The sequence below is a fragment of the Cherax quadricarinatus genome, chromosome 65 (assembly GCF_038502225.1).
Source record: "Cherax quadricarinatus isolate ZL_2023a chromosome 65, ASM3850222v1, whole genome shotgun sequence".
Lineage (NCBI taxonomy): Eukaryota > Metazoa > Arthropoda > Malacostraca > Decapoda > Parastacidae > Cherax > Cherax quadricarinatus.
In genome coordinates, this window is record NC_091356.1 from 16,074,310 (window position 1) to 16,218,488 (window position 144,179).

A 144,179-nucleotide genomic window follows, 5' to 3' on the forward strand; every position below is an offset into this window, starting at 1 on the left:
ACTGTGTAGCTTGCTGTCTGGCATTGCATTAGATTTGCCAACGCTTTACGAAACTTTGCGTGTCAGCCTAGCGTTTTATGGTCAGCCTGCTAATGTATGAACGTTGGCAGCTTGCTACTAGCTTGTTCGTTGTGCTCGGTTTGCTACGGTCAATCTTGCTGTTGTGTGAAGATTTTGCAGTCAGCTTTACTATAGTGTATCAGCCTTGCTATTGTATGTGTGTATCCTGCAGTCGTACTGTGCATAGCTAAACGTGTATTGTAAATAACGTGTTACGTTGGGGTATGCCGCCTAGACGAGTCAGACGTCTGGTGTCTGAGTACACTTTATTAAACTTGTCTAAATTTTCCCTACAGCATTGTTAGCAAATTGCTGGTTCCATTGGCATTGATTACGAACGCACTCTCACAGTTGCGCAGCTTCGTACTCTTATAAGTATCAAACTTCGAGAAGAGAAGATGGCACATCAAACTCCTCCCTCCACGGGAGCCAGGAATAAAACCCCGATGTTCTCGCAGGAGGAAAATGATACATCAACTGAGCAAAAGCGTCAGTTTCGTTCAACAGGGTTGTCTGATGGCGAATCAGCTGCGTTGGCTCTTGAGTTGACAAAAATCAATCTTGAGCAGACTAGGGAACAGAGGGCATATGTCAAGGAAGAGTTTGATAGGGAAAAAGAAAGAAGACAGTTTTCTCAAGTTATGAATGACTTTAGTTTACAGAAAGCAGTACAGCTTGTTCCCCGCTTCAATGAGGAAGAACCAGAACAATTTTTCGAAACTTTCTGCTGTGTTTATTTTACTCCCTTTACACCCAGGATAACAGGCCTTTGGATTCCTGGGTTGTAATAATCAAGCACATAAAGAAACTAGAGAACGTGCAAAGGTTTGCAACAAGACTAATCACAGAGTTTAGGGGTATGTCCTACAAGGGGAGGTTAAGGGAAATCAACCTGACGACACTGGAGGACAGGACAGATAGGGAGGATATGATAACGACATATAAAATACTGAGAGGAATTGACAAGGTGGACAGAGACAGGATGTTCCAGAGATGGGACACAGCAACAACAGTTGGAAGTTGAAGGCACGGATGAATCGCAGTGATGTCAGGAAGTATTTCTTCAGTCACAGAGTAGTCAGGAAGTGGAATAATTTGGGAAACGATGAAGTGGAGGCAGGATCCATTCATAGCTTTAAGCAGATGTATGATAAAGCTCATGGTTCAGGGAGAGTAACCCAGTAGTGGCCAGTGAAGAGGCAGGTCCAGGAGCTATGACTTGACCCCTGCAACCACAACTAGGTGAGTACACACACTTACCTCTACATAAAGTTTGCAGACTTCAGAAACTAAGGCACTCAAACAAGATCAAACAAAAAAAAATGCGAGCTGAAAAGGGAGGACATTCAGGCAAGGAAACTGAGGATGGCTGGTCTGAGATGGAAGACTGGATAGAAAGACTTAAGAGCAAAAGAGAATAAGAATGTTAAAAAGGGTAGATGAGCTTTACAATACAATGGTGGAGAAGATATCTGAAGAGAGCAAGAAGTGGAAGTTTTGAGCTGTAGCTGCTGAGGTAAAAATGCAGAGACTGGAGGAAGAACTTTAAGTGCTGAAGGGGACTGAAGAAGGGGAAGAGCTATCGAGTCTCTTTCAGAAGTAACATCAGGCCACCAGAGTGTCTCGGAGATGTTAAGGGGAAACAACAAAGGAGATGCTTAAATCTGATCCAGATATATGGAAGGAAAATGAACAGGATGAAGAGTGGGAGAGATCAATAATTATTCGTGGCCTTCAGGAGGCTGAAGGGATTACTTATGAGAAAAGAAAACATTAAGAGGGGGAGAACAGACTTAGAATATCATTTCAGTAACAGAAGAAAACTAAGTTAACAAATTTTCCGGTGACAAATTTTCATACACTTGGGAAATATTCGAGGGAAAAACTCGAAAATTCAAACAGACATTCAGGATAGAAGTAGTACAGAACAGGATAATACAACAGAAACCACTGTTAAAGAACTCCCAATAATATCAGCAAGTGTACCTCGACTACAGCAGAACACAAAAATGAATGGGAATAACTAAGAGTGAGAAGTAAAGATGCTACAATGGGAACAAAAAACATAAATTATCACAGAACCTCTTCAACCCAAGACAATTACGTCATACCAAACACAACCAGAAACAAACACATTCCACAGCCTCCCCAGCCCTCATACCGTCATCAGAATAGCCTTTCATAATATTCTACCCTGCCTTCCACACCCCCAATCCGTACCAACCCTTCCCTTCTCCAAAAATACAGTACTGGAAAGGAAGTCAAGATATGATACAAGAATGTATAATACAAGAAGGTATGATACAAGAAGGCCACACCTTATAGACTTCACCAGTATAGTGCAGGCCACACCTTATAAGCCACCAGTATAGTGGATTCCACACCTTATAGACTTCACAAGTATAGTGCAGGCCACACCTTATAAACCACCAGTATAGTGGATTCCACACCTTATAGACTTCACAAGTATAGTGGAGGTCACACCTTATAAACCACCAGTATAGTGCAGGCCACACCTTATAAGCCACCAGTATAGTGGATTCCACACCTTATAGACTTCACAAGTATAGTGCAGGCCACACCTTATAAGCCACCAGTATAGTGGATTCCACACCTTATAGACTTCACAAGTATAGTGCAGGCCACACCTTATAAACCACCAGTATAGTGCAGGCCACACCTTATAAGCCACCAGTATAGTGGATTCCACACCTTATAGACTTCACAAGTATAGTGCAGGCCACACCTTATAAGCCACCAGTATAGTGGATTCCACACCTTATAGACTTCACAAGTATAGTGGAGGTCACACCTTATAAACCACCAGTATAGTGGAGGCCACACCTTATAGACTTCACAAGTATAGTGCAGGCCACACCTTATAAGCCACCAGTATAGTGGATTCCACACCTTATAGACTTCACAAGTATAGTGCAGGCCACACCTTATAAACCACCAGTATAGTGCAGGCCACACCTTATAAGCCACCAGTATAGTGGATTCCACACCTTATAGACTTCACAAGTATAGTGCAGGCCACACCTTATAAGCCACCAGTATAGTGGATTCCACACCTTATAGACTTCACAAGTATAGTGGAGGTCACACCTTATAAACCACCAGTATAGTGGAGGCCACACCTTATAAGCCACCAGTATAGTGGAGGCCACACATTATAAGCCACCAGTATAGTGGAGGCCACACCTTATAAACCACCAGTATAGTGGAGGCCACACCTTATAAGCCACCAGTATAGTGGAGGCCACACATTATAAGCCACCAGTATAGTGGAGGCCACACATTATAGACTTCACCGGTATAGTGGAGGTCACACCTTATAAACCACCAGTATAGTGGAGGCCACACATTATAGACTTCACCAGTATAGCGGAGGCCACACCTTATAAACCACCAGTATAGTGGAGGCCACACCTTATAAGCCACCAGTATAGTGGATTCCACACATTATAGACTTCACCAGTATAGTGGAGGCCACACATTATAGACTTCACCAGTATAGTGGAGGGCACACTTATAAACCACAAGTATAGTGGAGGCCACACCTTATAAACTTCACCAGTATAGTGGAGGCCACACATTATAGACTTCACCAGTATAGTGGAGGCCACACATAGACTTCACCAGTATAGTGGAGGCCACACATTATAGACTTCACCAATATAGTGGAGGCCACACATTATAGACTTCACCAGTATGGTGGAAGTCACACCTTATAGACTTCACCAGTATAGTGGAGGTCACACATTATAGACTTCACCAGTATAGTGGAGGCCACACATTATAGACTTCACCAGTATAGTGGAGGCCACACATTATAGACTTCACCAGTATAGTGGAGGCCACACATTATAGACTTCACCAGTATAGTGGAGGTCACACCTTATAGACTTCACCAGTATAGTGGAGGCCACACATTATAGACTTCACCAGTATAGTGGAGGTCACACCTTATAGACTTCACCAGTATAGTGGAGGTCACACCCTATAGACTTCACCAGGATTGTGGAGGCCACACATTATAGACTTCACCAGTATAGTGGAGGCCACACATTATAGACTTCACCAGTATAGTGGAGGCCACACATTATAGACTTCACCAGTATAGTGGAGGCCACACATTATAGACTTCACCAGTATAGTGGAGGCCACACATTATAGACTTCACCAGTATAGTGGAGGCCACACATTATAGACTTCACCAGTATAGCGGAGGCCACACCTTATAAACCACCAGTATAGTGGAGGCCACACCTTATAGACTTCACCAGTATAGTGGAGGCCACACATTATAGACTTCACCAGTATAGTGGAGGACACACATTATATACTTCACCAGTATAGTGGAGGGACTTCACCAGTATAGTGGAGGCCACACATTATAGACTTCACCAGTATAGTGGAGGCTACACACACCAGTATTATAGACTTCACCAGTATAGTGGAGGCCACACCTTATAGTGGAGCCACCAGTATAGTGACTTCACCAGTATAGTGGAGGCCACACATTATAGACTTCACCAGTATAGTGGAGGCCACACATTATAGACTTCACCAGTATAGTGGAGGCCACACATTATAGACTTCACCAGTATAGTGGAGGCCACACATTATAGACTTCACCAGTATAGTGGAGGCCACACATTATAGACTTCACCAGTATAGTGGATTCGACACCTTATAGACTTCACCAGTATAGCGGAGGCCACACCTTATAAACAGACTTCACCAGTATAGTGGAGGCCACTCATTATAGACTTCACCAGTATAGTGGAGGCCACACATTATAGACTTCACCAGTATAGTGATTCCACACCTTATAGAGTATAGTGGAGGCCACACATTATAGACTTCACGGTATAGTGGAGGCCACACATTATAGACTTCACCAGTATAGTGGAGGCCACACATTATAGAATTTACCAGTATAGTCACACCTTATATGGACTTCACCAGTATAGTGGAGGCCACACACCTTTATAGACTTCACCAGTATAGTGGAGGCCACACATTATAGACTTCACCAGTATAGTGGAGGCCACACATTATAGACTTCACCAGTATAGTGGAGGCCACACATTATAGACTTCACCAGTATAGTGGAGGCCACACATTATAGACTTCACCAGTATAGTGGAGGCCACACATTATAGACTTCACCAGTATAGTGGAGGCCACACATTATAGACTTCACCAGTATAGTGGAGGCCACACATTATAGACTTCACCAGTATAGTGGAGGCCACACATTATAGACTTCACCAGTATAGTGGAGGCCACACATTATAGACTTCACCAGTATAGTGGAGGCCACACATTATAGACTTCACCAGTATAGTGGAGGCCACACATTATAGACTTCACCAGTATAGTGGAGGCCACACATTATAGACTTCACCAGTATAGTGGAGGTCACACATTATAGACTTCACCAGACTTCACCAGTATAGTGGAGGCCACACATTATAGACTTCACCAGTATAGTGGAGTACCAGTATAGTGGAGGCCACACATTATAGGCTTCACCAGTATAGTGGAGGTCACACATTATAGACTTCACCAGTATAGTGGAGGTCACACTTTATAGACTTCACCAGTATAGTGGAGGCCACACCTTATAGACTTCACCAGAATAGTGGAGGTCACACATTATAGACTTCACCAGTATAGTGGAGGTCACACATTATAGACTTCACCAGTATAGTGGAGGTCACACATTATAGACTTCACCAGTATAGTGGAGGCCACTCATTATAGACTTCACCAGTATAGTGGAGGCCACACATTATAGACTTCACCAGTATTGTGGAGGCCACACATTATAGACTTCACCAGTATTGTGGAGGCCACACCTCGGACCCACGAAATTGAAGTATTTCATCATAAATAAATTTATACATCAGGTAGTCTCATGTGAAAGATATTGCATCATTTAAATTATATCTTTCAATTCTGTGGATAGATAATGGATAGATAAGAGATAGATAAGAGGCTTATGAAAAGAGGGACTCAGACCTTGGGGAAAAGAAACAGACTCGGAACAGAAGAAAGAGTGTGGCAGAGGGCAGGGATGAGAAGTGAGGGATTCAGGGCAAGAAAAGAGAGTGTCTTCAGGCAGGGATGAGAAGTGAGGGACTCAGGGCAAGAAAAGAGAGTGTCTTCAGGCAGGGGAAAGCAATGAGTAACAGTGAACGGTGGTAAGACCCTCATGCAGTCCACTGTAGCTGTTCAATGTGTTCATCTACCGAGCATTAATAAATTATAGATGGCTATGGGATCTGCAAGAATAATGTATGCGTGGAGACGGCTGCTGTCTTAAGACACTGCAGGAGACACAGTACAGTGGCAGAAAATGGTGAAGAATTTTAAGAGGGTGTGCGTGGTAAAAGAAAGGATATGTAAATGATAATTATAGTAGAATAATTACGTATGTGTGTGGAAGGGGAGACGAATTATGATAAGTGACACAGTAAGGGAGACGGAGAATAACTTTCCTCTCTGAAATTATGTGCTGATAACATCCAGTTGGCTGCTCCGGTGTTGCACCCAAGACGCCGTTAAAAACTCCATTGAAGACGCCATTAAAGACTACATTGAGGACACCATTGAAGACTACATTGAAGACACCATTAAAGACTCCATTGATGACGCAATTAAAGACTACGTTGAAGACACCATTGAAGACTACATTGAAGACACCATTAAAGACTCCATTGAAGACGCAATTGAAGACTACATTGAAGACGCAATTGAAGACTACATTGAAGCCATCATTAAAGACTCCATCAAAAACTCCATCAGTGTCTCCATTAAAAATTCCATCAAAGACTCCATCAACGACTCCATTAAAGACTCCATTAAACCCTATATTAGAGACTCCATCAACGACTCCATTAAAGACTCCATTAAACCCTATATTAGAGACTCCATTAAAAACTCCATTGAAGACTATATTAAAAACTCCATTGAAGATTATATTAAAGACTCTATTAGAGACAATATTAAAGTTTCAAGTGAATTAAATTCACTTGAAACTTTAAACTGTTGTGCTCCATCCTCCGTTCAGTTACAGCGTGATACACACGCAGGATGTACTGACATAGCCAAATTGCTATCACATTCATTGGGAAGCGCTAAACCTATGAGGGTAATACAACGCCTGGGATCTGGTACGTCGTTCATATTTGCTAATACGCAGGGCCTTAAGCCATCCACCAACAGCAAAATACCTTTCGTCAGTGGACTTCTAGAGGAGTGAAATGCGATGTTCACAACCTTCACAGAGACCCACGCAAAAGATCACTTTAACAGCGAAATATGGATAAATGGGTACAACCTTTTTAGATGTAACAGACAGAAGAGGCAACAAGGGGGAGGGGGTTCGCCTGTATGTCAAAGAGTCGCTCATCTGCACGGAGATACTCAACACCACCAATGATGTAGTTGAAGTTCTAACAATAAAGATTGAGAACCAAAACCTAGTCATTGTGGTTGTATATAAGCCACCAGATGCAACCTCCCAACAGTTCAAGGAACAGCTACTGAAAATTGATTACTGTCTGGAAAGCCTTCCAGCTCCATCCCCAAACATCTTACTGCTTGGTGATTTCAACCTAAGGCATACAAAATGGATGAATGTAGCAAATAATGTTATAGCTGAAACATGAGGTAGAAAACACACTTGACAAATAATGAGGACCTGGTAGGAAACATAATATCAAAAACAACTAAGTCCGTTTACAATCTAATCGAAGTTCAGACTTACATGCACAGGGATCCTGATCAGCAAAATGCATGTATCTGTGAAGGTGTCTTCACCAAATGCAACTTCAACAACAAGAACATCATGTTGGGAAGATATCTTAAATAACATGGATCCAAACCAATGCCTTGAAAGGATCAACTTCCTGGCAGCTGAAGTATGTTCAAGGCATATTCCCCTAAGACAGAAGAAGAGAAGAAGTAAACTGGAGAGAGATAAACACTATATCTATAGAAGATGACGAAGAATCACTGAGCTCCTCAAGAACGCTAGATTATCTGATACACGGAAGGAAGCACTGACCAGGGCAGTGGAAAGTATCGAACTTAAGTTAAAGGACTCATACAGGAGCCAGGAGAGACAGGAGCTAAATTGAAAGAAATTTGAAATATTTCTTTTCATATACCAAAAAAAGGCAAATACCACATCCAGTATCGGGCTCTTGCGCAGACATGATGGGACTTACACAGATGACAACAAAGAAATGAGTTAGATACCGAAATCCCAGTACGATTATATGTTTAGCGAGCCACTAATCAGTTTAAAGATCGACAATCCAAATTATTTTTTTCATGACTGAACCTCAAAATTCCATTAATGTATACCAGATTTCTGATATTACCTTAACTCCGATAGACTTTAAGAAAGCCATTTACAACATGCCCATGCACTCAGCCCCAGGCCCAGACTCGTGGAACTCTGTGTTCATTATGAACTGCAAAAAAACCGTTTCGCTTGCCCTAAGTTTACTATGGAGGAGCTTAGACGTGGGTGAAATTCCACAGTCATTAATAACAACGGATATAGCCCCACTCCATAAAGGTGGCAGCAAAGCATTAGCTATGAACTGTAGACCAATAGCTCTAACGTCCCACATCATAAAAATCTTTGAAAGAGTGCTAAAAAGCACGATTGCAAACCACTTGGATTCCCAAAAACTGCACAATCCAGGGCAACATGGGTTCGGGGCAGGTCGCTCCTACCTCTCGAAACTACTGGATCACTATGATATGGTCTTGGATGCACTGGAAGAAAAGCAGAATGCAGATGTAATATACAGACTTTGCAAAAGCATTTGACAAGTATGATCATGACGTAATAGCGCATAAAATACGTGCTGAAGGAATAAATGGCAAAGTGGAGAGATGGATCTTTAACTTTCTAAGAAATCGAACACAAAGAGTAGTAGTCAACTGAGTTAAATCGGAAGCTGCCATAGTGAAAACCTCTGTTCCACAAGGCACAGTACTCGCCCTCATCCTGTTCCTCATCCTCATATCAGACATAGACAGAGATGTAATCCACAGCACCGTGTCATGCTTTGCAGACGATACTAGGATCTGCATAAGGCTGTCATCCGTTGAGGACACGGTTAACCTTCAAGAAGATATAAATCAAGTTTTCCAAAGGCCAACGGAAAACAATATGATGTTCAATGAAGACAAATTCCAACTACTCCGTTATGGAAAATTGGAGGAGATAATAACTAGGACTGAGTATACTACAAACTCTGATCATACAATAGAGCGGAAAAATAATGTGAGGGACCTGGGAGTGGTAATGTCTGAGGATATAACTTTCAAGGATCACAACAGTGCCACTATCACAACTGCAAAGAAAATGATAGGGTGGATAATTAGAACGTTCAAAACAAGAGATGCCAAGCCAGTTATGATCATTTTCATTCACTTGTTATCTCTAGGCTGGAATATTGCTGTACATTAACATCTCCATTCAAAGCAGGTGAAATTGAAGATCTAGAGAGTGTACAGAGAACCTTTACTGTACATGTAAGTTTTATCAAACACTTCAACTCCTGGGAATGCTTGGAAGCACTTGACTTATACTCACTGGAACACAGGCGAGAGAGATATATCAGAATCTACACTTGGAAAATCCTAGAAGGAATAGTCCCGAATCTGCATACAGAAATCACTCCCTACGAAAGTAAAAGACTTGTCAAGCAATGCAAAATACCCCCAATGAAAAGTAGGGGCGCCATTGGCACCCGGGGCCCCATTTGGCCCCGGACACCATAAGTGTCCGGGGCCTAAGACTGTTCAACAGCGTCCCACCATGCCTAAGGGGAATTACCAATAGGCCCCTGGCTGCCTTCAAGAGGAAGTTGGACAGATACTCGAAGTCGGTGCCGGATCAGCTGGGCTGTGATTCGTACGTTGGCCTACTTACCTGGTTGATCAGGCCCTGATCTACCGGGAGGCCAGGTCGTGGACCAGACCGCAGGGGCGTTGATCCCCGGAATATCCTTCAGGTAGACTCCAGGTAGATGTTCCTTATCCAGTGGCTTGATACATCATCTCTGGTGGTGAGACAGGCACAGTATTGCTAACTTAAATACTGGATTTTTTTATGAATTACTGTGTAGTATATCCCTTGTTATACCAAGACTGGTAGTTTTTCTAGCGTGGAAGTAGGCTATATAGTGTTTCATCAAATGATTTATGGTTAATATTCCACATTCATTAAGGAGTGACTTGCCTACTGGGTGCCATATATTTGTCTTTCATAAATTAACTAAGTATACGACTTCTCTGATGTGTCTTACTCTGCCTGAGGTAAACAGACGCTGTAATTTTTAAATTTCGTGACGACACACTTATATATATAATCCGCTAAGCTAGGATTTACAATAAATTATTTTTTTATCATTACTGAAGTTTGAATATTTCTAGGCAGCAGGATAAAGTTATATTTAAATGTTAAGTGTAGACTGCAAATCAATTTACTCTTGTTACAGCCTAAATGCAGGCAGTTACTGCGGTAAGTACATGATGTACTTGTTATTGTTATGTACGTAATAGGGAAGTAGAGAAGAAAAGACGGAAGACGGTTTAGAGAAGAAAAAAGTAAAGGGAGGAAAGAAATAAGAAGAATTAAGGATATACTAAAGATTAAATTTTTAGATTTTGCCACCGAAATGGCTAGTATATTGTGCACACCATATCCATCCTGTGGACGGTAGCGCAAGAGCATATGGATACACAAAAGGCCTAAGAATTAGGCCCCAAAAGGGTTAACAGGTGTACATATGGGTTTTTATCTACATATCTATAGTTCACTTATTTGTTACAAGCAAATATAGGAAATTTGCTTAGTGTATCTAGTATCTTATTTTCATTAATAAGAAATCTTGACATGTCACATAGGTTATTGTTGTATTCCTCAACAAGTGGACAATTAAGCACATAGTGTTCAAGACAGTGATCATATGCCTGATCACATAATTTACATTTAGTTTGATCATCTGTGTGTCTGCCAAACTGCCAGAAGTACTTGTAACCAAGCCTAAGCCTGGCCACTACAACATCAGACAGTACTTGTAACCAAGCCTAAGCCTGGCCACTACAACATCAGACAGTACTTGTAACCAAGCCTAAGCCTGGCCACTACAACATCAGACAGTACTTGTAACCAAGCCTAAGCCTGGCCACTACAACATCAGACAGCACTTGTAACCAAGCCTAAGCCTGGTCACTACAACATCAGGCAGTACTTGAAACCAAGCCTAAGCCTGGCCACTACAACATCAGACAGTACTTGTAACCAAGCCTAAGCCTGGCCACTACAACATCAGACAGTACTTGTAACCAAGCCTAAGCCTGGCCACTACAACATCAGGCAGTACTTGAAACCAAGCCTAAGCCTGGCCACTACAACATCAGACAGTACTTGTAACCAAGCCTAAGCCTGGCCACTACAACATCAGACAGTACTTGTAACCAAGCCTAAGCCTGGCCACTACAACATCAGACAGTACTTGTAACCAAGCCTAAGCCTGGCCACTACAACATCAGACAGCACTTGTAACCAAGCCTAAGCCTGGTCACTACAACATCAGACAGTACTTGTAACCAAGCCTAAGCCTGGCCACTACAACATCAGACAGTACTTGTAACCAAGCCTAAGCCTGGCCACTACAACATCAGACAGTACTTGTAACCAAGCCTAAGCCTGGCCACTACAACATCAGACAGTACTTGTAACCAAGCCTAAGCCTGGCCACTACAACATCAGACAGTACTTGTAACCAAGCCTAAGCTTGGCCACTACAACATCAGTCACATTGCAAGTTGCTCCATAAACATACTTATCTACGTTCATGTTATCATAGTGGGTTATATATCTACTTAGACTTTTAACTGCATTCCTATAACAATCATTTTCATTATTTACTTCTCTCCTAATATTATTCCTAATGCTAGACACAGATATACCAAAGTTATATTCTACATTCTCCTGGGTACTCTTCTTGGCTAATATATCAACTTTATCATAAAGGAGTAATTCATTGTGTGATGGAATCCATAGCAACTGTACATTAATTCAGGGACAAAGGAGAGAAGAAAAATCTTGAAAAGAGAAGAAAAATCTTAAAGAGAGAGAGAGAACCACCAAGGAATCACATAATATGACAAGAGATAAGAGACGAGGAGATATCTCACAATGGACCTGCATCAACCAAACATAAATAAAACATTGACTCACCAAGTTGTAAAGCAAACTCACTTCCTAGACTCACTCAAGACTGTCTACGCTCGCAGCTCCTGAATTATCTGCTTGTTGATGTTGGTAATTGGACGGGCTGGAGTTTTGAGACTCTATGACCGCGGGTTCAATCCCGGCCGGGGGTATGGTTTGGTAATTGGTCTGTTCATTGTACATTGTCTCTCATCCTGTATATTAATTCGTTTCCTGCTCACTATTTATCTTCCTTTGTGTATTGTTAAACATAATCTTTGGAGTAACTACGTAGGTATAAAAATATTTATTGGGACAAGATTTCCCTCTGTGCAGAGCTTAATCAAGTCATGGATCACTCTATGCAGAGCTTAATTAGGTAATAAAATTAATGGCCTATTAGTGTCCTCACAGAGGTAAAAACGACTTAAGCTCTACGCAGAGTGAAAAATAACTTGACAAAGATGTGCACGGAAGGAAATATATGAGAAGGCTCCACAGAGAGCGGAGCATAACGCTCTACACACAGTAGCATGACTAGATAAAGCTCTGTACAGATTTAAAAGCATGATTTGATAAAGCTTTACATGTAGGGAAAAACATGACTTGATGAAGCTCTACCATGAATTAAAGGCGACTAGATAAAACTCTACATAGAGCAAACATTTCTTGCTAAAGTTCTAAAGAGGAGTAAATACGACTAGACAAATCAAGTTCTAAACTGGATAATGCTGTACGCTAAGCGACATATGACTTTCTGAAAATACACATATAAAACATGACATGATAGAGCTCTTAAAAGAGAGAAATATGACTTCATAAAGCTCCAGTCTAAGTGAAATACGACTTGATAAAGCTTTACACAGAGAGAAAACGTGAACAGACGGCTCTAAAGCGAACGAAATATAAGTTCGTTGAGCAATACACAGAGTCAAACAAGGCTTCGTTACGCTCTACAATGAGCAAAACGTAACGTATTGAATCATTAGCAAAATAAACTACCAGTGCGACTCAAGATGTCAGTAGTTCACTATTCGGACGTCACTGGTTTAGAGGTTTTTGGAAAGGGTAGGTTATGGGATGGTTGAGATTAGAGAGGAAGTGGAAGGGGCGGATAGAGAATAGTGGGAGAAGTGTCCACCTCACTGGCGGTGAGGTGTCCACCACACTGGTGGTGAGGTGTCCACCACACTGGTGGTGAGGTGTCCACCACACTGGTGGTGAGGTGTCCACCACACTCGTGGTGAGGTGTCCACCTCACTGGTGGTGAGGTGTCCACCTCACTGGCGGTGAGGTGTCCACCACACTGGTGGTGAGGTGTCCACCTCACTGGCGGTGAGGTGTCCACCACACTGGTGGTGAGGTGTCCACCACACTGGTGGTGAGGTGTCCGCCACACTGGTGGTGAGGTGTCCACCACACTGGTGGTGAGGTGTCCACCACACTGGCGGTGAGGTGTCCGCCACACTGGTGGTGAGGTGTCCACCACACTGGTGGTGAGGTGTCCACCACACTGGTGGTGAGGTGTCCACCACACTGGTGGTGAGGTGTCCACCTCACTGGCGGTGAGGTGTCCACCACACTGGTGGTGAGGTGTCCGCCACACTGGTGGTGAGGTGTCCACCACACTGGCGGTGAGGTGTCCGCCACACTGGTGGTGAGGTGTCCACCACACTGGTGGTGAGGTGTCCACCACACTGGTGGTGAGGTGTCCACCACACTGGTGGTGAGGTGTCCACCTCACTGGCGGTGAGGTGTCCACCACACTGGTGGTGAGGTGTCCACCACACTGGTGGTGAGGTGTCCACCACACTGGCGGTGAGGTGTCCGCCACACTGGTGGTGAGGTGTCCACCACACTGGTGGTGAGGTGTCCACCACACTGGTGGTGAGGTGTCCACCACACTGGTGGTGAGGTGTCCACCTCACTGGCGGTGAGGTGTCCACCACACTGGTGGTGAGGTGTCCACCACACTGGTGGTGAGGTGTCCGCCACACTGGTGGTGAGGTGTCCACCACACTGGTGGTGAGGTGTCCACCACACTGGCGGTGAGGTGGACACAAAACACAAACGGGAGAGTTGCACATTATTCCATCATCAATTAGGTTGAAGGTTGATTGATGGATGATGCGTCTTCATGTAAGTGGGAAGCGAGAGAGAGAGAGAGAGAGAGAGAGAGAGAGAGAGAGAGAGAGAGAGAGAGAGAGAGAGAGAGAGAGAGAGAGAGAGAGAGAGAGAGAGAGAGAGAGAGAGAGAGAGAGAGAGAGAGAGAGAGAGAGAGAGAGAGAGAGAGACAGAGACAGAGACAGAGGAAAACAAATAGAGAAGAAGAGGAAGATGAGTTTGTTGATTAATGCAGGACTGGTGTAGCAGAGGAAAGTGAAAGAGATTGAGGAGTACAAGGAGGACGAGGAGGAAAAGGAAGAGAAGAAAGCGTAAGAAGATGAGGAAGAGGTCGAGGAGTAGGAGAACAACAAGGAGGATGAGGAGCTTAAGGAGTAGTAGGACAAGGAGGAGGAGAAAGGAGAGGAGGACGAGGAGGAGAAGCAAGGAAGGAAGGAAGAAGAAGAAGAAGAAAAGGAGGAGGAAGAGCTGGAGAAGATGGCGGAGGCGGGAGTATTGACGTTGTATGTATTGTCTCTGGTCTTTAATAGAGTCATTTTTGCTTCCTCTACGCGAACGGAAAAGAGAGAGAAAAAAAAAAGAAAAAGGGGGCAAAGAATGCATGAAATATAAAGAAAGAATTGAATGGAAGAGAAAAAAACAGAATGAAAACGATAACGGATACATAAATAGTAGGTGGAAGTGAAGATGAACAGCGTTGAGACTCGAGTAAACACAGTGTGAGACACCAAAAATGTTAACAAATCGCGAGACAAAAAGACAGTTAATCTTGCAAGTGGCAAGTTGAGAGACGGGGCCGGAGGACACGACTTGACTCCTGCAGAGACGGGGCCGGAGGACACGACTTGACTCCTGCAGAGACGGGGCCGGAGGACACGACCTGACTCCTGCAGAGACGGGGCCGGAGGACACGACCTGACTCCTGCAGAGACGGGGCCGGAGGACAAGACCTCACTCCTGCAGAGACGAGGCCGGAGGACACGACCTGACTCCTGCAGAGACGGAGCCAGAGGACACGACCTGACTCCTGCAGAGATGGGATCGGAGGACAAGACCTCACTCCTGCAGAGATGGGACCGGAGGACAAGACCTCACTCCTGCAGAGACGAGGCCGGAGGACACGACCTCACTCCTGCAGAGACGGGGCCGGAGGACAAGACCTCACTCCTGCAGAGACGAGGCCGGAGGACACGACCTGAGTCCTGCAGAGACGGAGCCAGAGGACACGACCTGACTCCTGCAGAGATGGAACCGGAGGACAAGACCTCACTCCTGCAGAGACGAGGCCTGAGGACACGACCTGACTCCTGCAGAGACGGAGCCAGAGGACACGACCTGACTCCTGCAGAGATGGGGCCGGAGGACAGGACCTGACTCCTGCAGAGATGGGGCCGAAGGACACGACCTGACTCCTGCAGAGACGGGGCCGGAGGACACGACCTGACTCCTGCTGAGATGGGGCCGGAGGAAACGGCCTGACTCCTGCAGAGACGGGGCCGGAGGACAGGACCTGATTCATGCAGAGACGGGGCCGTAGGACAGGACCTGACTCCTGCAGAGACGGGGCCGGAGGACAGGACCTGACTCCTGCAGAGACGGTGCCGGAGGACAGGACCTGACTCCTGCAGAGATGGGGCCGGAGGACACGACCTGACTCCTGCAGAGACGGGGCCGGAGGACAGGACCTGATTCCTGCAGAGACGGGGCCGGAGGACAGGACCTGACTCCTGCAGAGACGGGGCCGGAGGACAGGACCTGACGCCTGCAGAGACGGGGCCGGAGGACACGACCTGACTCCTGCAGAGACGGGGCCGGAGGACACGACCTGACTCCTGCAGAGACGGAGCCGGAGGACACGACCTGACTCCTGCAGAGACGGGGCCGGAGGACACGACCTGACTCCTGCAGAGACGGGGCCGGAGGACACGACCTGACTACTGCAGAGACGGGGCCGGAGGACACGACCTGACTCCTGCTGAGATGGGACCGGAGGACACGACCTGACTCCTGCTGAGATGGGGCCGGAGGACACGACCTGACTCCTGCAGAGACGGGGCCGGAGGACAGGACCTGACTCCTGCAGAGACGGGGCCGTAGGACAGGACCTGACTCCTGGAGAGACGGGGCCGGAGGACAGGACCTGACTCCTGCAGAGACGGTGCCGGAGGACAAGACCTGACTCCTGCAGAGATGGGGCCGGAGGACACGACCTGACTCCTGCAGAGACGGGGCCGGAGGACACGACCTGATTCCTGCAGAGACGGGGCCGGAGGACAGGACCTGACTCCTGCAGAGACGGGGCCGGAGGACAGGACCTGACTCCTGCAGAGACGGGGCCGGAGGACAGGACCTGACGCCTGCAGAGACGGGGCCGGAGGACACGACCTGACTCCTGCTGAGATGGGACCGGAGGACACGACCTGACTCCTGGAGAGACGGGGCCGGTGGACACAACCTGATTCCTGCAGAGATGGGGCCGGAGGACACGACCTGACTCCTGCAGAGATGGGGCCGGAGGACACGACCTGACTCCTGCTGAGATGGGACCGGAGGACACGACCTGGCTCCTGCAGAGACGGGGCCGGAGGACACGACCTGACTCCTGCAGAGATGGGGCCGGAGGACACGACATGACTCCTGCAGAGACGGGGCCGGAGGACACGACCTGACTCCTGGAGAGATGGGGCCGGAGGACATGACCTGACTCCTGCAGAGATGGGGCCGGAGGACATGACCTGACTCCTGCAGAGATGGGGCCGGAGGACACGACCTGACTCCTGCAGAGACGGGGCCGGAGGACACGACCTGACTCCTGGAGAGATGGGGCCGGAGGACACGACCTGACTCCTGCAGAGACGGGGCCGGAGGACAGGACCTGACTCCTGCAGAGACGGGGCCGGAGGACAGGACCTGACGCCTGCAGAGACGGGGCCGCAGGACACGATCTGACTCCTGCAGAGACCGGGCCGGAGGACACTACCTGACTCCTGCAGAGACGGGGCCGGAGGACAGGACCTGACTCCTGCAGAGACGGGGCCGGAGGACAGGACCTGACTCCTGCAGAGACGGGGTGGAGGACAGGACCTGACTCCTGCTGAGACGGGGCCGGAGGACAGGACCTGATTCCTGCTACTATATATTTGTGAGTTTTATATAAATAAAATATATATATATATATATATATATATATATATATATATATATATATATATATATATATATATATATATATATATATATATATATATATATATATATATATATATATATATATATATATATATATATATATATATATATATATATATATATATATATATATATATATATATATATATATATATATATATATATATATATATATATATATATATATATATATATATATATATATATATATATATATATATATATATATATATATATATGTATATATGCAAAACAACCACTCTGAAAGAATAGAGAAATTCCAAGCGCTTTCGTGACTACTCACATTATCAAGGAACTATGAGTAGTCACGAAAGCGCTTGGAATTTCTCTATTCTTTCAGAGTGGTTGTCATGCATATTCTGAAATCACCTGTTTACTGTGATCTTATTGCATATGTATATATATATATATATATATATATATATATATATATATATATATATATATATATATATATATATATATATATATATATTTATATATATATATATATATATATATATATATATATATATATATATATATATATGTAACACAAGCCACGGTGGGGTGCAAATCTTTAGCTCAAGTACTTTCACACTTCTCATTGCGTCATCAGAGTATGGAAGAGTCAGACTGGTGCCACCGCGCCATACATCCAGTAGAGATTTATACACTCTCGAAGTCATTCTGTTTCGTACCATTTTCTCTACATGTCCGAACCACCTCAACAACCCTTCCTCAGCCATCTGGACAACTGTTTTGGCAATCCTGCACTTCCTCCTAACTTCCAAACTACGAATTCTCTGCATTATGTTCACACCAAACATTGCCCTCAGACATGACATCTCCACTGCCTCCAGCCTTCTCTTCGCTGCAACATTCATCACCCATGCATCACACCCATATAAGACTGTTGGTACAACTATACTCTCATACATTCCCCTTTTTGCTTACAAGGACAAAGTTCTTTGTCTCCACAGACTCCTAAGTGCACCACTCACCCTTTTCCCCTCATCAATTCTATGAGTCACCTCATCTTTCATAGACCCATCTGCTGACACGTCCACTCCCAAATATCTAAATACATTCACCCCTCCATACTCTCCCCATCCAATCTGATATCCAATCTTTCATCACCTAATCTTTTTGTTTTCCTCATAACCTTACTCTTTCCTATATTCACTTTTAATTTTCTTCATTTACATACCCTACCAAATTCATCCACCAACCTCTATAACTTCTCTTCAGAATCTCCCAAAAGCACAGTGTCATCAGCAAACAGCAACTGTGACAACTCGCACTTTGTGTTTGCTTCTTTATCTTTTGACTCCACACCTCTTGCCAAGACCCTAGCATTCACTTCTCTTACAACCCCATCTACAAATATATTGGACAACCATGGTGACATCACACATCCTTGTTTAAGGCCTACTTTTACTGGCAAATAATCTCCTTCCTTCCTACATACTCTAACCTGAGCCTCACTATCCTCGTAAAATTCTTCACTGCTTTCAGTAATCTACCTCCCATACCATACACCTGCAACATCTGCCACATTGCCTCCCTATCCACCCTGTCATACGCCTTTTCCAAATCCATAAATGTCACAAAAACCTCTTTAGCCTATATGTTTCACTGTAAACACTTGGTCTACCCACCCCCTACCTTTTGTAAAGCCTCCTTGTTAATCTGCTACCCTACTCTAAGTCTTACTCTTAATTCTTTCAATAATAACTCTACCATACACTATTCCAGGTATAATCAGTTGAATTATCCTCCTATAATTTTTGCACTCTCTTTTGTCCCCTTTGCCTTTAAGCAAGGAAACTATGCACGCTCTCTGCCAATCCCTAGACAGGACAATAACCATGCGACATATAAACTAAATAATATAGATCTTAATATTACTGATTGCAAATTGGACTTGGGAGTTCTGGTTATCAGTAGTCTGAAACCAAGACAACAGTGCATAAGTGTTCTCAATAAGGCTAACAGATTCCATGGCTTCATAACAAGAAGTATAAATAATGGAAGTCCTCAGGTTGTTCCTTGGTTAGGCCTCATTTACATTATGCTGCACAGTTCTAGAAAACGTACAAAGGAGGATGACAAAGTTGATCCCATGTATCAGAAATCTTCCCTCTGAGGATAGACTGAGGGCCCTGAATCTGCACTCTTTAGTAAGGCGTAGAATTAGAGGGGATATTATTGAAGTGTATAAATGGAAAACAGGAATGAATAAAGGGATGTAAATAGCATGCTACAAATATGTAGCCTGAACAGGACTCGCAGCAATTTATTTAATCTGGAAAAATTCAGATTCAGGAAGGATATAGGAAACGCTGGTTTCGTAATAGAGTTGTGGATGAGTGGAACTCCCGAGTACCATCATAGAGGCTAAGACGTTGTGTAGTTTTAAAAATAGGTTAGATAAGTACATGACTGGGTGTGGGTGGGTGTGAGTTTGACCTAACTAGCTTGTGCTCCTAGGTCAGATGGCGCGCTCCTTCCCTAAGTGAACGTGACCTGACCTGACTAGGTTAAGGCATTGGCTTAAAAAAACAAACGATACCCCCGGCCGGGATTGAACCCGCGGTCATAGAGTCTCAAAACTCCAGCCCGTCGTTTGCAATCGTGTCATTACGATTTCTTGAGTCATTGGCTTAAGCCGGTAGGAGAATTGGACCTGCCTCGCATGGGCCTGTAGGGCTGTTGCAATATTCCTTCTTTCTTATGTTCTTATTTATATATCTAATAATAAAAATGAGCTTATGTAGGCAACAGCTGTTAGCTTGTGAATAGGATAGGTCCTTAACCTATCCTTGTTAAACACTGTGTAAAAGAGGAAGAGAGAGAGAGAGAGAGAGAGAGAGAGAGACGGAGAGTCTAAAAATGCGTTAGAAAAAGTCATACTGGCACGAGAAGTGAAATGTGGCAAATTACTACCGTAGATTTACTTTCCCATCATAAAATATTATCAGTATTATTATTGTAAATTTAAAAATTACAAATATCTTTTAGTTGCTGCGAGTCCCGAGAAAAGTATCCCCATATTCCATAACCTGAGTCCACTGTACTTCTCTTCATGTGACTAGATCAGTACAGTGTGCAGCATAAGTTGATGATACAGTTAAGAATTAGCATTGAAGATTTGAAGGGAATTAGAGGACGAGGACATACACAGCCCATATATAATTCAAACCTTTCAATAAGAGCGAAGAGACCAATATCCTCAAATACACAAGCACACTAGGTATGAAACTGCTCACTAGTTGTATTTTCAAGTTATTAGTTAGTGAACATATAAATTTTTTAACAACGGTTTTGTAACCACACTGCGACTTATTTCTAATCAGAAGAGATATTTTTCATATATTTCACAGAAACCAATTTAATTAATAAAATTGCCACATAACAACTTACAGAGGTTGCAGAGGTCTTCGAAGATTTGTGTAATTGCACCATAAATTAAGGAAAGATCTTAGACTCACCTTACGAAAGCAGACAAAGGAAATGCGATAGTAAATATGAACAAGGGAGATTATAGGGGGGAAATATACATGATATTAGGAGACAGGGAAACTCACACACCTCTTAAACTTTTAGTGCTGATGTGTTTTCTTAACAGGAAACAATCTGTTGATGCTAGGTTGTGTAAGTGGTCATGTGCCAGTTTAATTAATCAAATTGTCTTCTGTAAAATAATTGGCGAATATCTCTTCTAATCAGAAATAAGTCACACTGACTTTATTTGGTTATCTAAGGTAAATTATGAACTTAATGTTTTTCATGCACATATAACATTTGTGTACCCTGACGACCATTGTTTCATAGTTATGTATTATGTACACTAAATCTAGCTTTCTCACATCATGACTTACTGCACCTTCTTTCTTGAAAAACCTTTCGTCTTTCTTAATGAAAAGTATTGATTGATTTTGGTTTGTGCAGGTCTTTTTTTTGGAAGACATTGGTAAAAGTGAAATAATAATTTTAGATCAGTTTTAATTATTCTATGCTGATTACTTGAAAAGACAACCTCTGACCTGCTTTAATATAAAAAAAACTAGTCAATTTATTCTCAGTGGAAGGTTTGAATTAGATTTTAGCTCTGTCTTTATTTACTGCTTTCGGTGAAAATTAAATTGAAAATTAGCTTCCATTTAATTTTGCGAATGCCTCGTCAAGTTCCCTTCAGATCTTCAATGAAAATAGTTATCTGCATTACCAACTTATTTCTTACTCTTCAAATTTCCAATCGTAAATATTGAGGCACAAGGTACTGTGGTTATGCATTATGGGGATATGTTCCTGGGAATATACCTAGTTACTATAACTATTATTATTATTATTATTATTATTATTATTATTATTATTATTATTATTATTATAATTATTATTATTATTATTATTAATATTATTATTATTATTATTATTATTATTATTATTATTATTATTATTATTATTATTATTATTATTATTATTATTATTATTATTATTATTATTATTATTATTATTATTATTATTATTATTATTATTATTATTATTATTATTATTATTATTATTATTATTATTATTATTATTATTATTATAATTATTATTATTATTATTATTATTATTATTATTATTATTATTATTATTATTATGATTATTATTATTATTATTTTTATTATTATTATTATTATTATTATTATTATTATTATTATTATTATTATTATTATTATGTATCTCCAAAGGGATACCTTTAAGATCTAGCCTTAATTTTTTTCGTCTGCCTCAAACTTTTCGATTTTATTTCGCCCATAACTCAAGTCGGCCGTCTCCCACCGAGGCAGGGTGACCCAAAAAGGAAAGAAAATCCCCAAAAAGAAAATACTTTCATCATCATTCAACACTTTCACCACACTCACACATAATCACTGTTTTTTGCAGAGGTGCTCAGAGCACAACAGTTTAGAAGCATATACGTATAAAGATCCACAACATATCCCTCCAAACTGCCAATATCCCGAACCCCTCCTTTAGAGTGCAGGCATTGTACTTCCCATTTCCAGGACTCAAGTCCGGCTAAATAAAAATAACCGGTTTCCCTGAATCCCTTCACTAAATATTACCCTGATCTCACTCCAACAGATCGTCAGGTCCCAAATACCATTCGTCTCCATTCACTCCTGTCTAACACGCTCACGCACGCTTGCTGGAAGTCCAAGCCCCTCGCCCACAAAACCTCTTTTAACCCCTCCCTCCAACCTTTTCGAGGACTACCCTTACCTGCCTTCCTTCCCCTACCGATTTTGTACGCACTCCATGTCATTCTACTTTGATCCATTCTCTCTAAATGACCAAACCACCTCAACAACCCCTCTTCAGCCCTCTGACTAATGCTTTTAATAACTCAACACCTTCTCCTAATTTCCACACTCCGAATTTTCTGCATAATATTTACACTACACATTGCCCTTAGACAGGACATCTCCACTGCCTCCAACCGCCTCCTCGCTGCTGCATTCACAATCCAAGCTTCTCACCCATACAAGAGTGTTGGTACTACTATACTTTCATACATTCCCTTCTTTGCCTCCATAGATAACGTTTTTTGTCTCCACATATACCTCAATGCACCACTCACCTTTTTTACCTCATCAATTCTATGATTAACCTCATCCTTCATAAATCCATCTGCCGACACGTCAACTCCCAAGTATCTGAAAACATTCACTTCTTCCATACTCCTCCTCCCCAATTTGATATCCAATTTCTCTTTATCTAAATCATTTGATACCCTCATCACCTTACTCTTTTCTATGTTCACTTTCATCTTTCTACCTTTACACACACTCCCAAACTCATCCACTAGCCCTTGCAATTTTTCTTTAGAATCTCCCATGAGCACAGTATCATCAGCAAAAAGCAACTGTGTCAATTCACACACTTTGTATTTGAATCCCCATAATTTAAGCCCACCCCTCTCCCGAACACCTTAGCATTTACTTCTTTTACAACCCCATCTATAAGTATATTAAACAACCATGGTGACATTACACATCCCTGTCTAAGACCTACTTTTACCGGGAAGTAGTCTCCCTCTCTTCTACATACCCTAACCTGAGCCTCACTATCCTCATAAAAACTCTTTACAGCATTTAGTAAATTACCACCTATTCCATATACTTGCAACATCTGCCACATTGCTCCCCTATCCACTCTATCATATGCCTTTTCTAAATCCATAAATGCAATAAAAACTTCCCTACCTTTATCTAAATACTGTTCACATATATGCTTCAATGTAAACACTTGATCTACACATCCCCTACCCACTCTGAAACCTCCTTGCTCATCCGCAATCCTACATTCTGTCTTACCTCTAATTCTTTCAATTATAACCCTACCATACACTTTTCCTTGTATGCTCAGTAAACTTATTCCTCTATAATTTTTAAAGTCTCTTTTGTCCCCCTTCCCTTTATATATATACATGCTCTCTGCCAATCCCTAGGTACCTTCCCCTCTTTCATACATTTATTAAACAAAAATACCAACCACTCCAACACTATATCCCCCCCTGCTTTTAACATTTCTGTCATGATCCCATCAGTTCCAGCTGCTTTACCCCCTTTCATTCTACGTAATGCCTCACGCACCTCCCCCACACTCACATCCTGCTCTTCTTCACTCCTAAAATATGATATACCTCCCTGGCCAGTGCATGAAATTACCGCTTCCCTTTCTTCGTCGACATTTAAAAGTTCCTCAAAATATTCTCGCCGTCTACCCAAAACCTCCATCTCCCCATCTACTAACTCCTCTAATCTGTTTTTAACTGACAAATCCATTCGTTCTCTAGGCTTTCTTAACTTGTTTAACTCACTCCAAATTTTTTTCTTATTTTCATTAAAATTCCTTGACAGTGCCTCTCCCACTCTATCATCTGCTCTCCATTTGCGCTCTTTCACCATTCTCTTCACCTTTCTTTTACTCTCCATATACTCTACTCTTCTTATAACACTTCTGCTTTGTAAAAACCTCTCATAAGCTAACTTTTTCTCTTTTATCACACCCTTTACTTCATCATTCCACCAATCACTCCTCATTCCTCCTGCACCCACTCTCCTATAACCACAAACTTCTGCCTCACATTCTTATACTGCATTTTTAAAACTATTCCAACCCTCTTCAACCCCCCAACTACTGATATTTGCACCAGCCCACCTTTCTGCCAATAGTTGCTTATATCTCACTCGAACTTCCTCCTCCCTTAGTTTATACACTTTCACCTCCCTCTTGCTTGTTTTTGCCATTTTCCTCTTTTCCCACCTACCTCTTACTCTAACTGCAGCTACAACTAAATAATGATCCGATATGTCAGTTGCCTCCTCTATAAACGTGTGCATCCTGGAGCCTACCCATCAACCTTTTACCCACCAATACATAATCTAATAAACTACTTTCATTACGTGCTATATCATACCTTGTATATTTATTTATCCTCTTCTTCATAAAATATGTATTACTTATTACCAAACCTCTTTCTACCCATAGCTCAATTAAAGGCTCCCCATTTTCATTTACCCCTGGCACCCCAAAATTACCTACTACTCCCTCTACAACATTTTTGCCCTCTTTATATATATACAATAAGACACAGTAAACAGGTGATATCACAATATGCAGAACATATCACTCCCAACATATCTCTAGTGTTACACATAAACTGAATAACAGGTTGCATGTGAGACTATAGCTTATCTCAAAATTTCTTTCGGAAACCTTAAAGGTAGAATCTTTCATAGCTCTACGTGTCAAATATTAGACTTATTATGAAGTATACAACAGAGACATTGAGTCTTCACCTTATCAAATATGCAAGAAAATAAAAAAATGTTCAAAAGCTTGAAGCAAGACTACTCTCAGAGGTGAGCGAAACTGAGATATGAAGACTAAAGGAAGTGAAACTTTTTTTTTTTATATTTTATTTAAAACCAATACAGTTTAACATAAAAATAAAGAAACAGTATGGATCTCAATCAAATTAACTGACAAACGGATTGCACCTATATGCACGCAAGATATTGCTGCCAAACATACAACAAGAACTAATAACTTTAGAAGAAAGCAAGACTAGCTGAGACATGATTACAATACGTATGAAACTCAGAGTCTTTGACACAGCTGATAGCGATAGTCTTAATGAAATAAAAGGCATAGGGACGAAAGGTAATAGAGAGTAACTAAAGTCGCAGACGAGCCACAGGGAAGTTAGGAAATACATCTTCTTTCTCACAGTAGTTCATACATGACTGAACAACATGACGAAGTGGGAGAGGTAAATTTAATTCAGTGCACAATATCAAGAGTACATACTTTAGGGCCATTGAGGCCAGAACCAATAGAGCCGGAGATTGTTTTTAAAGAGGCGGGGCCAGGAGCTGAAATTCGGCCCATCAAACACAACTCTCTCTCTCTCTCACACACACACAAAAGGAGAGAGTGGACTTAGACGCCACCAGTGAAGAAACGGGACCAGGAGCTATGACTCGACCCCTGCAACCATAATTAGGTGAGTACACACACACATACACACAAGCTCGCAGTTTAAAAGCAGTCCTTAAAGAATTTTCAATATACGTAAATAAACAAGCTCTCTCAGAGTAAGGTGTGTGGAATGACCCGGAAAATCGATGACTTGTCTATAAATTTCTCATAAAGTTCTTGCTTGTGGAAGTGAAGATAGTGTATGCAAGGAACGAAATACCTTGCCAGGCTTATACCGAAGATTACACTTATAATCTGTGGGAGTAAGTCTAGGACATGGGAGTATTTGAGAATGCATGGAAGTGCATGAGAGTGTATGGGACTGCACAGAAGTACATGGAAGCTTATCGAAGTACATGATAGTGTATGTAGTTACAGAAGTGTACATGGGAGTGCATGAAGGTGCATAAGTTTATATGGGCGTGAATGGGAGTTGACGGTAATACATTGGAGAACGTGAAGTGCGTTGATTTTATGGTTGTGAATTACAGTGGAATAAATTCACGGGAGTGGAGGAGAGTGCTTGGAATTGCATGGAAGTGCATTAGAGTACGTGGGCCTACATTGGAGTGCGAGGAAGTGCATAGGAATATATTTGAGTGTATCAAGTACGTGGCAGCGCATTGTACTGTTTGGAGTTCTAGAAATTACGTGGGAGTGCATGAGAGTACAAGGGAGTGCATGGAAGTACATAGGAATGTATAGGAGCGCATGTAAATGAAAGAGAGTTCATGGGAATTGATGAGAGTTAGTGGCTGGAATTACATGGGAGTGTATATAATTGCATGGGAGTTTATAGAATTGCATGGGAGTGTGTGGAATTGCATGGGAGTGTATGGAATTGCATGGGAGTGTATGAAATTGCAAGGGAGTGTATGGAATTGCATGGGAGTGTATGGAAATGCATGAGAGTGTATGGAATTGCATTGGCATGTATGGAATTAATTGCATTGGCGTGTATGAAATTGCATAGAATTGTATAGGAAATCCTCACTTAACGTCGTTTCGTTTAACGTCGTTTTGATACAACGTTGATGAGAAAAAGAAAGCAATTCCCTGCCAGGAATGGAAAATAAGGAAAGGATGGCGGACATGTATCAGCGTAACTCTCCATATTCGCTAATAGCCATACAAATGAAAGTTTTAAGTTTATTTGAATATCTAAAGAAAAAAACAGGGTTTTAGTGCTGAAAATGAAACCTTCGTGGCAAGTCGTGGTTGGTTTGAACGTTTTAAAAAGTGTTTAAAGCTGTATAACATACAAATAACAGTTAAATCTGCAAGTGCTGACAAAGAGGCTAGAACTCCTTACCTAGCTTAACTGTTATGTCAGTTTTCTCCTTTATGATTGTTTATATTCGGTTTTTATGATATGTAGCATGTTTCTTATATAATTCTGGAGAACATATGATACCAAAAATAATCTAAATGTCAACAACAGAATAAATATACGACTTTACTGCTCCCCAGAGCGACATACTCGACAGTCATGGCGTCCGCAGCACTACTGAGCTCACTCTCAGCTCTCCCTTGCCCTAGCAACTTAATTCTTGTGATGAATGGTTTTGAAAACCGACAAGTTGAAGAATTGAGACACTTATGCAACACATGGGAATCTTTATTGAAGAAACGTTTCGCCACACAGTGGCTTCATCAGTCCAATACAAAGTAGAAATGGGTAAGGAGAGTAGAAGTTTTGAGGAAATCAGTCCCTCAACCTGGAATCGATGTGTTCAGTCCATCACTCTTGTAGGAAGTGCAGCACAGGGCCAGAGAGGGGGCTTATATACTGCGGTGAGATGAGTCCGAGCAGGAGGAGGCGGGATCACAGTGGGACCTGCCACTAGTGTAAGTAGGTCGTCGTCCAAAGGTTGGGCAAGCGTTGAAGTCTTTGTACCAAGATCTCATGATGTTGCAGTGTCTGACAGATGTGATGAATGGTTTTGAAAACCGACAAGTTGAAGAAATGAGACACTTATGCAACACATGGGAATCTTTATTGAAGAAACGTTTCGCCACACAGTGGCTTCGTCAGTCCAATACAAAGTAGAAATGGGTAAGGAGAGAAGTTTTAAGGAAATCAGTCCCTCAACCTGGAATCGATGTGTTCAGTCCATCACTCTTGTAGGAAGTGCAGCACAGGGCCAGAGAGGTGGCTTATATACTGCGGTGAGATGAGTCCAAGCAGGACTCACTGGAGTACATATGATTACATAGCAGTACAATGGAGTACATGGGATTACATAGGAGTGCACTGGAAAACATTGCAGTGCATTGCAATACATAGGACTACAAAGGAGTGCATTTGAGTATATGGGAGTAGAGTAGACATGGGAGTACATAAGAGTGAACTGGAGTTCATGGGATTACACCGGAATGCACTGGAGTATATTTTAGTGCATTTGAAAGTCAGACATTTCTGTACTCATGGAGGGTGTTCGCTGTGAGCTATTTTGTACTGTTTCGATGGACAACTTTCTACCATTATCAGAAGGCGTAGACAAGGAAAGTAAAGTATTAGAATTTCTGGTCCAGGCGGCGTTTCGCTCCATCAGGTACCATTATTAAGTTACATATAAGAGAAAGAAAGCTTGAAAGAAACTCAAAGGACAGGTCAATAATGAGGTGAGGAGAAAGTTAGGAGACAAGAAAAGAGGTGAGACAGTGGGTGAGTAAATGAGGCAGTGGGTGAGTAAGGGAGGCAGTGGGCGAGTAAAAGAGGCAGTGGGCGAGTAAAGCAGGTAGTGAGTGAGTAAAGGATGCAGTGGGTAAGTAAAGGAGACATTGGGTGAGTAAATTAGGCAGTGGGTGAGTAAGGGAGGCAGTGGGTGGGCAAGGGAGGCAGTGGGCGAGTAAATGAGGCAGTGGGCGAGTAAAGGAGGCAGTGGGTGAGTAAACGAAGCAGTGGGTGAGTAAAGGAGGCAGTGAGTGAGTAAAACAGGCAGTGGGTGAGTAAAGGAGACAGTGGGTGAGTAAAGGAAGCAGTGGGTGAGTAAATGAGGCAGAAGGTGAATAAAGTGGGCAGTGGGGGAGTAAAGGAGACAGTGGGTGAGTAAAGGAGGCAGTGGGTGAGTAAAAGAGACAGTGGGTGAGTAAATGAGGCAGTGGGTGAGTAAGGGAGGCAGTGGGTGAATAAAGGAGGCAGTGAGTGAGTAAAACAGGCATTGGGTGGGTAAAGATGGCAGTGGCTAAGCAAAGGAGGCAGTGAGTGAGTAAAGGAGGCAGTGATGAGTAAATGAGGCAGTGGGTGAGTAAGGGAGACAGTGGGTGAGTAAAAGAGACAGTGGGTGAGTAAATGTGGCAGTGGGTGAGTAAAGGAGACAGTGGGTGAGTAAATGAGGCAGTGGGTGAGTAAAAGAGACAGTGGGTGAGTAAATGAGGCAGTGAGTGAGTAAAGGAGACAGTGGGTGAGTAAATGAGGCAGTGGGTGAATAAAGCAGGCATTGGGTGAGTAAAGGAGGCAGTGAGTGAGTAAAGGAGGCAGTGGGTGAGCAAAAGAGACAGTGGGTGAGTAAATGAGGCAGTGGGTGAGTAAGGGAGTCAGTGGGTGAGTAAAGGAGGAGGTGGGTGAGTAAAGGAGTTATTGGGTGAGTAAATGAGGCAGTGGGTGAGCAAAGGAGGTAGTGGGTGAGTAAAGAAGGCAGTGGGTGAGTAAAGAAGGCAGTGGGTGAGTACAGGAGGCAGTGGTTGAATAAAAGAAGCAGTGGTAAGTAAAGGAGGCGGTGTTTGAGTAAAGGAGTAAAGGAGACAGTGGGTGAGTAAGTGAGGCAGTGGGTGAGTAAAAGAGGCAGTGAGTAAAGAAGGCAATGGGTGAGTAAAACAGGCAATGGGTGAGTAAAAGAGGCAGAGGGTGAGTAAATGAGGCAGTGGGCGAGTAAAGGAGGCAGTGGGTGAGTAAAGGAGGTAGTGGGTGAGTAAAGGAGGCAGTGGGTGAGTGAAGGAGGCAGTGAGGGAGTAAAAGAAGGCAGTGGGTGAGCAAAAGAGGCAGCGAGTGAGTAAAGGAGGCAATGAGTGAGTAAAGTAGGCAGTGGATGAGTAAAAGAAACAGAGGGTGACTAAAGAAATCAGTAGGTGGGTAAAGAAGGCAGTGGGTGAGTAAAGAAGGCAGTGAGTGAGTAAAGGAGGCAGTGCGTGAGTAAAGGAGGCAGTGGGTGAGTAAAGGAGGCAGTGAATGAGTAAAGGAGGCAGTGGGTGGGTAAAGGAGGCAGTGGGTGAGTAAAGGAGGCAGTGAGAGAGTAAAAGAGGCAGTGGGTGAGTAAAGGAGGCAGTGAATGAGTAAAGGAGGCAGTGGGTGGGTAAAGGAGGCAGTGGGTGAGTAAAGGAGGCAGTGAATGAGTAAAGGAGGCAGTGCGTGAGTAAAGGAGGCAGTGGGTGAGTAAAGGAGGCAGTGAGAGAGTAAAGGAGGCAGTGAGTGAGTAAAGGAGGCAGTGAGTGAGTAAAGGAGTGAGTGAGTGAGTAAAGGAGGCAGTGAATGAGTAAAATAACAGTGAGAGACTAAAGAAATCAGTAGGTGGGTAAAGAAGGCAGTGGGTGAGTAAAGAAGGCAGTGAGTGAGTAAAGGAGGCAGTGGGTGAGTAAAGGAGGCAGTGGGTGAGTAAAGGAGACAGTGAGTGAGTAAAGGAGGCAGTGAGTGAGTAAAGGAGGCAGTGAGTGAGTAAAGGAGGCAGTGAGTGAGTAAAGGAGGCAGTGAGTAAGTAAGGGATGGTAGAAGGTGAATGAGGGAAGCTAGATGAAAAGAGTGATGGGTAGTAGAGGCGCTAAAGGAAGGGGAGGGACGGTCATAGTTACAAGAGTAGGCGGGGAAAGGGAAGGGGCCGCTAAAGTGTGAGTAAAGAGGGGAGGTGGAGGAAAGGGACGGTCAAAGGGTGAACTAGGGGGCCCGAGCGTAGCGCAGTGCAGGTCCTGCCTGGCTGAGGGTAGGACGCGTGTGTGTGTCAGTGGTGTTATCTAGCGTCCCTCTATCTCTCTCTCTCTCTCTCTCTCTCTCTCTCTCTCTCTCTCTCTCTCTCTCTCTCTCTCTCTCTCTCTCTCTCTCTCTCTCTCTCTCTCTCTCTCTCTCTCTCTCTCTCTCTCTCTCTCTTTTACCTTTCATTTTCTCTCTGAACCTTCTCTCTCTTCTTTCTCTCTTAGTCTTCTCTCTCTCTGGCCCTCTCTCTCTTTTGCCTTTCACTTTCTCTCCTAACCTTCTCTCTCTTGCTCTTCTCTCTTCTAAACTTCTCTCCTATCCTTCTCTCTCTCTCTCTCTCCTAACCTCCTCTATCCTTCCCTGTATCCTACCCTCTTATCTCTCCTTTCACCTCTCCCTTCATCCTTGCCTACAAGCAGGCGGTGTGTGTGTGTGTGTGTGTGTGTGTGTGTGTGTGTGTGTGTGTGTGTGTGTCAAAGTTACCGTGACGCTGAAATGTACTGATCAAGCAAACTCTTCGTGCACACAGACTCTGAAATACCAGAAATTCCGTCATGTTTATATTTGTGTTTGTGGTACTACCGTGTAGAGTATTTTTCCTTTATTATAAGCTGTCATCTCTTCTATACATTTATATTAGCTTCTATTTAGTTAACTTTTAATAACATTGAAATGTATCATACAGTTATTGAGTCAATTAGCATCTATGATTCTCGTTTCAAAAATTTACTAATGTTTATTGTTATCATTTTATTTTTCGATAACTTTTTTAATTTTTTTAACTAGTTTTATGATTATGTTTTTGTTCAAACACAGCATAGATAAATCAATCGTATCTTGTGTTATCTTAAGTTTATTGTAGGTGCGTGGACCTTTATAACTGTTATCTTGAAACTTAACAACGTGAGAACTGTGGAAACAAGGAGGATAACACCCTAGGTGGCGTCAGTTATCAGTGATCTTGGCCGTACAACCAAGGATGTTTTACTTGAGGATGACAGTGAGGCTGAGAGTGTGAGAGACAGCAATCAGAAGGGTCTCTCAGCTATACGAAGCGTTTTCCAGCTATCGGCACGTGTCTGACTAATCAGAGAGGGGGATTCGCTAAGCCTGGCAGAACTGGGTAATGACAGCGTGTTCTCTGAGCAAGATGAGAGGTGCTCCCAATGCCTGTCCTAGCAACGGTCCTAGCACCTGTTCTAGCACCTCACGCAGCACCGGTCCAAGCATTAATAGCAGTGCACACACCACACCACACGCCGGGATTAAATCCTCTCTGCTCCTCCTGCTGGTGCCCTCTGCTGCTGCGACTTCTGTAATGCTGCTACTTCTGCTACTCCTGGCTTCTGTAACTACTGCAGGTAAGATATTGGGGAATCTTCAGCAGGAGGAAAAGGTAGAAGGGAGAAGGGGGTGACGGAAAACAAGAGCAAAAGGAAAGAGAAGAGGAGGAACAGTTGAGGAGCGAGAGAAGGAGAAAGCAGAAGAGAGTGAAATAATTTGGATTCTGGTTTATTGACTAGTGATTTCAACAGATACAAATTTGTTTGCATTTATGTCTATGTTTACTGGGGTGAACGCTAGCTCTCGGTCCTCTCTCTTTCCACTCGCTGAGGTTTTTTAACCTTGCCGTTTCTATCTGTAAAGCACTGTAAGAAGTCTTTACCACCGTGCCGTTGTTCACTTCCATCACTTTCCTGTTGATGTTCTGTATCCCTCAGTGTGTGTGTGTGTGTGTGTGTGTGTGTGTGTGTGTGTGTGTGTGTGTGTGTGTGTGTGTGTGTGTGTGTGTGTGTGTGTGTGTGTGTGTGTGTGTGTTTGTGTGTACTCACCTATTTGTACTCACCTATTTGTGGTTGCAGGGGTCGAGTCCTAGCTCCTGGCCCCGCCTCTTCACCGGTTGCTACTAGACCCTCTCTCTCCCCGCTCCATGAGCTTTATCAAACCTCGTCTTAAAACTGTGTATGGTTCCTGCCTCCACTACGTCATTTTCTAGGCTATTCCACTGCCTTACAACTCTATGACTGAAGAAATACTTCCTACTATCTCTCTGACTCATTTGTGTCTTCAACTTCCAATTGTGGCCTCTTGTTTCTGTGTCCCCTCCCTGGAACATCCTGTCCTTGTCCACCTTGTCTATTCCACGCAGTATTTTATATGTCGTTATCATGTCTCCCCTGACCCTCCTGTCCTCCAGTGTCGTCAGGCCGATTTCCCTTAATCTTTCTTCATAGGACATTCCCCTTAGCTCTGGAACTAACCTTGTTGCAAACCTTTGTACTTTCTCTAGTTTCTTGACGTGCTTTATCAAGTGCGGGTTCCAAACAGGTGCTGCATACTCCAGTATGGGCCTGACATACACGGTGTACAGTGTCTTGAATGATTCCTTACTAAGGTGTCGGAATGCTGTTCTCAGGTTTGCCAGGCGCCCATATGCTGCAGCAGTTATCTGATTGATGTGTGCTTCCGGAGACATGCTCGGTGTTATACTCACCCCAAGATCTTTCTCCTTGAGTGAGGTTTGCAGTCTTTGGCCACCTAGCCTATACTCTGTCTGTGGTCTTCTGTGCCCTTCCCCTATCTTCATGACTTTGCATTTGGCAGGATTAAATTCGAGAAGCCATTTGCTGGACCAGGTGTCCAGTCTGTCCAGGTCTCTTTGAAGTCCTGCCTGGTCCTCATCAGATTTAATTCTCCTCATTAACTTCACATCATCTGCAAACAGGGACACTTCTGAGTCTAACCCTTCCGTCATGTCGTTCACATATACCAAAAATAGCACTGGTCCTAGGACCGACCCCTGTGGGACCCCGCTCGTCACAGGTGCCCACTGTGAGTGTGCCCACTGTGTGTGTGTGTGTGTGTGTGTATGTGTGTGTGTGTGTGTTTGTGTGTGTGTGTGTGTGTGTGTGTGTGTGTGTGTGTATGTGTGTGTGTGTGTGTTTGTGTGTGTGTGTGTGTGTGTGTGTGTGTGTGTGTGTACTCACCTAGTTGAGGTTGCGGGGGTCGAGTCCGAGCTCCTGGCCCCGCGTCTTCACTGATCGCTACTAGGTCACTCTCCCTGAGCCGTGAGCTTTATCATACCTCTGCTTAAAGCTATGTATGGATCCTGCCTCCACTACATCGCTTCCCAAACTATTCCACTTACTGACTACTCTGTGGCTGAAGAAATACTTCCTAACATCCCTGTGATTCATCTGTGTCTTCAGCTTCCAACTGTGTCCCCTTGTTACTGTGTCCAATCTCTGGAACATCCTGTCTTTGTCCACCTTGTCAATTCCTCTCAGTATTTTGTATGTCGTTATCATGTCCCCCCTATCTCTCCTGTCCTCCAGTGTCGTCAGGTTGATTTCCCTTAACCTCTCCTCGTAGGACATACCTCTTAGCTCTGGGACTAGTCTTGTTGCAAACCTTTTCACTTTCTCTAGTTTCTTCACGTGCTTGGCTAGGTGTGGGTTCCAAACTGGTGCCGCATACTCCAATATGGGCCTAACGTACACGGTGTACAGGGTCCTGAATGATTCCTTATTAAGATGTCGGAATGCTGTTCTGAGGTTTGCTAGGCGCCCATATGCTGCAGCAGTTATTTGGTTGATGTGCGCTTCAGGAGATGTGCCTGGTGTTATACTCACCCCAAGATCTTTTTCCTTGAGTGAGGTTTGTAGTCTCTGACCCCCTAGACTGTACTCCGTCTGCGGCCTTCTTTGCCCTTCCCCAATCTTCATGACTTTGCACTTGGTGGGATTGAACTCCAGGAGCCAATTGCTGGACCAGGTCTGCAGCCTGTCCAGATCCCTTTGTAGTTCTGCCTGGTCTTCGATCGAGTGAATTCTTCTCATCAACTTCACGTCATCTGCAAACAGGGACACCTCAGAGTCTATTCCTTCCGTCATGTCGTTCACAAATACCAGAAACAGCACTGGTCCTAGGACTGACCCCTGTGGGACCCCGCTGGTCACAGGTGCCCACTCTGACACCTCGCCACGTACCATGACTCGCTGCTGTCTTCCTGACAAGTATTCCCTGATCCATTGAAGTGCCTTCCCTGTTATCCCTGCTTGGTCCTCCAGTTTTTGCACCAATCTCTTGTGTGGAACTGTGTCAAACGCCTTCTTGTAGTCCAAGAAAATGCAATCCACCCACCCCTCTCTCTCTTGTCTTACTGCTGTCACCATGTCATAGAACTCCAGTAGGTTTGTGACACAGGATTTCCCGTCCCTGAAACCATGTTGGCTGCTGTTGATGAGATAATTCCTTTCTAGGTGTTCCACCACTCTTCTCCTGATAATCTTCTCCATGATTTTGCATACTATACATGTCAGTGACACTGGTCTGTAGTTTAATGCTTCATGTCTGTCTCCTTTTTTAAAGATTGGGACTACATTTGCTGTCTTCCATGCCTCAGGCAATCTCCCTGTTTCGATAGATGTATTGAATATTGTTGTTAGGGGTACACATAGCGCCTCTGCTCCCTCTCTCAATACCCATGGGGAGATGTTATCTGGCCCCATTGCCTTTGAGGTATCTAGCTCACTCAGAAGCCTCTTCACTTCTTCCTCGGTTGTGTGCACTGTGTCCAGCACTTGGTGGTGTGCCCCACCTCTCCGTCTTTCTGGAGTCCCTTCTGTCTCCTCTGTGAACACTTCTTTGAATCTCTTGTTGAGTTCTTCACATACTTCACGGTCATTTCTTGTTGTCTCTCCTCCTTCCTTCCTTAGCCTGATTACCTGGTCCTTGACTGTTGTTTTCCTCCTGATGTGGCTGTACAACAGTTTCGGGTCAGATTTGGCTTTCGCTGCTATGTCATTTTCATATTGTCTTTGGGCCTCCCTTCTTATCTGTGCATATTCGTTTCTGGCTCTACGACTGTTCTCCTTATTCTCCTGGGTCCTTTGCCTTCTATATTTCTTCCATTCCCTAGCACACTTGGTTTTTGCCTCCCTGCACCTTTGGGTAAACCATGGGCTCATCCTGGCTTTTTCATTAATCCTGTTACCCTTGGGTACAAACCTCTCCTCAGCCTCCTTGCATTTTGTTGCTACATATTCCATCATCTCATTAACTGGCTTCCCTGCCAGTTCTCTGTCCCACTGAACCCCGTTCAGGTAGTTCCTCATTCCTGTGTAGTCCCCTTTCTTGTAGTTTGGCTTCATTCGTCCTGGCCTTCCTGCTTCTCCCTCCACTTGTAGCTCTACTGTGTATTCGAAGCTTAAAACCACATGGTCACTGGCCCCAAGGGGTCTTTCATATGTGATGTCCTCGATATCTGCACTACTCAAGGTGAATACTAAGTCCAGCCTTGCTGGTTCATCCTCTCCTCTCTCTCTTGTAGTGTCCCTTACGTGTTGGCACATGAAGTTTTCCATTACCACCTCCATCATCTTAGCCCTCCATGTATCTTGGCCCCCATGTGGGTCCAAGTTCTCCCAATCGATCTCCTTGTGGTTAAAGTCCCCCATGATCAGGAGCTTTGCCCTGCATGCATGAGCTCTTCTGGCCACTCTAGCCAGTGTGTCAACCATCGCTCTATTGCTCTCGTCGTACTCTTGCCTTGGCCTCCTGCTGTTCTGTGGTGGGTTATACATCACTGCTATTACCACCTTGGGACCTCCAGAGTGAAGTGTTCCCACTATGTAATCACTTTCTTCTCCGCTGTCTCCTCTCTCCAGCTCATCAAAATTCCAGCGATTTTTGATCAGCAACGCCACTCCTCCACCCCCCCTGTTCCCTCTGTCTTTCCTCAGGATTTGGTATCCCGTTGGAAAGATGGCATCTGTTATCATACCTGTAAGCTTGGTTTCTGTGAGAGCTATGATGTCCGGTGATGCTTCTTTGACTCTTTCATGCCACTCCTCCCACTTATTTGTTATTCCATCAGCGTTTGTGTACCATACCTTCAGTTTCCTTTCCAACACTGTGGTTTGGGGGGCCTGTGAGGGTGGGGGACCTGGTGGCATACTGTGGGATTCTATAGCTCGGTGTTGGGTGGAGGCTGTGGGTATGGATTGTAGTGTGTGTTGGGATGGTGTGATAGGTTGTATGGTTCTGAGAGTAGTTGTGTGTGTGCTTGCCCTTGCTGTTCTGTTCTGCTCTGACTGACCTCTGCTGGTTCCCTCCTTGTCTCTTTTCCTAGCTCCTTTCGCTTTTTTGTCCTCTCCCTCAGCTGCTGTCGTTCTGATTTTGTTCTGTCTCTGTCTAGGAACACCCTCTTGTACTCTTCCGAGTATTTCAATCGTGGTTTCTCTTGGAGGATCCTGTTCCGCACTGTTTCCGTCCTGAGAATCAGCTTGATTGGTCGGTTTCTCCCCTTCGAGTACCCCCCTATTCTCTGAAAATTTACAATCTCGTCCATCTCTTCACCTATTTCCGTGATGATTTTCTCAATCTCCTTTCTTTCTTCCTGCTGCCTTTCAGTGTGTGTCCTTTCCTCTCTCTCCTGAAGCCCATGGATAAACACTGATTTTGCCCTTTCTTCCTCCCATTGCCTCACCCTCTGTGACTCTGGATCCTGCCTGTATGTGGTCAGTTTCTCCCTTGATTTTTCCAGTGGCTCTTGATAGCCTTGTTGTGCCTCAGCATTCGACCTATCACCCTCTCCATCTGCAACCAGCTGATCTTCCCTTTCACTCCTTGGTCCTCCTTGGCAGACTGATGTGACCTTAGCATAATTCATAATTCCTTCCTTCCTGTTCGGCCTCGCAGCTTCATATGCTGTGTCTTCTCTGGTCACTGCCCCTGTAACCCGCTTCAGCCTATTTATCTCAACTTCTAGGACCCTTATCTTGACTACTGCAGTTTCGACTTGTGCCTCCCAATTCTTTGTCTCCTTCTCCAACCTCTTTTCCAATTTCACAGAGAGCTCTTTCTTCATTTTTTCAGAAAGCTCTCCTAATTTTCTCTCCCACTCTTGTTCCATCCTTTTCCACTGCTCCTCCATCCACTCCTCCCCACCAGAACCATTCTCATCTGATCCTTGGTTCCTGCGAGTCCCCACCATTTTTTTTTTTTTTTTTTTTTTTTTTTTTTTTTTTTTTTTTTTTTTTTTTTTTTTTGTGTGTTGGTTGTGTGTGTGTGTGTGTGTGTGTGTGATTACCTGTGTACAACAGTTTCGGGTCAGATTTGGCTTTGTGTGTGTGTGTGTGTGTGTGTGTGTGTGTGTGTGTGTGTGTGTGTGTGTGTGTGTGTGTGTGTTTGTGTGTGTTTGTGTGTGTGTGTGTGTGTTTGTGTGTGTATGTGTGTGCGTGTGTGTGTATGTGTATGTACTCACCTATTTGTTATTGCAGTGGTCGGGTCGCAGCTCCTGGTCCAGCCTCCTCTCTAGCCGCTACCAGGTTCACTCTTTCCTTGCTACAAGAGCCTTATTGTACCTCTTCTTAAAGCTGTGTATGGGTCCTGCCTCCACTACATCACTCACCAGATTATTCCACTTCTTGACATCTCTATGTTTGAAGAAAACTTTCTAACATCCCTGTGACTCATCTGAGTCGTTATCATTTCCCCCTATCACTCCTGTTCTCCAGTGTCATCTGGTCAATATTCCTTAACCTCTCCTCGTAGGACATGCCCCTTAGCTCCGGGACAAGTCTTGTTGCAAACCTTTGCACTTTCTCTAATTTCTTGACTTGTTTGATCAGGTGTCGATTCCAAACTGGTGCTGCATGCTCCAGTATGGGCCTGACGTACACGGTGTACAGAGTCTTGAACGAATCTTTACCGAGATGTCGGAACGCTATTCTTAGGTTTGCCAGACGCCCGAATGCTGCAGCAGTTATCTGATTGATGTGCGCCTCAGGAGATTTGCTCGGTATTATACTCACCCCAAGATCTTTTTCCTTGAGTAAGGTTTGCAGTTTTTGGCCTCCTAGACTGCACTCTGTCTGCGGTCTTATTTGCCCTTCCCCAATCTTCATGACTTTGCACTTGGTGGGTTTAAACGCCAGGAACAGTTGCTGGACGAGGCTGGCAGCCTGTTCAGATCCCTTTGAAGTCTTGCCAGATCCTCATCCGATTGAATTCTCCTCATTAGCTTCGCATCGTCTGCATACAGGGACACTTCTGTGTTTATCATTTCCGTCATGTCATTTATATATAGCAGAAACTGCACCGGTCCTAGAACTGACCCCTGTGGAACCCCGCTCGTCACAGGCGCCCTCTCTGACACCTCATCACGTACTACAACTCTTTGTTGCCTTCCTGTCAGGTATTCTCTGATTTATTGCAGTGTCTTTCCTGTTATACCTGCCGATTCTCTAATTTTTGCTCTAATCTCTTGTGTGAAAGCCTTCTTACTGTCCAAGAAAATGCAATCTACCCACCTCTCTCTTGACTTACTTTCGTCACCTTGTTGTAAAACTCCAGAGTATGTGTATGTACTCACCTATTTGTGGTTACAGTGGTCGATTCACAGCTCCTGGCCCCACCTCTTCGTTAGTCGCTGTTTGGTCAACCTTCTCTCTGCTCCATGAGAATCATCATACTTATTTTTAAAAGTATGAATAAATCCTGCCTCCACTACATCACTCTCCAGATTGTTCCACTTTCTGACATCCAGATTGTTCCACTTTCCAAAAATTAGAGATGTGTCCTCTTGTTCCTGTATTCTGTCTCAAACATTCTGCCTCTGTCCACCTTGTCAATTCATTTTAGTATTTTATATGTCGTTATTATGTCTCCCGTCTCCTTAGAAATCCTTTTTTTTTTACAGTTCAATAAAGAACAGCGAACCTTATTCGACTAAAAATACGTTGGTTCTCCCTTACCACGAAAACTCTTCCTATGCCTTCTCTACTTAAGAATTTTAATATCAGTTACATTTAAAAATTTTGATATGGTAAAACAGAGTTATAAAAAAAAATTCCCCCCAAAATATTGACGGCTGTGTCTACAAAATTCCTTGTAAAGAATGTGATAAAGTTTACTACGGTCAAACTGGTAAAAGTCTTGAACTTAGGTTACACCAACGTAAATATAGCATTTGATGTGGACAAGATTCTAATGTTTTGTTTATTCATGTGAGAGATTTTAACCATCCAATTGGTTTTCAAAAGGCCGATAAAGTTATATCATGCAGGTCCATGGCTGAGAGAACTATAAGCAAGTTTAATAAAAAAAATAGTTTTGAAATTAATATAAATATTGCTTTAGTATTATACAGACTGGATTCATTTAAAATTAATATAATTTGGGAAGAATTTAAGATACATTCGACAAGCCAAAATCTTAAAACTTGGGTAGAATATAAGCTGTGTCTGACAGATCCTTGACTAGCTACCTACATCATAATAAAAATGTCGTGTGTTTTAAGTTGACCGCGAGGTGTAATCTCGTCCTTACAAGCCTTTGTGTTCTTTTTTTTATTTTTATAATTCCTTGATAATGTGAGAAATCACGAAATCGCTTACAATTTCGCTATTTTTTCACAGTGGTTGATATATTCGCCAGCGTCTCTCTCTGAAGAATGAGACGAAAACCTCTTTATCCTTTTCTAAATATTCTTCATTATATAATTCACATTCTCTACCCTCTTCAAAGTTTTTTGCTCAATTGCGATCCTGCTCTCCGTTTTACCCTTAATTCTTTCAATAATTAATCTACCATACACCTTACCAGGTATTCAGTAGGATTATTTCCCTATTATTCTCACACTTTTTTTTGTCCCCTCTGCCTTCATGCAAAGAAAGTCTGGACGTTCTATTCCAATCTCTAGGTACCTTCCCTTCTTTCATAGATTTATTGAATAAAAGAATCAACCACTCAAAACTATAGCCGCACCTGCTTTTAACATATCTGTCCTGATCCCATCAATCCGAATAAGCCAAATGTGCTGGAAAACGTACAGAGAAGGCGTAGATTTAGGAGAAATATGATCGGGGTGTATAAATAGAAAACAGGAATAAACTCTCAGCATTGGGTTCAAGTTGGAAAAACTTAGATTTAAATAGGATTTAAGAAAATATTGATTTGGTAATAGAGTTGTGGATGAGTTTAACAAACTCCAGTATGGATGTTATTGAGTGTGAGGTAGACCTGCATAGCTTGAGCCAGTAAGCCTGCAGCAGTGCTCCCTCCACCTATAGTGGGAGTGACTTGGCCTTGTCTAGCATGGGCCAGTAGGCCTGTTGCATTGCTCCTTCTCTCTTACGTTCTTAAATCAGTGAGTTATGAATAACATTCGAAGGTAATTTCTACCCAAGAAATAGAGTAAAAATTTCTTTATGCCATAAATCTGGAAAATCAATCTGAATATAAAGAAAAAAATATATATCACTGATTTTTTAAGTAGTATTCAACTGATGTTATATATATATATATTAGATTATTGCTAAAAAAAAGTAGGTTAAGTAAGGTTTTTAAGTTAGGTATTGTTCAAAAAAAAAAAAAAAAATCATAGTCAGTAGAAAATATCTATCAGTCTCAATATCTATCTCCTTTAAAAATTAAACGGTCAAACTGGTAAAAGTCTCGAACTAAGATTAAAACAACATAAATATAGCATTAGAACTGGACAAGATTCCAATGCTCTATTTATTCATGTAAGAGATTTTAACCATCCAATTGATTTTCAAAAAGTTGAGAAAGTAGTATCAAGCAAGTCCATAGTCGACAGGAATATAATTGAATCTTGTTTCATAAAAAGCAGTTTTGACAATAATATGAATATTTCTTTTGGTTTATATAAATTGGATTCATTTATAAAATTTGGGAAGAACTTAACGATACATTAAACAAGTAATAAACCTTGTTTCTTGGGTAGAGTATTAGGTGAGTTTCAGAGAGTCGGGTGTCGTCACGCGTGTGTGAGGTGTTGCTTTGTTGTGGGATGTGATGGTGAGGTGTAGTCTTGACACTTTATTTGCCTTCCTCTGATGTTTTGTTTTTACAGTTCCTTGATAATGTGAGAAGTCACGAAAGCGTTTGGAATTTCACTGTTCTTTCACAGTGGTTGTTTTGCATATTCTGATATCACCTGTTTACTGTGATCTTATTGCATTTATATATATATATATATAAATATATATATATATATATATATATATTATATTACATAATATGGCACAGAAGATTTAAGAGATACATTGTTGATATAAAGGTGGCATATATATATATATATATATATATATATATATATATATATATATATATATATATATATATATATATATATATATATATATATATATATATATATTTATACATGGTGTTACGTGTGTATCACCGATTATAAGGCGAAAATCTCATCCAGCTCCTCAGAGCTGGGGCGTGTGCCCAAAATGCAGCATGCATTACCCCTTTGAACAGCCGCGCTGAGCCGCTGGAACAGAAAACTAGCTGCCCTGGGATCCCTAGTTACCCTGATGAGTCTTTTTCCCAGCTCCTTAAGGAAATTAGATGCACTCTTTCCCCATGAGCCAAGGGTCTCTGAGCCTATGGGAACAAACATATAATGATGGGCAAGTTCTCCATATTTTCTAGACTTTTGGGACTCCCTAAAGCTGGCAGCTGCCCCTCCTTTCTCCCTGGTGTATTGGAGATAGGTATCAGCCAAGGTAGATGCGCATGTATAGTCCCACACCACCTGCTTCCCATCTGTCCAGGCTTGAAGGGTGATACCATCTGGACGCTTCTGGCTGCCATCAGATCTGCATAGTTGGGGTGGCTCCCTTACTGCTGGGCATCCAGCTGTTGTGAGGCTCCTCTTGATAATGTTATTAACCTCCTCATGTCTTGCAATCTTTCCCTCGGATTTACGGCACACAAGACCATGGTACCCGAATCGGTCTGCTGCTTCACTGCCACAAATACACCTGTGTTCGGCGAGAATAGGGGCGGCAAGTCGAAGGGCAACACCGATGCGGATGGTCTGTGGGTCGAGGCGTGTGCCAAGGCTGGAGTTGGGAACAGCCAACAGAAAGTCCCCAGCATGAGGGGCTCTCACTGCCAGCAGGCGGGCTCTATCCTTCCCTGACACACTCTGAAGCATCGTTGAGGCTATATTTTCCACTATTGGACCATCCCAGTGCGATTGTTTGTAGTTGTTGGGGGGAACAGGTCTGGTTTCTGAGCCCGTTAGATTATCCCAGATCATTGCTCCGTCAATGAATTTTTGGTCCTGGGCTCCAATCTTGTCCCTAAGATGTTCAGGGAGAATCGCTGCTACAAGCTCTCTGGATGCAATACACGAGGACAGAAAAGCAGGTAACGCAATCTGTGATGACTTGCGGACACCAATGCCTCCTAGTCTGACTGGAAGTGTAGCTTGGTTCCACTGCCCGTCTTCTAGAGTAAGGTTAAGTACTTTCGTAAAAATCTGCCTCAGAATACTGTCATATTCGTGCAGTATAGGGTTATCATATGAAGGTGCACATCTTAGGAAATATGTCAACCTGGGCAGACTCAAGCACTTTGTGAGAAGGTACAAGGCATCGTGGGTGTCCAGATTGCCTATTCGTTGTTCCATTCTCCTTAACTCTTCCAATTTCTTCCTGAGAATTGTGTCAATGGCATTGCTTCCCAGAGGTGCTCCTAGCAAGACACTATTTGTGGGGGCAATGACTGCTGCTCCTGGTAGTTTTGATCTCACTGCATTTATCACTTGTTGACTGACTGAGATGATTTCACATTTGGATGGATTCAGGATGAGACCCATTTCCTGTCCCCGTGTCATTACCTGTGTAAGGTCATGTAGGAGGGACTCCTTTGTACCTGCTAGTGTGCCATCATCTAGGAACCAGATGTTTAGCTCGCTGGTCAGTCTGACTGTGATTTCCCTAACTGCAATACAGAAGAGAAATGGTGCAAGAGGATCTCCTTGTTGGACACCCTCTGATGATGTGATTTCATGCTCTCCAAAGAGAAGCATTGATTCCTTGGTATACCCAGCTGAAACAAAAGGGAAGAGACCAGGGAAATGTTCTTGTACTTCTGCTAATACCACGTCTCTTTTCAGGAGATTGAACGCATTCTTGAAATCTAATTTTACCACTGCATTGTCCTCAGGCAGGTTGTTGATATATGCCCTTGTTGCATGAACCGCTGCTTCACTTCCTTGAAAGACCCCAAAGCCAAGCTGGTTTGGTTGAAGCATCATGGCTGCCTGTGCACGAATACTTCGGACAGCAGCTTTGGATACGAGGCGGCGTAACGTGTTGCCTACTGCAATTAGCCGAATTCCTCCATCCTTCTTTTTAAGTGCACAAAGTGTTGCACCAAAAAAGAAAGGTCTAATTTCATCAGGAATCAGACCAGCCAAGGAATTGTTGACGAACCTTGTGATCTCTGAAAGCAGTGTCTCTGCAATTTCCCCAATAACTGGATTAACCATTTCCTTTAAATGCTGTGGCCTTATTCCAGTGTAACCCCCAGCAGAGCCAGATGGGAACGACATTATTGCTTTGTAAATGTCTGAGTCTTCCACAATCAATGGTTCCATAGTGGGGACAGAGGTGTTGGAACTGTTGGTGCCACTGGTTTCCCTGGCAGGGTGCTTTCCTCTAAGTGCTTCAGCCGTGTCAGCATCCCTGGGAGCAACTGTATCTTCACTGGTAATAATTCTGATTGCCCCCACTGTGTTGCCCTCTTCAATTTTCTTGCTCACCTGGACTCTGACTTTTTCACTGTCAGTAGAGTGAGTGGGGGTTCTGCCTCTCCCTTTTTTGTGTTGACGGGGAAGGTGAATGAGGTTATCAACTCTAGGAAAATCTCTTAAGGATTTAATTATCATTGAGGCTAGCCTCTTTCCCCTTCTTTCCGGCACAGCTAAGCAGACATTGCCAAAAAGTAGCAAGTTGTGCCATGCCTTGATGGTTGGTGGAGCATTTAAGATAGTGGAACCATCGTTTACTTTTTTCAGGAGGTCTGTAAGTTTCCCAGCTGCGTGTGGACGGGCTGCTTTGGGAATATGTGTGAGTGTGTATATATATATATATATATATATATATATATATATATATATATATATATATATATATATATATATATATATATATATATATATATATATATATATATATATCAGAGGAGAATGAAATGCTGGGAGCAAAGGGCTATTAACCCCTTCTCCTGTATACATTACTAAAGTCAAAAAGAGAAACTTTGGAATACGGCCGTTTTTGTTGAAAGATATATATATGTCGTGCCGAATAGGCAGAACTTGCGATCTTGGCTTAAATAGCAACGCTCATCTTGCCATATAGGACAAGTGAAAATTTGTGTATGCAATAATTTCGCCAAAATCATTTTGAACCTAACGAAAAAAATATGTTTCACTGTGTTTGTTTAGTATTAAATTACTATAAACAAATCTAAAATATATTTAGTTGGGTTAGGCTAAAATAAATTGTTCTTGTTATAATAAGGTTAGGTAAGTTTTCTAAGATTCTTCTGGTGCAAAATTAAAATTTTTTACATTAACATTAATGAAAAAATCTATCTTTAAACGTATAAGAGAAAATTTCAGAAAGGACTTAATTTTAAATGAGTTCTTGCTAATTGACCAGTTTTACTTATACGGCACGACATATATATATATATATATATATATATATATATATATATATATATATATATATATATATATATATATATATATATATATATATATATATATATACATACAGAGAGAGAGAGAGAGAGAGAGAGATAGAGATAGAAAGAGAGAGAGAGAGAGAGAGAGAGAGAGAGAGAGAGGGAGAGAGAGAGAGAGAGAGAGAGAGAGAGAGAGAGAGAGAGAGAGAGAGAGAGAGAGAGAGAGAGAGAGAGAGAGAGAGAGAGAGAGAGAGGGAGAGAGAGAGAGGGAGAGAGAGAGAGAGAGAGAGAGAGAGAGAGAGAGAGAGAGAGAGAGAGAGAGAGAGAGAGAGAGAGAGAGAGAGAGAGAGAGAGAGAGAGAGAGACAGACAGACAGACAGACAGAGAGAGAGAGAGAGGCATATATAGACGTATCAAAAGAGAGGATGGACAGTTAAGAAATCATTATATTCAATTAAAGAGAGAAATAAAAAAGGGAATAAGAAAAGATAAAAGAGATTATGAGGCTAAAGTGGCAAGGGATCCGAAGACTAACACAAAAGGTTTCTTTCAAGTATACAGAAGTAAAATTAGGGAGAAGACTAGCCCACTCAAAAGTAACTCAGGTCAGTTCACTGACAGTGATAGGGAAATGTATGTGAAATATTTAATACCAATATCCTTTCAGTTTTTACGCACTGAGATACTAGCAAAATTCCAGAAATTATAAATTAAGTAGAACAGGACGATAATAAACTATGCACGATTAGGGTAAATAGTGACATGGTCCTCAGACAAATAGAGGAATTAAAACCGAACAACTCCCAAGGCCCCGATGAATTGTTTGCAAGGATTAAAGGAAAGTAAAGAGGAGCTTAGCAAACTTTTCGCTAATCTTTTCAACATATCACTACAAACTGGCATAGTGTCGGGCAAGTGGAAAATGGCAAATATAATACCTATTTACAAGGCAGGTGACAGGTCCTTGGCTTCGAACTATAGACCAATAAGCCTTACCTCCATAGTGGGAAAATTTATGGAATCAATAATTGCCGAGACAATTCGTAGTCTTCTTGAAAGATATAAATTAATTAATGAATCTCAGCACGGTTTTACAAAGGGGCGTTCCTGTCTTACGAATTTACTAACTTTTTTTTAGCCAAGGTATTTGATTAGGCAGAGCATGGTAATGAATATGATATTGTGTATATGGACTTCAGTAAGGCTTTTAAAAGAGTTCCACATCAGAGGCTATTGAGGAAAATTAAGGCTCATGGAATAGAAGAAATTTTTTCATTGGTAGAGGCATGGTTGACAGATAGGCAGCAGACTGTTTGCATCAATGGGGAGAAATCAGAGTTGGGACGCTCATCATGAGTGGTGTTCCACACTGGTCAGTGTTGGGCCCAATGTTGGTCACAATTTATATAAACGACGTTGATGTGGGAATAATTAGCGAAATAAGAAAGCTTGGTGATGACACCAAAATAATTCGCCTAATTCATTCAGATGAGGACATTAAGAGCACTCCAGGAAGATTTGAATAGACTGATGCAGTGGTTGAAGAAGTGGCAGATGCAGTTTAATATAGATAAATGCAAAGTTCTAGACGTTGGACAAGAAAATAACCATGCCACATATAAACAAAATAATGTAGATCTTAATATTATTGATTGCGAAATGGACTTGGGAGTTCTGGTTAGCAATAATCTAAGACCAAGACAACAGTGCATAAGCGTTCGCAATAAAGCGAACAGAATCCTTGGCTTCATGCCAAGAAGTATAAATAATAGAAGTCCTCAGGTTGTTCTTCAACTCTATATATATTTGGTTAGGGCTCATTTAGAATATGCTGCACAGTTCTGGTCACTATATTGCAGAATGGATATAAATGCTCTGGAAAACGTACAAGGAGGTTGACAAAGTTGATCCCATGTATCAGAAATCTTCCATATGAGGATAGACTGAGGCCCTGAATCTGCACTCTCTAGAAAGACGTAGAATTAGGTGGGATATGATTGAGGTGTATAAATGGAAAACAGGAATAAATAAAGGGAATATAAATAGCTATCTAAGACAGGACTCGCAGCAATGGTTTTAAGTTGGAAAAATTCAGATTCAGGAAGGATATAGGAAAGCAATGGTTTGGAAATAGAGTTGTAGATGAGTGGAACAAACTCCCAAGTACAGTTATTCAGGCTAAAACGTTGTGTAGTTTTAAAAATAGGTTGGATAAATGCATGAGTGGGTGTGGGTGGGTGTGAGTTGGACCTGACTAGCTTGTGCTAATAGGTCTGATGCAGTGCTCCTTCTTTAAGTGGATGTGACCTGACCTGACTAGGTGGGTCATTGGTTTAAGCCGGAAGTGACTTCAACCTGCCTCGCATGGGTCAGTGGGCCTGTTGCAGTGTTCTCTCTTTCTTATGTTCTTATTTTTCTTTTGGTAGGTTCAGAATGATTTTTTGCGAAATTATTGCATACACAAATTTTCGCTTGTCTTATAGGGCAAGAAGAGCGTTGCTATTGAAGCCAAAATCGCAACTTTTACCTATTTGGCACGATATATATATATATATATATATATATATATATATATATATATATATATATATATATATATATATATATATATATATATATATATATATATATATATATATATATATATGCAAGGAATTCGCGAGAGCAGGCGAAATATACACAAACACTGATCTCTGGCTGAACGAGACTCGAACCTACGAACCTTAGGACAAGGTATGCAGTGCATTACGAATCTGCCCACACTGGACAATACCTTGGCATGTAGCTTGCGCTTTACCTTTGATCCAAGGCAGCCAGCTTTCACGGAGAAGGCTTACAGCTTTTAATCTCATCCACCGCATTCATCAGCCTCACTAGAGATTTTAACAATGCAAAGAACTCGCAAGATCAGGCGAAATATACACAAACACTGATCTCTTGCTGAAGGAGACTCGAACCTACGAACCTTAGGACAAGGTACGCAGTGCTTTACCAATCTACCCACACTGGACAATACCTTGGCATGTAGCTTGCGCTACACGTTTGATCCAAGGCAGCCAGCTTTCAGGGAGAAGGCTTACAGCTTTTCATCTCATCCCCTGCATGCATCAGCCTTATTAGAGATTTTAACAATGCAAGGAATTCGCGAGAGCAGGCGAAATACACACAAACACTGATCTCTGGCTGAAGGAGACTCGAACCTACGAACCTTAGGACAAGGTACGCAGTGCTTTACCAATCTACCCACACTGGACAATACCTTGGCGTGTAGCTTGCGCTACACGTTGCATTGTTAAAATCTCTAGTAAGGCTGATGCATGCAGGGGAAGAGATGAAAAGCTGTAAGCCTTCTCCTTGAAAGCTGGCTGCCTTGGATCAAACGTGTAGCGCAAGCTACACGCCAAGGTATTGTCCAGTGTGGGTAGATTGGTAAAGCACTGCGTACCTTGTCCTAACGTTCGTAAGTTCGAGTCTCCTTTAGCCAGAGATCAGTGTTTGTGTATATATATATATATATATATATATATATATATATATATATATATATATATATACATATATATATATATATATATATATATATATATATATATATATATATATATATATATATATATATGAATGATCATCTTCAAAAGGTGTATATTCAGCATATCCTGGTATATATTCATCCTTAGTTTGTATCCATGTTTCTTCAGTTGGTCTATATACATCCCCAGGTGGTGGATGAACATCTCAACTGGTATATATATACATTCCATTAAGCAAACAAGACAAATACAAATTCATCCTAAGCCATCATACATTTATGCAAATATTTCCTTGATATTTAAATTGGAAGATCTCATTTTTACATTGTATTCTTTTGTCCAACTTCGTTGTTGTTACAGAGAGCGAGCGAGCGAGAGAGAGAGAGAGAGAGAGAGAGAGAGAGAGAGAGGGAGAGAAAGAGAGAGAGAGAGAGAGAGAGAGAGAGAGAGAGAGAGAGAGAGAGAGAAAGAGAAAGAGAGAGCGGAGGGAGTAGTGGGTAGGAAAGGAGAGAGTACACGGTCACATGAAGACCTTTGTAAGTGTGCTTAAAGCTAAATTAATTATTTAACTACAGGGGGTTGGTCAGACAAAGACAGTTCTGTGACACTGGATACTACGTCTCGTTAGCGATTACCTTGAAGGTCGTTCTCAAAGGGTAGTTTCTCGATAGAAGAAAACCAAGAAGATACCCAGACGGTGCCAGTATTCCTCAGGGAAGTGTGCTTAGTGTATTGTTATGTAACATCTCCAGTGACATCCTTCACCTCATCTGTACTCTGATATTTACTTAGCCATGAGAGAAAATGCCAACTGTTCTCAGGAACATCAATCACTAGCTTAAAGTTATATTAGCCTGGGGAAAACGATGGCAAATTACATTTGCATGTGCGCTAACACAAATGTTGATAGTCTCTAGGCACCATGATAGTAATGGTAGAGCAGTTGTAAGAATGAATAGGGAAGTGTTGAAACCCGAGGATGAGGTGGATATCCATGGGGTGAAATTTGTTTCCCTACTGTCTTTAAAGAATCACGTAGTATATCTTGCAAGCAATGTGACCAAGAGGCTAACAGTACTAAGACGTGTCTCGTACCTGCTTGACGGTACGAGACACAATTATGCTCAGACCTTGAGTATGCTCCTCCTTCTTGGACTACCTGCAGCCCGTCTTATCTACGACTTTTGGGCCGGTCAGCGAAGCAAGCAAGAAAGCTTGTCTATTGTCTAGATAAATCTATCATTATCGAAGAGCGATCAGCACCGTAGACACTGTGTACGCCGCAACACTGATGTCCCACTTACTGTGATGTCCCCCTTACTGTGATGTCTCACTGTGATGTCCCCCTTGTTGTGATATCCCACTTATTGTGATGTCTCACTGGGATGTCCCACTTATTGTGATGTCCCACTTACTGTGATGTCCCACTTACTGTGATGTCCCACCTACTGTGATGTCTCACTATGACGTCCCACTTACTGCGATGTCCCCCTTACTGTGATGTCTCACTGTGATGTCCCCCTTGTTGTGATATCCCACTTATTATGATGTCTCACTGGGATGTCCACTTATTGTGATGTCCCACTTACTGTGATGTCCCACTTACTGTGATGTCTCATTTATTGTGAAGTACCGCTTACGTAACTCTGATGTCTCTCGTTCTCTGATGTCTCCCTAACTATGCTGTCTATCTCCAATGCCTTTCTCTCTTGCTTTCATGTTTCATTAACTCTGATGTCTTTGTAACTTTTATTTATCTCTAACGCTGATGTCCCTCTAACCCTAATGCCTCCTTTACTCTGATGTCTCCTAATATTAGCATCTCTATCTCCTATGTCTCTCTGACTCTGATATCTCCCTTAATCTGATGTCTCCCTAACTGTGATATCTCTGTCTGATGTGTCCTGAAATATAATATCAATCTATCTGATGTCTCTCCACAATGATATATCTGATATATCTCTAACCTGATATCTATCTGCCTATGATGTCTCTCTAAAACTTATGTCTCTGTAACTTTTAGTCCCCAATTCTTGTCTCTCTAACGTTGATGTCTCCCTAACACTGATGTCTTCCTATAATGTCTCACTAGCTTAAAGTCTCTTTAACTCTAACTCCTAACACTGATGTATCTCTATCTCTGATCTTTCACTAATCCGAATTTCTTCCAGATTCTTATGTCTCTCTAACTCTGAAATCTCTCTCAAACTTTGGAGGGAGTGTCTCTAACGCTGCTGTACCCCTAATTACGAAAACTCTTAAATATGATACCACTGTAACTATGATGTTTAACTGATGTCCATTTAACTGTGATGTCTCGCTATCTTTGCTGTATCTTTAAATCCAATTCCTCCCAAACTCCGATGTCTCCCTAACTCTCACGTCCTTCTTAGTCTGATGTCTCTCTAACTTTTTCATCTGTCGAACACCGATGTCTCACTAACTCTGAAGTCTGCCTAATTGTGATGTTTCTCTGAATATTACCAAGTCTTTTGTCTCACAACTCAGTTGTCTCCCTAACTCTGATGTCTCCCTAACTTTGATGTCTCTTTGAAACTGATGTCTCCCAATCACCGATGTCTCTCTAATACTGATGTTTCCAAAAAAATCTGAAATGTTTTCGCTCTGATGTTTCCTAACTCAGATGTTTCTCAAATTCTGATGTTTCCCTAACTCACAGTCTCCCTAACTCTGATGTCTCCCAGACTTTAGCGTTTCTCTAACAAGGTTTACAAGGTCCCACGTACTCAGTGTCCTCTCTCATAAATTGGTCAAACAGATAAATTTCTTTAAACCAGAAAAGGCCAACATAAATACTCAGTCAGGACAAGGCAGGAGTCGAATGCTATCTTTAGCCACTTTAGTTCATGTAATCACCCACCGGAATGGGATGCTGCCCGGATTATGATACCAAACAGTTCTGTTATGGAAAGAAACATAGTTGAATCTTCCCTCTTGAAACATGAAAGAAATACTGTATATAACTCAAATTATTGGTTATACAAACTCGATAGCTATTTAGTACAGTCAATTGTACACAATCCCAGGATTGTTCATTACGCCAGGTGGGTTGATGGATTGGTGACACCCGACCTGTGTCTACACACCAGAAACTCATACCACGTCAGCTGTAAATGGTTAAATAACGCATTAAGCTGTAAGAGTACCATACAGTGACAGGCACACAACATTACGAGATAATTAAGGAGAGGCTAAAGGTATCAGTAGAAATTAGAAATTTAGATCATAAAAAATATAATCAGAAAAGCATAGAAGATTCCCAAGTAAAGGTTCCTCTCTCTCTCTCTCTCTCTCTCTCTCTCTCTCTCTCTCTCTATATATATATATATATATATATATATATATATATATATATATATATATATATATATATATATATATATATATATATATATATATATATATATATATATATATATATATAAATATATATATATATATATATATATATATATATATATATATATATATATATATATATATTCCTATTGGTAAAAAAATAGTTTAAAAGATGGGGTGGTAGGGGAAGTGGAATATTCAAACGGCTTCAGGAAGAAATCCAAATATTCCTCCTTGAAGCCTTTTTATCCACTTCTCCAGGCTGTGGGATCCCACAATTTACACCAGAGGTGGACCCCATCCTATATATATATATATATATATATATATATATATATATATATATATATATATATATATATATATATATATATATATATATATATATATATATATATATATATATATATATATATATATGGGAAGTTTTTGCAAAGTAGAAGTGATGCAAGGAGGGAAGAGTATATAAGAAAAAGAAAAGAGAGGTTAGAGAGTGGTGAAGCAATGTAAAAAGAGAGCAAATGAGAGAGTGGGTGAGATGTTATCAACAAATTTTGTTGAAAATAAGAAAAAGTTTTGGAGTGAGATTAACAAGTTAAGAAAGCCTAGAGAACAAATGGATTTGTCAGTTAAAAATAGGAGAGGAGAGTTATTAAATGGAGAGTTAGAGGTATTGGGAAGATGGAGGGAATATTTTGAGGAATTGTTGAATGTTGATGAAGATAGGGAAGCTGTGATTTCGTGTATAGGACAAGGAGGAATAACATCTTGTAAGAGTGAGGAAGAGCCAGTTGTGAGTGTGGGGGAAGTTCGTGAGGCAGTAGATAAAATGAAAGGGGGTAAAGCAGCTGGGATTGATGGGATAAAGATAGAAATGTTAAAAGCAGGTGGGGATATAGTTTTGGAGTGGTTGGTCCTATTATTTAATAAATGTATGGAAGAAGATAAGGTACCTAGGGATTGGCAGACAGCATGTATAGTTCCTTTGTATAAAGGCAAAGGGGACAAAAGAAAGTTCAAAAATTATAGGGGGATAAGCCTGTTGAGTATACCTGGTAAAGTGTATGGTAGAGTTATTATTGAAAGAATTAAGAGTAAGACGGAGAATAGGACAGCAGATGAACAAGGAGGCTCAAGGAATGGTAGGTGGTGTGTGGACCAGGTGTTTACAGTGATACATATAAGTGAACAGTATTTAGATAAGGCTAAAGAGGTTTTTGTGGCATTTTCGGATTTGGAAAAGGCGTATGACAGGGTGGATAGGGGGGGAATGTGGCAGATGTTGCAGATGTATGGTATAGGAGGTAGGTTACTGAAAGCAGTGAAGAGTTTTTACGAGGATAGTGAGGCTCAAGTTAAAGTACGTAGGAAAGAGGGAGATTATTTCCCATTAAAAGTAGGCCTTAGACAAGGATGTGTGATGTCACCGTGGTTGTTCAATATATTTATAGATGGGTTGTATGAGAAATGCGAGGGCCTTGGCAAGAGGTGTGGAGTTAAAAGATAAAGAATCACACATAAAGTGGGAGTTGTCACAGTTGCTCTTTGCTGATGACACTGTGCTCTTGGGAGATTCTGAAGAGAAGTTGCAGAGATTGGTGGATGAATTTGGTAGGGTATGTAAAAGAAGAAAATTGAAAGTGAATACAAGAAAGAGTAAGGTTATGAGGATAACAAAAAGATTAGGTAATGAAAGATTGGATATCAGATTGGAGGGAGAGAGAATGGAGGAGGTGAATGTATTCAGATACTTGGGAGTGGACGTGTCAGCGGATGGGTCTATGAAAGATGAGGCGAATCATAGAATTGATGAGGAGAAAAGGGTGAGTGGTGCACTTAGGAGTATGTGGAGACAAAGAACTTTGTCCTTGGAGGCAAAGAGGGGAATGCATGAGAGTATAATTTTACCAACGCTCCTGTATGGGTGTGAAGCATGGGTGATGAATGTTGCAGCGAGGAGAAGGCTTGAGGCAGTGGAGATGTCATGTCTTAGGGCAATGTGTGGTGTGAATATAATGCAGAGAATTCGTAGTTTGGAAGTTAGGAGGAGGTGTGGGATTGCCAAAACTGTTGTCCAGAGAGATGAGGAAGGGTTGTTGAGGTGGTTCGGATATGTAGAGAGAATGGAGTGAAACAGAATGACTTCAAGGGTGTATCAGTTTGTAGTGAAAGGAAGGCGGGGTAGGGGTCGGAATAGGAAAGGTTGGAGGGAGGGTTTTAAGGAGGTTTTGTGTGCGAGATGCTTGGACTTCCAGCGGGCATGCATGAGCGTGTTTGATAGGAGTGAATGGAGACAAATGGTTTTTAATATTGACGTGTTGTTGGAGTGTGAGCAAAGTAACATTTATGAAGGGATTCGGGGAAACCGGCAGGCCGGACTTGAGTCCTGGAGATGAGAAGTACAGTGCCTGCACTCTGAAGGAGGGGTGTTAATGTTGCAGTTTAAAAACTGTAGTGTAAAGCACCCTTCTGGCAAGACAGTGATGGAGTGAATGATGGTGAAAGTTTTTTTTTTCTTTTTCGGGCCACCCCTCTGCCTTGGTGGGAATCACCAGTGTGTTAAAATATATATATATGTGTATATATATATATATATATATATATATATATATATATATATATATATATATATATATATATATATATATATATATATATATATATATATATGTATATATATATATATATATATATATATATATATATATATATATATATATATATATATATATATATATATACATATATATATATATATATATATATATATATATATATATATATATATATATATATATATATATATATATAATATGTACATATATATATATATATATATATATATATATATATATATATATATATATATATATATATATATATATATATATATTATATATATATATATATATATATATATATATATATATATATATATATATATATATATATATACATATATATATATATATATATATATATATATATATATATATATATATATATATATATATATATATATATATATATATATATATATATATATATATATATATATATATATATATATGCAATACGATCACAGTAAACAGGTGATTTTAAAATATGAAAGCAACCACTGTGAAAAGTAGTGAAATTCCAAGGGGCTTTCGTGACTACTCACATTGTCAAGGAACTATGGATATATATATATATATATATATATATATATATATATATATATATATATATATATATATATATATATATATATATATATATATATATATATATATATATATATATATATATATATATATATATATATATATATATATATATATATATATATATATATATATATATTATATATGTCGTGCCGAATATGTAAAACTGGTCAATTAGCAAGAACTCATTTAAAATTAAGTCCTTTCTAAAATTTTCTTATACGTTTAAAGATATATTTTTTTCATTAATGTTAATATAAAAAATTTTAATTTTGCACCAAAAGAATCTTAAAAAACTTACCTAACCTTATTATAACAAGAACAATTTATTTTAGCCTAACCCAACTAAATATATTTTAGATACGTTTACAACAATTTAATACTAAACAAACGCAGTGAAATATACTTTTTTTCGTTAGGTTCAGAATGATTTTGGCGAAATAATTGCATACACAAATTTTCGCTTGTCGCTATTTAAGCCAAGATCGCAAGTTCTGCCTATTCGGCACGACATATATATTGCATAATTAGGCGAACTTATCAAATAGGCCGAATTCCCTTTAACTTTTCCAGAAATTTCTTTCACAGATTGATAGACAATATTTTTATTAATAAAGATATAAAGAATTATGTATATATATATATATATATATATATATATATAATATATATATATATATATATATATATATATATATATATATATATATATATATATATATATATATATATATATATATATATATATATATATATATATATATATATATATTATATATATATATATATATATATATATATATATATATATATATATATATATATATATATATATATATATATATATATATATATATATATATATATATATATATATATATATATATATATATATATATATATATCCTTTGACACCCTCATAGAAAAGAGTAAGGTGATGAGGGTGTCAAATGATTTAGATAAAGAAAAATTGGATATCAAATTGGGGAGGAGGAGTATGGAAGAAGTGAATGTTTTCAGATACTTGGGAGTTGACGTGTCGGCGGATGGATTTATGAAGGATGAGGTTAATCATAGAATTGATGAGGGAAAAAAGGTGAGTGGTGCATTGAGGCATATGTGGAGTCAAAAAACGTAATCTATGGAGCCAAAGAAGGGAATGTATGAAAGTATAGTAGTACCAACACTCTTATATTGGGTGTGAAGCTTGGGTGGTAAATGCAGCAGCGAGGAGACGGTTGGAGGCAGTGGATGTCCTGTTTAAGGGGCAATGTGTGGTGTAAATATTATGCAGAAAATTCGGATTGTGGAAATTGGGAGAAGGTGTGGAGTTAATAAAAGCATTAGTCAGAGGGCAGAAGAGGGGTTGTTGAGGTGGTTTGGTCATTTAGAGAGAATGGATCAAAGTAGAATGACATGGAAAGCATATAAATCTATAGGGGAAGGAAGGCGGGGTAGGGGTCGTCCTCGAAAGGGTTGGAGAGAGGGGGTAAAGGAGGTTTTGTGTGCAAGGGGCTTGGACTTCCAGCAAGCGTGCGTGAGCGTGTTAGATAGGAGTGAATGGAGACGAATGATACTTGGGACCTGACGATCTGTTGGAGTGTGAGCAGGGTAATATTTAGTGAAGGATTCAGGGAAACCGGTTATTTTCATATAGTCGGACTTGAGTCCTGGAAATGGGAAGTACAGTGCCTGCACTTTAAAGGAGGGGTTAGGGATATTGGCAGTTTGGAGGGATATGTTGTGTATCTTTATATGTATATGCTTCTAGACTGTTGCATTCTGAGCACCTCTGCAAAAACAGTGATAATGTGCGAGTGTGGTGAAAGTGTTGAATGATGATGAAAGTATTTTCTTTTTGGGGATTTTCTTTCTTTTTGGGTCACCCTGCTGGTGGAGACGGCCTGACTTGTTGAAAAAAAATATATATATATATATATATATATATATATATATATATATATATATATATATATATATATATATATATATATATATATATATATATATATATATATATATATATAGTCGGGAGAATTTGTAAAACTGGTCAATTAGCAAGAACTCATTTAAAATGAAGTCCTTTCCAAAATGTTCTCTTGTACGTTTAAAGATATATATTTTCATTAATGTTGATGTAAAAATTTATAATTTTGCACCAAAAGAAACTTAGAAAACTTACCTAACCTTATTATAACAAGAGCAATTTATTTTACTTCTTAACTAAATATATTTTAGATTTTTAACAGTAATTTATTACTAAACAAACACAGTGAAATATATTTTTTTTTCGTTAGATTCAGAATGATTTTGGCGAAATTATTGCATACACAAATTTTCACTTGTCCTATATGGCAAGATGAACGTTGCTATTAAGCCAAGATCGCAAGTTCTGCCTATTCGGCACAACATATATATATATATATATATATATATATATATATATATATATATATATATATATATATATATATATATATATATATATATATATATATATATATATATATATATATATATATATATATATATATATGTCGTGCCGAATATGTAAAACTGGTCAATTAGCAAGAACTCATTTAAAATTAAGTCCTTTCTAAAATTTTCTCTTATACGTTTGAAGATATATTTTTTCATTAATGTTATTGAAAAAAAATTTAATTTTGCACCAAAAGAATCTTAGAAAACTTACCTAACCTTATTATAAAAAGAGCAATTTATTTTAGCCTAACCCAACTAAATATATTTTAAATACGTTTACAATAATTTAATACTAAACAAACACAATCAAATATATTTTTTTCGTTAGGTTCAGAATGATTTTGGCGAAATTATTGCATACACAAATTTTTACTTGTCCTATATGGCAAGATGAGCGTTGCTATTTAAGCCAAGATGGCAAGTTCTGCCTATTCGGCACGACATATACATATATATATATATATATATATATATATATATATATATATATATATATATATATATATATATATATATATGTATATATATATATATATATATATATATATATATATATATATATATATATATATATATATATATATATATATATATATATATATATATATATATATATATATATATATATATATGCAAAACAACCATCTGAAAGAATAGAGAAATTCCAAGCGCTTTCGTGACTACTCACGTTATCAAGGAACTATGAAAGTAAAGCATCCAAGGAAGCTATATAAGGGGTCTGGCCGGCACCTCACTATCAGATCCCACAACGGTTTAATCACCTGACGCGCGCCGACCCAACTTGGATAGGTCATATATATATATATATATATATATATATATATATATATATATATATATATATATATATATATATATATATATATATATATATATATATACATATATATATATATATATATATATAGTAGCGCCGAATTGGTAAAACTTGCTATTTTGGCTTAAATTTCAACGCTTTTCTTGCCGAATAATTTCTCAAAATCAACAGCTGGAACTGACGGGATGATGACAGAAATCTTCAAAGCAGGGGAGGATATCGTATTGGAGTGGTTGGTATTTATGTTTAATAAATGTATGAAAGAGGGGAAGGTACCTAGGGATTGGCGGAGAGCATGTATAGTTCCTTTATGTAAAAGGAAGGGGGACAAAAGAGATTCTAAAATTATAGGGAAATAAGTTTACTGAGTATACTAGGTAAGGTGTATGGTAGAGTTATTATTGATAGAATTAGAGGTATGACAGAGAACAGGATCGCGGATGAGCAAGGAGGTTTTAGAGTGGGTAGGGGATGTGTAGATCAAGTGTTTGCATTGAAGCATATATGTGAACAGTATTTAGATAAAGGTAGGGAAGGTTTTATTGCATTTATGGATTTAGAAAAGGCATATGATAGAGTGGATAGGGGAACAATGTGGCAGATGTTGCAAGTATATGGAATAGGTGGTAAGTTACTAAATGCTGTAAAGAGCTTTTATGAGGATAGTGAGGCTCAGGTTAGGGTGTGTAGAAGAGAGGGAGACTACTTCCCGGCAAAAGTAGGTCTTAGACAGGGACGTGTAATGTCACCTTGGTTGTTTAATATATTTGTAGATGGGGTTGTATAAGAAGTAAATGCTAGAGTGTTTGAGAGAGGGGTGGGATTAAATTATGGGGAATCAAATGCAAAATTGGAGTTGACCCAGTTACTTTTTGCTGATGATACTGTGCTTATGGGAGATTCTAAAATATGTTGGTTCTCCCTTACCATGAAAACTTGGTTGATATGCCTTCTCTTCTTAAGACTTTTAATATCAAAGTTGTATTTAAAAATCTTGATACAATAAAAAAAACTTTTGATAAAGAATTCCCCCCAAAATGCTTATGGATGTGTCTATAAGATTCCTTGTAAAATTTGCGATAAAGTTTATTACGGTCAAACTGGTAAAGGAAACATAAACACATATGCAGTATAATGTGATCCTTTATTGACAACGTTTCGCCCACACAGTGGGCTTTTTCAAGTCACAAACAGATCTACCTGGGGTGGAAGGTACGCGAGTATTTATAGTCAGGTTCAGAATGTTGAGGTCAGGTGGAGAATGCTGCATCTGATGATCTACCGAGTGGGGTTATAGAGTCTAAAATCTTGGGTAGCTTGGAAGGGAGATTGGATAAGTTTGTGAGCAGATCTGCAGTGTTCCTTCATTCCTATGTTCTTATGTGGGATAGCGATGAAGAAGTTTCTTGGCAAGTGGTTCAGCTATGTTATAGAAGCCATTGTTTTGGTTGAAGTTGTTGGATATAGAGATACGCGATGATTCCAGGATTCTTCGGTATTGAGTGTTGTCTTCTCTGGTGATAAGTCTTGAGTTTCTGTAGTTTATTAAATGGTTGTGTGAATTACGGTGTTGTACACAGGCATTCCTTGTATCGTCAAACCTGCTTGCGTATTGGCGTTCTGAAATACGTGTGTGGAGGTTTCTTGATGTTTCGCCCACGTATAATTTGCTGCAGTCATTACAAGGGATTATGTATACCCCTGCAGAGGATGGAAGCTTGTCCTGTCTATTACTGGTAATGTCCTTGATGGTCGTGGTTGTGGAGGTAGATACTTGGAATGAGGTATTAGAAAAGATGTTGGAAACTTGTTTGGCAATGGAGTTGGTGGGGAGGACTATGTATCTCTTCTCGGCAGTGTCTTCTCTGGGTGTGTTGAAGATGTTTAATGCTCGTCGTTTGCAGTCTCTAATGAAGTGACGAGGATAGTGGAGTTTAGAAAATACTTGTTCAATTATAGTGTGTTCTTCCTCAAGAAACTCATTGCTGCAGATTCTGAGTGCGAGCAGGAAGAAGCTTATAATTACACCACGTTTAGTTTTGGTATCGTTTTGAGAGTAGAAGTGGAGAAGATCGTTTTGGTTTGTGGGTTTTCGATAGACTTTAAAACGAAGTTCATGGTCAGCTTTGCAGAGAAGAACATCAAGGAAAGGAAGAGTGTTGTCGACTTCTTCTTCAAGTGTGAATTGGATTGATGTTCTCTGCAAAGCTGACCATGAACTTCACTTTTAATTTTCTTCTTTTACATACCCTACCAAATTCAGCCACCACCCTCTGCAACTTCTCTTCAGACTCTCCCAAAAGCACCGTATCATCAGCAAAGAGCAACTGTGACAACTCCCACTTTGTGTTTGGTTCTTTATCTTTTAACTCCACACCTCTTGCCAAGACCCTAGCATTCACTTCTCTTACAACCCCATCTATAAATATATTGAGCAACCATGGTGACATCACACATCCTTGTCTAAGGCCTACTTTTAATGGGAAATAATCTCCTACTCTCCTACATACTCTAACCTGAGCCTCACTATCCTCGTAAAAACTCTTCACTGCTTCCAGTAATCTACCTCCTATACCATACGCCTGCAACATCTGCCACATTGCTTCACTGTCCACCCTGTCATTTGCCTTTTCTAAATTCATAAATGTCACAAAAACCTCTTTACCCTTATCTAAATACTGTTCGCCTATATGTTTCACTGTAAACACTTGGTCTACACACTCCCTAACTTCCCTAAAGCCTCCTTGTTCATCTATCATACTTTCTGTCTTACATTAATTCTTTCAATAATAACTCGACCATACACTTTACCAGGTATATTCAACAGACTTATTCCCCTATAATTTTTACACTCTTTTGTCCCCTTTGCCTTTAAACAAAGGCATTATGCATGCTCTCTGCCAATCCCTATGTATCTTACCCTCTTCCATATATTTATTAAATTAACCACGAAACACTTCAAAACTATATCCCACCTGCTTTTAACATTTCTATCGTTATCCCATCAGTCTCAGTTGCTTTACCCCTTTTCATTCTACCTACTGCATTACGAACTTCCCCCACACTCACAACTGGCTCTTCCTCACTCCTACAAGATGTTATTCCTCCTTGCCCTATACACGAAATCACAGCTTCCCTATATTTATCAACATTTAACAATTCCTCAAAATATTCCCTCCATCTTCCCGATCGATACCTCTAACTTTTCATTTAATAACTCTCCTTTCCTGTTTTTAATTAACAAATCCATTCTTTCGCTAGACTTTCTCGACTTATTAATCTCATTCCAAAACTTTTTATTTTCAACAAAATTTGTTGATAACATCTCACCCACTCTCTCATTTGCTCTCTTTTTACATTGCTTCACCACTCTCTTAACCTCTCTCTTTTTCTCTCCATATACTCTTCCCTCCTTGCATCACTTCTACTTTGTAAAAACCTCCCATATGCTAACTTTTTCTCCCTTACTACTCTCTTTACTTCATTCCACCAATCGCTCTTCTTCCCTCACGCACCCACTTTCCTGTAATCACAAACTTCTGCTGAACTCTCTAACACTACATTCTTAAATCTACCCCATACATCTTCGACCCCACTGCATATACTCTCACTAGTCCATTTATCGTCCAATAGCTGTTTATATCTTACCCTAACTGCCTCCTCTTTTAGTTTATAAACCTTCACATCTCTCTTACTTGATGCTTCTATTTTCCTTGTATCCCATCTACCTTTTACTCTCACTGTAGCTACAACTAGAAAGTGATCTGATATATATGTGGCCCCTCTATGAACTTGCACATCCTGAAGTCTACTCAACAGTCTTTTATCTGCCAATGCATAGTCCAGCAAACTACTGTCATTACGTACTACATCATATCTTGTAAATTTATTTATCCTCTTTTTCTTAAAATTCGTATTACTTATAACTAAACCCCTTTCTATACAAAGCTCAATCCAAGTGCTCCCATTATCAATTACACCTGGTACCCAAAACTTACCTACCACACCCTCTCTGGGCAGCCCAACCTGAGGTAGGTGAGCTATTCGAAAATAACTGTCGCACCGTATTCGGGGAAGCCGGATGCATAGTTAAAGGTGTGCAAGAATTAGAGGCACTCGCAGAAACAGGCAGAGCCTCAGCACCTGGAGCAGGTGACGATGTGTCACCAGCAGAAGGTAGAGGGTTATGGGAAGTGTGAGTATGGTCCAATAATGAAGCCAGGTCAGATCATGATGCAGGAGCAGAAAGCGGCCTGGGAGGGGGTAGGGTTATCACGGAACGAAGACTCCATGATAGTAGTACTTTTTTGTTATTATTTTAGAGGAAAAAAAGAAAGAACGAAAGAAAAAAAGGGGGACGGGACAGTGGAAGGTAAGAAAGAACCGTAAGTTCCTCTTCTCATCTGAGAGGACCTCGAGCCCACAAGCAGTGCAGATGTAGCGTGGAACTCATGCCAGTAAACCAGCGCTCTTTGACAGCAACCTCACATCTACCAAGCCACCTCGGCTACAAATGAGACAAGAAAAAAGGGTGGGGGTTGGGAGGGGGAAGGAAAGGGGAAAAAGGAGGGGATGGGGAGGATGGGATAGGGAAGAAGGGATTGGGGGGTAATTAGGTTCGGTCTGAGGAAGAAGACCAAAAAAGTCCAATTCCTCAGACCAATAACCTCTTTACGCGACAAGGAGCCCCCCTTAAAGAGGAGTAAATAATAGAGCGTTAAAATATCAATATAACAGTTGTGGTGATGGTGTTGTTGTTCAATCATCAACTGTAAACTTGTTCTGTATGTTACGAGTGTGTGACTTTCTTTTTATTGTTGAGATTATTTTGTGTGTGTCTGTGACTGCTTTTTTTTGGAGTGGCTTAAACTATTTTTGGCTGGATGTGACCGTTTTTTGTAGCTGCGACAATTTTTGATGTGTGTGACTGTTTGATGGTTGTGACTGTGTTTGGTGGTTGTGACTGTGTTTGGTGGTTGTGACTGTGTTTGGTGGCTGTGACTGTGTATGGCGGCTGACTGCGTTTGGTGACTGTGACTGTATTTGGTGACTGTAACTGTGTTTGGTGACTGTGACTGTGTTTAGTGGTTGTGACTGTGTTTGGTGGTTGTGACTGTGTTTGGTGGTTGTGACTGTGTTTGGTGGTTGTGACTATGTTTGGTGGTTGTGACTGTATTTGGCGGCTGTGACTGTGTTTGGTGGTTGTGACTGTGTTTGGTGGTTGTGACTGTGTTTGGTGGTTGTGACTGTGTTTGGTGGTTGTGACTGTGTTTGGTGGCGGTAAAAATGTAGGTGATTGTGACTGCTTCCGCTGGTGCCAGCAACTGTTTTTGGAAGTTGTGATTGTCTTTCCAATGATGAAGCTATTGTAGGTTAATAATGACTGTTTTATGGGCGATTCTGATTATTTTGGGGGGAACTGTGACGGTATTTGTGTGTCTGTGGTTATTTTTCTGTGGGATGGGGGCCGTGACAGGTTCTTGTGCAGCTGTGACTGCTTTTTGGTTGGTTGTGTTTGCAAACTGGGCAATAATATAGCGTTAAAATGTCAACGTGAGGAAAAGTTGGTACATAGTTTTTTCACAACTTTTTCATCGCGCTGGGGGAAGCAAAATTAAAATAATCCTGGAAAAAGTGGAGAGGAAAAGAGGATGAGGTATATATATATATATATATATGTGTGTGTGTGTGTGTGTGTGTGTGTGTGTGTGTGATTGTATATACTCACCTATATATGGTTGCAGAGGTCGAGTCACAGCTCCTGGCCCCGTCTCTTCGCTAGACGCTACTAGGTCACTCTCATCCCGTTCCTCGATTCTTATTATGCCTCATCTTAAAGCTATGTATGGATGTTGCCTCCACTACTTCATTCTCCAGATTATTCCACTTCCTGACTCATCTGAGTTTTCAACTTCCTGAGGTGGCCCTTTGTTGCTGTGTCCCTCTCTGAAACATTCTAGCCTTAAGCTCCTTGTCAGTTTTTTTTTTTCAATATTTTACATGTCGTTATCATGTCCTCCCTAACCTTTACTGTCATCAGGTTGAGTTACCTTAACCTCTCCTCCTTAGCTCCGGGACTAGTCTTCTTGCAAACTTTTGCACTTTCTCCATTTTCTTGACGTGTTTGACCAGATGTGGGTTCCATATTGGTGCTGCATACTCATGGGGCTGACATACATTATGAATGATTTCTTACTTAGATGTCGAAATACTATTTTCAGGTTTGGCAAGTGGCCATATGCTGCAGCGGTGCTCGGTATAATGCTCACATCAAGATCCTTTTCCTAAAGTAAGGTTTGCAGCCTTTGATCCCCTAGCCTGTACTCCCTCTGCGATCTTCTTTGTCCTTTTGATTCTATTCCATCCAACATATCATTCACATATACATGAAACAGCGCCGGATCTAGGACTGACCCTTTTGGTACCCCACTCGACATTTGGGCCCTCTCTGACAAAGGCTGACCCTTTTGGAACCCCACTCTACACTTGGACCCACTCTGACACTTCATTACGTACCAACACTCGTTGTTTCCTTCCTATTATTTTTGTCTACTCCTCTAGTTTTTGGACCAGTCTCTTGCATGGTATTGTGCCGAAAACCTTCTGACAGTCCAAAAAGAGGCAATCTACCAATCCCTCTCTCTCCTGTCTTATTTGTTTTACATTGTCCTAGGACTCATGTAGATTTGTGACACAGGGTTTCCCATCCCTGTATTAGCCCAGTCCTTCCTATGTGTTCCAAAACTCATTTCCTGATAATATTCTCCATGACTTTACAAACTATACACGTCAATTACAACGAAGGTACTACCCCAGTCCCACCCTGAGGTCGACAGAGCATCAGACGATGCCATATTGTCTCTATTCTAACAGGCAGAGACTCGGAGAGGACAAAAATTTAAAAAAAAAAAGGAAAACGAATCAAAGGGAAATAAATAAAATTTGTAGGGTTCAATTCTCTCAATTAAGAATATGTGGTGCAACATCTGCTGTTGTAGTAGTAGAAGAGGTGAAAGGTGATAAAGTTCCAGAAGAAGAGAAAGACACGGAATGTAGCTTAGAGCAGGAAAAACTCAATGGGAAATAATGCAGGAATAGTGAAAACATGGTATGTATACTGATAAGTACTGACTCTTGAGCAGTAAGCACCTTATCAAGGGCTTGACTCTCCAGGAAAAGGTTAGATCACTTTACATATATATATATATATATATATATATATATATATATATATATATATATATATATATATATATATATATATATATATATATATATATGTCGTGCCGAATATGTAAAACTGGTTAATTAGCAAGAACTCATTTAAAATTAAGTCCTTTCTGAAATTTTCTCTTATACTTTTAAAGAAATATTTTTTTCGTTAATGTTAATGCAAAAAATTTATAATCTTGCACCAAAAGAATCTTAGAAAACTTTCCAAACCTTATTGTAACAATAGCAATTTATTTTAGCCTAACCCAACTAAATATATTTTAGATTTGTTTACAGTAATTTAATACTAAATAAGCCCAGTGAAATATATTTTTTTCGTTAGGTTCAGAATGATTTTGGCGAAATTATTGCATACACAAATTTTCACTTGTCCTATATGGCAACATGAGTGTTGCTATTTAAGCCAAGATCGCAAGTTATGCCTATTCGGCACGACATATATATATATATATATATATATATATATATATATATATATATATATATATATATATATAAATATATATATATAAACATATATATATAAACATATATATATATGTATATATATATATGTTTATATATATATATATATATATATATAAATATATATATATAAACATATATATATAAACATATATATATATGTATATATATATATATATATATATATATATATATATATATATATATATATTATATATATGAGTCCTGGAGATGGGAAGTACAGTGCCTGCACTCTGAAGGAGGGGTGTTAATGTTGCAGTTTAAAAACTGTAGTGTAAAGCACCCTTCTGGCAAGACAGTGATGGAGTGAATGATGGTGAAAGTTTTTCTTTTTCAGGCCACCCTGCCTTGGTGGGAATCGGCCAGTGTGATAAAAAAAAAATATATATATATATAAATATATATATATAAACATATATATATATATATATATATATATATATATATATATATATATATATATATATATATATATATATATATGTATATATGTCGTGCCGAATAGGCAGAACTTGCGATCAGAGACCTTGGGATCATGGGGAAAAAATGCCACACGTTTCCTTAAAGAATTGGGTTCCAGACTCATCGACACCACCAGGGACCCAAGGGCAGCCACTTTCATGTTCCAGCGCCTCAGCGTCGCCATCCAGAGGGGAAATGCTTGCTGCATACTTGGCTCGCGTCCAGCCTCGGAGGAGCTGGAGGAAATTCATGATCTTTGATACATTGTGACATTGTATTCATGTTTATGTTTTTTTCTGTAAATGTATTTTGTTTATTAATAAATGTTCACATTGAAGCCTTTTTATCCACTTCTCCGAGGCTATGCGTCCCACAATTTACACCAGAGGTGGACCCCATCCAAAAATAAAAAAAAAAAATATATTTATATATATATATATATATATATATATATATATATATATATATATATATATATATATATATATATATATATATATATATATATATATATATATATATATATATATATATATATATATATATGTATATATATAATCTGTCGTGCCGAATAGGTAAAACTGGTCAATTAGCAAGAACTCATTTAAAATTAAGTCCTTTCCAAAATTTTCTCTTATACGTTTAAAGATATACTTTTTCATTTAAGTCAATGTAAAAATTCATAATTCTGTTATCCCTTGGTATGAACTTCTCCTCTATCTCCATACACTTTGTGGTCACTTGTTCCATCATTTTATTTATTGTCTTTCCCTCTAGTTCTCTTTCCCACTGCATCTCATGCAGGAATCGCCTCATAAATGTATAGTCCCTTTTTCTGAGGTCTGACTTCTCCCATCCTTCTCGTGCTGCTTCATTCTCCACTTTTGACTCTACAAGGTATTCGAAACTCAGGACTACGTGGTCACTACCGCCATGAGGCCTTTCATGCGTGATATCTCCTCTGTCTGAACTGTTCAAGGTGAATACCAGGTCCAGCATTGCTGGAACATCCTCTCCTCTCTGTCTGGTTGTTGGTGCATGAAGTTTTCCACTACTGTCTCCAGCATCTTAGCCCTCCATGTTTCTGGTTCCCCATGTGCCTCTAGGTTATCCTAATCAATCTTTCTACTCCTCAGTCTTATTTGTTATTACATCTGCGTTGATGTACCATACCTTCAGCTTACTTTCTTTGAGAGGATGGAGAGGTTGGTGTGGAGTGGGGGTGTGGAAGGCAGGGTAGGATATTATGAAAGGCTGCTGTGATTGCGGTGTTAGTGCTTTGGGGGGTGGGGGCTGTGGAGTGTAGTTTCTTTCTGGTTATTGGTTTTTGGCTGGTATTGGGTATTAGGGGTTGAGGAGGGTTCTGTGAGAATTTGTGTTTGGTGTTACCCCTGAGGCTGAACTTTCCCATCTGTCTATGCTTGCCCTGACTATCTTTTCTTCCACTGGTGTCTTCCTACTCTCACTCTCAGTTGCTCCTGTTCTTTTTGTGTTCTGTCTTGGTATCTCTTGTAGTATCCTGTTCGGTACCATTTCTGTCTTGAATGTCAATTTGACTTGGCGATTTTTTCCCTCGAATAACCCGAAAGTCTGTGAAAATTTGTTACCTGGAACATGTCCTTCTTTTCTGTTATTGCGATGATGCTCTCAATCTCTTTTTCCTCTCAATGGCTTCTTTCATCATAGGTCATCCCTTCAGCCTCCTGAAGCCCATAAATATTGATCTCTCCCTCTATTCTTCCCATTTTTCTCCCTCCATATCGCTGGATCTGATTTAAGCATCTCCTTTGTTGTTGACCTTATCTCCTGGACAACCCGGTGTCCTGATATTACTTCTGCAAGAGACTTCTTAGCTCCATCCCCTCCTTCAGCCCCATCGCTCTCTGCTGTTTCTATTTGCACCACCTTGCTCCTCTCAGTCCTTGTCTTTATATCCTGCTTCAGCACTTCCAGTTCTTCCTCCAGTCTCTGTATCTTTGCCTAAGTAGCTCCAGCTCGTAACTCTCAGTCTTGCTCTCTTCAGATATCTTCACCATTGCATTGCAAATCTCATTTAGCCTTTTTTCCCATTCTTGTCCCATTTTGCTCTTGAGCCTTTCTGTCCATTCTTCCTGAGACAAGCCATCCTCGGTTCCCTTTGCCTCTACGTCCTCCCCTCTCAGATCCCATTTTTTTTTAACCTGATAGGATGCTTTAGTTTCTACAGTGTGCAAACTTTGCGTAGAGGTGTGTGTGTGTGTGTGTGTGTGTGTGTGTGTGTGTGTGTGTGTGTGTGTGTGTGTGTGTGTGTGTGTGTGTACTCACCTATTTGTGGTTGCAGGGGTCGAGTCTTTGCTCCTGGCCCCGCCTCTTCACCGGTTGCTACTGGGCCCTCTCTCTCCCCGCTCCATGAGCTTTATCAAACCTCGTCTTAAAACTGTGTATGGTTCCTGCCTCTACTACGTCATTTTCTAGGCTATTCCACTGCCTTACAACTCTATGACTGAAGAAATACTTCCTACTATCTCTCTGACTCATTTGTGTCTTCAACTTCCAATTGTGGCCTCTTGTTTCTGTGTCCCCTCCCTGGAACATCCTGTCTTTGTCCACCTTGTCTATTCCACGCAGTATTTTATATGTCGTTATCATGTCTCCCCTGACCCTCCTGTCCTCCAGTGTCGTCAGGCCGATTTCCCTTAATCTTTCTTCATAGGACATTCCCCTTAGCTCTGGAACTAACCTTGTCGCAAACCTTTGTACTTTCTCTAGTTTCTTGACGTGCTTTATCAAGTGCGGGTTCCAAACAGGTGCTGCATACTCCAGTATGGGCCTGACATACACGGTGTACAGTGTCTTGAATGATTCCTTACTAAGGTATCGGAATGCTGTTCTCAGGTTTGCCAGGCGCCCATATGCTGCAGCAGTTATCTGATTGATGTGTGCTTCCGGAGACATGCTCGGTGTTATACTCACCCCAAGATCTTTCTCCTTGAGTGAGGTTTGCAGTCTTTGGCCACCTAGCCTATACTCTGTCTGTGGTCTTCTGTGCCCTTCTCCTATCTTCATGACTTTGCATTTGGCAGGATTAAATTCGAGAAGCCATTTGCTGGACCAGGTGTCCAGTCTGTCCAGGTCTCTTTGAAGTCCTGCCTGGTCCTCATCAGATTTAATTCTCCTCATTAACTTCACATCATCTGCAAACAGGGACACTTCTGAGTCTAACCCTTCCATCATGTCGTTCACATATACCAAAAATAGCACTGGTCCTAGAACCGACCCCTGTGGGACCCCGCTCGTCACAGGTGCCCACTGTGATACATCATTACGTACCATAACTCGTTGTTGCCTCCCTGTCAGGTATTCTCTGATCCATTGCAGTGCCCTTCCTGTTATATGCGCCTGATGCTCTAGCTTCTGCACTAATCTCTTGTGAGGAACTGTGTCAAAGGCCTTCTTGCAGTCCAAGAAGATGCAATCAACCCACCCCTCTCTCTCGTGTCTTACTTCTGTTATTTTATCATAAAACAGTGTGTGTGTGTGTGTGTGTGTGTGTGTGTGTGTGTGTGTGTGTGTGTGTGTGTGTGTTTGTGTGTGTGTGTGTACTCATCTAGTTGTGGTTAAAGGAGTCGAGTCACAGCTCCTGGCCCCGACTCCTCACTGGCCTCTACTCCATGAGCTTTATCGTATCTGTGTGTGTGTGTGTGTTTGTGTCTGTGTGTGTGTGTATCTGTGTCTGTGTAAACGCTTTTGTGTGTGTGTATGATAGTAGTTACTAGGTGTCAAAAGAACTTTTCAATGTGTGTGTGTGTGTGTGTGTGTGTGTGTGTGTGTGTGTGTGTGTGTGTGTGTGTGTGTGTGTGTGTGTAATAATTACTTGGTGCCAAAGGAATTTGTCCATGTGTATGTGTTGGCAAGAGAGTGTTAGTGAGTGAACCCTGGAGTGTCCAAAGCCCAGCTGAAGCCAAGAAAACCCAGCAGTTTGGCTTCTTTCATTTGGAGGTCGCGTGCTCCTCCTCCTCAGGATGTCTCACAACAGCCAGCTGTCAGGTACCTTTATGCCGCTGATGAATACTCAAGTACCTTTTTGCTTTCGAGTGAGCAGTGGCAAGAAAATCATGAAAGCTTGTAAAATTTTATCAAAGTTTGCCCAAATCTTGCAAAGTTTGTTCCCAAAGCATTTCAAAGTCTGTAGAGCTTTTGCAAAGACTTTCCGAAGACTTAGCATAGACTGCAAAGTTTTGCCCTTACACTTGCCTTCATAAGTCTTATTATCTAATGAGCCTTCTTTCTTGCCATTTAGTTAATCAATGTGGAATAGACAGCATTACTTGCTTAAAGCAGGGCTGTCCCTCAGGACGGTGAGGGACGACGCTGGCTCCCTCATCTCCAGAGTCCCTCAGGACGGTGAGGGACGAGGCTGGCTCCCTCACCTTCACAGTCCCTCAGGACGGTGAGGGACGAGGCTGGTTCCCTCACCTTCACAGTCCCTCAGGACGGTGAGGGACGAGGCTGGCTCCCTCACCTTCACAGTCCCTCAGGACGGTGAGGGACGAGGCTGGTTCCCTCACCTTCACAGTCCCTCCGGACGGTGAGGGACGAGGCTGGCTCCCTCACCTCCACAGTCCCTCAGGACGATGTGGGACGAGGCTGGTTCCATCACCTTCACAGTCCCTCAGGACGGTGAGGGACGAGGCTGGCTCCATCACCTTCACAGTCCCTCAGGACGGTGAGGGACGAGGCTGGCTCCATCACCTTCACAGTCCCTCAGGACGGTGAGGGACGAGGCTGGCTCCCTCACCTCCACAGTCCCTCAGGACGGTGAGGGACAAGGCTGGTTCCCTCACCTCCACAGTCCCTCAGAACGGTGAGGGACGAGGCTAGTTCCCTCACCTCCACAGTCCCTCAGGACGGTGAGGAACAAGGCTAGTTCCCTCACCTCCACAGTCCCTCAGGACGGTGAGGGACGAGGATAGTTCCCTCACCTCCACAGTCCCTCAGGACGGTGAGGGACGAGGCTGGTTCCCTTACCTTCACAGTCCCTCAGGACGGTGAGGGACGAGGCTGGTTCCCTCACCTCCACAGTCCCTCAGGACGGTGAGGGACGAGGCTGGTTCCCTCACCTTCACAGTCCCTCAGGACGGAGAGGGACGAGGCTGGCTCCATCACCTCCAGAGTCCCTCAGGACGGTGAGGGACGAGGCTGGCTCCCTCACCTCCACAGTCCCTCAGGACGATGTGGGACGAGGCTGGTTCCCTCACCTTCACAGTCCCTCAGGACGGTGAGGGACGAGGCTGGCTCCATCACCTTCACAGTCCCTCAGGACGGTGAGGGACGAGGCTGGCTCCATCACCTTCACAGTCCCTCAGGACGGTGAGGGACGAGGCTGGCTCCCTCACCTCCACAGTCCCTCAGGACGGTGAGGGACGAGGCTGGCTCCCTCACCTCCACAGTCCCTCAGGACGGTGAGGGACGAGGCTGGTTCCCTCACCTTCACAGTCCCTCAGGACGGTGAGGGACGAGGCTGGCTCCATCACCTTCACAGTCCCTCAGGACGGTGAGGGACGAGGCTGGCTCCCTCACCTCCACAATCCCTCAGGACGGTGAGGGACAAGGCTGGTTCCCTCACCTCCACAGTCCCTCAGAACGGTGAGGGACGAGGCTAGTTCCCTCACCTCCACAGTCCCTCAGGACAGTGAGGAACAAGGCTAGTTCCCTCACCTCCACAGTCCCTCAGGACGGTGAGGGACGAGGATAGTTCCCTCACCTCCACAGTCCCTCAGGACGGTGAGGGACAAGGCTGGTTCCCTCACCTCCACAGTCCCCCCAGGATGTTGAGGGAACAAGGCTAGCTCATGCACCACTTGTTCCAACATACTAATAGTGCATGAAGTCGTGAACTTCAGAGATATCAAGTCACAATGAAAGTTTATTCTGCAGCTTTTATCCTTAAGTCTAATAAAATTATTATTAATCGTGTCTGCGCTGAAGTATGCATGTAAAAAAATTTGTAATTAAACGGGTATTTTTTTTTTTTTTTTTAGAAAAACTCTCGTAACGTGTGAGTGAGTTCTATTTAATGGTGATGGCATAGAATCATGATCCGGTTTTCTTGAAGAATTAACTAGCAAGGCGGATGAAGAAGACAAGCAAAAATTTGCCTCTGATGGCTTCTCCTTAATGGCTTCTCGGTAATTAATCTCTCTCTTTTTTCATCATCTCTCGACATTTCTGCGACCTGCACCTCTTGAAGACGGAACTTCTCGCTTTCTCCTTCTCGTGCTGTTTCCTCGTTATCGTTCGTTATCGTGCATCGTCAGGTTCTGTACCATCTCCATGTGTTCCACCATCTCCAGGAGCTCCGAAATCTCCAGTTGCTCCATCATCGCCAGGTGCTCCAGTATCTTCTGGTGTTCCCAGATGACTGTGAAACAAAAACCTGTAACTGTTTTGCATGATGGTAGGATTGCTGGTTTCTTTTTCTGTCTCATAAACACGCTAAGATAACAGGGATATCTTGCTACTCCTACTTACACTTTGGTCACACTTCATAGACACGCACATGCATATATATATATATACATACATCTAGGTTTTTCTCCTTTTTCTAAATAGCTCTTGTTCTTTTTATTTCTTCTATTGTCCATGGGGAAGTGGAAAAGAATCTTTCCTCCGTAAGCCATGCGTGTCGTATGAGGCGACTAAAATGCCGGGAGCAATGGGCTAGTAACCCCTTCTCCTGTATACAATTACTAAAAAAGAGAAGAAGATCTTCTGGTGTTCCACTCATTAATTTCATCGTATGCATGTTGAAAATGGTTCTCATAAACCCCAGGATCACCAGGGATACTTATTATAAGTTCCTTGGGGCTTCCGAGGTATAACGTGTCCAAATGGTTAGTGAAAGTGTTAACTTCAATGCTAGGTAAATCTTGAAAGCTCACATAAAAAACAACGTTGACCTCATTGATAAATTGCAGAACCTGAATATTTCTAATGACTTTACACTGGTAAATTTTGATGTTAGGTCGCTGTTTACCTGAGTCCTGGTACCTGATGTTATCCTGTTTGTAAGATGAGTTGGATATGTTCCCTATACCCTTCCCTAAGGAAATTATTAATGAATTGGTGTATAGGTAACTGAAAGTTCGTGTCTAAGGGAAAGTGTTGTGCCCAGAAACAATGAATGGCTACGGAAAATAAATTGTCTCCCCTATTAAGTAATCTGTATATGGAATTTTGCGAGACTAAACTATTGAGAGATAAACCATACCAAGGGTGGGGTTAGAACCCGCTATCAGTCATGAAACTCCAGACCGACGCGCTAGCCACTGCGCCAGCTAGTCATTACGATTTCGTGAGTCTTACTGAAAGATGTTCTGCCTCACGAAACTAGGTGTTACAAAAGGTAGATAGTATCGAAAATTCTCAAAGTCAAGTAGGCACAGTATCACCCACACAATTTCCCATACCAAGGAGGGCACCAGTAGTTGTGAGACAGCACGAGGATACAGAACACGAAATATAACAAAGATCAAAAACCAAACTGAACTAATATCAAGGAATAAAGTGGTAAGGCACAATAAATTTAATAGCCAGTGGTTTCGTGATCTAACTAGTTTGTGTAGTGATTATTGTAGAAAACTATCTGAGAGGAACATACTGCATTTTACAAGTTGTCAACCTGCTAACTATATAAGAACATAAGAACATAAGAATGGAGAAACACTGCAGAAGGCCTACTGGCCCATGCGAGGCAGGTCCTTATCAAAACGACCTCTACCTTAAGCTACCCAAGAAATAACTCCCGTACCCAATGACACCAATCAAACCCAGCCCCTCCCACTCATATATTTGTCCAGTCTCATCTTAAAGCTACCCGAGATCCTAGCCTCTATCACCCCACTGGGAAGACTGTTCCACGCATCTACAACTCTGTTAGAAAACCAGAATAATCTGAGTCTAAGTTATGTATTACTTAGACATATAATCCGGTGGTTGCTAACCTAATGTACCTGTTGAAATTATATATGAATATACAATGACTCTAAGACAGACCAAAATATCAAGGTAATAGTACATAGACTTAAGAATTAAAATATCATATTTACTCTTAGCTGATTTTTAACTTTATAGTTTACGGCCACAGCAATGCTAAAGTGAACTGTTGTAATGCAACTGACAATACTGAAGTCTCCTGTAACCAGGTTCAAGAAAATATCAATGTCAGAAAATATGACAACGTTCACGGAACGTTGAATAATTCACGGAATTATTCAACTGTCATAGTCGGAGTAACGATAATCTGTGGACAATCATGTCATGCTCTCATGTTCCTAGTGAGTCACATATACAATGTTAAACCTTCAAACCTAGCACAGCATATCTGGACATGCGCTGCATTTGTTTAAACTGAGGGAAACACATACCCACTGCATCAAGGCCCAGAACTAACAAATTAATCTCCTTAGTACACTCTGAAGTGGCTACTTATTTTGACGTGATTAAAGGTAGTTTTTTTTTTTTTTATATTTTTATTTAAAACAACACAATACATTAAATAGATAAAAGAACACATTATCAGTTCTTACTCAAAATTATAAATCCCATTGTCATATACATTACATCCAATGTAACTATGTTAAGTAAGATTACACAAGATAACATAACAATATTCATCATTATTATTATAACCAAGGAAAACCCAAACCTACAATCTGCATTGTTTTTTCCACTTTGTTATTTATATATTATTAATCCACATAACCTTCAAACCCTCCTTTACAATACTCATCATTGCCAGTGCCGACACAGCTGACACTTCTACCCCCCCCCCCCCGTATGTACAGTCCCCATTCTAAATAACATACATTAATTTCCCTAATGAATGGCCATTGAAAACAATTTCTACTAAAATAACCCAACCCAGCAGACTTCCAAACAAAAACAGTCAGGGTCATTATAAGACATGTAGGAACGAGTCCTGCAGTCATATATGTATACATATACGCATGCATATACACATACGTGTATGTGCACTTATTCATAAGAACCAACTAAATCATACATAGAAATAAATCGCTAAATGACTTGTCTGCAAATAAACTAAATATTACAATTTATGATAGAACTATACCAAAGACATTGGTTCCCCCAAACACCCTACTCATACACAAAGTTAATGTTACTGATTAACACAATATATAATAGGACCTTCCATACAAATTAAGGGGATATATAAACCCCATCAAATACTTATATATTTTCGTACATAGTGCATAATGTACATATTCAATACAATAATAAAAAAAGAGGTGTATGACAAGGCTAAATCTATCTTCAGATTAAAAATATATAAGACATAACCTCACATTTTACATAAATATAAACCTCCTATATAAAATGATTCTTATAACAATAAGGGAAAAACCCGAAAATCACATAACTTTTGACTGTGTGATTTTACAAACATTCATAAGGTCTACATACTCCTACAATAAACTTTACCCACATCAACCACCGTGCAAACCAATCAACCATACCTCACCAGGCTTCCAATCACACCAAGAGGGCGCACACTGAAGAGACCAACCCCTTGCCTCTCACCCCATACTCAAACGGAGTAAACGTTCAACAGTAAGTCCACGATATCCCTCCGGAAAACTAATTACCCACCTTCCCCCATATAATTGTTTGTTCCTACATGCTGTCCTATAAAAACTCGCCGCCAGCGCTTTTATCCTAATGTTCCCCTCCACCTCCCTCATCCCCCAAGAAACATACAAGTAATCAACTATTACATATCTGATAGCCCTTCCCACCTCTTTGGGTACCCCTTCCATATCTAACATTAAAGCCCTAAGGGGTGATATCTTTCCCCCCCCCCCAATAAAAAGAAAACCCTCTTCAACCACAATCTTACCACCTCCAATGCAGAACAAAAATATACTACATGAAAAGCCGTTTCAACTTCCCCACAAAAAGCGCATGACGCCTCTTTCACAAAACCCATTCGTCTTAGCACCTCTTTCGATGCTAACGTCCCCATAAGAAATCTATATACTAATTCCCTCGCTCTTGCCGGTATTCTTAATTTACTAAATTCCACCCATATCACTCTCCAATCATATGTGGGATATACTGCCATCCCTTGCATTAATTCCTGACGACGGCCCACACCCACTAACCGTTTTACCTTGAGTTTTTTAACATTGCATACCTTTAACATAAACCGCAACATGTCTTCACACTCCACTAAGTCCCTGCCACCCCACCATTTGCGGATATCCCCCATCACCTCCCCCACCCGAAGACCCCTTTCCCCCGCTGCCCGAATATACCTCTGCTTCACATATAGCGCCTTCACCCTAGACCCTAATGCAATCAATCCCAGTCCTCCCTGCCTTACCGCAGTCATTACTACATCTTTGCCCAGCCACGCCCTCCCATAGCCCCACACATACCTTAAGACCCTTCTTTGCATTTCCATAATATCCTGACTTCTTAATGGGTAAATTTCCGCCACTCCCCACACCTTACTATAAATCAGCGTATTTACCACCACAACCCTTTGATGCAAGGTTACATCCCCGGCCCTTAGACCCCTCAGCCTACTCAAAGCTCTGTCCATTACCATTTCTGAATTAACCCTCCTGCTCTCCTGTGCATCTGCCAAAAACAAAATCCCACAAATCTTTAGCCTATCTACAGTTATCCAACCAAACTCCTCCCCCAAGGTCCCTCCTACCCAAGCGCCTACCTCCAACAACCGTGATTTCTGCTTATTAACTCTCATCCCAGTAGCATTCCCAAAAATCTCAATTACCCTTCCCACTTTTCTTAAATCTTCAATCTCATTAAGTAAAACAGTTGTATCATCTACATAACCAACAATATTCCCACAATATCCTCCACTCTCCCCCAACCTTCCCATCCCACCATCAACCAGAACATAGAAAGGGTTCTGCATACATGCAAAGAGTATTTGGGAGAGTGGACACCCCTGCCTTAAACCCCTTCCCATGCTTACTGAACTACCCAACCTCCCATTTACCTGTACTCTCATTGATGCATTCTCATACAAAGTCCTCACCCATCCAACCACCCTCCCTCCAAAACCCATTCTCACCATACTCTCAATCAAAAATTCCCTATCCACATAATCATAAGCTTTCTCCCAATCCAGACCTAGAATACCTCCCTTATTACTACCCTCAAGGAAATCCCGAATACGACCATGACCTACCCGCATACTCCTCCCCGGGATACCAAACTGTCCCCCATGTATCACCGACCCCATGACCTTCTTCAGTCTATTACCCAAAATTTTCGCAAAAACCTTGTAATCTGCGCACATCAAAGATATTGCACGGTAAGCACTCAACTCTCTACCCCCCCCCCTTCTTTGGCACCAAAACTATGACACCCGTACTTTGCGATATGCCCAACTTCCCACTAGTTAACATATGGTCCAATAGCCTAACAAAACACTGCCTAATACACCCCCAATGTGCTCTATAAAAATCATTTGGTATACCGTCTATCCCTGGTGTTTTCCCGGTACTCATCCCGAAAACTGCCTCTTCCACCTCAACCTCACTTATACCAACCTCCAACCCCACTCTATCTTGCTCACTTAAAATGCTATGGAACCCCCCTTCAAAAAAACCCTCCCAGGAACCCCCCTCCCTCCAACTCCATTTCTCTCTAAACCAACTATCAGCATAGAGACTCATACTTTCCGTATTGGATAGGACTCGACCCACTGGATACCCTCCCACCCCAGGGCTTGTCTCCAATTGTAGAATGGTGGTTGCACTCTGTCGGTCCCGAAATTTACGTAAAACATACCCAGACGGTTTATCACCCCACAAAACATCCTCTAACCCCGCCCTAACCCTAATTGCATCAAACCTATCATTGTGTAATTCAGCTATTCTACTCCGCAGTCTGTCCATATCATCCCTCCTACCACCTCCCCCAACATAACAATCTTGCAACTGTCCCTCCAGATAATTTTGCAACCCAAAACGCCACCTCGCCTCCTCTCGTCCCCTAGCCTTAAAAAAATTCGCTATTCCAGGTTTTGCCTGCATTTCCCACCAATCTAACAGATCTATCTCCCTGTTCCTAGCCTCCCAAAAAGGCAACCACCAATCACTGAAAAAAGGCCCCTCCCCCTCCTCCTTAAGAAGCCTTACATTTAATTTCCAGTACCCAGAATAAATACGCACCACTCCATCCCACATCAAATCTGCTATTACCGCTCTGTGATCAGAAAACCCCACATCGAAGGTTTGCACCCTCACAACATCTATACCCTGCTTAATATAAATTCTGTCTAATCGCGCTTCATATCCCCTACGGACGAACGTATGCTCCACTAGGTAACCCCCCCTCCCCACCACATCAACAACCCCAATATCTCGCAATACATCCCTCAGCACACTCAGCACACAACCCGCCCCTCTCGGTTCGACATCACCACTCCTAATCACACAATTCCAATCACCTCCTATTACTGTTATAGCAGGCAAACCTCTCAAGTGATACAGCAATACCTCTCTGACAAAATCTACTTTTACCCTGATATTACTAGTTGCTGGCATGTAAACTCCCACGAAACTAACTCGACTCTCACCCCAGACGCCATCCACCCTCACGATCCTCCCACCCCCCCCCCTCTTCCCAACCGATGACACGCAAGGGGCTGGTCTCCTTTACCGCAACTGCTACCCCACCTTTCAATTGCAAACCACTGGTTACATACATCCGATATCCTTTCACCCTCAACACACTACCAGCCCTGTGATTATGCTCTTGCAAAAAGCATATGTCAACATCAAACCGCCTTAAAAACCACTCAAACCAAACTTTCTTGACCTCAGTCTTAAGTCCATTAACATTAAGCGTGACACATCTGAAAATTACAGAAGGGGCGGCTTTCCCCTATGCCTCTGGGATTTACCCACTGCACTTTTCATATTACGTGTTCCTTTGCCACTCGAGTTTTCCTGTGCAATCACTTCCCCCCTCCCTTTCCCAATTTGCAACTCAGGCACACCTCTACCACTATGTGTCCTCGGCTCCACAACCGCTGCCCATGACTTCTTCCCCGGCCTCTGCCCTGGGGTAATGACCTCATCTATCTCTGATGCCGCAGTTCGTTTCCTAGAACTCACACTTACACACATATCACCCTCAGACAATTCCTCCTGGTGTACCTCCACGGCCACCACATGCTCCCGCCCAATCTTACTCAAGTCTTCCTCAACAATTTGTTGTCCCTCCAAAGTTCCAGCTTCACATGAACTGAGGACACCTTTTGCACAGGGTTCCTCCTCATCCAAAAAATCCTTGATCACATCTGCCAATAACCCATCCTGGGTTGAAGCTTCCTGGACGAAAGTCTCCTCAGATGTCACCTTCAACTCCCCCGACGCCCCTGGGAGAGTGACACATGTCTCCGCCGCCGCCACCTCCCGGTCGACCTCTTCGCTCCAGAGGTCATTCCTCCGGCCTCCCGAGGCATCAGAGCCAGGCACCAAATTACACGACTGTTGAATCACAATTGGAGTGTCGAGAATTCGAGAAGCCCGCCTCCTAGGACACTGGGCTGCCATGTGCTCATAAGAGCTACATAGACGACATGTTTTCCTTTGCCCAGCATAGTACACATAAACCTGTGTTCTACAACCGATCATCGTAACATAGGATGGTATAGGCCTTGTTAAGGTCATTTTAAGGGTGTAAGAACCTTCCGGCATTCCTTCATATGGACCATCCCTCCACACCCCCATTGTTGCAGAATGCACTGTCCCATAACTTCGAAAAAACTCCTGCAGGCCATAAGCCGTAGCCTCGAAGGGTACATTCCGTACCTTCACCCATGTGAAGTACTTAGAGACGTCATGTAACACAACATCCATCGTTGAATTCACACTCATGCGTTGTTCCTGGTAATGCTCGACAATTCTTGTGTAGTAATCGACTCGTAGAAATTTCACAAAGATTCTTGTTAAACCGTTGGGAATATCATATGTATCCCTGATGATGTTAGGGAGAAGGACGTTCATCGTATCTCCACTTAACGTACCACGAACCAGCTCTATGCAGATAGTATTCACTCTCCGTACTGTATGTTCCGCCATGTTGATATCCCAATGAGCAGCGCACGTCCTCACTACTCAATGGTTGTTGCTGAACTAAGGTAGCTCGCCTGAAGACAGCAGAGGGGTGCCGAGACAACCTCACTCCACCGTGGTCAGGCAGCGAATGATCAAAGGTAGTTTTTAGCTGTGAATGGAAAATGTTCCTGGTAGATACTGGTATAACGGTTGACCATCCAAACTATCATTTATGGGGGACCAATGTTTCATAGAAAGCAATCGAAAGATACTTTTGAGCATCCTTGTGTACCATTGTGGATGATTTACTCAACTAGACAAGGATTCAGCTTGTATAGTGTGAAGGTATTGCGACCCCTGAATGGGTCACAATGTATATAATGTATATTACCTGTTCATATAGTTTTATATTGCTTATATTTGCGATATTAGCTAAATCGTAAATATATTGCTTTATATTATTATTTGACTTAGTTATATTATTAGGTAGGATATAACATTTATATATTATTCAGTGCTCATAGTTCGAGTGTTTGTTAAGTAGCTGACTGCATTGCCTAACTATCGCTCCGCTTGTTTCCCTGCCGGCTTCTGTGTTGCTGGGCAGCAGCAGTCCACGGAGAGTCACATGATCAGGGGGGGTGAACACGCCTCACCAGGAATGAGAGTCGGCCTGGCCTGCGCTGATTATTGTTGGTTGGACGTTGCTTCTAACAAGAGGTCCCTCTACTGCTCTCCCTTGTGGGCCCTTGTTGGAAGATCGTCTCTGTTGCTTTCTTGTTTTTGGTTCTGTGTAACTCTGTTCACAGAACATGTTCTAGACTTAGTGATATTCGACGTTGTACTGAGGTTGTGTGTCGCATAGACACTCTGAGAAACTCAGATCCTGAGCTGTAGCTTTCGACCTAATTTGTACTGGTATCTGTGCATTGTCACAGTCGGGGATTTTCTAATGCTGAACTTAGATTCAGTAATATGGGAGTTTTGTGGCTTTTGTGGAGGATCTGCAGATGGTCCCTACTTAGTGTCGTTATATTATCTCCTTGTTCCTGATTCTGTGTTGCTGTTGCTTGTTATATTGCTGTTCGGCTTATCAGTCGTTTTATTGTTCAAGCAAGCTGTTCTGATTGCCAGGTTGGTCAAGAAGTTAGTTTATGTGAGGACGTTTAGTCAGTCACTGGTTAAGTCTAGTCAAGTCTTGAGGCATAGAGAACTACTTAGAGCACTTACACACATACACACAAACTTACTTGTATATATTTGTATTATGTTATTAAATGCTAACAATGTACCAGACGGTACTTAAAAGCCATAAAGATGCGATATGTGCCTTCAGCACAATACTACTGTACACAAGAGAAGTGATTATTTTGATTACTTTAATTTACTTTGATAATATACGCCTAGACAACTTTGTTATTAATAAACCTATTAAGTTTTAATTTCTTTAGTTAGTAGCCTACCAGTTGTAATCCTGAAGCACTGTTGAATCTTACTAAATTCTAATGGATAATTGGACCAGGATACTGACTACTTGTTACAAAAACCCAGTAACAGGCTGGATGCTAGAAGGGCAGTCCTTTCTAGTATTCACTGGAGATCTCTATGCTTATTAGATATCGCGTTTTTTGTAACAGAGGGTAAAGCCAGTGAATTGGTTAATGATATTTCAAGCTCCGAGAGACTGTTACAGTGTGTCGCCACCAGCACTGCCATCTAGCGAACCGTTGTAAAAGCCAGATTTAATCGGGTTTGAGTTTTTAGTTTCTACTCTGGTAGTATTAACCTTGGCTTGATTGGGAGTCGGGGTAATTAGTTTACCGCTACTCTTCTGATCAGGTAAGGTGATCTACCAGGAATATTGTTCAATTTTTTTTTTAACCTGTTTACCGGTAATGATATTGAAGTACAAGTACCACATTTTGTCTTTCTTTGATGTTATACTCAATAGCCATCTTGTAACAAGTTTTTTTTGTTTTTTTGTTTTTTTTTGCCATTGCTGGCTCTGCTGCTGGCGCGGTTTTCCGCAGCAGACGTTCCATATTTTGAGAGCTAGATCCTAGGCGATGGAACTTATTAGGACATGTCGATTCCTCATCTCTCCCTTAAGATCTGAAGTAAGATTTTGTGAACCAGAAATGACAGAAGCTTCTCCTCTACCATCGTCTACCAAGGATAAAGAACATCATACCTTCACTACATCTGAAGACTTCCTGAATTAAGAAAAATAAATTTTTTCATTATTATTTTTCCTTAGTAAGTTATTTATTACTTATTTTTCCACTCTACTGTTCAGGAGGAAGGTGTTCCCCTGACATACAGTTATTGGTTCATGCTGTGTAATGCATGACTGTCATGTTTTTATGAGAATTCGATTACGTTTCTCAATGGCTAGTCTGTTAGGAACAATGACATGGGCCACTGCCCAGTTTGGCAGATGATTACAGTCTCTTGTGTGGATAAAGACTGTGCTCGACTTCCGTGCCTTCCTGACTACTGATGTCGTAATACCCTAACTACAAGTGATACACCCGACTACTCTTCATAGAAGTGGTCACACATAGTGGAAGGAACCTAATTGACCACTGGTCGGTCTATTCTTATTTAACTCGTGTTTCATTGACCCATATTCTTGAATACAATATTATTAAATTGTATCACCTAGGTAGGAGTCACTGGGTTCTGCTAGTAATGTCCTCTCAACAAAATCCTTGGATATTTATTTTGAAGTAATGTAAATAATTTTCCTAATTCATCTTCTAGTCATTCCAAATTAGAAATGCGTAAAGCTTAAAAAAAAAACTGTCAGGAAAGCAGTTTTTTATAAACTTTGTTTCATGTCCAGAAAAAGAGTGTAAATCTACACACAGTAGTGGATTTCCTACATAATGTAAAGTAAAATTCCCTGTGAACCCAAGTGAATTAGAACATCCAAAATATTCATAGTTTCTTATCCTCTCCAGGTTCGACTGCGACACTGATCAAGGAGGCTAAAAGATTTAGTTTTGGTAAGAATTCATTCATATTCTGATATTTCGGCCACAGGCAGAGAAGATCATTAGTTGCAAGTGTAGGTAACATGACATATTAGCCATAACTGAGACATGCTTCGATGTGAAGAATTGGGACATGTCTAGTGAAAGTTACATTCAGGGTTTTAAGTTGTTCCACACCGACAGATATGACGGACAGGGGAGCATATTATATGTGAGAGAACACTTAAATTGCTGAATATATTGGGTATAAAGACTGACAAAAGATACACAGACGGGGTAGAATTTTCGGAGGGGCAAGAAAAGTTAATTTTAGGCGTAATATACCGTCCACTAAACTTATATATGAACACAAGGAGACTAGTTTAGGAAAGAACTGTTACAGGCTAAGGGCACGATTGTATAATAATGATACCTTGTGTGATACCTTGTGTGATACCTTGTGATACCTTGGGTGGTGCCTTGTGTGATGCTTTGGGTGATACCTTGTGTGATACCTTGTGTGATGCCTTGTGTGATTCCTTGTGTGATACCTTGTGTGATGCCTTGTGTGATTCCTTGGGCGATGCCTTGGGTGGTATGTTGTGTGATACCTTGTACGATACCTTGGGTGATGCCTTGTGTGATATCTTGTCTGATACCTTGGGTGATGCCTTGTGTGACCTAGTCTGATACCTTGGGTGATGCCTTGGGTGGTACCTTGTCTGATACCTTGGGTGATGCCTTGTGTGACCTTGTCTGATACCTTGGGTGATGCCTTGTGTGACCTTGTCTGATACCTTGGGTGATGCCTTGTGTGATACCTTGTCTGATACCTTGGGTGATGCCTTGGGTGGTACCTTGTGTGAAACCTTGAGATATGCCGTTACGACTTTGATGTCGTAACTTAAATAAAATGGTCCTGGCTCCTAAATGGCTGCTCAATCTGCTGTCTAGCCCTTAAACTGTCCAAACGTAGATCTACGTTTTTTCAAAGTATGTAAAAAAACGTAATTTTTTTTTATATATTTGAAAGTATGTAGATCCATGTTTGGACAGTTTAAGGACTAGGGGCATTTAAATTACACTAAAAAAAACACTCTAGGGCCAGCATGTTCTCATATGAATTATGAAGCATGAGTGCATCAAGAGTGCATCAAGAGTGCATCAAGAGTCCTTCACCGGCATCAATAGCCCCTCACATCAAGAGTCCCCTCACCAGCATCAAGAGCCTTCACTGGCACCAAGAACCCTTCACCGGCATCAGGAGACCTTACCAGCATCAAGAGCCCCTCACCAGCATCAAGAACCCCTAATCTGCATCAAGAGCCCCTCACAAGCATCAAGAGCCTCCTCACCGGCATCAAGAGCTCCTCACCAGCATCAAGAACCCCTCATCAGCATCAAGATCCTCCTCACAGGTATCAAGAGCCTCCTCGCCTGTATCAAGAGCCCCTCACCAGCATCAAGATCCCCTCGCCAGCATCATGAACCCCTCACCAGCATCAAGAGCCCCTCACCAGCATCAAAAGCCCCTCACCAGCATCAAGAGCCTCCTCACCGGTATCAAGAGCATCATCACCTGCATCAAGAACCTCCTCACCGGCATCAAGAGCCTCATCACCTGCATCAAGAACCTCCTCACCTGCATCAAGAGCCCCTCACCGGCATCAAGAGCCCTTCATCTGCATCAAGAGCCTCCTCACCGACATCAAGAATCTCCTCACCGGCATCAAAAGCCTCCTCACCTGCATCAAGAGTCTCCTCACCGGTATCAAGAGCCTCATCACCTGCATCAAGAACCTCCTCACCTGCATCAAGAGCCCCTCACCGGCATCAAGAGCCTTTCACCTGCATCAAGAGCCTCCTCACCGACATCAAGAATCTCCTCACCGGCATCAAAAGCCTCCTCACCTGCATCAAGAGTCTCCTCACCGGCATCAAGAGCCTCCTCATCAGCATCAAGAGCCTCCTCACCGGCATCAAGAGCAGCTTCTTGAGGAGACCATATCTAGTTAATGAATGGAATATGATACTATCCACTTCTAGATTACAACTGGAAACTCACCTACACACACTACCAACAATACTCACTTTCTTAAGACGATGAACGAATATTAAAAATCTGAGGACGATCAAAAGGAAACTATCCAAAATTTCTGCATGGCTACCAATATTGGGAATCCTCTGTGAGTAAAAAATGAGCTGACGGCTCCTTCATATGTCATTCGTTTCAGGAAGCTTTCCAGGGTTATGTTTTCCCAAGAATGACAATCAGACGATTACCGGGGTTATGTTTTCCCAGGACTGACAACCAGAAGCTTTCCCGGGTTATGTTTTCCCAGGACTGACAACCAGAAGCTTTCCCGGGTTATGTTTTCCCAGGACTGACAACCAGAAGCTTTCCCGGGTTATGTTTTCCCAGGACTGACAACCAGAAGCTTTCCCGGGTTATGTTTTCCCAAGACTGACAATCAGACGATTACCGGGGTTATGTTCTCCCAGGACTGAGAATCAGATAAGACGTTCTCTAGTTAGAAATGTGTGGAGAATGTTAGATTCTCCTAGGTAAGACCCATGTGGGTGAAAGGGAAATATGGACAGTGGAAGAGAGGGAGGAAAAATAAAAGGATAAGGGATTCAGGGAAAGAGCCGAGACTACACACAGCCGTATATCGTTATTTGGCCGAAGTAGAGAGGAAATGTATAAAGAATATTAGTACAACACAAGAACTCGGTACCTAACAATATGACCGGCCCAGGTATAAGTTTGTGTGAAAATTGAGCTTGTAAGGGCTCACTCAGCTCGTAAAATACAATGTGACTTAACACTTCTCTCGCCACCCTATGTTAGTCTTCTCTACTTCTCTCATCATCCTTAGTGTGTTATCTACCTCTTTCATCACACCTTGTGTCGTATCTACTTCCTCTCTCCCAGCAACCTTAATCTCATCTACCTCTTTCACCAGCCATGTGAGTCTTACACCTCTCTCTTCACTCTATGTGTATCTTAAGACCTCTCTCACCTTGGGAACCTTATTTACCTCTCTCACAACATTATGTCTCATTTTTGTATGTCTCTATTCTACGTGTCATATCTACCTCTTTCCCCACCCTATGTTATTCATATCTCTCATCTCCCTATGTGTGTATCTCACTCACCTCTATGCAACTCTTATCGACCTCTCTTATTGCCTGTGTGAAAATTATCACCTCCCTCACATCCAACATTCTTATCTACCTTTACCACCACTTGGAGTCTTAAATGCTTCTCTCATCCCTGTGTTAGTCTCACCTTCCACTCTCATCAGTCTGTATGAGCCTTAACATCTCTCTCACCACCTTGTGTGAGTCTCATGTTCAGCTCTCACCACCTTGTGTGAGTCTCATCTACTGCTCTCACCATCTTGTGTAAGTCTCGCTAGTGCTCTCACCACCCTGTGTGAGTCTCATCTCCTGCTCTCACCATCTTGTGTAAGTCTCGTCTACTGCTCTCACCACCCTGTGTGAGTCTCATCTACTGCTCTCACCATCTTGTGTGAGTCTCATCTCCTGCTCTAACCATCTTGTGCGAGTCTCATCTGCTCTAACCACCCTGCGTGAGTCTCATCTCCTGCTCTCACCATCTTGTGTGAGTCTCATCTCCTGCTCTCACCACCTTGTGTGAGTCTCATCTCCTGCCCTCACCACCTTGTGTGAGTCTCATCTCCTGCCCTCACCACCTTGTGTGAGTCTCATCTCCTGCTCTCACCATCTTGTGTGAGTCTCATCTCCTGCTCTCACCATCTTGTGTGAGTCTCATCTCCTGCTCTCACCACCTTGTGTGAGTCTCATCTCCTGCCCTCACCACTTTGTGTGAGTCTCATCTCCTGCCCTCACCACCTTGTGTGAGTCTCATCTCCTGCCCTCACCACTTTGTGTGAGTCTCATCTCCTGCCCTCACCACCTTGTGTGAGTCTCATCTCCTGCTCTCACCACCTTGTGTGAGTCTCATCTCCTGCCCTCACAACCTTGTTTGAGTCTCATCTCCTGCCCTCACCACCTTGTGTGAGTCTCATCTCCTGCTCTCACCACCTTGTGTGAGTCTCATCTCCTGCCCTCACCACCTTGTGTGAGTCTCATCTCCTGCCCTCACCACCTTGTGTGAGTCTCATCTCCTGCCCTCACCACCTTGTGTGAGTCTCATCTCCTGCCCTTATCACCCTGTGTGAGCCTCATCTCCTGCCCTCACCACCTTGTGTGAGTCTCATCTCCTGCCCTCACCACCTTGTGTGAGTCTCATCTCCTGCCCTCACCACCTTGTGTGAGTCTCATCTCCTGCCCTTATCACCCTGTGTGAGTCTCATCTCCTGCCCTCACCACCTTGTGTGAGTCTCTTCTCCTGCCCTCACCACCTTGTGTGAGTCTCATCTCCTGCCCTCACCACCTTGTGTGAGTCTCATCTCCTGCCCTTATCACCCTGTGTGAGTCTCATCTCCTGCCCTCACCACCTTGTGTGAGTCTCATCTCCTGCCCTCACCACCTTGTGTGAGTCTCATCTCCTGCCCTTATCACCCTGTGTGAGTCTCATCTCCTGCCCTCACCACCTTGTGTGAGTCTCATCTCCTGCCCTCACCACCTTGTGTGAGTCTCATCTCCTGCCCTTATCACCCTGTGTGAGTCTCATCTCCTGCCCTTATCACCCTGTGTGAGTCTCATCTCCTGCCCTCACCACCTTGTGTGAGTCTCATCTCCTGCCCTCACCACCTTGTGTGAGTCTCATCTCCTGCCCTCACCACCTTGTGTGAGTCTCATCTCCTGCCCTTATCACCCTGTGTGAGTCTCATCTCCTGCCCTTATCACCCTGTGTGAGTCTCATCTCCTGCCCTCACCACCTTGTGTGAGTCTCATCTCCTGCCCTCACCACCTTGTGTGAGTCTCATCTCCTGCCCTCACCACCTTGTGTGAGTCTCATCTCCTGCCCTTATCACCCTGTGTGAGTCTCATCTCCTGCTCTCACCACCTTGTGTGAGTCTCTTCTCCTGCCCTCACCACCTTGTGTGAGTCTCATCTCCTGCCCTCACCACCTTGTGTGAGTCTCATCTCCTGCCCTTATCACCCTGTGTGAGTCTCATCTCCTGCTCTCACCACCTTGTGTGAGTCTCTTCTCCTGCCCTCACCACCTTGTGTGAGTCTCTTCTCCTGCCCTCACCACCTTGTGTGAGTCTCATCTCCTGCTCTCACCACCTTGTGTGAGTCTCATCTCCTGCCCTTATCACCCTGTGTGAGTCTCATCTCCTGCCCTCACCACCTTGTGTGAGTCTCATCTCCTGCTCTCACCACCTTGTGTGAGTCTCATCTCCTGCCCTCACCACCTTGTGTGAGTCTCATCTCCTGCCCTCACCACCTTGTGTGAGTCTCATCTCCTGCTCTCACCAACTTGTGTGAGTCTCATCTCCTGCCCTCACCACCTTGTGTGAGTCTCATCTCCTGCTCTCACCACCTTGTGTGAGTCTCATCTCCTGCCCTCACCACCTTGTGTGAGTCTCATCTCCTGCTCTCACCACCTTGTGTGAGTCTCATCTCCTGCCCTCACCACCTTGTGTGAGTCTCATCTCCTGCCCTCACCACCTTGTGTGAGTCTCATCTCCTGCTCTCACCACCTTGTGTGAGTCTCATCTCCTGCCCTCACCACCTTGTGTGAGTCTCATCTCCTGCTCTCACCACCTTGTGTGAGTCTCATCTCCTGCCCTCACCACCTTGTGTGAGTCTCATCTCCTGCTCTCACCACCTTGTGTGAGTCTCATCTCCTGCCCTCACCACCTTGTGTGAGTCTCATCTCCTGCTCTCACCACCTTGTGTGAGTCTCATCTCCTGCCCTCACCACCTTGTGTGAGTCTCATCTCCTGCTCTCACCACCTTGTGTGAGTCTCATCTCCTGCTCTCAACACCTTGTGTGAGTCTCATCTCCTGCCCTCACCACCTTGTGTGAGTCTCATCTCCTGCTCTCACCACCTTGTGTGAGTCTCATCTCCTGCCCTCACCACCTTGTGTGAGTCTCATCTCCTGCCCTCACCACCCTGTGTGAGTCTCATCTCCTGCCCTCACCACCTTGTGTGAGTCTCATCTCCTGCTCTCACCACCTTGTGTGAGTCTCATCTCCTGCCCTCACCACCTTGTGTGAGTCTCATCTCCTGCCCTCACCACCTTGTGTGAGTCTCATCTCCTGCTCTCACCACCTTGTGTGAGTCTCATCTCCTGCCCTCACCACCTTGTGTGAGTCTCATCTCCTGCCCTCACCACCTTGTGTGAGTCTCATCTCCTGCTCTCACCACCTTGTGTGAGTCTCATCTCCTGCCCTCACCACCTTGTGTGAGTCTCATCTCCTGCTCTCACCACCTTGTGTGAGTCTCATCTCCTGCCCTCACCACCTTGTGTGAGTCTCATCTCCTGCCCTCACCACCTTGTGTGAGTCTCATCTCCTGCCCTCACCACCTTGTGTGAGTCTCATCTCCTGCTCTCACCACCTTGTGTGAGTCTCATCTCCTGCCCTCACCACCTTGTGTGAGTCTCATCTCCTGCTCTCACCACCTTGTGTGAGTCTCATCTCCTGCCCTCACCACCTTGTGTGAGTCTCATCTCCTGCCCTCACCACCTTGTGTGAGTCTCATCTCCTGCCCTCACCACCTTGTGTGAGTCTCATCTCCTGCTCTCACCACCTTGTGTGAGTCTCATCTCCTGCCCTCACCACCTTGTGTGAGTCTCATCTCCTGCCCTCACCACCTTGTTTGAGTCTCATCTCCTGCCCTCACCACCTTGTGTGAGTCTCATCTCCTGCTCTCACCACATTGTGTGAGTCTCATCTCCTGCTCTCACCACCTTGTGTGAGTCTCATCTCCTGCCCTCACCACCTTGTGTGAGTCTCATCTCCTGCCCTCACCACCTTGTGTGAGTCTCATCTCCTGCCCTCACCACCTTGTGTGAGTCTCATCTCCTGCCCTCACCACCTTGTTTGAGTCTCATCTCCTGCCCTCACCACCTTGTGTGAGTCTCATCTCCTGCTCTCACCACCTTGTGTGAGTCTCATCTCCTGCTCTCACCACCTTGTGTGAGTCTCATCTCCTGCCCTCACCACCTTGTGTGAGTCTCATCTCCTGCCCTCACCACCTTGTGTGAGTCTCATCTCCTGCTCTCACCACCTTGTGTGAGTCTCATCTCCTGCCCTCACCACCTTGTGTGAGTCTCATCTCCTGCTCTCACCACCTTGTGTGAGTCTCATCTCCTGCCCTCACCACCCTGTGTGAGTCTCATCTCCTGCCCTCACCACCCTGTGTGAGTCTCATCTCCTGCCCTCACCACCCTGTGTGAGTCTCATCTCCTGCCCTCACCACCCTGTGTGAGTCTCATCTCCTGCCCTCACCACCCTGTGTGAGTCTCATCTCCTGCCCTCACCACCCTGTGTGAGTCTCATCTCCTGCCCTCACCACCCTGTGTGAGTCTCATCTCCTGCTCTCACCACCTTGTTTGAGTCTCATCTCCTGCCCTTATCACCATGTGTGAGTCTCATCTCCTGCCCTCACCACCCTGTGTGAGTCTCATCTCCTGCCCTCACCACCCTGTGTGAGTCTCATCTCCTGCCCTCACCACCCTGTGTGAGTCTCATCTCCTGCCCTCACCACCCTGTGTGAGTCTCATCTCCTGCTCTCACCACCTTGTTTGAGTCTCATCTCCTGCCCTTATCACCATGTGTGAGTCTCATCTCCTGCCCTCACCACCCTGTGTGAGTCTCATCTCCTGCCCTCACCACCCTGTGTGAGTCTCATCTCCTGCCCTCACCACCCTGTGTGAGTCTCATCTCCTGCCCTCACCACCCTGTGTGAGTCTCATCTCCTGCCCTCACCACCCTGTGTGAGTCTCATCTCCTGCCCTCACCACCTTGTGTGAGTCTCATCTCCTGCCCTTATCACCATGTGTGAGTCTCATCTCCTGCCCTCACCACCTTGTGTGAGTCTCATCTCCTGCTCTCACCACCTTGTGTGAGTCTCATCTCCTGCCCTCACCACCCTGTGTGAGTCTCATCTCCTGCTCTCACCACCTTGTGTGAGTCTCATCTCCTGCCCTCACCACCTTGTGTGAGTCTCATCTCCTGCTCTCACCACCTTGTGTGAGTCTCATCTCCTGCCCTCACCACCTTGTGTGAGTCTCATCTCCTGCTCTCACCACCTTGTGTGAGTCTCATCTCCTGCTCTCAACACCTTGTGTGAGTCTCATCTCCTGCCCTCACCACCTTGTGTGAGTCTCATCTCCTGCTCTCACCACCTTGTGTGAGTCTCATCTCCTGCCCTCACCACCTTGTGTGAGTCTCATCTCCTGCCCTCACCACCCTGTGTGAGTCTCATCTCCTGCCCTCACCACCTTGTGTGAGTCTCATCTCCTGCTCTCACCACCTTGTGTGAGTCTCATCTCCTGCCCTCACCACCTTGTGTGAGTCTCATCTCCTGCCCTCACCACCTTGTGTGAGTCTCATCTCCTGCTCTCACCACCTTGTGTGAGTCTCATCTCCTGCCCTCACCACCTTGTGTGAGTCTCATCTCCTGCCCTCACCACCTTGTGTGAGTCTCATCTCCTGCTCTCACCACCTTGTGTGAGTCTCATCTCCTGCCCTCACCACCTTGTGTGAGTCTCATCTCCTGCTCTCACCACCTTGTGTGAGTCTCATCTCCTGCCCTCACCACCTTGTGTGAGTCTCATCTCCTGCCCTCACCACCTTGTGTGAGTCTCATCTCCTGCCCTCACCACCTTGTGTGAGTCTCATCTCCTGCTCTCACCACCTTGTGTGAGTCTCATCTCCTGCCCTCACCACCTTGTGTGAGTCTCATCTCCTGCTCTCACCACCTTGTGTGAGTCTCATCTCCTGCCCTCACCACCTTGTGTGAGTCTCATCTCCTGCCCTCACCACCTTGTGTGAGTCTCATCTCCTGCCCTCACCACCTTGTGTGAGTCTCATCTCCTGCTCTCACCACCTTGTGTGAGTCTCATCTCCTGCCCTCACCACCTTGTGTGAGTCTCATCTCCTGCCCTCACCACCTTGTGTGAGTCTCATCTCCTGCCCTCACCACCTTGTGTGAGTCTCATCTCCTGCTCTCACCACATTGTGTGAGTCTCATCTCCTGCTCTCACCACCTTGTGTGAGTCTCATCTCCTGCCCTCACCACCTTGTGTGAGTCTCATCTCCTGCCCTCACCACCTTGTGTGAGTCTCATCTCCTGCCCTCACCACCTTGTGTGAGTCTCATCTCCTGCCCTCACCACCTTGTTTGAGTCTCATCTCCTGCCCTCACCACCTTGTGTGAGTCTCATCTCCTGCTCTCACCACCTTGTGTGAGTCTCATCTCCTGCTCTCACCACCTTGTGTGAGTCTCATCTCCTGCCCTCACCACCTTGTGTGAGTCTCATCTCCTGCCCTCACCACCTTGTGTGAGTCTCATCTCCTGCTCTCACCACCTTGTGTGAGTCTCATCTCCTGCCCTCACCACCTTGTGTGAGTCTCATCTCCTGCTCTCACCACCTTGTGTGAGTCTCATCTCCTGCCCTCACCACCCTGTGTGAGTCTCATCTCCTGCCCTCACCACCCTGTGTGAGTCTCATCTCCTGCCCTCACCACCCTGTGTGAGTCTCATCTCCTGCCCTCACCACCCTGTGTGAGTCTCATCTCCTGCCCTCACCACCCTGTGTGAGTCTCATCTCCTGCCCTCACCACCCTGTGTGAGTCTCATCTCCTGCCCTCACCACCCTGTGTGAGTCTCATCTCCTGCTCTCACCACCTTGTTTGAGTCTCATCTCCTGCCCTTATCACCATGTGTGAGTCTCATCTCCTGCCCTCACCACCCTGTGTGAGTCTCATCTCCTGCCCTCACCACCCTGTGTGAGTCTCATCTCCTGCCCTCACCACCCTGTGTGAGTCTCATCTCCTGCCCTCACCACCCTGTGTGAGTCTCATCTCCTGCTCTCACCACCTTGTTTGAGTCTCATCTCCTGCCCTTATCACCATGTGTGAGTCTCATCTCCTGCCCTCACCACCCTGTGTGAGTCTCATCTCCTGCCCTCACCACCCTGTGTGAGTCTCATCTCCTGCCCTCACCACCCTGTGTGAGTCTCATCTCCTGCCCTCACCACCCTGTGTGAGTCTCATCTCCTGCCCTCACCACCCTGTGTGAGTCTCATCTCCTGCCCTCACCACCTTGTGTGAGTCTCATCTCCTGCCCTTATCACCATGTGTGAGTCTCATCTCCTGCCCTCACCACCTTGTGTGAGTCTCATCTCCTGCTCTCACCACCTTGTGTGAGTCTCATCTCCTGCCCTCACCACCCTGTGTGAGTCTCATCTCCTGCTCTCACCACCTTGTGTGAGTCTCATCTCCTGCCCTCACCACCTTGTGTGAGTCTCATCTCCTGCCCTCACCACCCTGTGTGAGTCTCATCTCCTGCCCTCACCACCCTGTGTGAGTCTCATCTCCTGCTCTCACCACCTTGTGTGAGTCTCATCTCCTGCTCTCACCACCTTGTGTGAGTCTCATCTCCTGCCCTCACCACCTTGTGTGAGTCTCATCTCCTGCCCTCACCACCCTGTGTGAGTCTCATCTCCTGCTCTCACCACCTTGTGTGAGTCTCATCTCCTGCCCTCACCACCTTGTGTGAGTCTCATCTCCTGCCCTCACCACCTGTGTGAGCCATCTCCTGCTCTCACCACCCTGTGAGTCTCATCTCCTGCCCTCACCACCCTATGTGAGTCTCATCTCCTGCCCTCACCACCCTGTGTGAGTCTCATCTCCTACCCTCACCACCCTGTGTGAGTCTCATCTGCTCTCACCACCCTGTGTGAGTCATCTGCTCTCACCACCCTGTGTGAGTCTCATCTCCTGCTCTCACCACCTTGTGAGTCATTTCCTGCTCTCACCACCCTGTGTGAGTCTCATCTCCTGCTCTCACCACCCTGTGTGAGTCTCATCTCCTGCTCTCACCACCCTGTGTGAGTCATCTGCTCTCACCACCCTGTGTGAGTCTCATCTCCTGCTCTCACCACCCTGTGTGAGCCATCTCCTGATCTCACCACCCTGTGTGAATCATCTCCTGCTCTCACCACCCTGTGTGAGTCATCTCCTGCTCTCACCACCCTGTGTGAGCCATCTCCTGCTCTCACCACCTTGTGTGAGTCTCATCTCCTGCCCTCACCACCTTGTGTGAGTCTCATCTCCTGCCCTCACCACCTTGTGTGAGTCTCATCTCCTGCTCTCACCACCTTGTGTGAGTCTCATCTCCTGCTCTCACCACCTTGTGTGAGTCTCATCTCCTGCTCTCACCACCTTGTGTGAGTCTCATCTCCTGCCCTCACCACCCTGTGTGAGTCTCATCTCCTGCCCTCACCACCCTGTGTGAGTCTCATCTCCTGCCCTCACCACCTTGTGTGAGTCTCATCTCCTGCCCTCACCACCCTGTGTGAGTCTCATCTCCTGCCCTCACCACCCTGTGTGAGTCTCATCTCCTGCCCTCACCACCCTGTGTGAGTCTCATCTCCTGCCCTCACCACCCTGTGTGAGTCTCATCTCCTGCTCTCACCACCTTGTTTGAGTCTCATCTCCTGCCCTTATCACCATGTGTGAGTCTCATCTCCTGCCCTCACCACCCTGTGTGAGTCTCATCTCCTGCCCTCACCACCCTGTGTGAGTCTCATCTCCTGCCCTCACCACCCTGTGTGAGTCTCATCTCCTGCCCTCACCACCCTGTGTGAGTCTCATCTCCTGCTCTCACCACCTTGTTTGAGTCTCATCTCCTGCCCTTATCACCATGTGTGAGTCTCATCTCCTGCCCTCACCACCCTGTGTGAGTCTCATCTCCTGCCCTCACCACCCTGTGTGAGTCTCATCTCCTGCCCTCACCACCCTGTGTGAGTCTCATCTCCTGCCCTCACCACCCTGTGTGAGTCTCATCTCCTGCCCTCACCACCCTGTGTGAGTCTCATCTCCTGCCCTCACCACCTTGTGTGAGTCTCATCTCCTGCCCTTATCACCATGTGTGAGTCTCATCTCCTGCCCTCACCACCTTGTGTGAGTCTCATCTCCTGCTCTCACCACCTTGTGTGAGTCTCATCTCCTGCCCTCACCACCCTGTGTGAGTCTCATCTCCTGCTCTCACCACCTTGTGTGAGTCTCATCTCCTGCCCTCACCACCTTGTGTGAGTCTCATCTCCTGCCCTCACCACCCTGTGTGAGTCTCATCTCCTGCCCTCACCACCCTGTGTGAGTCTCACCTCCTGCTCTCACCACCTTGTGTGAGTCTCATCTCCTGCTCTCACCACCTTGTGTGAGTCTCATCTCCTGCCCTCACCACCTTGTGTGAGTCTCATCTCCTGCCCTCACCACCCTGTGTGAGTCTCATCTCCTGCTCTCACCACCTTGTGTGAGTCTCATCTCCTGCCCTCACCACCTTGTGTGAGTCTCATCTCCTGCCCTCACCACCTTGTGTGAGTCTCATCTCCTGCCCTCACCACCTTGTGTGAGTCTCATCTCCTGCCCTCACCACCCTGTGTGAGTCTCATCTCCTGCCCTTATCACCATGTGTGAGTCTCATCTCCTGCCCTCACCACCCTGTGTGAGTCTCATCTCCTGCTCTCACCACCTTGTGTGAGTCTCATCTCCTGCCCTCACCACCTTGTGTGAGTCTCATCTCCTGCTCTAACCACCCTGTGTGAGTCTCATCTCCTGCTCTAACCACCTTGTGTGAGTCTCATCTCCTGCTCTCACCACCTTGTGTGAGTCTCATCTCCTGCCCTCACCACCCTGTGTGAGTCTCATCTCCTGCTCTAACCACCTTGTGTGAGTCACATCTCCTGCCCTTACCACCATGTGTGAGTCTCATCTCCTGCCCTCACCACCTTCTGTGAATCTCATCTCCTGCCCTCACCCCTGTGTGAGTCTCATCTCCTGCTCTCTCCTTGTGTGAGTCTCACCTTCCACTCTCATCAGTCTGTATGAGCCTTAACATCTCTCTCACCACCTTGTGTGAGTCTCATGTTCAGCTCTCACCACCTTGTGTGAGTCTCATCTCCTGCTCTCACCACCTTGTGTGAGTCTCATCTCCTGCCCTCTTGTGTGAGTCTCATCTCCTGCCTCACCACCCTGTGTGAGTCTCATCTCCTGCTCTCACCACCTTGTGTGAGTCTCATCTCCTGCCTCACCACCTTGTGTGAGTCTCATCTCCTGCTCTCACCACCTTGTGTGAGTCTCATCTCCTGCTCACCACCCTGTGTGAGTCTCATCTCCTGCCTCATCTCCTGCCCTCACCACCTTGTGTGAGTCTCATCTCCTGCCCTCACCACCTTGTGTGAGTCTCATCTCCTGCCCTCACCACCTTGTGTGAGTCTCATCTCCTGTGTGAGTCTCATCTCCTGCTCTAACCACCCTGTGTGAGTCTCATCTCCTGCTCTAACCACCTTGTGTGAGTCTCATCTCCTGCTCTCACCACCTTGTGTGAGTCTCATCTCCTGCCCTCACCACCCTGTGTGAGTCTCATCTCCTGCTCTAACCACCCTGTGTGAGTCTCATCTCCTGCTCTAACCACCTTGTGTGAGTCTCATCTCCTGCCCTCACCACCTTGTGTGAGTCTCATCTCCTGCCCTCACCACCTTGTGTGAGTCTCATCTCCTGCCCTCACCACCCTGTGTGAGTCTCATCTCCTGCCCTCACCACCTTGTGTGAGTCTCATCTCCTGCCCTCACCACCTTGTGTGAGTCTCATCTCCTGCTCTCACCACCTTGTGTGAGTCTCATCTCCTGCCCTCACCACCCTGTGTGAGTCTCATCCCCTGCTCTCACCACCTTGTGTGAGTCTCATCTCCTGCTCTCACCACCTTGTGTGAGTCTCATCTCCTGCCCTCACCACCTTGTGTGAGTCTCATCTCCTGCCCTTACCACCCTGTGTGAGTCTCATCTCCTGCCCTCACCACCTTCTGTGAATCTCATCTCCTGCCCTCACCACCCTGTGTGAGTCTCATCTCCTGCTCTCACTATCTTGTGTGAGTCTCATCTCCTGCTCTCAACACCCTGTGTGAGTCTCATCTCCTGCCCTCACCACCCTGTGTGAGTCTCATCTCCTGCTCTCACCACCCTGTGTGAGTCTCATCTCCTGCTCTCACCACCCTGTGTGAGTCTCATCTCCTGCTCTCACCACCCTGTGTGAGTCTCATCTCCTGCTCTCACCACCCTGTGTGAGTCTCATCTCCTGCTCTCACCACCCTGTGTGAATCTCATCTCCTGCTTTCACAATCCTGTGTGAGTCTCATCTCCTGCTCTCACCACCCTGTGTGAGTCTCTCCGGCTCTCACCACCCTGTGTGAGTCTCTCCTGCTCTCACTATCTTGTGTGAGTCTCATCTCCTGCTCTCACCACCCTGTGTGAGACTCATCTCCTGCTCTCACCGCCCTGTGTGAGTCTTTCCTGCTCTCACCACCCTGTGTGAGTCTCTCCTGCTCTCACCACCCTGTGTGAGTCTCATCTCCTGCTCTCACCACCCTGTGTGAGTCATCTCCTGCTCTCACCATCTTGTGTGAGTCTCATCTGCTCTCCACCCTGTGTGAGTCTCATCTCCTGCTCTCACCACCCTGTGTGAGTCATCTCCTGCTCTCACCACCCTGTGTGAGTCATCTCCTGCTCTCACCACCCTGTGTGAGTCATCTCCTGCTCTCACCACCCTGTGTGAGCCATCTCCTGCTCTCACTACCCTGTATGAGTCTCATCTCCTGCTCTCACCACCCTGTGTGAGTCATCTCCTGCTCTCACCACCCTGTGTGAGTCATCTCCTGCTCTCACCACCCTGTGTGAGTCATCTGCTCTCACCACCCTGTGTGAGTCATCTGCTCTCACCACCCTGTGTGAGCCATCTCCTGCTCTCACCACCCTGAGTGAGTCATTTCCTGCTCTCACCACCCTGTGTGAGCCATCTCCTGCTCTCACCACCCTGTGTGAGTCATCTCCTGCTCTCACCACCCTGTGTGAGTCATCTGCTCTCACCACCCTGTGTGAGTCATCTGCTCTCACCACCCTGTGTGAGCCATCTCCTGATCTCACCACCCTGTGTGAATCATCTCCTGCTCTCACCACCCTGTGTGAGTCATCTCCTGCTCTCACCACCCTGTGTGAGCCATCTCCTGCTCTCACCACCCTGTGTGAGTCATCTCCTGCTCTCACCACCCTGTGTGAGTCATCTCCTGCTCTCACCACCCTGTGTGAGTCATCTCCTGCTCTCACCACCCTGTGTGAGTCATCTGCTCTCACCACCCTGTGTGAGTCATCTCCTGCTCTCACCACCCTGTGTGAGTCATCTCCTGCTCTCACCACCCTGTGTGAGTCATCTCCTGCTCTCACCACCCTGTGTGAGTCATCTGCTCTCACCACCCTGTGTGAGTCATCTGCTCTCACCACCCTGTGTGAGCCATCTCCTGCTCTCACCACCCTGTGTGAGTCATCTCCTGCTCTCACCACCCTGTGTGAGTCATCTCCTGCTCTCACCACCCTGTGTGAGTCATCTCCTGCTCTCACCACCCTGTGTGAGTCATCTCCTGCTCTCACCACCTGTGTGAGTGATCTGCTCTCATGAGTCCTGCTCTCACCACCCTGTGTGAGACATCTCCTGCTCTCACCACCCTGTGTGAGTCATCTCCTGCTCTCACCACCCTGTGTGAGTCATCTCCTGCTCTCACCACCCTGTGTGAGCCATCTCCTGCTCTCACCACCCTGTGTGAGTCATCTCCTGCTCTCACCACCCTGTGTGAGTCATCTCCTGCTCTCACCACCCTGTGTGAGTCATCTCCTGCTCTCACCACCCTGTGTGAGTCATCTCCTGCTCTCACCACCCTGTGTGAGTCATCTCCTGTTCTCACCACCCTGTGTGAGTCATCTCCTGCTCTCACCACCCTGTGTGAGTCATCTCCTGTTCTCTCCACCCTGTGTGAGTCATCTGCTCTCACCACCCTGTGTGAGTCATCACCTGCTCTCACCACCCTGTGTGAGTCATCTCCTGTTCTCACCACCCTGTGTGAGTCATCTGCTCTCACCACCCTGTGTGAGCCATCTCCTGCTCTCACCACCCTGTGTGAGTCATCTCCTGCTCTCACCACCCTGTGTGAGTCATCTCCTGCTCTCACCACCCTGTGTGAGTCATCTCCTGCTCTCACCACCCTGTGTGAGTCATCTCCTGCTCTCACCACCCTGTGTGAGTCACCTGCTCTCACCACCCTGTGTGAGTCACCTGCTCTCACCACCCTGTGTGAGTCACCTGCTCTCACCACCCTGTGTGAGTCATCTCCTGCTCTCACCACCCTGTGTGAGTCATCTCCTGCTCTCACCACCCTGTGTGAGTCATCTCCTGCTCTCACCACCCTGTGTGAGTCACCTGCTCTCACCACCCTGTGTGAGTCACCTGCTCTCACCACCCTGTGTGAGTCACCTGCTCTCACCACCCTGTGTAAGGTCGCCAAGAACTCGTACTTGAAAGTGAAACTTTAGAATAACGTGACTCTCTGACCGCGGGTTCAAACCCCGCCCGTGGTATGGTTTAGAATAACGTATCGAACAGTCATCGCCAACGTCAAGGCGAACATCAAAGTCAAAGTCAATGTTAACGCGAACATCAACATCAACGCTAACGTCAACGACACCGTCAACATCAACGCTAACGTCAACGACACCGCCAACATCAACGCTAACCTCAACGACACCGTCAACATCAACGCTAACCTCAACGTCAACATGCCACATTTCCCTCTGTTCTTAATGATCTTTGCCACCTCACTACCACTACTTTCAACACTTTTCCTCATAATTCGATCTTTCGCTCTACTGTCTTACAGTACACACTCCTCTGATTCACCTCTAACATCCCCTGGATGTAATTCTCCCTCACTCACTGTGTTACGAATCTTTCCTCTCTCACACTTTCCCAGCTTCAGCTTGCCACTTCACCCTCTCCTCGTGCTGTCATTGATCTAATTAGTTCCTTTGATTCCTCTTGTCAATCTAACTCTGTGAGTATCCCTGACTCTCTATTATTAGTGGTGCTCTCACTTCTGCCAATGATTGTCTCTTTTTTAATGACCATCTTGCTTGTCGTTACGAAGCTGATCTTGCCTCTCTCAGATCGCTTACTACTGCTATCGTTACCCTTTCTTCTGGCAAAGACAATTCCGTGGTTATCATTTATCGTCAGGGTTACCCCAAAAAGTCGAATTCTCGTTCTCTGACTCAGACACCTTTACTCCTCTTGCTTCCAGCCCTCTTAATTGCATGAAGAGAACTTTTAACCTGAAACTTTAGGCTCTCTTTACTCTCTGTCCTCGTGATTTTGATCTTTTTCAACGTTTCCGTGTTATCTGTCCCTCTTGAACTTATTTCAATGGTTTTCCTAGAAGATGGTATTCCTCTTTGTCCCATCATTTGCTTAAGAGGTTCTGTCTTATCCCCTTGAATCCTGGCTGGCAAAAATTCTCACTCCTTTCTTTGACTTTCTCTTCCCTGCTCAACTCCGTCACCCTCAAGACCTTATCGAACATGTAAGATGCTGAAGAATCTTGACGCTGAATCCCTCTTCGCTAATGTTCCTCTTGATGATGCTCTCACTTTTCTCATAGTGAAGGCCAATGAAGGGCTGCTTCACCTTTCTATAGCCACTGATGTTTTTCTTGGTCTAATTCGCCTTTATGTGGACTCTGACTCTTTTTCCTTTAAAAGCTAATTTTATTCTTAAACTGTTATTGTTGTTATGGTATCTCCTGCATCCCCTGTCGTTGCTAACGTTTATATAGAGAACTTCGAAACTGTTTTCTTCTCGTTATTTGGACATGTTCTCTCTGTCTATGCTCGGGACCAGATGGTTCAAGTCTCTTACAATCTTGTCTTGATACCCTTAAACCTGCTTCTTTTATCAAGCTCAAAACTGAATGGAAATCTAACTCTGTGCTTCCTTGATGTTAAAATTCACTCCTCTGTGGCAGGCTTGTCTTTTTCCGTCTACCGTTGCCAGAAATGTTCAGTAATGTACATTCACTACTTTTCTCATCATGCTCTTTCTGCCAAGAAACGTGTTCTTGTTTCTCTCTTCTTTCATGCCCATCGCATCTGTGACCCTCAATTTCTTTACTCTGAAATTTCCACTCTTCGCAGCTGGTTCTCTCGCGCTGATTATCCTTCTTATTTCATAAACTCTGCCTACTCTCACGCTAAAAGAATTTTCTTCTGTGCTGTTCATTGCCATCCCTGCTTTACCAATCTTCAAAATCCAAACAATACCCTTCGTCCTCCGGCAATCAAACTTTCCTTTCATCTCATTCTTCCCTGTGGACTAATCTTGCTCATACGTCCCCCTCCTCCTGTCATTGATTCTTCCTGGATCTACTCAATTTCCTGTTCTTTCTGTCCTCTCCAAGACTGCACTCTTTCTGAAAAAGTGTTCGCTTTGGCGACACTAAGAGCGTCTTCTCTGTCACGTCAGAGATCACAGTCAACCTATCAACTGGTCGTCTGCTAAATATCTACCCTTTTTCTAGAATGAGACACTTGTGCAACATTTGGGAATCTTAACTGTGCAAACTTTTCGCCAGCCAGTGGCTTCTTCAGTCCAAAATGGAGAACAGTAGAAGAAATGTTTCGACAATTAAGGTTCCCAAATGTTGCACAAGTGTCTCATTCTTCAACTTGTCGGTTTTCTAAACCATTTACATCATCATTTTTCTTGCCTTTAAAGACGCCATCTTTGCATCTTAGTCTTGCTTTCTTTCTGCCTGTCTTTCCCATTACACTGACAGATGTTCTAATCTTCAGAACGCCTGAGACTTGATCCAACTTTTGCTGCTTCCTCTCCTTCCTCTGCATTTATCTTCAGTATTTCTTTATCTTTCCGATCTTCAGTCTGGGTGGGTTTCATCCGAGAGTTCTTGTCTTGTACGGTTTTCTGTGGGAGGCTTTGTCCCGTGTGGTTGTTTTGTCCTCCTCTCATGGACCAGTAGCCCATCTGCAGGGTTCCTGTCTTCTCTTGTTTCCTACATTAGCACTTTTACCTATATTCTTAATTATTTCACTACTGCTACTCTCTCTCTCTCTCTCTCTCTCTTTTATTGCTATCACTTGTTCTACCATTACTACAGCTGCTGCTGTTACTTTCTCATGACTACCACAGCTGCTGCTGTTACTTCCTCATGACTACCACAGCTGCTGCTGTTACTTCCTCATGACTACCACAGCTGCTGCTGTTACTTCCTCATGACTACCACAGCTGCTGCTGTTACTTCCTCATGACTACCACAGCTGCTGCTGTTACTTCCTCATGACTACTACAGCTGCTGCTGTTACTTCCTCATGACTACCACAGCTGCTGCTGTTACTTCCCCATGACTACCACAGCTGCTGCTGTTACTTCCTCATGACTACCACAGCTGCTGCTGTTACTTCCTCATGACTACTTCTACTACTACTACTACTACTACTACTGCTGCTGCTGCTGCTGCTGTTCCTGCTTCTCCTCCTCCTCCTCCTCCTCCTCCCTCTCCCCGTTCTGTCTTCTGTCCTTTTCGTCCAGTTTGTGACTTAACAAAGGTCCAGGAGGGACAGAAATATCTTAACCTTCCTCTACAAAGTCGTTTTGGTGAAGTGATCCAACCACAGTGCTGTGACTTTATGTGACTCTTCACACCTCTTCACTTTATGCGACTTATTTACTACTCTGTCAGTTGTACCTAATTCTTTACCTACCTAATGTGAGTCTTATCCACCTTTCTCCCCACTTTGTGCGAGACTTATCCACCTCTTACACCTATGCGTGCTTTACGTGAGATTTGTTTTCTCTTTCACGACCCAAAGTCTCATTGATTTCTCTCAACCATCCAATGTGAGACTTATCTTTCTCTCACCACTCTATGTGAGTCTTCTCTATCACTCTGACTACCTTATGTGAGTCTTCTCTACCACTCTGACTACCTTATGTGAGTCTTCTCTATCACTCTGACTACCTTATGTGAGTCTTCTCTATCACTCTGACTACCTTATGTGAGTCTTATCTACCTCTTTCTCCAGCTTATGTGTGTCGTATCTACGTCTCTGATCAGCTACATCATCTCTCTACCTGTGTGAGTCTCGTCTGTCTCTCAACAACCTGTTTGAGTCCTCACACTTCCTCACCACCCTGTGTCTTGTTTACCACTCTTTATTTGAGTCTTATCTACCTCTTACACCTCGTAAGTGAGTCTCATTTACCTTTCTGACCAGCCCTTGTTATTCTCATCTCTCTCACCTTCCATGTGAGTCTCATCAACCTCCCTCTTCACACTATGTGAATCGTATCCATTATTCATAAACTATATCTTTGTTTAATCTCTATTTAGTCTTATCTAAACTCTCACCATCCTATGTGATTCTTATCTTCCTCTCTAACCACCACATGTAAATCTATTTCCTCTCTCACTACACTGGCCTATATTCCCTCTCATTTCCCTGTGTGTCTTCATTCACCAGTCTATGTGTCTTATCTACTTCTCTCACCTTATCTATCACTTATCCATCTCTCTTTGCCCACCCAATGCATTTTATCTACCTCTCTCTCACCAACTCACGTGTCTTATCGACCTTTCTCACTAATGTATATATGTCGAGTCTACCTTTCTCACCACTCTATTGCGTCATAACTCTTCTCTCATCACCCAGCGTGAGTATTAAGACCTGTGACTCCCTGTGCCTTTTATCCACCATATTATGTGAGTCTTACCTACCTCTTTCTCTACCTAATGCATGTACTTCTCTCTTCGCCCTATGTAACTTTTAACTACCTCTCTCATCACCCTATATGTGTCTTATCTCCCAGTCTCTCACCACACTTGTGTTTCATTTACCTTTCACCACACTATGTGTCTCATTTACCTCTCACCACACTATGTTTCTTATCTATTTATCCATGCCATCGCCCTGTGTGCCATATCTCTCTCCCTCTCTCAACACCCTATGTTTCTTATTTACATCTCTCATCTCCATATATATTACATCAATTTCACTCTCCTATGTAAGTCTTATCTATCTCTCTTACCCCGATATGTGAGTCTTTACCTCTGTCACCATCCTGTAAGAGTCTCGTCTATCTCCTTTCTCACCACCCTGTGAGAGTCATTTCTCTCACCATCCAATGAGAGTATTATCTACCTCTCTTAAGGAATCTTAAGAAATGCTATCTATTAGGAAAGGCATGATTAGGAATGACATCGATTAAATTAAATTGCATTGTCACAAAATTCTTGAAATCATTTATATAAAAAGTTCTGTTTAAAGACCATATTGAATCTCACTGACGAATCTCTGGGTTAATTAACTAATGTTATTCACGAATACCAGTAAGTACTAATAAATTTGATTAGCAAATCATCAGAGTAGCTAATAAATCTGATTGGAACTTGCAAGCCATTAGTATAACTAATATATCTAATTGTTCTGAGAATTACTAGTCTACTTAGTAACTGGGTCTCAAGAATCACTAGGACAGCCAGTACATCATACTGCAAAACAACGGTTTAGCTAGCAAACTTCAAACTTTAATCCGCGGAGTCTTCAAGGCAAGCTGTGCTGTTTGTATACATCTTATTAAACAGCTTGACAGCTTTAAGATCCTCCTAAACAACCAACCACCGATATAATCTCATATCTCCTCCAGTTTTCTAATATGCAAATATTACTCTCGTAGATAAAGGCCTCGGCATGGGAAAGAATTTTCCTGGGTCACAACTCGACGCTGGATCGTAGGCGTCGAAGCCAGTCTTATGCGAGGTAGTAAAGCGAACGCTAAAGAAAATCCGTTGTCTTTTATCTCGGGTCGAGAGGTGGCTGGTGTGCATTACAGCTAAGGTGGAAACTCCCTCAACACCCTGATGGTGGGTTCGTTCTTCTGAGCTTCTCAACAATGGGGAATGGCTTTGTCTTGGTTCTTCGTGAAAGGGAAGTATTGGCGTTAACCTGTGATAAGCTTCTTTATCATGTGGAAAATTACAAGTATATGTATATATATATATATATATATATATATATATATATATATATATATATATATATATATATATATATATATATATATATATATATATATATATATATATATATATATATATATATATATTGATGTTGTATGTCACTTGCATTCCACTAATAAATAATCCTTTAATACATAAGAGTCTTAATATATTCACACTGAAAGATGTGCAACTTTCGTTGTATATGTCCTGCGCTGAATCATTTTTATTATTATTTATCAGATAGGACAACATTAAGAGGTTGCCTAAATTTTTTTCTTGTTTTTTTCTTTATGTCTTCCTTCTGTTTTTTTATTTCACTTTAATCAAAACTCGACAACGCGTCATCCAAATGGCTTCAGATTTTCAAAATTTGTTTATGGTAACGAGGATCAATTTCCAGGCAGAAGTGTCGTGTTCAGGTGTCCTAAGACCCAAGTTACTGAACCTGTCATTCTCAGCGTCCTAAAATGGTTCACATAACTTCTATATCCTCACTGGGGAAGTTTATATTCTTCAGATATACAGTCAGAAAGCTGAACGACAGTGAAGAGTGAAGTTCAGAAGTGTTCGTGAAGATTTCACGATTTTATGTAGAAAACAGAGTGAAATTTTTATCCACGTTAATTTAACTGTCAGTTGACGTCTTCTCAATATTATAGCTGAAGTATCTTAATGTTATGATAGTACCTCTTAAGCTTCGTTTTAATTCAGGCGAATTTGTTGATGTATTAAAATAGTAAATAAAACTTGGAGTCGTTGGAATCTGTGTTATAACTGGAGAATGACTCATCTGATCAGCTTCAAATATTCACCACCAGTGTTGCTTCCTCAACACAAGACTCACTGCCACTGGGCATCATAAATTCCAATTTATGATGCTTATATTCAATTAAAATAACTATAGAATATTTGATCTGAAAGTGATTTTGACGAAGCAAATTTGAAATTTTAATGAAGTAGTTAAATAACTTGGAATCGTTGGAATCAGATCAGTTATTTGGAATGACTTTTCTGATCGGCTTCAAACTTTTTCCATTGGCGGCCATTATTAAAACACAGCTTGTCACTATGACATGTGTAACTTGCAATTTGTCAAGTTTTTGAAGCAAACTGTTACGCATGTAATAACTAGGGAATGCCTCTTCTGATCGGCTTCAAACCCTAAATGTTGGTGACTTAACAGGAAGAAATTTTTTTATCAATTTTATTTGTTCCTTGTGAGTGCCAGTTTGTCAATATTTATGCCAGTTTCATCAAATTAGATTTCTGTAAAAATGGAAATCGAATATTTTTTCTAACCGGATTGTAAAGAATTTTATTTAAAATTTACATTTTAAATAAAATGTAAATGAAAAAATAAAACTGGAAAGAAAAGTTCCCCGACTTTATGTTGTTTTTAAGTTTAACGACGCGAGTTCTTCCAATTTTTCTGAATTTTATCGTGTGATAAGTCACATGTGCAACAGTTAGGCATCTTTATTCCGAAACGTTTAGTCTACACCATAGACTTCTTCAGTCGAGTACAGAAGAGGCAGCAGAAACAGTAGAGATGTGAAGACGTTGTAATCAGTCCATCACCCTTGAAAGACGTAGTCTTTTGGTGGTCAGTCCCTCAGTCTTCATTTTCTGATGCATCGTATGAAACTGATGGAACGTTTCATTGGTTTAGGCTGTGTAGGCACAAATTTTGTTGGATTTTGTGCAATAAATGGAGTAAGGAAATTAGATCTAACAAAAATGATCCCAAATGGGTGAACAATAAATTAAAACATCTCATTGGTCAAAAGAGAGGCATATATAGGCATATCAAAAGAGGGGATGGGCAGTTAAGAAAGCAATATATTCAATTAAAGAGAGAAATAAAAAAATGGAGTAAGAAAAACAAAAAGGGATTATGAGGCTAAAGTCGCAAGGGATTCGAAGATTAACCCAGAAGAGTTCTTTCAGGTATACAGAAGTAAGATTAGGGACAAGATTGGCCCACTTAAAGGTAACTCAGGTCAGATTACTGACAGTGATAAGGAAATGTGTGAAATTTTCAACGCTTCCTCTTAGTTTTTACTCAGGAAGATAGCGAAATTCCAGAAATTATAAATTATATAGAACAGGATGATAATAAACTATGCACGATTTCAGTAACTAGTGACATGGTCCTCAGACAAATTGAGAAATTAAAACCTAACAAATCCCCAGGTCCTGATGAACTGTTTGCAAGAGTTTTAAAGGAATGTAAAGAGGAACTTAACAAACCTTAGGTTCATCTTTCCAGCAAATCACTAAAACTGGCACAGTGCCAGACAAGTGGAAAATGGCAAATGTAATACCTATTAACAAAGCAAGAGACAGGGATTTAGCTTTTTTTTTTTTCTTTGGTGCTAAAAAATTCAGATTCCCTTGTAATGTGTTTATTAAATTGTAAGTGGTTTTATCTGAGTATGTTTTACTTCCCCCTTTGAACCATGTATTGCCCGTTTGTCCAAGGTTAAATTGAATAATATACTCATATTTTTGTTTGGAGAGTCAAGGCCCTGATAAGGTGCCTACTGCTCAAGTTTCAGGCCAAGCTACCCTAGGATCCAGCACTTGTATAACTGCCCTGTGGTGTATCTCACTGGGTTTTCTCCTGCTCTAACCAAAACTCGGTGTTTTCCTCCCTTATCCTATGACTATGGCTACTTTTATCTCTTCCACTATTAAAAGAGCAGGTAGTGGCAGCATACTTCTGAGAAAATAGAGCACTACCTTTTATTCTCTCATTCTAGTAACTTCCCCTTTTTTTATATGTTTCCGCCTATTTTCTCCTATTTGAGGGAACAGACAATATGACAATATGGCATAAGCCGGTAGGCGACTTGGACCTGCCTCGCATGGGCCAGTAGGCTGCTGCAATGTTCCTTCTTTCTTATGTTCTTATGTCCTATTATTAGTAAGAACTTATAGTTATAATGCAAGAGCACTAAATATACTTATTGGCCCATTCTAGGCAGGTCCAAATCATTTCCATCGACATTCATAAATCTGTCCAACCTATTCTTAAAGGTGACTAAAGTTTTCGCTTCAGTGACGCTACTCAGGGGTTTGTTTCACTCACCAACAACTCTATTGCCAAACTAGTGTTTTCCTATATCATTTCTAAGTCTATATTTGTCCAACTTGAATCCATTGCTTGCAGTCCTGTCTTACTTCAATATTTGCAGGACGTTATGTACCATGAGTTTATTCCAGTTTTTCATTTATTTACTTCAGTAAATAAATGAATTCAGTGACTACAGTTTCAGTGACTACAGTTTCAGTGACTACAGTTTCAGTGACTACAGTTTCAATGACTACAGTTTCAGTGACTACAGTTTCAGTGACTACAGTTTCAGTGACTACAGTTTCAGTGACTACAGTTTCAGTGACTACAGTTTCAATGACTACAGCTTCAGTGACTACAATTTCAGTGACTACAGTTTCAATGACTACAGTTTCAGTGACTACAGTTTCAATGACTACAGCTTCAGTGACTACAATTTCAGTGACTACAATTTCAATGACTACAGCTTCAGTGACTACAGTTTCAGTGACTACAATTTCAGTGACTACAGTTTCAGTGACTACAGTTTCAGTGACTACAGTTTCAGTGACTACAGTTTCAGTGACTACAGTTTCAGTGACTACAGTTTCAGTGACTACAGTTTCAGTGACTACAGTTTCAGTGACTACAGTTTCAGTGACTACAGTTTCAGTGACTACAGTCTGCCATCGTAGGAAAACTTTTCAGTACTTGTGATCAACATCGTAATCATTCCCAGTATTTATGACTATTTTACAAAACAGATGTAAGGACTGAGCATCATAATATAAACGAGGCATTACCAAAGATTATTAGGGTAGAAGTATAACCAGAGGACTCCTATCATTTATTCTTGATATGAAGCCAAGAATTCTATTAGCTTGACTGTGTCTGCCACATCTCCCATCATTGCATTAGTTTATCCAGATTTTCTTCTAGCACTCTAGTATCATCCTTAGAATTTATTTCAAGTCCTATTCTAGTGCTGTCATCGGTAATTCTTTTTAATGCTGCTATTTAACACCTCATCTATTTCGCTAATAATAATAATAATAATAATAATAATTATTATTATTATTATTATTATTATTATTATTATTATTATTATTATTATTATTATTATTATTAAAATCATTATTTATTATTATTAATATTAATATTATAATTATTTCTGCTACTGTAATTAATAAAAACGCGCTAAACACATTTGGGCCAGGTAGGTCAGTAGTTTTGTACATGATTAATGGCGAGAGAATAATGGCTGATATCTTGTTGAGAGAGAGAAGGTGAGGAGACATGTAAATGATGTGGAAACAATAGGAAAATTTCTTAGAGACATCGACGAGGAGAACAAGACATATGACTATTATGAGCCACTAACCAGTGTGGGTTATTGAATGTAAGGGACCGGTGGAGTTAAGTACCTTCACACAGACACAGCCAGCCAGCCAGAGACACACAGACGTAGACACAGATACATGCACAGATACATACACATACACACACACACACAGTGAAGAGGAGGGGATAGGAGCTTGGACTCGGCCCCTGCAACCTCAACTAGGTGAGTACAACTAGGTGAGTACACACAAGTAATGTCTGGGAAGTATGTGAGGAGCTCAACATGAGATTCACAGTGGAAACAGAAAGGACTCCAGGAACACGGAATGGTGAGGTACTCCATCAAGTGAAGGACACAATACACGCAACCGATGAGAAGGTGAAGAGACTCATAAGCGAGCTAGAAACCTCAATGGCGATGGGGCCGGATAACATCTCTCCATGGGTCCTGACAGAGGGAGCAGAGATGCTGTGTGTTCCACTAAAAACGATCTTCAACACATCTATCGAAACAAGGCGACTACTTGAGGTATGAAAGACAGCAAATGTAGTCCTAATTTTTAAAAAAAGGAGCCAGACATGCAGCATTAAACTACATACCAGTATGACTGACATACGTAGTATGCAAAGTCATGGAGACGATATCAGGAGAAGAGTGGTGGAGCGCCTAGAAAGGAATGAACATATCTGCGACAACCAGCATGGATTCAGGGACAGGAAATCCTGTTTCACAAACCTCCTGGAGTTCTCTGACGAAGTGACAGCAGTAAGACTAGAGAGAGAGAGAGAGAGAGAGAGAGAGAGAGAGAGAGAGAGAGAAAGGTGGGTAGATTGCACTTTCATGCACTGAAAAAGGCTTTTGATACAGTTCCACACAAGATATTAATGCAAAAGCTTGAGAACCAGGCAGGCATAACAAGGCACTGCAACGGAACAGAGAATACCTGACGGGAAGGTAACAGCCAGTCATGGTACTTGACGTGGTGTCGAAGTGGGCGCCTGTGACCAGCAGGGTTCCAGAAAGGTCAGTTCTAGGACCTGTGCTGTTTCTGGTATATGTGAATGACATGACGGAAGGAATAGACTTAGAAGTGTCTCTGTTTATAGACGATGTGAAGTTAATGAAGAGAATTCAATCGGAGGAGGACCAGGCAAGACTACAAAGGGATCTGTACAGGCTACAGAACTGGTCTAGCAACTTACTCCTGAAGTTCAACCCCGCCAAGTGCAAAATAATAAAGATCGGGGAAGGACAAAGAAGACCGCAGACAGAATGCAGCCTAGGGGGCCAAAGACTACAAGCCTCACTCAAGGAAAAGAATCTTGGGGTGAGTATAATACCGAGCATATCTCCTGAGGAACACATCAACTAAATAACTGCTGCAGCATATGGGGGACTAGCAAACCTAAAAATAGCTTTCCGACTTCTCAGTAAGGAGTCGTTCAGGACTCTGTATACCTTGTATATTAGGCCTGTACTGGAGTATGCAGCACCAGTTTGGAACCATCACCTGGGCAAGCACGTCAGGAAATTAGAGAGAGTTCAAAAGTTTGCAGGGAGACTAATCCTGGAGCTAAGGGGCATGTCCTACGAGGAGAGGTTAAAGGAAATTGACCTGACGACACTGGAAGACAGGTGGGACGGGGGGGGGGGGACATGATAACAAATAAAATACTGAGAGAAATCGACATGGTGGACAGAGGTAAGATGTTCCAGAGATGGCACACAGCGACTAGGGGTCACACTTGGAAGGTGAAGACTCAAGTAAGTCACGGAGATGTTTGTTAGGAAGTATTTCTTCAGTCATAGAGTTGTCAGGAAGTGGAATAGTCTAGAAAGTGAGGTGATGTAGGCAGGATCCATACATAGTTTTAAGAAGAGGTATGATAAATCTCACTGAGCAGAGAGTGAGTGACCTAGTAGCGACCACTGATGAGGCGGGGCCAGCAGCTATGAATCGACCCCTGCAACCACAATTAGGTGAGTACGTATTCATACAAACACACGTACACACACCCACACATAAACATATACACACACACAAACACACGCACGCACTCACACACACACACACACACACACACACACACACACACACACACACACACACACGCATGCTGGGCCAGGAGCTGAGTCTCGACCCATTCAAGTACAATTAGGTGAGTAGGTGAGTACACACATACACACACACACACACACACACACACACACACACACACACACACACACACACACATCAACCTGACGACACTGGAGGACAGGAGAGATAGGGGGGACATGATAACGAAATACAAAATACTGAGAGGAATTGACAAGGTGGACAAAGACAGGATGTTCCAGAGATTGGACACAGTAACAAGGGGACACAGTTGGAAGCTGAAGACACAGATGAATCACAGGGATGTTAGGAAGTATTTCTTCAGCCACAGAGTAGTCAGTAAGTGGAATAGTTTGGGAAGTGATGTAGTGGAGGCAGGATCCATACATAGCTTTAAGCAGAGGTATGATAAAGCTCACGGCTCAGGGAGAGTGACCTAGTAGCGATCAGTGAAGAGGCGGGGCCAGGAGCTCGGACTCGACCCTCGCAACCTCAACTAGGTGAGTACACACACACACACACACACACACACAGGGAGGAGGGAACAGCAGTTTGTAGTGTCCCGTTTATCTATGTTAAGGGTAATGGACTATGACAGTCCTGTTTTTCCAACAGCATGTCCAGAAAAATATTTCCCGTTGACAACAGAGATGCGGCCAGCCTCTATCTGTTGTTGTTCCGTTTTTCTTACTGTCGTATATATTGTTTATTGCGTTGTTTTTAGCGAGCTCGCTTTCTGTGAGAGATTTGTTTGTTCTCACCTACGTGTGGCCCCAGAGCTAGAGTCTTTGGTCTTGTCACTTACTGGGTTACAGCTTCTTAGCCTCATGGACCCTGTCATACACATTCTTGCAGCTACGTATGAAGCCTGCATCCCTCCATTTTTCTTCCTAGTAATTCTATTTTCTGACCTGAAGGTGAAGAAATACTTCCTGACATCCCTGAGATGTGTCTGTTTTTTCGAAAGGCCCTTTCTGCCCTCAGGTATCTATTTCGAGCCTTTAGTCTCGATTCCCCCTCCCCCTCTCTCTCTCTCTCTCCATCCACCTCCTTATCCTTTTTTTCTTCTCTCTCCCTCTCTGCCATCATCAATTATAGTATTCCTCTTAATACATTCTCACATGAATTCACACACACACACACACACACACACACACACACACACACACACACACACACACACACACACACATACACACACACACACACACACACACACACATACACACACACCAATGCTGATGGAATATGGAATAAGTAGGAGTGGCACGAAAGAATCACAGAGGCATCACCAGACATCATAGCTCTCACTGAGAGCAAACTCACAGGAATGATAACAAATTCCATCTTTCCAATTGGATATCATGTCCTTAGGAAAGAGAAAGGGAATAGACGGGACGGAGGAGTTGCACTGCTCATCAAAAACCAATGGAATTTTGAGGAGATAGCAAGGGAAGACAGAGGAAAAGCAAGGGGCTACATAATAGGAACACTTCAGACTGGAGGTCCCAAGGTGGTGATTGCAGCGATGTATAACCCACCACAGAATAGCAGGAGGTCAAGGCAAGAATATAATGAGAGTAAAAGAGACATGGTTGACACACTGGTTGAAGTGGCAAGAAGGGCCCATGTGAGCAGGGCTAAGCTAGTGGTTGTGGGATACTTCAGTCAAAAGGAAAATGACTGGGAAAACCTGGAGGCACACAGGGGCCCAGAAACGTGAAGGGCTAAGATGATGGAAGTGGTACTGGAAAACCTCATGCTTCAACACGTTAGGGACACTACCAGAGAGAGAGGAGAGGACGATCCAGCAAGACTGGACCTTTTATTCACCTTGAGCAATACAGATATTGAGGACATCACATAAAAAAGGCCCCTCGGAGCTAGTGATCAAGTGGTCCATAGCTCCGAATACATAGTAAAGCTACAAGTGGAGAGGGACGCACAAAGGGCAGCACGAATGAAGCACGAATTAATAAAAACACACAAACCAGGTAATACAGTCAGACCAATTATTAGCTCCATAGGTTCAGTTTCATATAAATTGTCCAAATGGCTGGTTGACATTTTGAGCCCTATTGTTGGAAAAATTTCTAACTTTAATGTTAAAAACAACATAGATTTAGTTGATAAATTAAGCTCCTTGACTGATTTAAATGATTTTAACATGATTAGTTTTGATGTTACTTCCTTGCTTACGAAAGTTCCTGTTGATGATTTATTAAGTTTCTTATCTGAAGAACTTGTTAATTATGATTTACCATTGCCAGATCCTATCATTAAACTTATTAAATTTTGCATTGTTGATGCAAAAATTTGTATTTAATGATAAGTTTTATACTCAGAAGTTTGGTATGGCAATGGGAAATCCTCTTTCATCTGTTCCTAGTTACCTATACATGGATTTTTTTGAAACAAGATTGCTTAGCACAATCCTCCCTATTAGAGCTAAATGGTTCAGATATGTTGATGATATTTTGTGTCTTATGCCCAAGAATGTAGATATACACCATTTCCTTGGAAAATTAAATAGCTTACCCATTCTATAAACTTTACTGTTGAGTTTGAGGAAAATAATTCATTGCCTTTTCTAGATGTTTTAATTATTAAGGGTAATAATGAATTCAAATTTAAAATTTACAGAAAACCTACAAATAACTGTTCCCATGTACACTAATATTCTTCATATCAAGATAGAGTTAAACTGTCGGTTTTCTCAACAATGTTTTTGAGAACTTTTCGTATTTGTAGTCCAGAGTTCGTATATGAAGAAATATCCAAAATTTATTAAATAGCTAATGATCTGAAATACCCGAGAAATGAAATTGATAAATCTTTTAAAATTGCTAGAAATACTTTTTATTATTATTATTATTATTATTATTATTATTATTATTATTATTATTATTATTATTATTGTTAACACACTGGCCGATTCCCACCATGGCAGGGTGGCCCGAAAAAGAAAAACTATCACCATCATTCACTCCATCACTGTCTTGCCAGAAGGGTGCTTTACACTACAGTTTTTAAACTGCAACATTAACACCCCTCCCTCAGAGCACACTGACCCAGCACACTGACCCAGCACACTGACCCAGCACGCTGACCCAGCACGCTGATCCAGAACGGTGACCGAGAACGGTGATCTAGGACGGTGACCCAGCGTGCTGACCCAGCACGCTGACCCATCACCCTGACCCAGAATGGTGACCCAGCACACTGATCCAGAACGATGAGCCAGCACGGTGACCCAGCACGGTGACCCAGCACAGTGACCCAGCACAGTGACCCAGCACGCTGACCCAGCACGCTGACCCAGCACGGTGACCCAGCACACTGACCCAGCGCATTGATCCAGCACACTGACCCAGCACACTGACCCAGCAAGCTGACCCAGCACGCTGACCCAGCACGCTGACCCAGCACGATGACCCAGCACACTGACCCAGCATGGTGACCCAGCACACTGACCCATCACGGTGACCCAGCACACTGACCCAGCACAGTGACCCAGCACACTGACCCAGCACGGTGACCCAGCACGCTGAGCCAGCACACTAACCCAGCACACTGACCCAGCATGATGACCCAGCACGGTGATCCAGCACACTGACCCAGCACGCTGACCCAGCACCGTGATTCAGCACACTGGCCCAGCACTCTGACCCAGCACACTGACCCAGCAAGGTGACCCTGCACATTGACCCAGAACGGTGACCCAGCACACTGACTCAGCATGCTGACCCAGCACACTGACCCTGCATGCTTACCCAACACACTGACCCCGCATGCTGAGCCAGCACGCTGACCCAGCACACTGACCCAGCACGCTGACCCAGCATGCTGACCCAGCACACTGACCCAGCACGCTGACCCAGCACACTGACTCAGCACGCTGACCCAGCGCGATGACCCAGCACACTGACCCAGCACATTGACCCAGCACGCTGACCCAGCACGCTGACCCAGCACGCTGACCTAGCACGCTGACCCAGCACGCTGACCCAGCACGCTGATCCAGCACACTGACCCAGCACGGTGACCCAGCACGGTGACCCAGCATGCTGACCCAGAACGGTGACCCACAATGGTGACCCAGCACGCTGACCCAGCACGCTGACCCAGAACGGTGACCCAGCACGCTGATCCAGAACGGTGACCCAGCACGGTGACCCAGCATGCTGACCCAGAACGGTGACCGAGAACGGTGGCCCACAATGGTGACCTAGCACGCTGACCCAGCACGCTGACCCAGCACGCTGTTCCAGCACACTGACCCAGCACGGTGACCCAGCACGGTGACCCAGCATGCTGACCCAGAACGGTGACCGAGAACGGTGACCCACAATGGTGACCCAGCACGCTGACCCAGCACGCTGACCCAGAACGGTGACCCAGCACGCTGATCCAGAACGGTGACCCAGAATGGTGACCCAGAACGGTGACCCAGCACGCTGACCCAGCACGCTCACCCAGAACGCTCACCCAGAACGGTGACCTAGCTCGCTGACCCAGCATGCTGACCCAGCACGCTGACCCAGCATGCTGACCCAGCACGCTGACCCAGAACGGTGACCCAGCACGCTGACCCAGAAAGGTGACCCAGAACGGTGACCCAGCACGCTGACCCAGCACGCTCATCCAGAACTCTCACCCAGAACGGTGACCCAGCATGCTGACCCAGAACGGTGACCCAGCACGCTGACCCAGAACGGTGACCCAGCACACTGACCCAGAACGGTGACCCAGCATGCTGACCCAGAACGGTGACCCAGCACGCTGACCCAGAACGGTGACCCAGAACGGTGACCCAGAACGGTGACCCAGAAGGGTGACCCAGAACGGTGACCCAGCACGCTGACCCAGAACGGTGACCCAGAACGGTGACCCATCACTCTGACCATGAAAGTATAGTGAAGATTTTGTCAGATCTCATGTGTAATACAATTTAAGTATGACATGACAGGCACGGGTTAAATTCTGGACAAATTTTATTAAAAATTAATCTAATTCATACAACCGTGAAGTAATATTCGTATTAAAATCAATACTATTTTTTATGATTCATGATTTGATTATATTTCTCTCAATCGTATATCTGCTTGATGCAACTTTCTTGGAATTTTGAAAACCAATTAGGTGGTTAAAATCTCTCATATAAATAAAGAGAGCATTAGACTCTTGCTCAGTTTTAATCTTGCTCAGTTCGTAATCTTAGTTCAAGATTTTTTTCGATATTGTAAACTATATTACATTTGTTAGAGGGGAATCTTATAAACACAGCCATCAGAATTTTTTTTTTTTTGGGGGGGAGGGGAATTCGTAATATATTTTTTTATTGCTTAAATATTTTTAAATATAACTTTGATTTTAAAAATCTTAAGCACCGAATGACTCTCAAGAAGGTTTTCAGAGTAAGGGAAAGCAACATTTTCTTGGTTGAATATGTCTGTGCATATTCCAATAGTAATATATATTTCTCCTAGTTTTAACTTTTATCATTTATGTTTTTAGGGTATTTTAGAGTATTGGCTATATCATAAATCTTCAAAATTTCTTCATTGTGGATATAGGAGGGTAGGTGTTGGAGGGAAGAGAAATGACTGGTGGAACGATGAGGTAAAGTTAGTGGTAATAGAGAAAAAGTGTAGATGTTTCAGAGAACTGACAAGTTGATAAATTAGACACATGTGCAATACTTAGGTATCTTTTTTGAGGAAACGTTTCGCCACACAGTGGCTTCATCAGTCCATACAAAGTAGAACGGGGAAGAACAGGAGGAGTTTGAGGTAATCGGTCCCTCAGCCTTGAGTCGATGTGGTCAGTCCATCAAACTCCTCCTGTTCTTCCCCGTTCTACTTTGTATGGACTTATGAAGCCACTGTGTGGCGAAACGTTTCCTCAATAAAGCTACCCAAGTGTTGCACATGTGTCTAATCTAGCCAAGAAGAAGTGATATAAGGAGGGAGGAGTACATGGCGCAAAAAAATGGAGATTAAGAGAGACGTAAGGGTACGTAATATTAGAGTAAGTGAGAGAGTGTGAAGATTCTGTCAACAAATTTTGCGAAGAAAGGAAAGTTTTGAATGAGAGTAATAGGTCTAGAAAGCCTAGGGAACGAATGGATGTAGCAATTAAAAACAGAAGATGAGAGTTGTTAGATGGGGAGTTGGACGTATCGGGAAGATGAAAAGAATATTTTGAGGCGCTTTTAAATGTTGATGAAGAGATTAAGTGATTTAACGTATTGATAAGGGAGGTATTACATCTTATAAGAGTGAAGAAGAGCCAGATGTGAGTGTGGGGAAGGTGTGTAAGGCAGGGGGGGGGGTAAAATGAAAGGAGACAAAACGAAGAATGTATGAGAGTATATTGGTACCAAGGATCTTACATAGGAGAGGCATTTGAACTGTAGTATCGGCACTCCTCTGGCAAGACAATGATAGAGTAAGTGATGGTCACACGGTCTGGGTGAGAGGCGGCCAGTGTTATGAATACTTACACACAAATGCTTATATAAATGCATACATACGTACATACATATATTAATACATACATACATACATATGTACATACATACATTAATACATACATACATATACAAATATACATGTTGTGAGGGTTCATGGAGATTTGATGGATGGAGTTAAACACAGTCATTGGATGTTAACACATATATTAGCAGAGTGTGAAGGAGGAGGAGCCCAGCCTGCCTGTTACTGCTTGGTAGGCCTAACAGGAACTGAGGCCGATGCAGCGCATCCCACTCACTCATGTGGCATCACGTGACGTCACACATGCTAGTCACTGAGCCTACTGAAAGGGAGCCTAAATATATACATTGATGATACGATCTACAATATACTACACAAGTACAAGTTTGGGGAATTCAGTAGCTATACTGACAGCTCGGTCATGTTACGTATGTCGTCTCGACATACAATACTATGCTATAGGCTGAACAGGCAGGTAGCTCTAGGCTGCTTCTGTACAATAGCAAAGACATATGTAACTTAGAACTAATGGATAGTATCGTAATGGATGTTAACGTAATGGGTGTTAACGTAATGGGTGTTAACGCAATGGGTGTTAACGTAATGGGCGTTAACATAATGGGTGTTAACGTAATGCATTACGAATTATAAGTACAAATCATATTATAATAAATGATGGAATTGATCGATCGATCTGTATTCATGCACTCTACGGATTCTGAGGAAGAATAAATATATATTTACAAAGGTGAAAGTAATTAACAGCAAAGGCAGATCTGGCGCACACAGATCAGTACTGGTAAATTCTCAGAATTCGGAGGGAACCAGAACACACACACAAAAAAAAATAAAATGTGAAAAACTGATCAGCTAATAACAAACACACAATTGACAACATCATTTATCTTGAACATCTAATTATACAGACTATGTACATTTAAACCCAACTCTGCGAGGGTAAGATTTACATATGCAGAATGGTTATCATCTTTGGGTGGATCGAATTGCTTTGCAATGGCTAACACATATCTTGACTAAGAGAGATCTGAACAAGTATCTACAAAAGATACAGCTACATTCACTAGTGACTGTGAAATTACTAACTGGTATACTCTTCTGCTAGGAGTACCCAACTCGGCTGTTCGATACAGTAATTCTTGGCTCATTACAAGTCACTAATGGATGCTGGTGGCTTCACAGTCAGAACAAGATCTTCCTGTTGCAGGAATCGAATCACACCAGACCACATGGGATCGGTTCTTTCTTACTGGAGGAATGAGCAAACTCGGTGGAGTGGATGACTCTCCTCGGTTGAAAAAAGTAACACTATAACACGCAATATGAGCAAGGGAGAACGGATCTACTATCTCTCACTGCAAGCACAGTGGAAAAGAAATAAACACAGTCAACAATACTGGCATTCAATGAGTCGCACACAGTGACACGATGTATCAACTATAAAGAGACAACACTTGCAAACGTTAACAACGTGAAGATTACTCGAGAACAACTTTTTACATTGCAAGGATTACTGTCAGCTAGGATGGCATCACCATCTGGAACACTAAGAACAACAACAGACACTCTAGTGAGTACACTAGTCGCAACAGAGACGTCTTTCTGCAACGGCTTGCGACATCAGCAAGAGATGACATTACTAGTATCAAGTAATCGTTTTCCGACAAGGCATCCCTTGTGGAGAAACTACTACTTAAACTAGCAGACATTGCAGGGATAGGCTGAGCACTCAAGGCAGTCTGAGTGTCCTCGGACACCTGAGGCAACGGAACACTATCCTGCATGTCTGAACGTGTAGGTGGAACATAGATGCGAGTGACAGAGTTACTAGTGCCTGACCGCTCGGCTACGTTAATAAGTAATGCACGGATCTATAGGGACTTAATCTGAACTTCACATTTCGCAGCACCTTAACAAATCTCAGATACAAGCTGTGAGAACAAATATATACATGGATGATACGATCTACAATATACTACACAAGTATAAGTATTGGGAATTCAGTAGCTATACATACATACATACATACATACATACATACATAAATACATACATACATACACACATACATACATACATACATACATACATACATACACACATACATACATACATATACACATACATAAATACACACATACATAAATACACACATACATACATACAAACAAACATACATACATACACCCATGCATACATTCGTAAATATTTGTGTATGCAATAATTTCGCCAAAATCATTCTGAACCTAACGAAAAAAATACATTTGATTGTGTTTGTTTAGTACTAAATTATTGTAAACGTATTTAAAATATATTTAGTTGGGTTAGGCTAAAATAAATTGCTCTTGCTATAATAAAGTTAGGTAAGTTTTCTAAGATTCTTTTGGTGCAAAATTAAATTTTTTTACATTAACATTAATGAAAAAAATATATCTTCAAACGTATAAGAGAAAATTTTAGAAAGGGCTTAATTTTAAACGAGTTCTTGCTAATTAACCAGTTTTACATATTCGGCACGACATATATATATATATATATATATATATATATATATATATATATATATATATATATATATATATATATATATATATATATATATATATACATATATATATATATATATATATATATATATGTATATATATATATATATATATATATATATATATATGTATATATATATATATATATATATATATATATATATATATATATATATATATATATATATATATATATATATATATATACATATATATATATATATATATATATATATATATATATATATATATATATATATATATATATATATATATATATATATATAAACATTCATCTCCACATTTGGTGATAGTAAAATCTTTTTTTAATTAAATCTGAATAATCTTTGTCATTTGTATTTTAATTATTAAAGCCAGCATTTGTGAATGCCAAAGCGTAACTGTGTGGGGTACCAACCTAGCTGTACCTGCCTGTCTGTACTGTACCTAGGTGCATTTTCCTGTCTGTACTTACTTATTTACGTACTTGTACTTACCATTAAGTTTAGAAACTTTTGTTACGACGTTTATCATTTGGATTGAGTGAGTAATGGAGAATGTATCCTGATTTTTGATTGAGGGGAATTCACCTGTGTAGGAGACAACTGATGGATCAGAAAAATATATCACGGAAACCGAGATTCCTAATAAGGAAAACGAAGACTCAGATCACAGGTTCAAGAGAGGTCCCGAGAGAGAGGTGACAAACGAGGTCATACAATATGCACGTTGAGCGCCATAGTTCGGGGAGGGAGACGGAGAGATCTACAGGAATATTATAATAAAACAATGTATAATTTGAGCGATGGAACATTTCCTTGGTCAGACGGATGGTACGAGTTAAAGGAGAAGTAGTGGGTGCTTCAGGAGTCTCAGTTATGTGTATGGGGTGAGCCTTGAGAGTTTCTTAGGTGAAAGCTGCTTAAGATATGTAACAAAGAAACGATTCGCCATGAGTGGCTGTGTCTGTCGAATAACTGAAGAAGCAACTACTGACGAAACGTTGATCAGTGTATATGTGCCTTGTACATACAACTTGCCAGTATCACAACATTACTTACAAACTGAAAGAAATCTTCGGACTTGGTATTTCATCCTCTTTCCAGAGACCTCCTTTTCTGCTTCTCCTGACCACTCCTTAATTGCTCTCTCTCTCTCTCTCTCTCTCTCTCTCTCTCTCTCTCTCTCTCTCTCTCTCTCTCTCTCTCTCTCAGTTCTTTCTCAATCCTGTAATATTTAGTACTCACCAAGAATGCTCACTGCTCGAGATCCTGCTCTGAGTTACTTATGACTAGGAGATCAGTTCTGTCAGGAATTATTTGCCCCTCCAAAACCTCACAATCATCTGAAAAAATCCCTTTTTCTCCTGATTGTTCATGTGTACTTAGACAATCAGTGATTGATACAAAATCTCATCTCTCTAATGACATCCCTTACTTTCTGACGTGCAATTACTCTAAAGATCAACATTGTGTGTGTGTGTGTGTGTGTGAGAGAGAGAGTGAGAGAGAGAAAGAGAGAGAAAGAGAGAGAGAGAGAAAGAGAGGGAGAGAGAAAGAGAGGGAGAGAGAGAGAGAGAGAGAGAGAGAGAGAGAGAAAGAGAGGGAGGGAGAGAGAGAGAGAGAGAGAGAGAGAGAGAGAGAGAGAAAGAGAGGGAGGAGAGAGAGAGAGAGAGAGACACACAGACAGAGAGAGAGAGAGAGAGAGAGAGAGAGAGAGAGAGAGAGAGAGAGAGAGAGAGAGAGAGAGAAAGAGAGAGAGAGAGAGTGTACTCACTTATTTGTACTCACCTGCCTGTGGTTGAAGGGGTCGACTCTCAGCTCCTGACACCACCTCTTCACTGGTCGCTAATAGGTCCACTCTCTCCGTGTTCAAAGACCTTTTATCATACCTCTTCTTCAAACTATATATGGATCACCCCTCACTTACATCCTTAGCTCGAGGACAGGAAGCAGGGACACCTCTGAATATATCCCTTCCGTCATGTCATTCACATAACCCAGAAACAGCACCGACCCTAGGACTGACCCCTGTGGAACACCGCTCGTCACAAGCGACCACTCTGACACCTCATCACGTACCATCACTCGTAGCTTCCCTACTGAATGGTATTCTCTGATCCATTGCAGTGCCTAAACTATTATACATATCTGAGCTTCTAGCTTTTGCACCAATCTCTTGTGCGGAGCTGTGTCCATAACCTTGTTACTGTCCGAGAAAATAATACAGTCTACCTGCCCGCTCTCTCTCTCTATCTCTTGTCTTACATTTGGCACCTTGTCGTAAAACTCCAGAAGGTTTGTGACACAGAATTTCCCTTCCCTGAAACCGTGCTGGTTATAGTGTATGATCACATTCCTTTTTAAGTGTTCCACCACTCACTTGGCGATAAGCTTAGTGTGTGTGTGTGTGTGTGTGTGTGTGTGTGTGTACTCACCTAGTTGTACTCACCTAGTTGAGGTTGCGGGGGTCGAGTCCGAGCTCCTGGCCCCGCCTCTTCACTGATCGCTACTAGGTCACTCTCCCTGAGCCGTGAGCTTTATCATACCTCTGCTTAAAGCTATGTATGGATCCTGCCTCCACTACATCGCTTCCCAAACTATTCCACTTACTGACTACTCTGTGGCTGAAGAAATACTTCCTAACATCCCTGTGATTCATCTGTGTCTTCAGCTTCCAACTGTGTCCCCTTGTTACTGTGTCCAATCTCTGGAACATCCTGTCTTTGTCCACCTTGTCAATTCCTCTCAGTATTTTGTATGTCGTTATCATGTCCCCCCTATCTCTCCTGTCCTCCAGTGTCGTCAGGTTGATTTCCCTTAACCTCTCCTCGTAGGACATACCTCTTAGCTCTGGGACTAGTCTTGTTGCAAACCTTTGCACTTTCTCTAGTTTCTTTACGTGCTTGGCTAGGTGTGGGTGTATGTGTGTGTGTGTGTGTGTGTGTGTGTGTGTGTGTGTGTGTGTTTGTTTGTTTGTGCGTGTGTGTGTGTGTGTGTGTACTCACCTAGTTGTACTCACCTAGTTGTACTCACCTATTTGTACTCACCTAGTTGAGATTGCAGGGGTCGAGTCCAAGCTCCTGGCCCCGCCTCTTCACGGGTCGCTACTAAGTCACTCTCCCTGAACCGTGAGCTTTATCATACCTCTGCTTAAAGCTATGTATGGATTCTGCCTCCACTACATCGCTTCCCATACTATCCCACTTCCTGACTACTCTGTGGCTGAAGAAATACTTCCTAGCATCCCTGTGATTCATCTGTGTCTTCAACTTCCAACTGTGTCCCCTTGTTGCTGTGTCCCATCTCTTGAACATCCTGTCTTTGAGTGTGTGTGTGTGTGTGTGTGTGTGTGTGTGTACTCACCTATTTGTGGTTGCAGGGGTTGAGTCATGGCTCCTGGCCCCGCCTCTTCACTGATTGCTACTGGGTCCTCTCTCTCCCTGCTCCATGAGCTTTATCAAACCTCGCCTTAAAACTACATATGGTTCCCGTCTCCACTACGTTTTGAACGATTCCTTACTGAGGTATCGGAACGCTATCCTTAGGTTTGCCAGACGCCCATATGTTGCAGCAGTTATCTGACTGATGTGCGCCTCAGGAGTGAGGTTTTCAGTCTTTGGCCACCTAGACTGTACTGTGTCTGCGGTCTTCTTTGCCCTTCCCCGATCTTCATGACTTTGCATTTGGCAGGGTTAAATTCAAGGAGCCAATTGTTGGACCAGGCTTGTAGCCTGTCCAGATCTCTTTGTAGTCCTGCCTGATCCTCGACCGATTTGATTCTCCCCATAAACTTCACATCATCTGCAAACAAGGACACTTCTGAGTCTATCTCTTCCGTTATGTCATTCACATATACCAAAAATAGCACAGGTCCTAGGACTGACCTCTGTGGAACCCCGCTTGTCACAGGCGCCCGCTCTGATACCTCGTCATGTATCATGACTCGTTGTTGCCTCCCTGTCAGGTATTCTCTGAACCAATGCAGTTCCTTTCCTGTTTTGTGTGCTTGATTCTCTAGCTTTTGCATGAACCTCTTGTGAGGAACTGTGTCGAGAGCCTTCTTGCAGTCCAAAAAAATGCAGTCTATCCACCCCTCTCTCTCTCTCTCTTGTCTTACTTCTGTTACCTTGTCTTAAAACTCCAGTAGGTTTGTGTCACAGGATTTTCCTTCCCTGAAACTGTGCTGGTTGTCGATTATACGTTTATTTCTTTCCAGGTGCTCCATCACTCTCCTCCTGATGATCTTCTCCATGACTTTGCATACTATACACGTTAGTAACACAGGTCTGTAGTTTAATGCCTCGTGTCTGTCTCCTTTTTTAAAAATGGGGACTATATTTGCCATCTTTCATACCTCAGGTAGTTGCCCAATTTCAATGGATGTGTTGATCTTTGTTAGTGGCACACACAGCATCTCTGCTCCCTGTCTAAGGACCCACGGAGAGATGTCTGGTTCCACTGCCTTCGAGATATCAAGGTCTCAGAGAAGGCTTCTTCTCCTCCTCGGTTATGTGTACCTAATCCAACACTTGTTGGTGTACCCCCACCTTCCTGTTCTGATTTCCTGGAGTCCTACCTGTTTCCACTGTAAATACGTCTTTAAATCTAATGTTGAGCTCCTCACATACCACTTGGTCGTTTCTTGTGAACTACCCATTATCCTTCCTCAGTCTTATTACCTGGTCCTTGACTGTTGTTTTCCTCCTGATGTGGCTATATAACATCTTCGGGTCAGACTTGACTTTCGATGCTATGTCATTTTCGTATTGTCGCTGAGCCTCCCTTCTCATCTGTGCATATTCGTTTCTGGCTCTTCAGCTAATCTCTTTATTTTCCTGGGTTCTTTGTCTTCTGTACCTTTTCCATTCTCTAGTACACCTACTTTTAGCCTCCCTACACCTTTGGGTGAACCAAGGACTCGTTCTGGTCTTCCCATTATTTCCGTTTCCCTTGGGAGCAAACCTCTCCTCTGCCTACTCGCATTTTGTTGTCACATAGCCTATAATTTCTTTACTGGTTTTCCTGTCAGTTCTCTCTCCCACTGAACGTCTTGCAGGACGTTCCTCGTGTCTGTGTAGTTCCCCATTTTGTAGTTTGGCTTCTCTCATCCTATTCCTGCTACTCTCTCCACTTGTAGCTCAACTATGTAGTCAAAGCACAGAACCACATGATCACTAGCTCCAAGGGACCTTTCATACATCATATCTTCGATGTCCGAACTACTCAAGGTGAACACAAGGTCCAGTCTTGCTGGATCATCCTCACCTCTCTCTCTGGTAGTGTCTCTAACATGTTGATGCATGAGGTTTTCCAGTACCACATCCATCATCTTGGCTCTTCATGTTTCGGGACCCCCATGGGGCTGTAGGTTTTCCCTGTCAATCTCCTTGTGATTGAAATCACCCATTACTAGTAACTTTTCTCCCCCCATGTGAGCTCTTCTGGCCACCTCGGCTAGTGTGTCGACCATTGCTCTGTTGCTCTAGTCGTATTCTTCTCTTGGCCTCCTGCAGTTCTGTGGTGGGCTGTACATTACTGCAATTACCACCTTAAGGCCCTCAGATTAGATTGTTCCTACTAAGTAGTCCCTTTCGAACATACCATCCATTCCTTCCGTTTCCTCATATCCTAACTAGTTTTAAATGAGCAGTGCAACTCCTCCTTCCCCTCTCCTCCCTCTATCTGTCCTGAGGATTTGATATCCGGGTGGAAAGATTACATCTGTTATCATCCTGGTGAGTTTTGTTTCTGTGAGTGCTGTTATGTCTGGGGATGTCTCCTTGATTCTTTCATGCCACTCCTCGCACTTATTTGTTATTCCTTCAGCATTTGTATACCTCACCTTTAACTTTTCTAAAACTGTGGTCTGGGGGTATGTAGGGGTTGAGGGAGTGGGAGACCTGATAAATAACTATGGGTGGTTGCTGTGAGTGTGGAGTTTGTAATGAGGTGGGTGGGGGCCTTGGATATGGCATGTGTGTTTTGGGTTAGAATGTTTGGTTGCATTGGAGTTGTGCTGGTTTGGGGCTTCTATAGGAAGTTGTGAGGGAGGCTGTATTTGATCTTTCTCCTGAGTCTGGGTTCTGCAGTGTGTGTGTGTGTGTGTGTGTGTGTGTGTGTGTGTGTGTGTGTGTGTGTGTGTGTGTGTGTGTGTGTGTGTGTGTGTGTGTGTGTGTGTGTGTGTGTGTGTGTGTGTGTGTGTGTGTGTGTGTGTGTGTGTGCACGCTTAGCAACTTGCTTCCATCATATTCTAGAATTATTTCCGTTTCTCCTTTCCTTCTCTGCAGGTACTGACTGACACACATTAGTCGGAAAGAGTTAGGTAAATAATTTGTAATACTGGAGCGAGAGTACTGGAATTACTGGAGCGAGAGTACTGGTATTGCTAGAGTGAGAGTACTGGTATTACTGGAGTGAGAGTACTGGTAATACTTCAGTGAGAGTACTGGCATTACAGGAGTGAGAGTACTGCTATTGCTAGAGTTAGAGTACTGGTAATACTGGAGAGAGAGTTCTGGTTATACTGGACTGAGAGTACTGGTAATACTGGAGTGAGAGTACTGGTAATACTGGAGTCAGAGTATTGGTTATACTGGAGTGAGAGTACTAGTACTAGTAGAGTGTTTGAGGGTGTGGCAGTACTTTTAGCATAGGGTAGCTTAGGTTAGGTTTGATTATGATCTATTAGGAAAACATAATCGACTGTAACATCCAAAAACAACCCTAATCGTAGCCCTTAGTGGATCTAAGGGCCTGTTGTGTCTAAAATGCCCTTGGTGGCCCAGAGGTTGGCCCTGACGCCCCTCAGCTGTGAAAGTGGTGTTACAGGTGTCCACCTACGACCCACTTCAGCAAGTGATCTCTTAACAGTGTCTCACTGTAACTTTCGTCTCAAGAAACATTTCTGGCACTGAAAAATCATGATAAAGACAACAATATTCCGAACCTGAGCGGAAATGATTCTCGAGGAATGAGATATACATGTGGAGAAAGTGTGTGAAGGTGTGGTAGAGTGTGTGAAGGTGTGGTAGAGTGTGTGAAGGTGTGGTAGTGTGAAGGTGTGGTAGAGTGAGTGTGGGTGTGCTAATGTGAGGGTGTGGTAGAGTGTGTGAAGGTGTGGTAGAGTGAGTGAGGGTGTGCTAGAGTGTGTGAGGGTGTGGTAGTGTGAGGGTGTGGTAGAGTGAATGAGTGTGTGGTAGTGTGAGGGTGTTGTAGAGTGAGTGAGGGTGTGCTAGAGTGTGTGAGGGTGTGGTAGTGTGAGGGTGTGGTAGAGTGAATGAGTGTGTGGTAGTGTGAGGGTGTTGTAGAGTGAGTGAGGGTGTGCTAGAGTGTGTGAGGGTGTGGTAGAGTGTGGGTGTGCTAATGTGAGGGTGTGGTAGAGTGAGTGAGGGTGTGCTAGAGTGTGTGAGGGTGTGGTAGAGTGTGTGAGGGTGTGCTAATGTGAGGGTGTGGTAGAGTGTGTGAGGGTGTGGAAGTGTGAGGGTGTTGTAGAGTGAGCGAGGGTGTGCTAGAGTGTGAGGGTGTGGTAGAGTGTGTGAGGGTATGGTAGAGTATGTGAGGGTGTTGTAGAGTGTGCAAGGGTGTAGTAAAGTGTATGAGGGTGTGGTAGAGTGTGTGTGAGGGTGTGGTATAGGGTGTGCGTGTGGTAGAGAATGTGAGGGTGTGGTAGAATGTGTGAGGGTGTGGTAGAGTGTGTGAGGGTGTGGTAGAGTGTGTGAGGGTGTTTTAGTGTGTGTGAGGGTATGGTAGAGTATGTGAGGGTGTTGTAGAGTGTGCAAGGGTGTAGTAAAGTGTATGAGGGTGTGGTAGTGTGTGTGTGAGGGTGTGGTAGAGTGTGTGAGCGTGTGGTAGAGAATGTGAGGGTGAGGTAGAATGTGTGAGGGTGTGGTAGAGTGTGTGAGGGCGTGGTAGTGTGTGTGAGGGTGTGGTAGTGTGTGTGTGTGGTAGAGTGTGTGACATTGTGGTAGAGTGCGTGAGGGTGTGGTAGTGTGTTTGAGGGGTGTGGTAGTGTGTGTGAAGGTGCGGTAGTGCGTGTGAGTGTGTGGTAGAGTGTGTGAGGGCGTGGTAGTTGTGTGAGGGTGTGGTAGTGGGTGTGAAGGTGTGGTAGAGTGTGTGAAAGTGTAGTAGAGTGTGTGAAGGTGTAGTAGTGTGTGTGACAGTGTGGTAGAGTGTGTGAGGGTGGTGTAGAGTGTGTGACAGTGTGGTAGAATGATTTAGCTTGTGGTAGTGTGTGTGAGGGTGTGGTAGAGTGTGTAGTAGAGTGTTTGACATTATGGGAGAGTTTGCGACAGTGTGGTGAAGTGTGTGAGGGGTGTGGTAGAGTGTGTGACAGTGTGGTAGAATGTGTGAGGGTGTGGTAGAGTTTGTGAGGGTATGGTGGAGTGTATGAGGGTATTGTAGAGTGCGTAACAGTGTAGTAGAGTGTGTGAGGGTGTGGTAGAGTGTGTGACAGTGTGGCAGAGTGTGAGGGTGTGATAGAGTGTGCGACAGTGTGGCAGAGTGTGTGAGGGTGTGGTAGAGTGTGTGAGGGTGTGGTAGTGTGTGTGAGTGTGCGGTAGAGTTTGTGACAGTGTGGTAGAATGTGTGAGGGTGTGGTAGAGTTTGTGAGGGTATGGTGGAGTGTGTGAGTGTATGGTAGAGTGTGTGACAGTGTAGTAGAGTGTGTGAGGGTGTGGTAGAGTGTGTGATGGTGTTGTAGAGTGGTTAGTAGAGTGTGTGACAGTGGGGTAAAGAATATGAGGGTGTGGTAGAGTGCGTGAGGGTGTGGTAGAATGTGTGAGGGTATGGTAGAGTGTGTGACAGTGTGGTAGAGTGTGTGATGGTGTGTGTGTGAGAGAGAGAGTGTGTATGTGTGTGAAGGTGTGGTAGAGTGTGCGACAGTGTGGCAGAGTGTGTGAGGGTGTGGTAGAGTGTGTGACAGTGTGGTAGAGTGTGTGAGGGTGTGGTAGAGTGTCTGACAGTGTGGGGGAGTGTTTGAGGATGTGGTAGAGTGTGTGAGTGTGTCGAAGAGTGTGTGTGATGGTGTGGTAGAGTGTGTAAGGGTGTGGAAGAGTTTGTGAGTGTACAGTAGAGTGTGTGACAGTGTGGTAGGGAGTGTGAGAATGTGGAAGAGTGTGTGAGTGTGTGGTAGGGTGTGTGAGAGTGTGGTAGAGTGTGTGAGAGTGTGGAAGTGTGTGTGTGAGGGTGTGGTAGAGTGTGTGAGGATTTGGTAGAGTGTGAGAGGGTGAGGTAGTGTGTGAGGATTTGGTAGAGTGTGTGAGGGTGTGGTAAAGTACTCACCTAGTCGTGGTTGCATGGGTCGAGTCACAGGTTCTGGCCCCGCCTCTTCAGTGCCCGCTACTAGGTCACTCTTCTCACTTCATGAGCTTTTTCATACCTCTTCCTAAAGCTATGTATGGATCCTGCCTCCAGTACATCACTTCCTCGACTATTCCACTTCCTGACAACTCTGTGACTGAAGAAATACTTCCTAACATCCCTTTGGTTCATCTGAGTCTTCAGCTTCCAGTCGTGACCCCTTCTTGCTGTGTCCTATCTCTTGAACATCCTGTCTCTGTCCAACTTGTCAGTTCCTCTCAGTATTTTATATGTCGTTATTATATCCCCCCTATCTCTCCTGTCTTCCAGTGTCGCCAGGTCGATTTTCCTTAACCTTTCCTCGTAGGACATATCCCTTAGCTCCGGGACTGGTTTTGTTGCAAACCTTTGCACTTTCTCTAGTTACCTTACCTGCTTGGCTAGGTGAGGGTTCCAAATTGGTGCAGCATACCCCAATATGGGCCTAATGTACACAGTATACAGGGTCCTGAATGACTCCTTATTTAGATGTCGGAATGCTGTTCTTAGGTTTGCCAGGCGCCTGTATGCTGCAGCAGTTATTTTGTTGATGTGCGCCTCAGGAGATGTTCCTGGTGTTATACTCACCCTAAGATCCTTTTCCTTGAGTGAGGTTTGTAGGCTCTGGCCTCATAGACTGAACTCCGTCTGCGGTCTTCTTTACCCTTCCCCAATCTTCATGACTTTGCACGTGGTGACGTTGAACTCCAGTAGCTAGTTGCTGAACCAGGCCTGCAGCCTCTCCAGATAACATTGTAGTTTTGCCTGGTCCTCGTGCGATTGGATTCTTCTTATCAAGTTCACATCATCAGCAAATAGGGATACTTCGGAGTCTATTCCTTCCGTCATGTCATTCACAAATACTAGAAACAGCACCGGTCCTGGGACTGACCCTTGTGGAATCACGTTCGTTACAGGCGCCCACTCTGACACCTCGCCACGTACCATGACGCTCTGTTGTCTTCCTGACAGGTATTCCCTGATCCATTGTAGTGCCTTTTCTGTTGTCCCTGCCTGGTCCTCCAGTTTCTGCGCTAATCTCTTGTGTGGGACTGTGTTAAACGCCTTCTTACAGTCCAAGAAAATGCAATCTACCCACCCCTCTCTCTGTGTGTGAGGGTGTGGTAGAGTGTGTGTGTGGTAGTGTTTGAGGATGTGAAAGTGCGTGAGGATGTGGCAGTGTGAGGGTGTGGTTGAGAATATGAGGGTGTGGTAGAGTGCGTGAGGGTGTTACAGTGTGTGAGGGTGTGGTAGTGTGTGTGAGAGCGTGGTAGAGTGTGTTAGGGTGTGGTAGAGTGCGTGAGGGTGTAGGAGAGTATGTGAGGGTGTAATAGTGTGTGTGAAGGCGTGGTAGTGTGTGTGAGGGATTTGGTATTGTGAGGGTGTGGCAATGTAAGAGCGTGGGAGAGTGTGTGAGGGAATGGGAAAATGTGATAGCGCATGTGTGTGTGTGTGTGTGTGTGTGTGTGTGTGTGTGTGTGTGTGTGTGTGTGTGTGTGTGTGTGTGTGTGTGTGTGTGTGTATGTCTGTGTCTGTGAGTGTGTTTATAATGTTTATATGCATATGTCGTGTGTGTGTGTCTCATTTAAAAACAGATAATTACAAACTAAGACACTGGCGCCCTCATTAAGCTAATGTGGTGGTCGTATATTATCGCATCATTACCTCCTGTTCCAGGCGTTTAATATCGCAGAAAATATTTGTTATTCCGGAGGATGATATAGCAGCAGCAATTACGTGTTCTTCAATCCTCCTTCTCCTGTTAGTTGTAGGAGATGAAGGAACATTTTTGAGTCTTGGGACCTGTTACTGGGTCTTAGAACTAAGTTTAAGAGTGTCCGATCTTGCTGGAGAGTCTTGGATCCTATTCTAGAAATCTGGGACCTGTCTAAGAGTCTTGATATCTGTTATCGAGTCTCAGAACCCAATTCAATCTAAATATAAGAGTCTTAAAACCGAATTTAAGAGTCTCCAAACCTGCTGGAGAGTTTAGGATTCAGTTCAAGAAACTTGGGACCTGTCTAAGACTCGTGGAACTTATTAAAGAGACTGGGACCTGTTTAAAAGTGCTGGAGCCTGTTTACGAGTCTGTGGCTTTTTTTGTTGTTGTTGTTTTTTCAGTGTTGAAACCTCTTAAAGAGTCTTGGATTGATAGAGTGTCATGGGATATAGGAGTTGTGCGACTTGTTAACAGTCTTGAGATCTCTTTAAGACTGTTGGATCCTGCTTAAAGTCTGTGTGTGTGTCAAATGGCTGTATAATATTCTTCACACAACCATTTGACATGTCCTCTCGACCAATGAATTTACAGTTCAGACAATAAGCGCAGCAGGGGCTTCCCTGCTGCGCTTATTGTCCAGTTCACACCCGTCAGTCACATGGAAACTGGATACTTCAGCCACGATGACTATACTTCAGCCTAAGAGGCTGAGTGGCAGACCTTCTATAGACACTGGCCATGATCAATCCTGCTTTGAGAGGCTATGAATTTCGCTGTTTCAATCTGATTTCTGATAGGTAAATGAATGTACCCATGCTGTGTTTGTCTTACCCTTGCTCTGTCCTGCTGAATACTGTGTTTGCTGACTTAGTTACGACCAGGTGTTACAGGCCTTTAAATTACACCTGTGGTCGTAATAAGAACTGTCACTTACAATTTGCTGTTCGGCCTCGCTCCTCACATAGGGTCTAGTCCATTTAGAGCCTAAGACCTTTCTAAACTCCTTGAGACCAACTTAAAAGTCTTGGAGCCACCTTAAGAGTCTTGAGATATGCTTAAGAGTTGTACGACCTCTTTAACATTATCAGGACATGTTTTAGAGTGTCAGGATCGATTAAAGTGTTTTTGCACCAGTTCAAGAGTCTTGGAACTTGTTTAAGAGTCTTGGGATTCGTTCAAGAGTCTTGAAACTTGTTTAAGAGTCTTGGCATCTGTTGAATACTGAACCTATTTAGGAATGAAGGGTCTTGGGACCTGTTCCTTAAGAGTCTTGAAACAAGTAGGGGTCCTTAAGAGGAATTGAAGTTTGAAAACTTCAACTGGTCTTGGGACCCGTTCAAGAGTTTTGAAACATGTTTACAACAATTATTTCCTAGTAAGAGTCTTGAGACATGTTTAAGATTTTAAGAGTCTTGCGTCGCATAATGCTTGTAGCAACAATTAATGCTTAGTATCCCTTTAGCACCGAACAATATGACCTCTGTTGCTGAGCGACATGCGGGTTTAGAGCTTGCATTTTAAATAATAGTAGTGCTGACAGTAACAAAAGTTATAATAATAATAATAATAATACATACATACATACATACATACATACATACATACATACATACATACATACATACATACATACATACATACAAGAAGAAGAAGAAGGAAAAGTAGAAGGTAAAGAAGATGAGTAAGAAGAAAAAGAAGAAAAAATAAGAAAAAGGAAAAGAGAAAAAAGAGTAAGAAAAAAGAAAAAAGACGAAGAAAAAAAGAAGAAAAGAGGAAGAAGTGGGAGAATCAGTGCTGTTGTTGACACGTGTCAGACTTGGATTAAATTCACTCAGCATTTCCTACATGTCAATGCCAACACATTTTTTCTCCTGTGAATTCCAAGAATTTAGGACACTAAAAGGGATTACTGTCATATTCGTGAGTGTAAATATATGTCGGCAGTGAATGTCATCACAGTGTTGACTGGTGTTGTGCCCCGTGGAAGGGACACAAAGTATATTGTGCATATATGTATAATTTTATATAATTTTATATTAAAGATGTTTTCATTAATAGTTAAAGCAAAAATACTTTTCTTTATATTATTGATATATTATATTTCCCTATATAAATAGGTAGGATGTAACAAGGTATACCGAGAAAATAAATGGTATGAAATACCGACATGATGGATAAATAAACACAAATGCAGTATATTGCGACCCTTTATAGACGACGTTTCGCCCATACAGTGGGCTTTATCAGGTCACAAACAGATCTGTTTGTGATTGATAAAGCCCACTGTGTGAGCCAAACATAGTCAATAAAAATAAAGGATTGCAATATACTCCATTTGTGTTTTTTTTCTAGTCCGAAAAATTGAAGACTGAGACTCAAGAAGACGTCATGTGTCCTAAGCTGTCTGGTGCTAGCGTGGGTGTTACTGAACACCATGACTTGCTCTAGTGCTAGCGTGGGTGTTACTGAACACCATGACTTGCTCTAGTGCTAGCCTGGGTGTTACTGAACACCATGACTTGCTCTAGTGCTAGCGTGGGTGTTACTGAACACCATGACTGGCTCTAGTGCTAGCGTGGGTGTTACTGAACACCATGACTTGCTCTAGTGCTAGCGTGGGTGTTACTGAACACCATGACTTGCTCTAGTGCTAGCGTGGGTGTTACTGAACACCATGACTTGCTCTAGTGCTAGCCTGGGTGTTACTGAACACCATGACTTGCTCTAGTGCTAGCGTGGGTGTTACTGAACACCATGACTTGCTCTAGTGCTAGCCTGGGTGTTACTGAACACCATGACTTGCTCTAGTGCTAGACTGGGTGTTACTGAACACCATGACTTGCTCTAGTGCTAGCGTGGGTGTTACTGAACACCATGACTTGCTCTAGTGCTAGCGTGGGTGTTACTGAACACCATGACTTGCTCTAGTGCTAGCGTGGGTGTTACTGAACACCATGACTGGCTCTAGTGCTAGCGTGGGTGTTACTGAACACCATGACTGGCTCTAGTGCTAGCGTGGGTGTTACTGAACACCATGACTTGCTCTAGTGCTAGCGTGGGTGTTACTGAACACCATGACTTGCTCTAGTGCTAGCGTGGGTGTTACTGAACACCATGACTGGCTCTAGTGCTAGCGTGGGTGTTACTGAACACCATGACTGGCTCTAGTGCTAGCGTGGGTATTACTGAACACCATGACTTGCTCTAGTGCTAGCGTGGGTGTTACTGAACACCATGACTTGCTCTAGTGCTAGCGTGGGTGTTACTGAACACCATGACTTGCTCTAGTGCTAGCGTGGGTGTTACTGAACACCATGACTGGCTCTAGTGCTAGCGTGGGTGTTACTGAACACCATGACTTGCTCTAGTGCTAGCGTGGGTGTTACTGAACACCATGACTTGCTCTAATGCTAGCCTGGGTGTTACTGAACACCATGACTTGCTCTAGTGCTAGCGTGGGTGTTACTGAACACCATGACTTGCTCTAGTGCTAGCGTGGGTGTTACTGAACACCATGACTTGCTCTAGTGCTAGCCTGGGTGTTACTGAACACCATGACTTGCTCTAGTGCTAGCGTGGGTGTTACTGAACACCATGACTGGCTCTAGTGCTAGCGTGGGTGTTACTGAACACCATGACTTGCTCTAGTGCTAGCGTGGGTGTTACTGAACACCATGACTTGCTCTAATGCTAGCGTGGGTGTTACTGAACACCATGACTTGCTCTAGTGCTAGCGTGGGTGTTACTGAACACCATGACTTGCTCTAGTGCTAGCCTGGGTGTTACTGAACACCATGACTTGCTCTAGTGCTAGCGTGGGTGTTACTGAACACCATGACTTGCTCTAGTGCTAGCGTGGGTGTTACTGAACACCATGACTTGCTCTAGTGCTAGCGTGGGTGTTACTGAACACCATGACTTGCTCTAGTGCTAGCGTGGGTGTTACTGAACACCATGACTTGCTCTAGTGCTAGCGTGGGTGTTACTGAACACCATGACTTGCTCTAGTGCTAGCGTGGGTGTTACTGAACACCATGACTGGCTCTAGTGCTAGCGTGGGTGTTACTGAACACCATGACTGGCTCTAGTGCTAGCGTGGGTGTTACTGAACACCATGACTTGCTCTAGTGCTAGCGTGGGTGTTACTGAACACCATGACTTGCTCTAGTGCTAGCGTGGGTGTTACTGAACACCATGACTTGCTCTAGTGCTAGCCTGGGTGTTACTGAACACCATGACTTGCTCTAGTGCTAGCGTGGGTGTTACTGAACACCATGATTTGCTCTAGTGCTAGCGTGGGTGTTACTGAACACCATGACTTGCTCTAGTGCTAGCGTAGGTGTTACTGAACACCATGACTTGCTCTAGTGCTAGCGTGGGTGTTACTGAACACCATGACTTGCTCTAGTGCTGTAGAATCTCAGGTTGAAGATGGAGGTTTTACTTCTTCAGGAGGAAAATAGGAAGCCGAAGCTTTGCCTAGATGAGGAATAAATAGCGACATAAGCAATTTTGCTGATGACACCAAAATAGGCCGTCCAATTCATTCTAATGAGGATTCTAAAGCACTCCAGGATGATTTGAATAGACTGATGCAATGGTCGGAGAAGTGGCAGATGCGGTTTAATATAGACAAATGCAAAGTTCTAAATGTTGGACAGGACAATAACCATGCCACTTATAAACTAAATAATGTAGATCTTAATATTACTGATTGTGCAAAGGATTTAGGAGTTCTGGTTAGCAGTAATCTGAAACCAAGACAACAGTGCATTAGTGTTCACAATAAAGCTAACAGAATCCTTGGCATCATAGCAAGAAGTATAAATAATAGAAGTCCTCAGCTTGTCCTTTAATTCTATATATCTTTAGTTAGGCCTCATTTAGATTATGCTGCACGGTTCTGGTCACCATATTACAGAATGGATATATGTAAATGCACTGGAAAACGTACAAAGGAGGATGACAAAGTTGATCCCATGTATCAAAAATCTTCCCTATGAGGATAGACTGAGGGCCCTGAATCTGCACTCTCTAGAAAGGCATAGAATTAGGGGGGATATGATCGAGGTGTATAAATGAAAAAGAGGAATAAATAAAGGGATGTAAATAGCGTGCTAAAAATATCTAGCCTAGACAGGACTCGCAGTAATGGCTTTAAGATGGAAAAATTCATATTCAGGGAGGATATAGGAAAGCACTGGTTTGGTAACAGAGTTGTGGATGAGTGGAACAAACTCCCGAGTACCGTCATAGAAGCTAAGACGTTATGTGGTTTTAAAAATATGTTAGATTAATACATGATGCCGTGCTCCTTCCTGACCTGACTTGGTTAGAGCGTTGGTTTAAGCCGGTAGGAGAATTGGACCTGCCTCGCATTGGCCAGTAGGCCTGCTGCAGTGTTCCTTCTTATGTTCTTATGTGCCTGATTCTTTAGAGAATGTTATCATCTTATACTTCAAACTGGCGCTTAGATAAAACATGACAGGGGATTTTTATGTATGGCAACAAACCCGTCCAGGTCGCGTTTTTAAAAATAAAAATTAGTATTGTTCTTGGCTTGTCAAGTCTGGGATCCACATGACTTACTGTCGACAACAGTGAGGTGGAGGCGCGGGTTCACTCTGTGAGGTGATTTACAACGTTACGTCGAAGCTCTACACATAGTGAAGCATGAGTTGATAGATCATTATACAGTGTAGGACATGACTCGATAGATCATGACAGTGCAAGACATGACTTGAAAGATCATAACACAAGGCGAAACAAGACTTAATATTTTACTCTAATTAGATTAAGCGCTGAACCCGTAAGGATCATATAGCAGCAAGACTTAACACAGCTCTATAAAAATCGAAGTATTTCTCAGTAAAGCTCTTGTGTGTGTGTACTCACCTAATTGTACTCACGAAATTGTACTCACCTAATTGTACTCACCTAATAGTGGTTGCAGGGGTCGAGACTGAGCTCCTGGCCCCGCCTCTTCGCTGAGTGCTACTAGGTCCTCTCTCTCCCTGCTCCATGAGCTTTATCATACCTCATCTTAAAGCTATGTATGGTTCCTGCCACCACAAGAGTCACGTGGTCTCCTAAACACAAGAGTCACGTGGTCTCCTGAACACAAGAGTCACGTGGTCTCCTGAACACAAGAGTCACGTGGTCTCCTGAACACAAGAGTCACGTGGTCTCCTGAGCACAAGAGTCACGTGGTCTCCTGAACACAAGAGTCACGTGGTCTCCTGAACACAAGAGTCACGTGGTCTCCTGAACACAAGAGTCACGTGGTCTCCTGAACACAAGAGTTACGTGGTCTCCTGAACACAAGAGTCACGTGGTCTCCTGAACACAAGAGTCACGTGGTCTCCGTGACTTATTTCCATTGGTGTCCTTGACTTATTTCCATTGGTGTCCGTGATTGTCACGTGGTCTCCTGAACACAAGAGTCACGCTGGTATTGGCTGCCGTTAGTCCCAAATTACTAATTTTATTAAATAATCAGTGACATTCATTTTTTATTCAATAACTAAAGAATGTTTCTTCTGATTGGCTTCAAAATGTTGCTGACGATGCAGTGTAAAATTAGGATGATATCCCATTAGTTTAGTCTGAATAAATAAAAAAAAAATGAAATTTTACTAAAATAGTTAAAAAAGACCTGGAATCATTGGAATTAGAACATTTACTCGAGAATTCTTTTTCTGATCGGCTTCAAGAGGTACCTCCAGGCAACCTAATTTGGAAGCTGGAAAATATAACTACGATGCTGACTCCGCTGTATAAAGAATTACATGACAGACACCGAACTCAAAGCAATAGTGAGAGAGATATGAAACACTGGAATAAAAATTCTAAGCTTGTTATGCAAGGATGACTTTTCCCTCAACAAGCTGACGGTGATGGTGTCCTGTGAAAACCTTTCTTAACAGATTACGTGTCAGTCTAAAAAGAGCTAATGAGGATTGATCTGAGGCAGAAAACAATAGTTATAAAACCTGAGATGAAGAACCAATCATCAGCCTCAAGACTCGCCCTCTTCCTGTCCTGAAGGCTTTTCTCAGTGCGAAGGTTCCTCTATGTTACTCTGTGAGGATATTTGAGTGCCACACTGAGTGTAAAGGTACACGTGAGTTTTTCAGAGTGAAGAGGCACATGTGTACCGTGTGGCTTAAGCCGAGTACGTTACTGTATTCAACGTATATCACACAAACCCACAGTCCTGCATACCGTTAATAACCAGCTTAATTAAATCACAGTAGCTTATTGATTGTACGAATAAGGAGTCACAGTCACAAACAAGATGGCTACCAGTCGTATTGGATGTCTTCTAGTCATGGGAGGAGGGAAGACGCAGGGTATGAATAAATGGTTTAGATATCGACAAGTTGATAAGTATAACACTTGCAACACTTGGATATCTTTATTCTGGAAACGTTTCGCATTCCAGTGATTTCTTCAGTCCAGTGTAGAGAAATGGTGGAAGATGAGAAGTGTGAGGTAATTAGTCCCTCATCCTGTTGTCGACGTGTCACTCTTGAGTTTCGTGTCCCATAGAGAGCCTGTCCTATGTATAGGTGTCTAAAAGCTGTAGCTCGTGAATATTCTCTCTCTCTCTCTCTTGACAAAACCCACTACAATTATGGTACTTGTTAAACTCACTGTATGTACTGTACATTCTTATCAATAAGTTATATGATTGGAATATACAGGTACTCATTTGCCTGGTGGCTTCAATTACTGCACCGACACTGGTACTGCTTCTCTGCGTCCAGACACAACAGGTCTTTTAATAGTACCTGTTTTCGTAATATGTCACTCTAAGTGGGAGGTATTGGTACCTGTCACTCTGGGTGTCATGTTACTTGAGTGTCACCCTGAGTAGGGAACTGCTAGTGTGTCGCTCTGAGTGTGAATGTACCTATACACAGAGCTGTGAATGAAGATGTCGTGTCTCAGCTCCTGGCCCCACTTATTACACTATAATCTCCGTCATTAACGGTTCCTGACCTCCTAAGTTCAATCATATCTATTCTTTAAGCTGCGTATTGAGTTTGTCTCTACCACTTCACCAATTTAGCTCATTGCACTTATTTACCATCCTAATACTAAACAAGTATTTCCTTGAGTTCTTGTAACTTATCTGTGTAATTAGGTTCTATAAATGACTCCTCGCCTTAATTTTAATCCGAGAGTTCCTGTGTGCTCTGTCAAGGTCTCTGACTATTTTATGTGTAGTTAACATGCTTTCCCTATTCCGACTTTCTTTGAAAGTTGTTAGGTTCAGTTCCTTCAGTCTTTTTCCATAACAAAGTCCCTCCAGCTGTTGAACTAGTCTCGTTGCAAACCTCTAAACCTATTTTAGTTTTCGTATGTGCTTGATCGGATGACGGCTCCATACACAGATAACCCGCCCGTAGGAGAAAGAAGCTTATGAAGACGTTTCGGTCCACCCAGGAGCACTGACTAGTGACACACTAATACTTAAAGGTAAGGTAGCCAGTATATACAAGGGCTCCATGCTGGTGCGGCGCACTTTACCTAACAAGTGTAGTGAACAGAGACAAAATATTTTTTTTGTTTTGTAAGGTTTCTGAAGGCTGTTCCGAGATTAGCTATCTGCCCATATGCTGCAGATGTTATGTGTTTTATTTGCACTGTGGCAATATGCTGGGTGTGATATTTCCCCAAAGATAATTCTCCTAGAGCCGTTTTTGCTTATTCTCGCCTTACACTGCATTCCGTGTCTAGCCGCCTCTCCACATCCCGTTTTCATGAGGCTGCACTTGAGCTGAGTTCCAGTAACCATTTGTTAAAACATTCTTGCAATTTGTTCAGGTGTACCTGAAGCAAGTCTTCTTCAGTTTCATTTGTTCTCATTAGTTTCGTGTCTTCGTCACAAATGAAACACACGAGTCAATCCTCTCTGGCTGGTTATTTCCGTACGATTATATTAAAATATGAATAATTTAGTCCCTAGAACTGATCTTTACTGAACACCATTAGTTATACTTTCCCATCCTGGAAACTCTGCCCTCACCATCACACTGTCTTCTGTCTGTTAGGTAGTCCTTCATCCACTGTATTACAGCATTCTGTTATAATTTGTGGCTGAATTTCCAGTGAGATACATTGTCAAATCGTTTCCCTAAGTCCAAGAATACACAGTCAACCCATCCTTGTCTATCGTCCTTGATTTACATTATTATATCATAGAATTATAGTCTAAGTTTGAATGTACATGTGTCGCTCAGAGTGTGAAGGTACATACATGTGTCACTGAGTATAAAGGCACTTGTGTCTGAGTGTGAGGGTACATTTGTGTCACTCAGTGTGAGGGGTACCTCTGTGTCACTCAGTGTGAGGGTACCTCTGTGTCACTCAGTGCGAGGGTACCTCTGTGTCACTCAGTGCGAGGGTACCTCTGTGTCACTCAGTGTGAGGGTACCTCTGTGTCACTCAGTGTGAGGGTACCTGTGTCACTCAGTGTGAGGGTACCTCTGTGTAACTCAGTGTGAGGGGTACCTCTGTGTCACTCAGTGTGAGGGTACCTCTGTGTCACTCAGTGTGAGGGTACCTCTGTGTCACTCAGTGTGAGGGTACCTCTGTGTCACTCAGTCACTCAGTGTGAGGGGTACCTGTGTCACTCAGTGTGAGGGTACCTCTGTGTCACTCAGTGTGAGGGGTACCTCTGTGTCACTCAGTGTGAGGGGTACCTCTGTGTCACTCAGTGTGAGGGGTACCTCTGTGTCACTCAGTGTGAGGGTACCTCTGTGTCACTCAGTGTGAGGGTACCTCTGTGTCACTCAGTGTGAGGGTACCTCTGTGTCACTCAGTGTGAGGGTACCTCTGTGTAACTCAGTGTGAGGGGTACCTCTGTGTCACTCAGTGTGAGGGGTACCTCTGTGTCACTCAGTGTGAGGGGTACCTCTGTGTCACTCAGTGTGAGGGTACCTCTGTGTCACTCTCAGTCATGTTTCTGAATTTTCACCAAACTTGTCAGTACGTTTTTCCTCTGACACAGAATATTAAGGGAAAAAACATATTCCTGAATGTTTCTTCTAGAGAATAAAGTGAAGCTCCCGCTAGAACTACTGACGGCGGAGGATTGCACGACGCTGAACGTTACAACAGATTGTCAAGGAAACACCTTGCAGAATAAAATTATATTGGAATTTGTGTGTAGACTTCAAAAACCTCTACACAGCGAAACGTTCGCCCAATAAAAGTTTATTCTGAAATATTTCTTCGATGTTTGTTGGCAGGGCCACAACATTTGATATACTCAGAGACGGGGCCCAAGAGCTGGAATACTGTGGGTTTTAGTGGGTAATAGACAAAGACCAGGAGGGAGAGGACTGAGCATGTAGAAGTGAAGAGGTTCGCGCCAGGAGTTTGACGCTGACACCACTGCTTGGGTTAGTACACTGACTCACACCAAGCCTAGTTCTGATTTAACTCTACAGAAATATACGCGGCCTGGTCTCAGGCCAGGCCGCGGGGGCGTTAACCCCCGAAGCCCTCTCCAGGTATACATATTGCTAGGCCCCAGTATATACTGTGAAGAAATGATTAGCAGCCTGTCATAAATATTATCTTGACAAACTCTGAAATATTCACGAGGACATACTCAGGGATTGTATTGTTTACAAACAACAAATATTCCCAAAATACATTCTCAGGGATGTGCAATGTAATTTTCTCTCAGTATTATAAAGATCAAACTTGGAAATCACAGGAAGACATCACAAGAAATTGCAGTTGAACTATCCCAGGAAATGACATTCAAACTCCCTGGTATATCCTCTCTCCTTCCCCTAGCCCTCTCCTCTATCCCCCCCTTGTTCGTCCCCTCCGACATGTTTATAACCATCCTCTTTATACACAAATCCAGATATATGAACGCGTTCGCTTATATCCTGAACCACCGGAGTATAAACCTAGCTTTGTAAATCCCAATATTTGTTGTGGTTCAGCACGAAGCCCCAGGACTAGAGACTATATTTTGACATAAATATTCCAAGCGCACAGGACTCCGTCCGCGTTACTATACAATATATATGTGTATGTTCCTTGGGGAACTATAATATACACAGTTAGCATGAAACTAGAAATCAGCTTCATTCAGAATTGAGTTGAGGAATGTTTACTTCGCGTTCCTGTTTGACGTTCCTGTTGTGCTTTCCTGTTTTTCATCCCTTCAATATTTTCCTATTTTGACATATGTGTTTTC